The sequence below is a fragment of the Somniosus microcephalus genome, chromosome 16, assembly GCF_052327205.1.
Source record: "Somniosus microcephalus isolate GS21.2 chromosome 16, FLI_Smic_1.0, whole genome shotgun sequence".
Classification (NCBI taxonomy): Eukaryota; Metazoa; Chordata; class Chondrichthyes; order Squaliformes; family Somniosidae; genus Somniosus; species Somniosus microcephalus.
This window is the reverse complement of record NC_141002.1, coordinates 75,602,758-75,742,478: the sequence shown is the minus strand read 5'-3', so window position 1 is coordinate 75,742,478 and position 139,721 is coordinate 75,602,758. Positions and strand designations below refer to the sequence as shown.

Sequence of the window (139,721 nt, the reverse complement as noted above, 5' to 3'; positions counted from 1 at the left end):
AGATTATGATGAGGCCCACAAGTTTAAATACCCCGAGCCTATTTTTGACAGCATCGGGTGGGTTTTGAACTGACACCAAAACTCACCCACTGAAAACTGGCCCAGAGTTAAAATTCTGAGGTGTACCATCCAATTCCTGAAGACTTGTGACAGTCAGGGTATTATCATTCGCAGTGAAGGTGACTGCTGCTCTCACCTTTTATGCAACAAGATCCTTCAAAGGACCAAAAATAGACATCACATGAATAAACCACTTGGAACACTGCTCCACTGACTGTTTTTCGATTCAATCACGTACATACAGTGCAGCAGCACCCAATAGCAGCATCAGAGAAACCTATAGTTTTACCAGGCATAAGGCTTTATTGACTGTATGCATGTAACCAGTCAGATGAAGACTTTGGAAAAATATTTTTTTCCCATTGCAAAGTCTAAGTAGTGCACTACCAATTTCATTCAAAATATGTAATTTCTGTCAAATAAAGTTAGAGCATGTACTATAGCTTAGTTACAAATAATAGAAAATGTCATAACTTATTTTTGTCTGTGCATGATGCTCATGGGTCTATGCAAGGACAAGTAAAATTACAAAAATTCATTTTTGAAAAATTAATTCTCATGAAAGCATGTTTTATGCTGGCCAATGATAAATAACAACACTTAAGGGCCAGAAGCAGTGTGTGAAGTTTGAGCATTTGGGCCCAAAATACCCTGGTTTCCTGACATAACTCCAGTGGGAGACTGGTGTAACTCCTTGGTAACTGGCAGAGACCCAGTTGGGTCTCCACCATTTCAGGAGTTTACCAATTGTCAAGGAGTGGTGGGACTTCTGTCTGCCCCATACAAGGCAAATGATGGCTGGGGGTGGAGTCAAGGACTCCCTACGCTAGACGTTTCTGCTTCTCAGGCTCCACTGCAACCCAGCATCTCAGCAGAGACTGATGCTGAGTGAGTTAAGGTGTACCAGTCTCCACAAGGGAAGATGCAGGTCCCACCAGTGGAGTACAGGCTAGGCAAGTGACCTAGGCCACAAAGACTAGAAGTCCCCTTGCTCAGATAGCTGAGGAGATCATGGCTGGGGTTGGGGGGGCGGGGGGGTGGAGAGGAGGGCGTTTGGGTAAAATCCTTCTGGTGTTGGAGTTTCCAGCCAACATGGGCCGGCTGGCACTGGAGATGAACCCCTTGCTATATAGAAACATAGAAACATAGAAGATAGGAGCAGGAGTAGGCCATTCGGCCCCTCGAGCCTACTCCGCCATTCAATGCGATCATGGCTGATCATCCAAATTCAGTACCCTGACCCTGCTTTCTCCCCATATCCCTTGATCCCCTTAGCCTTAAGAAATATATCTAACTCCTTCTTGAAAATATTTAATGAATTAGCTTCAACTGTCTTCTGTGGTAGAGAATTCCATAGGTTCACCACTCTCTGGGTGAAGAAATTCCTCCTCATCTCAGTCCTAAATGGCTTACCCCTTATCCTTAGACTGTGACCCCTGGTTCTGGACTCCCCTGCCATCAGGAACAGCCTTCCTGCATCTAGTCTGTCTAGTCCTGTTAGAATTTTATAAGTTTCACTGAGATTCCCCTCATTCTTTTAAACTCTAGCGAATATAAGCCTAATCAACCCAATCTCTCTTCATACGTCATTCCTGCCATCCCAGGTATCAGTCTGGTGAATCTTCGCTGCACTCCCTCCATGGCAAGAACATCCTTCCTCAGATAAGGTGACCAAAACTGCACACAATACTCAAGGTGTGGTCTCACCAATGTTAGATCCGTGATTCTGAGAGTATGATGTTTTTCAATAACCACACGGATGCTGTAACTTAACAATCAACAGGTCTTTACTGGAGGAGGGTAGTCTCAAGACTGGGGGTACAGAGGCATGGGCAAGGCTTATATACAGGTGTGGTCACTGCCAGTACTACAGTATACAGGAGCTGTAAAAGTAGTTCTGTCTTAAAGGTACATACACTACAATTCCTCCCCTTTTAGATTAGTAGTACCCCTAATATTCAAATAACAATTAACACTTTAACATGTACATTAAACAACAATAGTCCATTTATAGATTCAGTCTTTGGGGTGGCTTCCTGATCCTTTCGGGATAGCGCCTTTCCTGAGGTTCTTGTTCTTGGTGCGGAGGCGATTCTGGCCCCTTTTTATCGGGTAGTTCATCGGTTTCCACTGCTACTGGTTCTGAGGTAGATGCTACCGGTATGTCGGGTTCATCCCCAGGTACTCGAGACATGGGGTTGACTCGTTCCTGTGACGCTAAGATCTGATCGACGTGGCGTCTCACAATGTTCTCCCCAACATCCACTGTGTACATTAATGGCCCCTGCCTTGTGCATATCGTTCCGGGTTGCCATTTCTCTGTTCGGTAGTCACGGGCCAAGACTGGTTGTCCTACATTGAAGCTCCTTGTCGGCTTCTCATTGATGTGCTGGAATTGTTTATCCTCAACATTTCTTCGCACATTTGGTCTGAGCAAGTCCAGATGAGATCTCAACCTCTGGTTAAAGAACATCATGGCCGGGGTCTGGTTGGTAACTGCATGTGTCGCGTTTTGGTAGGCTAATAAGAAATTGTCCACCTTATGCTGTAGTGGAATTTCATCGTCGCACATGGCCTTTATCGCCTTCTTAAAGGTTTGTACGAACCTCTCAGCCAATCCATTTGTGGCTGGATGATACGGGGCGGATGTGTAATGCCTTACCCCATTCCTTCTCATAAATTTTCGAAACACTTCGGACACAAACTGTGGTCCATTATCAGAGCAAATCTGCTCTGGCAAGCCGTTTCTGGCAAATATGGTCCGTAGGACTGCAATCGTTTTTTCCGTAGTGGTTGGGGACATTTTTATCACCTCAGGCCACTTCGAATGAGCATCCACTGCGATTAAGAACATTGAGTCCATGAATGGACCAGCGAAATCAATATGCACCCATTGCCATGGAGAGGAGGGCCACTTCCATGGGTGTAGAGGGGCATGTGGTGGTGCATTTTGGACCTTCTGGCATCCTGAGCAGCTCTTGGTTAGGTCTTCGATTTGTTGATCGATTCGCGGCCACCACACATAAGCCCTAGCAAGGCTTTTCATTTTCACTCCCCCCCAGATGACCTTCATGTAGCTCATTTAGCACTCTCTCCCTTAACTTGGGTGGAATCACCACTCTGGATCCACACATCACTGTCCCCTGGCATACTGACAGCTGTTCTCTTCTGGATGAGAATGCTGGCAACAGTGAGTTGCCATGTGTTGGCCATCCCCTCACCGTCAAATCATATACCCGAGACAGCGTCGGATCATTGCGGGTCTCCTTCTCTATATCCACGTTCGTTACTGGCAATCGTTCAATTATTGATGAATAAAATATCTCGATGGGGTCCACTGCTGGTGCTTCCTCCACAGTAGGCAGTGGCAGGCACGATAGCCCATCAGCGTTTCCATGCTGTTTCATGCCTTTATATTCTATTTCATATGGATTCGCCCCTAGAAACAGGGACCATCTTTGTAACCGTTGTGCAGTCATCACTGGAACGCCCTTCTTTGGATTAAAGATGGAGACAAGTGGTTGGTGGTCAGTCAGCAAGGTGAACTTCTGCCCATGCAGATAGTGGTTGAATTTTTTTACTCCCCATACTAGGCTGAGGGCCTCCCTGTCAATCTGGGCGTAGTTGCGCTCGGCTGAGGTTAGTGACCAAGACACAAAGGCTACTGGCCTCTCCAACCCGTCTGGGAATTTGTGTGACAGCACCGCTCCAATACCATAGGGTGATGCATCACATGCCAAACGAATTGGTAGTGCTGGGTTGAAATCGGCCAACACCTCTTTTGATGTGATCAATTCTTTATACTTCTGGAAAGCTCATCTACGTTCGTCATTCCACTTCCATGGTACCCCTGTTTGCAGTAGAGTGTTCAGTGGGTGTAATACTGTCGACAAATTTGGTAAGAACTTGTGGTAGTAGTTTACCAGCCCGAGGAACGACCTCAGTTGTGACACATTTTCCGGTGCTGGAGCCTTGACTACTGCCTCAATCTTTTCAGGGGACTTATGTAACCCCTCTTCATTGATGACGTGGCCACAATACGAGATCTGTTTCTGGAAAAACTCGCACTTGTGGCGATTAGCTTGTAGCCCATACTCCTTTAATCTGGTGAGCACCTTCTCCAAGTTGGCGAGGTGATCACTGTCATTTTCACCCGTGACCAGGATGTCGTCCAAATAACACTGGGTCCCTGGAAGCCCTTGCAGGACTTGATCCATTGCCCTTTGCCAAATAGCCGGAGCCGATGCTACCCCGAACACCAGCCGGTTGTATTGATAGAGACCTTTATGAGTGTTAATCGTAAGGTATTGTTTCAAAGCTTCTTCTACCTCCATTTGCAAGTACGCCTGGGCTAGATCAATTTTGGTGAAGCGTTTACCTCCAGATAGCAAGGCGAAAATATCCTCAATTCGTGGAAGCGGATATTGTACCGTGTGAAGGACTGTGTTCACTGTCACCATAAAATCCCCACAGATGCGGACCTTCTTTGGTTCCCCAGGCGTATTACTCAACGACCTCTTCATTACAGGAACGATGGGTGTAGCCCACTCGCTCCAGTCTACTTTGGACAGCACTCCTGAACGTTCCAACCCTTCCAGCTCTGCTTTGACAGCTGGTCTGATCGCATAAGGCACTGGTCTGGCCTTAAGATACTTTGGGCTTGCATTTTCCTCTATTTTAATCGTTGCTGTTATGCCTTTTAGTGTTCCGAGTCCCTCCTGGAACACTTCTTTTGCGTCAGTTAGCATTTTTGACAGTTGTCCAGCTGTGACGTCATCATCCTTTTTGGCCTCAACCTTCAGTGCCTGTATGGAATGCCAATCTAATTGTATCTTCCGGATCCATTCACGTCCTAGCAGTGGTGGTCCTCCAACTGGCAATACATATATATCCATTTTAGGTATTTCCTGGCCTTTATATATCACTTTCACCCTTATTTTTCCTTTGGGGTAGACTTTTTGCCCCGTGTATGTCTTCAAGACAATCTCTGTAGCTTTCAAGGGTATATGTGAAAATAGCCGCTTATAGTCCCTTTGGTTTATGACTGTTAGGGCTGATCCTGTGTCCAATTCCATTTCCACTTGGACTCCGTCTATCTTGAGTGTTACCCAGATAGTCTGGTGATCCTCCATTTTGGTTACCTTATGTAGTTTCAGACAACCCAGCTCCTTGCTTCCGGAGTCTGTGTCACTTTTCTGTTCGTCTGAACTACTGTCCAATACCTGGTGTACCTTTTTGTATTTCTCCTGTGGAGATTTCTTACTGTTGGTTTTCTTCCCAGACCTGCAGACTCTTGCTATGTGTCCTGCTTTTCCACACTGTCTGCACACTTGGTCCTTGAACCAACAATCCTTCTGGTCATGTGTTGTTCTGCCGCAGCGATAGCACTTCCCTGTTCCATAGGACATTTCATTGGTGCCATATTCTTGCGGTCTCCGTTGTATCTCTGCAGCGCCCCTTGCGGCTGCTTCGTGTGATACTGCCATACTGAAAGCCTTGTCCAGCGTAAGATCCTTTTCTGATAGAAGCCGTTTCTGGGTTCCTTCACTTTGCAGCCCACACACAAACTTGTCCCTTAATGTATCTGCTAGTCCTGCTCCAAACTGGCAGTGTTTCGATAGCTTGCGCAGTTCCGTTAGGTACTCAGCATTGCTTTCGTCTTTGTGTTGGTTCCTTTTATGGAACTTAAATCGTTCTGCTATCAGCAGCGGTGTGGGGTTTAAGTGATCCTGTAGGATTTCTACTATGCTTTCGAAATTCTTGTTCACCGGCTTCTCTGGGGTTATTAGGTTTCGCAGTAACCCATAAGTTTTTTGCACCCATGGAATTTAACAAAACCAGTGCTTTCCTAGCATCTGGCACTTCATTCGCCCTGCAGTACACCTCAATACGTTCCACATATGTCGCCCAATCTTCGACTTCATTGTCGAACGTAGAGATACTGCCACTCTTCGGCATCCCTAGGTGTGATTTAACTGTCAAAAATGGCGTCTCCCGCACTTCCCCTTCTTCTCTGCTGGCACAAAATAGCGTCTCCCGCGCTTTCCTTCCTTCCCGTGCTCGCCCTTCTTCTCTGCTGCGGCTTTTAAAAATGGCGTCTCCCGCGCTCTTCCTTCTTCTCCGTGGCTCAATGGTGTCTCCCGTGCTCTCCCTTCTTCTCCCCGCGGACACTGTTCAGCCATTGAGCCCTGGCCGTGCTCTGCGCGTTTTTTTTTTCGTTTCCGCTGCTCGGTCCTGAACCTGGCTGTTGCTGTACCCTCTCTCTCCGTTTTTTTTTTCTCTCGACGCCGCTCGGTTTTCAACCCCCGGCTGCGCCCTGTGCGCTTCACCCTCTGTCTTACCCCGTCGACGCTGCTCGGCTTTGTCTCCGCCGTTGGTCGGCTCCAGCCGCCGCTGTCCGGGAACGGTCTGCGCTGTACCTGTCGTCAGTCTCTTGCTGATCGTCGTGGCTGGGGAACCAAGCCCAGCTCTCCACAGCCTCCCTTGCGATATTTACTCTCTGCCGGATGACTGGGCGGTTGCTCATGGTCGACGCCCGTGTATCTGGCCTCGACTTTCTTCTACCGCCCTCCCAGAGCGAATCCTCGAAGGGAAATGCAGAGTTGCAGGTAGATTCGAATCGACACTCGTCGCCACTGTTAGAGCCGTGATTCTGAGAGTATGATGTTTTTCAATAACCACACGGATGCTGTAACTTAACAATCAACAGGTATTTACTGGAGGAGGGTAGTCTCAAGACTCGGGGTACAGAGGCATGCGCAAGGCTTATATACAGGTGTGGTCACTGCCGGTACTACAGTATACAGGAGCTGTAAAAGTAGTTCTGTCTTAAAGGTACATATACCACAACCAAGGCCCTGTACAACTGCAGCAAGACATCCTTGCTCCTGTATTTGAATCCTCTCGCTATGAAGGCCAGCATACCATTTGCCTTCTTAACCGCCTGCTGCACCTGCATGCTTACCTTCAGCGATTGGTGCACAAGGACACCCAGGTCTCGTTGCACTTCCCCTTTTCCCAATCCATTGCTGTTCAGATAATAATCTGCCTTCCTGTTTTTGCTACCAAAGTGGATAACCTCGCATTTATCCACATTATACTGCATCTGGCATGCATCTGCCCAATCGCCCAACCTGTCCAAATCGTATGGGAGTTTCTTGGCATCCTCCTCACAGCAGACACGCCCACCCAGCTTTGTGTCATCTGCAAACTTGGAGATATTACATCTAGTTCCCTCGTCTAGATCATTAATATACATTGTGAATAGCTGGGGTCCTAGCACCGATCCCTGCGGTACCCCACTAATCACTGCCTTCCTCTCGGAAAAAGTCCCGTTTATTCCAACTCTTTGCTTCCTGTCTGCCAACCAGCTTTCTATCCAAGTCAGTACCTTACCCCCAATCCCATGTGCTTTAACTTTGCACGCTAGTCTCTTATGCGGGACCTTCTCAAAAGCCTTCTGAAAGTCCAAATACACCACATCCACTGGTTCTCCCTTATCTATTCTACCAGTTACTTCCTCAAAAAATTCCAGTAGATTAGTCAAGCACGATTTACCTTTTGTAAATCCATGTTGACTTTGTCCGATCCTGTCACTGTTTTCCAAGTGCTCTGCTATTGCATCTTTTATAATGGACTCTAGCATTTTCCCCACTACCAATGCCAGGCTTACCAGTCTATAATTCCCTGTTTTTTCTCTACCACCTTTTTTAAATAGTGTGGTTACATTAGCTACCCTCCAATCCAATTGTGTCTTAATGCAAGGAGCATTCGTAATAAGGTGGATGAATTAGCTGCGCAAATAGAGGTAAACGAATATGATATGATTGGGATTACAGAAATATGGCTCCAGGGTGGCCAAGGCTGGGAACTCAATATCCCGGGGTATTCAATATTCAGGAAAGATAGGCAAAAAGGAAAAGGAGGTGGGGAAGCATTGCTGGTTAAAGAGGGGATTAACACAATTGAAAGGAAGGATATTAGCTTGGATAATGTAGAATCTGTATGGGTAGAACTGAAAAATACCAAGGGGCAGAAAACGTTAGTGGGAGTGGTATATAGACCTCGAAACAGTAATGCGGATGTCGGGGATGGCATTAAATGGGAAATTAGAGAAGTGTGCAATAAGGGCACAGCAGTTATCATGGGTGACTTTAATAGAAACATAGAAGATAGGAGCAGGAGTAGGCCATTCGGCCCCTCGAGCCTGCTCCGCCATTCAATGAGATCATGGCTGATCATCCAAATTCAGTACCCCGTTCCTGCCTTCTCCCCATAACCCTTGATCCCTTTAGCCTTAAGAAATATATCCAACTCCTTCTTGAATATATTTAATGAATTAGGCCTCCACTGCCTTCTGTGGTAGAGAATTCCACAGGTTCACCACTCTCTGGGTGAAGAAATTCCTCCTCATCTCTGTCCTAAATGGCTTACCCCATATCCTTAGTCTATGATCCCTAGTTCTGGACTCCCCGGCCATCGGAAACATCCTTCCTGCATCTAGTCTGTCCAGGCCTGAGAATTTTATAGGTTTCGATGAGATCCCCTCTCAATCTTCTAAACTCCAGTGAGTACAAGCCCAATCGACCCAATCTCTCCTCGTACGTCATTCCTGCCATCCCAGGTATTAGCCTGGTGAATCTTCGCTGCACTCCTTCCATGGCAAGGACATCCTTCCTCAGATAAGGTGACCAAAACTGCACACAATACTCAAGGTGCGGTCTCACCAAGGCCCTGTAACAACTGCAGCAAGACATCCTTGTTCCTGTACTCGAACCCTCTTGCTACGAAGGCCAACATACCATTTGCCTTCTTAACCGCCTGCTGCACCTGCATGCTTACCTTCAGCGACTGGTGCACAAGAACACCCAGGTCTCTTTGCACTTCCCCTTCTCCCAATCTATTGCCATTCAAATAATAATCTGCCTTCCTGTTTTTGCCACCAAAGTGGATAACCTCACATTTATCCACATTATAGTGCATTTGCCAAGTTTCTGCCCAATCACCCAACCTGTCCAAATCATACTGGAGTTTCACAACATCCTCCTCACAGCATACCCTCCCACCCAGCTTTGTGTCGTCTGCAAATTTGGAGATACTACATCCAATTCCCTCGTCCAGATCATTAATATATATTGTGAACAGCTGGGGTCCTAGGACCGATCCTTGCGGTACCCCACTAGTCACTGCCTGCCACTCGGAAAATGACCCGTGTATTCCAACTCTTTGCTTTCTATCTGCCAGCCAGTTCTCTATCCAAGTCAATACCTCGACCCAATCCCATGTGCCTTAATTTTACAAGCTAATCTCTTATGCGTGACCTTATCGAAAGCCTTCTGAAAGTCCAAATACACCACATCCACTGGTTCTCCCTTATCTAGTTTACCAGTTACATCCTCAAAAAATTCCAGTAGATTAGTCAAGCACGATTTACCTTTTGTAAATCCATGTTGACTTTGTCCGATCCTGTCGCTGCTTTCCAAGTGCTCTGCTATTACATCTTTTATAATGGACTCTAGCATTTTCCCCACTACCGATGTCAGGCTTACCAGTCTATAATTCCCCTTTTTTTCTCTACCACCTTTTTTGAATAGTGGGGTAACATTAGCTACCCTCCAATCCATGGGTACTGTTCCAGAGTCTATCGAGTTCTGGAAGATGACCAGCAATGCATCTACTATCTCCAGGGCCACTTCCTTAAGTACCCTAGGATGTAGATTATCAGGCCCTGGGGATTTATCGGCCTTCAATCCCGTCAACTTCCCCAACACCATTTCCCTACAAATACTGATTTCTTTCAGTTCCTCCCTTTCATCAGACCCTATGTTCCCCGGCATCTCTGGGAGGTTATTTGTGTCCTCCTTTGTGAAGACAGAACCAAAGTATGTATTTAGTTGGTCTGCCATTTCCTTGTTTCCCATTATAAATTCCCCTGATTCTGACTGCAAGGGACCTACGCTTGACTTCACCAATCTTTTTCTCTTCACATATCTATAAAAGCTTTTACAGTCAGTTTTTATGTTCCCTGCAAGCTTACTTTCATAATTTATTTTCCCCCTCTTAATTATTAATAATAATAATAATAATAATCAACTTTATTGTCATTGTTAGTGCACAAGTGCAGTACAACGAAATGTAGGCTTGCAGCTCCCGAGAGTGTACATTTTGATTAAGACATTTAACATTCAACATTCATTTGGCTTGTAATACATAAACATAAACATTAATCCCTTTGTCCTCCTTTGCTGAATCCTAAACTGCTCCCAATCCTCAGGTTTGCTGCTTTTTTTGGCCAATTTATATGCCCTCTCTTTGGATCTTATGTTATCCCTAACTTCCCTTGTTAGCCACGGTTGAGTCACCTTTTTTGATTTATTTTTATGCCAAACTGGGATAAAAAAATTCTGTACTTCATGTGATCTTTGAATGTTTGCCATTGCCTATCCACCGTCAACCCTTTGAGTGACATTACCCAATCAATCCTACCCAACTCGCATCTCATACCATCATAGTTCCCTTTATTTAAATTCAGGACCTTAGTCTCTGAGTCAACTACTTCCCTCTCCATCTTAATGAAGAATTCGATCATATTATGATCGCTCTGACCCAAGGGGCCTCGCACAACAAGATTGCTAATTAATCCTTTCTCATTGCATAATACCCAGTCTAAGATGGCCTGATCCCTAGTTGGTTCCTCGACATATTGGTCCAGGAAACCATCCCGTATACACTCCAGGAATTCCTCCTCCACAGTATTGTTACTAATTTGGTTAGCCCAATCTATATGTAGATTAAAGTCACCCATGATGACTGCTGTGCTCTTATTGCACGCTTCTCTAATTTCCCTTTTAATGCCATCCCCAACCTCTGCATTACTGTTTGGGGGTCTATACACCACTCCCACTAATGTTTTCTGCCCTTTGGTATTTCTCAGTTCTACCCATACAGATTCCACATCATCAGAGCTAATATCTTTCCTTACAATTGTGTTAATCCCATCTTTAACCAGCAATGCTACCCCACCTCCTTTTCCTTTTTGCCTATCTTTCCTGAATATTGAATACCCCTGAATGTTGAGTTCCCAGCGTTGGTCCCCCTGGAGCCATGTTTCCGTAATTCCAATCATATCATATTCATTTACCTCTACTTGCGCTGCTAATTCATCCACCTTATTACGAATGCTCCTTGCATTAAGTCACAAAGCCTTCAGGGTTGTTTTTTTAACGCTCTTAGACCTTTTAGAATTATCATTTACTGTGGCCATGTTTGTTTTAAACCCTTGATTCGTCCGATTGCCACCTTTGTTATTCTCCTTCCTGTCTTTTGCTTCTATCCTTGTTTCCCTTTCCTTTGTCTCCCTGCTCAGGTTCCCAACCCCCTGCCATTTTAGTTTAAACCCTCCCCCACAGCGCTAGGAAACACTCCCCCAAGGACATCGGTCCCGGTCCTGCCCAGGTGCAGACCGTCTGGTTTGTACTGGTCCCACCTCCCCCAGAACCGGTTCCAATGTCCCAAGAATTTGAATCCCTCCCCCTTGCACCATTCCTCTAGCCACGTATTCATTTGAAGTATCCTTCTATTTCTACTCTGGCTAGCACGTGGCACTGGTAGCAATCCTGAGATTATTACCTTTGATATAGATTGGGCTAACCAAATTAGTAACAATACTGTGGAGGAGGAATTCCTGGAGTGTATACGGGATGGTTTCCTGGACCAATATGTCGAGGAACCAACTAGAGATCAGGCTATCTTAGACTGGGTATTATGTAATGAGAGGATTAATTAGCAATCTTGTTGTGCGAGGCCCCTTGGGTCAGAGCGATCATAATATGATAGAATTCTTCATTAAGATGTAGAGTGATATAGTTGACTCAGAGACTAGAGTCCTGAATTTATATAAAGGGGACAGCGATGGTATGAGGTGCGAGTTGGGTAGGATTGATTGGGGAATGACACTCAAAGGGTTGACGGTGGATAGGCAATGGCAAACATTCAAAGATCGCATGGATGAACTACAGAATTTGTTCATCGCAATTTGGCATAAAAATAAAACAAAAAAGGTGACTCAACTGTGGCTAACAAGGGAAATTAAGGATAGCATAAGATCCAAGGAGAGGACATATAAATTGGCTAGAAAAAGCAGTAAACATGAGAATTTGGAACAGTTTAGAATTCAACAAAGGAGGACAAAGGGATTAATTAAGAGGGGAAAATAGAATGAGAGTAAGCTTGCAGGGAACTTAAATTGACTGTAAAAGCTTTTATAGATATGTGAAGAGAAAAAGATTGGTGAAGTCAAGCGTAGGTCCCTTGCAGTCAGAATCAGGGGAATTTATAATGGGGAACAAAGAAATGGCAGACCAATTAAATACATACTTTGATTCTGTCTTCAAAAAGGAGGACACAAATAACCTCCCAAAGATGCCGGGGTACATAGGGTCTAATGACAGGGAGGAACTGAAAGAAATCAGTATTTGTAGGGAAATGGTGTTAGGGAAATTGATGGGATTGAGGGCCGACAAATCCCCAGGGCCTGATAATCTACATCCTAGGGTGCTTAAGGAAGTGGCCCTGGAAATAGTAGATGCATTGCGGGTCATCTTCCAAAATTCCGATCGACTCTGGAACAGTACCCATGGATTGGCAGGTAGCTAATGTTACCCCACTGTTCAAAAAGGGTGGTCGAGAGAAAACGGGGAATTACAGACATCGGTAGTGGGGAAAATGCTAGAGTCCATTATAAAGCATGTACTAGCAGAGCACTTGGAAAAAAGTGACCAGATCGAACAAAGTCAACATGGATTTACAAAAGGTAAATCGTGCTTGACTAATCTACTGGAATTTTTTGAGGATGCAACTGGTAAAATAGATAAGGTTGAACCAGTGGATGTGTTGTATTTGGATTTTCAAAAGGCTTTCGATAAGGTCCCGCATAAGAGATCAGCATGTAAAATTAAGGCACATGGGATCGGGGGCAAGGTATTGACTTGGATAGAGAACTGGTTGGCAGACAGAAAGCAAAGAGTTGGAATAAACGGCTCTTTTTCCGAGTGGCAGGCAGCGACTAGTGGGGTACCGCAGGGATCGGTCCTTGGACCCCAGCTATTCACAATATATATCAACAATCTGGATGAGGGAACTAGATGTAATATCTCCAAGTTTGCAGATGACACAAAGCTCGGTGGGCGTGTATGTTGTGAGGAAGATACCGATAAACTGCAGTATGATCTGGACAGGTTGGGTGATATGGCAGATGCAATATAACATGGATAAATGCTAGGTTATCCACTTTGGTGTCAAAAACAAGAAGGCAGATTATTATCTGAATGGCAATAGATTGGGAGAAGGGGAAGTGCAACGAGACCTGGGCATCCTTGTGCACCAGTCGCTGAAAGTAAGCATGCAGGTGCAGCAGGTGGTTAAGAAGGCAAATGGTATGTTGGCCTTCGTAGAGAGAGGGTTTGAGTACAAGAACAAGGATGTCTTGCTGCAGTTGTACAGGGCCTTGGTGAGACCACATCTGGAGTATTGTGTGCAGTTTTGGTCGCCTTATCTGAGGAAGGATGTCCTTGCCATGGAAGGAGTTCAGCGAAGATTCACCAGGCTGATACCTGGGATGGCAGGAATGACGTATGAGGAGAGATTGGGTTGATTGGGCTTGTACTCGCTGGAGTTTAGAAGAATGAGGGGATCTCATCGAAACTTATAAAATTCTAACAGGACTAGACAGACTAGATGCTGGAAGGATGTTCCCGATGGTCGGGGAGTCCAGAACCAGGGGTCACAGTCTAAGGATAAAGGGTAAGCCATTTAGGACAGAGATGAGGAGGAATTTCTTCACCCAGAGAGTGGTGAACCTGTGGAATTCTCTACCACAGAAGGCAGTGGAGGCCAATTCATTAAATATATTCAAGAAGGAGTTGGATATATTGCTTAAGGCTAAAGGGATCAAGGGATATGGAGAGAAGGCAGGAACAGGGTACTGAATTTGGATGATCAGCCATGATCTCATTGAATGGCGGAGCAGGCTCGAGGGGCCGAATGGCCTACTCCTGCTCCTATCTTCTATGTTTCTATCCATGGGAACTGTTCCAGAGTCTGTCGAATTTTGGAAGATGACCAACAATGCATCTACTATTTCTAGGGCCACTTCCTTAAGTACCCTAGGATGTAGATTATCAGGCCCTGGGGATTTATTGGCCTTCAATCCTGTCAATTTCCCTAACACCATTTCCCTACAAATACTGATTTCATTCAATTCCTCCCTCTCATTAGACCCTATGTTCCACGACATCTCTGGGAGTTTATTTGTGTCCTCCTTTGTGAAGACAGAACCAAAGTATGTATTTAATTGGTCATCCATGTCTTTGTTCCCCATTATATAAATATAAAATGATTCTACTTCAAAAAATGTATTTCAAATGTTCCCTCTTTTTACTGAGAAGGTACAACAAATTCATATTTAAATAAAATAGCAAATGTATCAAGAGAAACTACAATGGCAGTGTGATATTTTACAATTGTATTGAAGCTTCGAAGCTTTCATGCACCATAATTGGTAATGGTTATCTATGGCAATAGTGGGCCATAATTTGTTGTAGCAGGGCAACGAACGCCATCCGCCATTAGTTAGACTGGCCCTTGCCCATTTAATCGTGTTGATATTTTGCGCCACAAGTTGCTGAAAGTGCGAGCTCATAGCTTCTCAGCGAGGGAAACCAGACATCTGGGACCCAAGTGAACAGGACAAGCAACTGCACATCTCCTTAACCAATCAGATTGAAGGATTGTGAAATTAACAGCGCAAGGACTGAAGGAAGTATAAATTAGAGTGGGTGAATTCAATGCCAAATCAGGTACAGAAAGAGAAATAATGGTCCATAAATTCCGTTCCCTACGGGTGTGTACATGCTGTGTACTCGCCCGTAGGGCCAATGGAAGTGCCAGTTTTACGCATGCACTGTGCATGCGCTGGAAACCAGAACTTCTGTTCTTCAAAGAAAGGGCTTCACAGGACAAACGCGTGCGCCGGATAGGCAGCGCGTACGTCTGGAACTTCCGTTTTTTTCATACTATGCTGCAGTCCAGGTAATTCTGAAACAGCTGTGCCTGGAAAAGCAGGTGCAAAGCCTGCTTTTAACAAGGTAAGAGGTGAAGAAAGTAAAAGTAAAAAAATATTTTCCACTGATTTATCATTTTAAAATACTTTAAAGAAAGGTAAGTTTATTTTTAGCCCCGTTAAAAACTTTAATATTTTTTTCAAAGATTTAAATTTTTGTTTAAAATAGTTAATTTATGTAGTTTATAGTCCTTTTAAAAAATGTGATTTAAAAAAAAAATTATTTGAAGTTTTACTTATGTTTTGGGGGTTATTTGGACTTTCAGAAGGCTTTCGATAAGGTCCCGCATAAGAGATTAGCGTGCAAAGTTAAAGCATGTGGGATTGGGGGTAAGGTACTGTCTTGGATAGAGAACTGGTTGACAGACAGGAAGCAAAGAGTTGGAAAAAATGGGTCTTTTTCCGAGTGGCAGGCAGTGACTAGTGGGGTACCGCAGGGATCGGTGCTAGGATCCCAGCTATTCACTGTTGTGTCTGTGTGTTGATAGAGACACTGAAGACAGGAGTTGGTTCATAGGTGTTTACTAAGCAAAGTCTGGAGGGGTACTAACGGATATAACACAATATACAGGCTTATATAGCCCGAGTGGCCATTACCGGCATTACAGCACACATGGGGCTCTTAAAGGCACATACACTACAATTCCTCCCCTTTTAGCTAACCAGTACATAATATTTTAAGTAATTATTAATTACATGTTATAAGAAAAATAATATACACATTGCTGTAGTTAATTAATCATAAGTCAGTCTCTCTGGAGGCTTCCTGACTCGGTCCGGATAACGCCTCGGTGGTGTAGTAGTTTCTGGTGGTGTAGTAGGTTCTTTTGGCAAGGCTGATTCGGCTTGAATGCCAGTGTCGGGTTCATCGGGTTCCAGTATCACCGGATCGGAGGTAGATATGGGTAATAACAACAGAAAATGCTGGAAAAACTCAGCAGGTCAGGCAACATCCGTGGAGAGAAATTTGAGTTGACGTTTCGGGTTGGACCCTTCTTCAAAACTGGAAAGAAAAGAAACTAGATCGAAGGCAGGGCTGCGATCGGACAAAAGAATAAAAGAAACAAAAGAAGTAAAAGAGATTAGAAACTAGACGAGATGGTAATAGGCTGGGATAGGTGTAAAGTGTACTGGCAGGGCAAAAGATAGCTGCCAGGTGTGAGAGAGAAACAAAAGGAAAGGGGGGGGGGGAAGGAGTGGAACAATTACAAGAGAAAATGAAATGGGGGCCAAGCTTATGATCTGAAATTGTTGAACTCGATATTGAGTCCGGAAGGCTGCAGAGTGCCTAATCGGAAGATGAGGTGCTGTTCCTCGAGTTTACATTGAGCTTCCGTGGAACAATACAAGAGGCCAAGGACGGTGAGGTCCGAGTGGGAATGGAGCGGTGAATTAAAATGACAGGCGACCGGAAGCTTGGGGTCACCCTTACGGACTGAACGAAGGTGTTCCGCAAAGCGGTCATCCAATCTGCGTTTGGTCTCCCCAATGTAGAGGAGACCGCATCGTGAGCAGCGAATACAGTATACTAGATTGCGAGAAGTACAAGTAAATCGCTGTTTCACCTGGAAGGGGTGTTTGGGGCCCTGGACAGTGGGAAGGGGGGAGGTATAGGGGCAGGTGTTACATCTCCTCCGCTTGCACGGGAAGGTGCCAGGCGAAGGGGAAGGGCTGTTTGGGGTGATAGAGTGGACTAGGGTGTCTCGGAGGGAGCGGTCCCTGCGGAATGCTGAAAGGGGAGGGGAGGGGAAGATACGGGTATCTCTACTTCATCGTTAGGCGTATAGAGTTGTGGTGTAGGTTGTCCCTTTTCAGATGACTCTATGATTTGGTCAGCATGGCACCTTATTATGCTTTCTCCGATGTCCACGGTATACATCAGTGGTCCTAGTCATGTGCAGATAGTTCCAGGCTGCCATTTCTCGGTACGGTAGTCCCGGGCCAAAACTTGTTGACCTATCTGGAAGGTTCTAGTTGGCCTTTCATTCATGCCTTGAAACTGCCAGTTCTCCACATCCCTTCTGATGTTGGGCTTGACCAAATCCAGCCGGCATCTTAGGTTTCTACTGAAGAACATCATGGCGGGAGTTTGGTTGGTAACCATATGTGTTGCATTCCTGTATGCGAACAAAAAGTTATCCACCTTGTGCTGAAGTTTTATGTCTTCATTACCCATGGCCTTTATGGCCTTCTTGAAGGTCTGGACAAACCTTTCAGCCAATCCATTGGTGGCGGGATGGTATGGGGCGGATGTGTAGTGCTTAACCCCATTGTTTTTTAAGAACTTCCTGAATTCTTTGGACACAAATTGCGGTCCATTATCAGAAAAGATCTGTTCAGGCAGCCCATTCCTGGCAAATATGGTCCTTAATACTGTGATGGTTTTTTCTGTGGTGGTGGAGGACATCTTTATTACCTCCGGCCACTTGGAGTGTGCATCAACCGCGATTAAGAACATTGAGTCCATAAATGGACCAGCAAAGTCGATGTGTACCCTTTGCCAGGGAGATGAGGGCCACTCCCATGGATGTAGAGGGGCTTGGGGTGGAGCGTTTTGGACCTTCTGGCATCCTAGGCAGGTCTTGGTCATTTCTTCTATGTCTCCATCGATACCTGGCCACCATACAAACGCTCTGGCTAGGTTCTTCATTTTCACTCCACCCAGATGCCCCTCGTGAAGCTCCTTTAGCACTTTATCCTGGAGTTTGGGTGGAATCACCACTCTGGATCCACACATCAAGGTTCCTCGGCATACTGACAGCTGTTCTCTTCTTTGCGAGAATGCTGGCAACAGTGGTTCGCCATGTGCTGGCCATCCCTTCACCGTTAAGTCGTAGACTCGTGAGAGAGTCGGGTCATTTCTCGTTTCCTTTTCAATGGCAGAATTTGTTACTGGTAGACATTCCACTATGGTTGAGTGGAACATCTCCACTGGGTTTACTGTAGGTGCCTCTTCTACCGTTGGCAACGGTAGGCACGATAAACCGTCAGCATTCCCATGCTGTTTTGATCCTTTGTATTCTATGTTGTATTGGTGTGCCCCTAGAAAAAGGGACCACCTCTGTAGCCTTTGCGCTGTCATAATGGGAAAACCCTTTTTAGGGTTGAATATGGAGATGAGGGGTTGATGGTCAGTCAACAAGGTAAATTTTTGTCCGTGTAGGTAATAGTTGAATTTCTTCACTCCCCATACCAGGCTGCTGCTTCCCTGTCGATTTGGGCATTGTTACGCTCAGCTGAGTTCAATGAGCGTGACGCAAAAGCTATCGGCCGTTCCGAGCCATCAGGGAATTTATGCGATAATACTGCTCCTATGCCGTAAGGGGATGCATCGCACGCCAGTCTGATTGGCAGTGATGGGTTGTAATGAGCCAAAACTTCTTTGGACGTGATTAAGTCTTTGCATTTATGGAAGGCACGTTTACAGTCTTTGCTCCATTTCCAAATTACTCCTGTTTGTAGCAGTTCATTAAGAGGGTGTAGAAGAGTTGATAAGTTCGGTAAAAATTTATGATAGTAATTTATTAATCCCAGGAACGACCTTAATTGTGAAACAGTTTCAGGTGCTGGGGCTTTTATGACCGCTTCAATTTTTTCAGGTGACTTATGCAACCCTTCCTTATTTATTATGTGGCCACAATATGATATTTGATTTTGGAAAAATTCGCACTTGGGGCGATTTGCTCGTAGGCCCCGTTCTCTCAGCCTAGTGAGCACCTGCTCCAAATTGGTAAGGTGCTCGTTGTCGTTTTCTCCTGTTACAAGGATGTCGTCTAGGTAGCATTGAGTACCCGGAATCCCTTGGAGGACTTGCTCCATAGCTCTTTGCCAGATAGCTGGAGCGGATGCTACTCCGAAAACCAGTCCATTGTAGTGGTACAGACCTTTGTGTGTATTTATCGTGAGATATTTTTTTAGAGCCCTCTTCAACCTCCATCTGTAGATATGCCTGTGCCAAGTCAATTTTGGTGAAATGTTTCCCTCCGGATAGTGAGGCGAAAATATCTTCTATCCTCGGAAGAGGATACTGTACCGTGTGAAGGAACGGGTTTACCGTCACCTTGAAGTCTCCACAGATGCGAATTTTTCTCTGTTCTTCAGATTTATCATTATTCAATGCTTTCTTCATGACTGGAATGATGGGTGTTGCCCACTCGCTCCAATCTATTTTGGATAATACGCCTGCATTTTCCAAATTCTCCAGCTCTGCCTCGACTGCTGGACGAATTGCATATGGCACTGGTCTTGCTTTAAAAAACTTGGGAATTGCTGCATCTTCCACTTTTATTGAGGCGGTGATGCCTTTCAAGGTTCCTAGTTTCTCTTGAAACACTTCTTTGGCGTTGGCCAAGATGTCTTTTAATCGTTCAGGTATGACGTCATCATCGTTTTTTTTCCTACTGGTCACCGTCAGTGCCTGAATGGAGTGCCAGTCTAAACGTATTTTCCTGATCCATTCACGTCCTAACAGCAGTGGGCCACCATCTTGTAGAATGTATAAATACAACTTTTGTATTTCCTTGCCGTTGTATACAACAGGCACCCTTATTTTTCCTTTGGGGTATACTTTCTGCCCCGTATATGTTTTTAAGATAATGGATGTGTCTTTTAAAGGTATATGCGGAAATAGCCTCTCGTAATCCCGTCGATTTATTACGGTCAGAGCTGATCCTGTATCTAGCTCCATTTTAACTGGGGACCCTGCTATCGTGAGGGCAACCCAAATGGTCTGGTAATCATCTTTGGCAAGTACATTATGTAATTTGAGACAGCTTAGTCTCTTGTTTTCGGAGTCGCTATCGCTCTTCTGGTCTTCGGAGCTACTGTCCATCATCATTTGTACCTTTCTGTACTTTTCTTTATTGATTTTTTTTTCCCTGTCTGTGGATTTATTTTGTCCAGATCGGCATACCCGTGCAATGTGTCCAATCTTTCCGCATTGCCTGCATGCTTTGTCCTTGAACCAGCAGTCCCTCTGGTTATTGGTGGATCTGCCGCAGCGATAACATCTCTCGAAACCCTGTGTCATTTCATGGGTGCCGAAGTCCTGTGTCTTTTGTTGTATCTCTGCAGCTCCTCTTGCTGCTGCTTCGTATGATACAGCCATACTGAAAGCCTTGTCCAGTGTTAAATCTTTTTCAGAAAGCAGCCTTTTCTGTGTTCCTTCACTTAAGAGACCGCAGACGAATTTGTCTCGAAGATAATCTGCTAGTCCTGCCCTGAATTGGCAGTGTTTTGATAGCTTTCTTAATTCGGTGAGGTAATCAGCGTTACTTTCATTCTTGTGTTGATTTCTTTTGAAGAATTTGAATCGTTCCGCTATCAGCAGTGGTGTTGGGTTTAAGTGCTCCTGTAGGGTAGCAACAATTTCTTTAAAATCCTTGTCCTTTGGTTTGGCTGGAGTGATTAAATTTCGTAACAGCCCGTATGCCTTTGCGCCCATTAGATTCAGCAGTACTGAAGCTTTTTTTTCATCTTCTATTCCATTTGCAGTGCAATATACCTCCACTCTTTCCACATATGTGATCCAATCCTCTATCTCGCTATCAAAAGCATCAATATTGCCAGACTTAGGCATCTTAGAAAAGATATGGCGCTTCCCGCGCTTTTCTTTCTTTTCTGCAGAAAAGATATGGCGCTTCCTGCGCTTTTCTTTCTTTTCTGCAGAAAAGATATGGCACTTCCCGTGCTTTCCCGCCACTGCTGCCGATGACAACGCTGTTTCCCGCGGTTTCCGTTCTTTTTTTATTTATTTATTTACAGTTGGATACTCGTTCCCGCCAGACTTTCTCTCTAGGTCTGAACGCCGACCTGCTTGCAGCGCCGGCTGTCTCCCGAGTGCTCCCTCCCCGTCTGTTATTGCTTGCCTCCGATTTTGCTGCTTGTCCCAGCTGTAGAGCCAGCCGCTGGAGCCCCAGCCTGACGCCCAGGAAGGATTAGCGCAGTACCTGCCACCAGCTTGGCCAGCTGGTGAATCAAAGCTTCTTTCACTTTCTTGAGTCTTCTGGACACCAGAGGAATCGATGTCCTTGAGGTGCTGCCGAATTGCAGGTAAGTCCGTTTCCACTTCGTCGCCACTGTTGTGTCTGTGTGTTGATAGAGACACTGAAGACAGGAGTTGGTTCATAGGTGTTTACTAAGCAAAGTCTGGAGGGGTACTAACGGATATAACACAATATACAGGCTTATATAGCCCGAGTGGCCATTACCGGCATTACAGCACACATGGGGCTCTTAAAGGCACATACACTACATTCACAATATATATAAATGATCTCGACGAGGGAACTAGATGTAATGGGGGAAAAATTCAGTTGTTTGCGCCTCCCGTTAGCGCCTTAAGAGGGTGCCAAGTGGGGCACAAAGCAACTAGCACCCGGGCGCGGTGATGTTTGCACCGCTCACAAAATTAACTAGACATTTTGCGGCGGCGCTAAACACTACCGCCATGATCTCCTGCGCCGGCAGATCGTGATGTCAGTTGAGTGCGCAACGGCCCGTTAGCGCCCCGGACTGGAAATTGAGTGGCACCCCCTGCCTTACCGCCTGCCGCTAGCAACGACAGGTTGAGGGGAGCGTTATACTGTTAGAAAGGGACTAGGGGAGCACTATTTAAAGGCGACCACTTCCTGCCTTTTTTTGTCGGTGACATTTTTGCACCACGCATTCAGAAAGAGAGAGAGAGAGACTTCTGGAGAGATTCAACGCTGTGTGAAGGAGTTTTGGGTACTGAGCAGCATTTGCAGGTTGGTTTTGATTTGCCCTTCCTTGTATCGATTTAGAAGAGACTATGGGGTCTGCACTCTGAGCTCTTTCCCTGGTCCTCTCCATTGTTCTTTCCAGCAGATTTGATGTACAGATCTCTCCAGGCTGAGATTCAGGCCGAGATTCAAGGCTGCAATGAGCAGGATGTGGATGGAGAGCAAGATCAACCCTCCCCTTTAAGGTAAAAACAGAAAATGCTGGAGAAACTCAGCAGGTCAAGCAGCATCTGTGAAGAGAGAAACAGATTTAACGTTTCAGGTCGATGACCATTTGTCAGAACTCCCCTTTAAGAATTGGACAGTGCCAGTGTGTCTGTGTTCCATTGCTGACTGAAATCACATGAGCTTCACCAGCGCTGTGAGGTAGCGCCTCCCTCCTCGGCCTTAGCGCCTTAAGAGAGGTGTGTAGCACCTGATTTAGCACTCCAATCACCTCCAGGGGCGATAAAAGCCAAGTTTGCTGTCGGAGGCGATAATTAGCGCTAGGTGCTAAACTTTGCGCTCCGCCAATAATAGCACCCCAAATGAGGTGATACCTAATTTTTCCCTCAATATCTCCAAGTTTGCAGACGACACAAAGCTGGGTCGGTGTGTGTGCTGTGAGGAGGATGCCGAGAAACTCCAGTATGATTTGGACAGGTTGGGTGATTGGGCAGATGCATGGCAAATGCAGTATAATGTGGATAAATGCAAGGTTATGCACTTCGGTGGCAAAAACAGGAAGACAAATTATTATCTGAACGGCAATAGATTGGGAAAAGGGGAAGTGCAACAGGACCTGGGTGTCCTTCTGCACCAGTCGCTGAAGGATGTCTTGCTGCAGTTGTACAGGGCCTTGGTGAGACCACACCTTGAGTATTGTGTGCAGTTTTGGTCACCTTATCTGAGGAAGGATGTTCTTGCCATGGAGAGAGTGCAGCGAAGATTCACCAGACTGATACCTGGGATGTCAGGAATGACGTATGAGGCTTATATTCGATTAGGCTTATATTCGCTAGAGTTTAGAAGAATGAGAGGGGATCTCATTGAAACTTATAATATTCTAACAGGACTAGACAGACTAGATGCAGGAAGGCTGTTCCCGATGGCGGGGGAGTCCAGAACCCGGGGTCACAGTCTAAGGATAAGAGGTAAACCATTTAGGACTGAGATGAGGAGGAATTTCTTCACCCACAGAGTGGTGAACCTGTGGAATTCTCTACCACACAAGGCAGTTGAGGCCAATTCATTAAATATATTCAAGAAGGAGTTAGATATATTTCTTAAGGCTAAGGGGATCAAGGGATATGGGGAGAAAGCAGGGACAGGGTACTGAATTTGGATGATCAACCATGATCTCATTAAATGGCGGAACAGGCTCGAGTGGCCGAATGGCCTACTCCTGCTCCTATCTTCTATGTTTCTATGATCTCTATTCATAGATTTGTCAGGTTTTCCTGTCAAATCTATGAATGGAGATTTCCTGCTCTGGTTGGCTCCCCATGGCCCACGTGATCCCAGGGACGCTGCGAACAAGCTGCACCCCTGGGATATGCATGCTCTGCACACCAGCAGTTTGAGGAGGCACATCAACGGAATCCTGCGCCTCCCGGGAGCCCTCCGGTCCAGGCGCAGATTTTTCAGGATTGCAGCCCTCCGCCCGCGAGAGGGTTGCGAACAGAATTTCTGGGCCAAAGCCAGGAAATAAAAATTGGATTGAGAGAAAAAAAAAGACAGAAAGGTAAAGTAATTTTTTTTTTAATTTTACATTTTTAAAATCTCCAACAACAATTAAAACCTGAAGGAATGAGACTCCACACTTGCAATAGTTCATTTTCAGTGCCAGATAGGTTGTTTGGCAGTAATTAACAGTTAACATGTTGTTAAAAGGATACTTAGGCTTTCTGTGTGAGCTTAGTTCATATCAACCGTGCAAATACAGCAACTTCAATGCATTTCAATGGCAAGGCAGACAGCGAGATGCCATTTTCGCAAGCTAATGGTGGAGCAGTGCATCTCGGACGGCAACTTTTGGATTTCTGTGTTTAACCACCCATCTGACCTCGCCTGAAGTTGCTGTAGCATGTGTGCATAAATAATGGTGAGCGACATTAGCCTCACTGTTATTTTGACAGCAAATTATTGCTCAGTATTCTTTGCAGAGGCCTGCACTGTGATTGTGCTTGGACCATGCAACTTGTCAGTTCAGGCACCTCTTTCCTCATAGATGACATTGGATTGTTTATTGTACGCACTTATTACTATAAGTATATACTTTCAATAGCTACTGAAGAAAATAGAATATTTATCAATTCTAATATTTAAACTCATGTAATTCTGTTGAATTTCCACCAGCTGGTATTATACTTCATGTTACAGTATTTAATACCATGTTCTAATTAGGGTTCTTATTAAATATTTAGGAAAAGTTTACCATTGACTAGGTTTACTAAAGTTTTCTTGTGTAAATAATACATTATTTGAATTATGCAAAAGTGATGGCAAAGGTAGTCTAAAGGGTAGAACCTCTACTTCTTCTTAGGGTGGAAGTCAGGCTTCTTGGAAATAGAGAGGCCAGAAATTGGGGCACAACGTGTCTGCAATGCCTCTTGATAGCTGCCAGAGAAGGTGCTGCGCTTTCACTCACTTTCCAAACCAAATTTCAGTTGGTTAACATGTTTGGAAGAAATCCCACCAGAAACATGAGCAATGCAAGTGTTATGTATGCCTTCCATACAGGACCTTACGTGGGCCCCACGAAGAGAAATGCAAACAGTAATTGATGCCAGTGAGATCGATTATCGTTTGAATCTGAACCTACCAGAGAGGGAGCAAGGAGAAAAGATGCTTGCAAAGCTTTAATTCTTCTGATTATTTTTCTCTTTCCCCTCCTCACCTCCCCCCCCCCCCCGATCTCCCCACCAATCAAAACTTGGCTAACTTGGATGAGATGGTAAACTGAGGCCTGCCTGCCCTCTGAGGTGGGAGTAAAATATCCCATGGCACTATTTGAAGAACAGAGGAATTTTTCTTAGGGTGGAAGTCAGACATTCTTCTGGTGTCCTGGCCAATATTTAACCCTCAACCAACATCACTAAAACAGATTGCTTGATCATATGTTTCATTGCTGTTTGTGGGACCATGCTTTGTGCAAATTGGCTGCTGTGTTTCCCTATGTTACAATATTGTGGTGGCATAGTGGTTAGCACTGTTGCCTCACAGCGCCAGGGACCCGGGTTCAAATCCGGCCTCGGGTGACTGTCTGTGTGGAGTTTGCACATTCTCCCCGTGTTTGCGTGGGTTTCCTCCGGGTGCTCCGGTTTCCTCCCACAGTCCAAAGATGTGCGGGTTAGGTTGATTGGCCATGATAAAAATTGGCCCTTAGTGTTAGGGGGGATTAAATATGTGGGGTTATGGGGTTACGGGGATAGGGCTTGGGTGGGATGGCTGTCGGTGTAGGGACCGGGTGCTAGGGTTTGGATGATCAGCCATGATCTCGTTGAATGGCGGAGCAGGCTTGAAGGGCCGAATGGCCTACTCCTGCTCCTATCTTCTATGTTTCTAATAGTGACTGCAATTAAAAATTACTTCATTGGCTGCAAATGCTTTGGGATGTCTTAAGTTTGTGAAAGGTGCTACATAAATGCAAGTTAATTTTATTCTGGCATCACCTATAGGAGATCTTCAGCATCCAGCAACAGTGATATCACCAAGCAGGCCAAGCAGCCAGTCACACTGAAGAATTCTCACAGCGAGCAAACCAGGAATTAAAAAGTACCGATTATCTTTCACTTTTTCATCATTTTACAGAGAGTGAAATAAAGATTGGGACATACACATGGGCTTAAAATAAAAGCTGAAATATCATAAATAAATTTAATTTAAAAAGAATTATTTTAAAAATCTAGGAATTTTTATCATAATGGAAAAATTTGACATTCCACAAATATAACATTAGTTTTTCAGGGCCAGGGAGATTGTTCAGCAGTAATTATGACTTAGTACGCTGTTAAAAACCCAGTTACACCTCATTCAACAAGGCTTAATTTTTTTAACAGTTTTTAGAGCATGAATAGTGTCTGAAAAGTGGAAGTTCACGTCCATGCCTTGATTTTAATTGGATTGCAACAGTGCACCCTATGATTATTTTTCTTGCCCAGAAACCAATCAAAAAACACTTAATTACTTAACTATCGTTCACAAACATTTCAAATTTTCTCAATGGAAACTTGCCCCTATTCAGCAGCCCATCCTCTTCCCTTCACCTCTCCACAACAGCATAACCTTCAATTTGTCATAAGCAATGCTACAGTAGATCAAGCATATCCAAGCTGTGAACCTTAAGCCACATGCAGCACCAAGTACTGGCAACGTTGGCTTGAAGCTCAGGCAACTCAGTCCTATTTATGCTTATACTAGCTGAAGTGCCTGGCGGTGCCGAGGCTTTTTCGAGGGAATGTTGTTGTTGGAAGAGAGAGAGAGAGCGAGTGGGGGGAAGAGAGAGCGACTGGGGGGAAGAGAGAGAGCGACTGGGGGGAAGAGAGAGAGCGACTGGGGGGAAGAGAGAGCGCGACTGGGGGGAAGAGAGGGAGGGGAGGGGGAGGGAAGAGGGGGAGGGGAGGGGGAGGGGAGGGGGGAGGGAAGAGGGGGAGGGGAGGGGGGGAGGGCGGGGGGAGGGAAGAGGGGGAGGGGAGGGGGAGGGAGGGGAAGGGAGGGCGGGGAAGGGAGGGCGGGGGGGGGAAGGGGGGAGGGTGGGGAGGGGGGAAAAGGGGGGGGAAGGGGGGGGGGAAGGGAGGGCGGGGGGGCGCCCCCCCGAGGGTCGCGGCCCCCCCGAGGGTCGCGGCCCCCCCGAGGGTCGCGGCCCCCCCCGAGGTGAAGACCGCCGATTGCGCGCGCAGCAGGAGCTGAGACGCGGCGTCTCTCCTGGCCGGTAGGCCCGGTTGCCAGGGCAACCGTGACGCTGACCAAGCCAGAGAGAGAGACGCCGCGTCTCAGCTGCTCCTGCTGCGCGCGCGGCACCCACCCCCCCCTCCGAGGGTCGCGGCCCCCCCCCCCCCCTCCGAGGGTCGCGGCCCCCCCCCCCCCCCCTCCGAGGGTCGCGGCCCCCCCCCCCCCCCCCGAGGTGAAGACCGCCGATTGCGCGCGCAGCAGGAGCTGAGACGCGGCGTCTCTCTCGGCCGGTGGGCCCGGTTGCCACGGCAACCGTGACGCTGACCAAGCCAGAGAGAGAGACGCCGCGTCTCAGCTGCTCCTGCTGCGCGCGCGGCACCCCCCCCCGAGGGTCGCGGCCCCCCAGGTGAAGACCGCCGATTGCGGCTGTGCGAGACGTCCGGCGGGCCCGGTTGCCAGGGTAACGCTGGACGCTCAGCAAGCCCCGCCCCCCGGCCGAGCCAGAGACGTCTCAGCTCCTGCTGCACGCGCACCCTAGCGGCGCTGGGCTGAGGCTCGGCCCTCCAGCCTTCGAGTGGGGCCGGGAGGTGCCTAGCTCGGGCGTGGGTGCGGAGGAGACGCCGAGGCTTCTAGGCCTACCTGGAAAAACGGGAAAGGTAGGAAAATTAATGAGATTAGATAAGTTAATTACTTTCTAAATCATTTTTAAAAAAAACAATATGTGTTTTAAAAGCAACGTTTTTTTTTAAGACGCAGAAAGCGGGAAAAAGAAAGGAAAAGTTTGGAATCAAGATGGCGGCGACTCACCTCGGTTCAGAACGATAAAGCCCGGCCACACGCGCACCGATTGGCCCGGCGGCACACGCCAGCAACCCGGCGTACAATTGGTCGAGCTCGAGGTCACTCTGTCGCTAATGAGCGGATAATGAGATGCTAATGAGCGGAACGTTGAAGGTTTTTGGGATACCGCGGGCGGGATTTTAGCCCGGCCGAAACGTAAATACGCTTAAAACCGTCTCGGAAGCGTAAGCTTTCTTTGGAGGTAACGCGCGTGTAGGTACGCCCTGTAACTTTCGAGTGCATACCCGCAACGCACACGCGATGACAGACAGACAGATAGACAGATAGACAGACAGACAGATAGACAGAATGACAGAAGTACCGATTTATATATATAGATTTCTTATTTGCTGATTTGCCCTCTTTGAATTTTGTGCGATTGGAGATTTTAAAAAGTCTGTACTTAACGTTATTGGTGGATAAATTAGCAACTTACAATACATGCAAATTAATGTGGATTTAAACTTTATATATGGCCCTGAGGCTCTACAGTATTTATCTATGTGGCCTACAAAGATAAAAAGCATAGACACCCTTGTGTTAGTTTACCAAAATGTTTTTGTTGTTTGGCTAATGCTGTAACAAATCTTCAAACTGGGACTGTTTTGACAGCAGGTACTCTGCATCAGCAGATATGATTTGATCTGAGCCCATTTGAAGTGTAATATTCTACTGGAAAATTGGCTGCCAATGTTAGGAAGCAACTTCTTTTTGAGCTTGTTCCAGGCAGCCCTATTATATAGCTAAGCCTCACATTTGACATTCGTTTGACGATATTGACAAAAGGTCTTTTGGATCCCTTTCAACTTCTGCTTTTTAAAACATCTTACCATCCAATTGAGATGAGAAGAAAGAACTTGCATTTATATAACACCTTTCACAACCTCAGAATGTCCCAAAGCTCTTCACATCCAATTAAGTACTTTTGAAGTGTAGTCACTGCAAATGATGGCTGGTACATTTTTGAAATTTGCGTTGTCCTTACCTTGTGGAGTACTTTTCTTCAAAGGGCATTGAAGGTACATTGATTCCAAATCTTATATGCAGCAGTTTGTTAATACATGCAAAGACAATAAAACTCCGCCACCATCTGTAGCAAGCCCTTGGCAAAAGACATTGGCCTAGAAATTCAGTTTGCACAGTTTTGGGGCGCTAAAGTCGGGCGTTCGGTAAATTTAGCGCCCGCCGGAAACTGCAGGCAACCGCGCCGAAATTCAGTGGATTTGGCCAAGAGTTTTGGCGAGCGCTGAAACTGGCGTTGCAATGCTCGGTTCCGGCGCTAAACCGGCGCTGCGGCCTGATAACGCCGATGCCGGGCGCAGCGCAGGTGCGGTCATGTGTTGCTTGACAGCAGACACCCTGACGCCGGCCTGCTCTTAAAGGGGGAAGGGTCAACTTTGACTGCTGCCACGCCCTGCACACTGGAGCCCTGCTGCTAGGCCTCAACAGTGCTGGTGGGACAAAATAGCGCCAGAACAGATGGAGATGGCCCGTGAAAGAGCCCAGCGCTTCTCAGACCATGCACTGAGGGTGCTGATTGATGCTGTCCAGGAGAGAAGACCCATCTTGTGCCCGGACAATGGCAGAAAGGCTCCCAGGAGAGAGTTCAGGAAAGCCTGGAGGAGCATCGCACGCAAGGTCTCCTCAAACTCAGATGTGCCCAGGACTGCGGACCAGTGCCGCAAAAAGTTCAATGACCTCTGTCGGCTGGTGAAGGTGAGTACCCTTTCCACTGTCCTCCTCATCCTTGCATGTGAGCCTCACACTATGGGCAAAGGGACCTCAAAGGCATAATGGGCAGCCCTCCTCACGCAGCAATGCCACTGGCATGATCATCAGCAGCACTTTCTGCACTGACCACACTGGCCAGGCTATTCCACCATGGGAGGCAGTACACACAGCAACAGGGCACCACACTGTACTTAGAGTCCATCCTTTCTCTTGCAGGCCAAGCTGGCAAGAAATGCGCGCAGCCGGCTGGAGACCGGTGGTGGACGGCCCCACTACCAGGCTCTAAGTGCTCTGGAGGAGAGCGTCGCTGGACTCCTGCGTCCCCGGGTGACTGGCCCTGTAGCCATCGGGGATGCGGACCCTGTGCTGGAAGCCACTGGTAAGGAGATGACCGCTTGCAGCTCTCTCGTTGCCCGAGTGCTTCCGATCTAAATCCTTTCCCACTGACGGACAAATGCGCATAATGCCACCGCTCAGGCGTCCCTCGCTGACGCCCTGTCCTCACTTTAAAGCTACTCTTGTGCCTTCCTGCTTTCAGCTGCTGAGGAGGAGGTGGTCCCTGAGGCGCCGGGTGCCAGGCCCTTGGAGGAGGAGGACGTCCAGGACGAGGAGGAAGCCGGGCCATACGGCGAGCCCTCAGCCGTGCCAGGGGATGGCAATGAAGGGGGGACGTCTGGCATGCAGGAGAGCCAGGGGGAGGTGTTGCAGGGGAGGGCAGATCCTGCTTGCAGTGGGGTCCAGGCAGGCGGCAGGGGTCGGCCAGCTCGGCCGGCTTCTCCCCAGCTGCAGAGTCCTCTCTCCAGTCCGGAGAGTGGCCTCGGCCAGGAGGTGCGCCTCCTGCAAGAGATCTCGGTGGCGTCTGACCGGCGCCACCATGAGTTCATGGGGGTTGTGCAGCAGATGCCGCACGCCATCGAGTCCCTGGCTCAGAGTGTGGCAGCATTCGGCCAATCACAGGCCAGGGGGGTGGAGCAACTGGCCGCAGCGCACGCCAGGGGGGTCGAACTACTCGCGGCACTGCAGGAGGAGAGTCGCCAGAGAGGTGGTTCCTTCGACACACTGTCACAGCAGCTGGAGGCACATACCCGGGCAGTGCGGTCACTGACTTCTGCCACACTCGCTTTGACGCAGAGGCGTCGCACCCGCACCCGCCGCCCTGCTGCAACACAGCGGGCTGGCCTCCAGCACATAGCTGCGCCAGCTGAACTGCCAGGCCGGACGACTGCCACTGTGTCTGCTGAGCCTCGCGCGCCTGGCAGCAGCCAGCTTGCCCCCCTTGGAGCATCCGACATTGCCACTCCCCCAGCCAGGGTGCGAGGAGCTGCTGCTGCCACTGATGCTGGCCAGCCACAGCCGAAGCAGTCAGCAGCCGGCCCCTCCCGGGACGTGCGTCGTGTTGGCCGACCCCCAAGGGCATCTGTCGCGACGCATGGGGGCCCTCATGAGCCTTCCCCCAGCCTTGAGGCCGCCACAGGGCCCACGTTGAGGCGGAGCAGCAGGCTGGGCAGGGGCCGGGGAAGGCTCTCTAAGGACTCGCCCTCTCGGCACAGCCGCTAGAGTGTGGTCTCTGCGGCATTGTATATATGGGGGGGATTGTGTTTTGGGGGCTGATTTTTGTGGATGGCCGAAATTGAAGGCATTTTTTGTTTTTATGGGGGTCTTTCTGTTGGCGAGGGGGGCCCTTTTTTTGTTACGGCCAATGTTGAAGGCCATGTGGATGGCCAACTTTTGTTAGTCCTCCCCAGGTTGGGGGAGTGACATATGTTTGTGACTGTTTTTTGGGTGTGTTCTGTGTTTTTGAGTTTCATGTGGGAAGGGCCTCAGTTTGTTAAATAAAGGTTTTTATTTATTCAGCTTGTCCAGGTGTCATGTTTCAAGTGTTTGCTGCGTTAACTGGCTGACGGCTTCCGGAGCGGCTGCCTTCAGGTGCGCTCATTCCCACAGGCCATTCCCTCACAGCGGGCCTAGAAGTGTCGAGCAATAAGCCCCCGGCGTACGGCCCTTGGGCCTTCTGGCCCCCTCCTGGCCTGCTCCTCCTCCCCCTCCTGATGGTCCTCCTGCTCGGTGGTGCAATGTCAGGTGGCAGTGCCTGCGTCCGGCGGATAGCCAGGTTGTGCAGCATGCAGCACACGACGACGAACTGGGACACTCTATCCGGCGAATACTGTAGAGAGCCGCCGGAGCGATCCAGGCAGCGGAAGCGTTGCTTGAGGACGCCTATGGTTTGCTCTATGACGTTCCTTGTTGCTTGATGGCTTTCGTTGTATGAGTCCTCCGCTGAGGTCCTGGGCGCGCGGAGCGGGGTCATGAGCCATGTGCACAAAGGGTAGCCCTTGTCCCCGATAAGCCATCCCCTTGGTGGAGGCTGTGCCTGGAACATGTCAGCCACAGTAGTCTGGCGCAGGATAAAAGCATCGTGGCTGCTTCCTGGGAAGCGGGCATTTACAGCTAGGATGCGCTGCCTGTGGTCACACACCAGCTGCACATTGAGGGAATGGTAGCCCTTGCGGTTGCGGTAAACCTCGGGATTGTCTATAGGTGCCCGCATAGCCACATGCGTGCAGTCAATGGCGCCCTGCACCATGGGGAAGCCCGCGATCCTGCCAAATCCCACTGCACGCTGCTGCTGCCTCTGTTGGGTCATGGGGAAGGAGATGAACTGGTGTCTCCTCGCGAACAGTGCATCGGTGACCTGCCGGATGCAGCGATGTACGGCGAACTGGGAGATGTTCGCGATGTCCCCAGCAGCAGCTTGGAACGAGCCGCTTGCATAAAAGCTGAGAGCCACCGTGACCTTCACTTCCACCGAGAGAGACGTCCTGGACATGAGCTGTGGCTGCAAATCTGCGTGAAGCAGCTGGCAGATCTCTCCAACCACCTCCCTTCTGAAGCGCAGCCTCTTTACACAAAGTGCCGCAGACATGGTGACATAGGACACCTGCTGCCGGTATTGCCTGGGTGCGTAAGGCCTACGTTGGTGACGCCTGATGGCCCTTCTGTGTCGACGCATGGCTGCCCGTCTCTCACAGCGTCTGCGAGCCCTCCGCACATAATGCTGCAACTCAATGTTGGCCCCCCATGCAGCCCCCATAATCAAGGCCGCAACAGTGAAATCAGCAAGAGTCAAATGTCAAAGCACTGGCCAGAAGCCAGAAAGACCTCTCCTATCTTGTCCCAAATTTGGAATCTCTGTCCCTTGGTCTCTGTGTAGAAATCCAAAGCAGTGAAGTCATTGCAGCAAAATGGCTGGGCTTTATAGGTCAGTGGAGGTGCCCTTTAATTTGCGTTCCCCGAGGCCCACAGGGCCTCTGCAACGTTCCATTTTACAATTCCTAATAGCGCCACGCCCACATTGGGCGGGCGCCACTCAATTTCCGGGTTGGGGCGCTAAAACAGCGTTGCGCGAGGATATGACGTCATAAGCTGCGCGCGCACCCGAGCGGGCGCTAACACTTTGCGCCGGCGCTAAATCTCAAATGAATTTGGGCGTCGGCGCAGGTCGGTCTGCATTCCGGCGCTAAGGCTTTATCGACGGAAATATAGCCCTTTTTTGGCGTTAGCGCCTGGCGCAGCCAACTGAATTTCTAGGCCATTATAGCTAGAGACAGGTATAAACTTTTTCACTACCTGGTACATTAAGGTAGTTGAGATGTCAGTATTATCAGAATCAGCAAAGCAAGGTTCAAAACCAACAACCAAAATAGGGCAAATATCAAAGTTTGCACACATTTGAATGGGTCAGGCAGGCACAAGCACCACTTTGGATGCATCAGCAGCACCTGCCTGCCCATGTCTGCAGGAAACTCCTTTGTCCACCTGCATGGGGGTGCGGTTACCTGGGGCTCCCCTGACTTCAGCCATAGTCCGATTGATCACCTGGGGAAGGCGTATGATCTGTGAAATTAAAAACAAAATGATTTTACCTCTTTTGACATCCATGCCACCTCCCTGGCCTGGACCTCACTGGTGAGGCCCACACTCACCCTTGTGGAAGCCATCACTACTCCACTTATTCAGCATACTGTATGCCTCTACTACACCAGTTCCCGACTATGGCCTAGGAGAGGGACTCCTGCCTTAGGGAGTCCCATCCCCTGGCTTGGCCCCCAACTATCATTTGCAAGGGATCTCCAACATTTTCCTGGGGGTTCGGTAGAGTTACGGCAGTAGACTGGCAGAACCCCTGAAGAATATTTATGCCATTAAAATTTCCAGCTATTAGAGTATAAATAAATAATTTTTTTTCTTCTTCAGACCATCCAATATATTCTTTACAGAGCATCAGAGTACACCTGCCAACAGTGTACATTATTTTACTCCTAATGCAGAGAGGGAGAGATTGAATTCAGTGTCCAAGAAACTTGAAAAGAGAAGAAAGGGTGCACCAGGTGTCTCGTCTACATTTATACATCAGGCTGTGCTATGGGGTGTCAGTCAATATCCACAAGGACAGCCACAAAATAGCTTTCTTCACTTTAACCTCTTCCTCCTAGATTGTATGGCTTCCAAACCTTCATAATAGGTACCTTCATTATTTACCCTGAGAAGTGCAGGATTTAGCTTTTGTCTTGTAACTGTTTCATTTTCATTTATCTCCCTGAGATTTTTAATCAAAGTGCACTCGAATTCTCAATTGTGCACTCAGGCAGGACGCTCTGCATCAGGAATGTTGAAGGGAACATTTATTATTGGGCTAATTGAGTGTTGTTCAGTCTGTTAGCCACTAGCCACATGTAGCGAATTGGGAATTGAGATGTGGCACATTACACTCCTGATTACTAATAAGAAATTAGTAATGGACACCGTTGTTGGGCATGTGATCTCAATACTCATTTGCACAGCATATACATGCATACTATGACTTTTTTGAGCAGTTGTTGGTAAAATGGTAAGCTGAAGAGCAGAGTGTGCAAGTGTTTTTTGATCATTGTGAGTACTTTATTTTCTTGATTACTAAATGATGGTAAACATTTGTTTCAATAAATATACTCTTTTGAAGTACATTTACTGGTATATATGTGTAAGTAAGGTGTTTTCAAATATAATTAGTGCATGTGGGCAAAATTATGTTGCCATTGCCACACCTATGGCTGCTCAGTAATTTGCATTAGGCAACATTGCTTCTAAAATGTCAATAATCTCTTTTACCAGTAGATGGTGCTATTAAATCAATCATTGTAAAATGGTTTATGCAAATTTACTGAGGCTGAGCAGATGGTAATACTGTGCTGGAATAAAAACAGAAACGCTGGAAAAACTCAACAGGCCAGGCAGCATCCGTGGAGAGAGAAACAGAGTTAACGTTTCAGGTCGATGACCTTTCGTCAGAACTGGAAAAAAGCAGGAAAAGGAATAGATTTTAAAGCAAGTTAGGGGCTGGGAAAGGGGGGAGGGGATGAAAGAACAAAAGGAAAGGTCAGTGATAGGATAGAAAGCAGGGGAGATTAAGAAACATTAAGAGATATTCAAGGCAAGCGGAGGTGGTAATGGGACAGGTAAAGGAACAAAGGATGACTATAGATGAGGTGTGAATTGCTCTGGCAGAATGAAGGACAGCTGTCATGTGGGAGGGAAGAAAAAAGGCCAAACAAAAGTGTGGATAAAAAAAAATGTATATATATGTGATAGGGGCCGAGGTTATGATCTGAAATTGTTGAACTCTATGTTGAGTCCAGAGGGCTGTAGAGTGCCTAATCGAAAGATGAGGTGCTGTTCCTCGAGCTTACGCTGAGCTTCCGTGGAACAATGCAAGAGGCCGAGGACGGTGAGGTCTGAGTGGCAATGGAGCGGTGAATTAAAGTGACGGGCTGTGCTGGAGTTTGATTTGGAGGCCTAGTGAATTTTAACTGCCAGACTTCATTTGAATGCTGCCAGTCAGCTGCTCAACTGTTTCTGGTGAAAAGTGGCAGCTGACTGGTGGGGAGGATGAAGATCGAGCAGCCCAGCGGCCACGTGCTGACATCAGGAAAAGGATGCCACCAGCAAGGCAAGTCCCCGGGGTGGGGGTGCTGTTGCAGGGTCTCTCAACTGGGGAGGAAGGCTTAGCTCAGGACAGCAGAGACCTAAACTATTTTTGTGGGGCCTGGGGGAGCACTTTCTTTAAAGAAGGCTTTTTTTAACTAACCTTCCGTGAACTCACTGGCTTCCCAACAGCTCTACACGGAGGGATGGGCGCAATGGGTTAAAACATCATTGGGGTCCCATGTATGTGTGGAACCCCAATTTGCATTTATTAATGAGGCTCCTGCCAGAATCCGGCGGGATTCCCATCTGCCGTGAAAACCAGCAGCATTAAAATCACTGACCAGCAGGAATGGAGTGGGAATTGGAGCTGTTTTATTTTAACTCCTCTTTTCCCACCGATTGGCAAGAGTTAAAATTCTCCTGACTATGTAGTTAATCTGGACTGACCCTTTTAAATATAATAGATTCATTCTGAAGATTAACTTTGATAAGAAAAATAGCAACCTGCACTATTAAACAGCACACTATTGGAGGGGGGTCACTGCCCAAACAATTGGAGAGGGTACTGTTGTTTTTTCATTAAGAAGCCAAGGTGAAAGATCAAGGTTAATAGTGTAAGCACTGTCAAAGTTTAAAAGAATAAAGAGGTAAATCAGAAAATGATGATTAGGTGATGAGGGAAATCAAGATGTAGTGATTCAACTATTGCACTGCAAATGGGCCGGATGTTCGCAAGGCATGCAATTTGAAGAAATTTGCTAAGTATAGAATAGAGTAAACTAGATTAAGAGATGGCATAGGATTGGGGCAAGTTCAGAGACACACATTTCAGGAATAATGGGAGAGATACTAGCAGGGTCATAGATAATATGGATCCCAGAGAGTAGAGGATCTGACAGGTCTAGCAGGTGAAAAAAAACTCAATGTCAATCATAATGGAACAATTTGAAGAAATGGCAATCATAATGGAGCAATTATTAGCTTCTGCTAACATTCTCTGTTTTTTCCTCATGGGTTTTCCCTTGCCAACAGTTTTTTTTGGCTATTATCAGTTATTGGGCAGGTGGAAATAATAGGCTGAAGACGAGGGACATCACAATGAAGATTAGCAGGATAAGTAGTTTCAGATGATCAAATATGGTGTGAAACACAATGGTTATACATTTGCTTGGATGATAGAAATGTCATCTATGAATACAACTGGTCAGCATTGAAGAGTATAAATTGATATATATTTTGGAGTTGAATGGCCTTCTTTCATTCTTGTTCTTATGTAGACTGCGATAACAGTAGAACCAAATTTTCCTTACACTTACCTACAAAAACAAGCATTGGGTTTGCTTTACAATTTCTCAATGTGCCCACTATTAACACAAACTGTGGGTTGAATTTTAATATGCATGGGTTTGGGAGCGGGTAGGAGGTTAAAACCAGCGAAATTGACAGCACATCAGGAAGCCGGCTCCAACCCGCCGACTTCTGCATTTCACTCCAGCGCATTAGGCTGCGTGCGCGCAACCCCCTCGAGAGAGAGAGAGAGAGAGAGAGAGAGGCGGGTTGCCAATTAACATATGGCAATCACTCAATTAGAGCGATATTGACTCGGATTTTTTACTTTAATGTCGGGTCCACGGGTTTCCCAGGCTTCCTGAAACTCACAAGTGAAAGCAAGGTGAGTACACAGCGACAATTGTGGGGCTGAATCAATCTCAGGGAAATATGCCAATACACAATACTCACAGCGGCTTTCTTGCCTGCTAGTGGGAAAGGGTTTGTTCATAGTACTTGAGAGGTTACTTTCTACACTTTGGAGCTTACTTTCTGCACTTTGGAGGTTTATCACATTAGGATGGGTGCCACGAACGCTGCCTTAAATTGGACCAAGATGACCAACAACATCACCCGCAGCCTGCTGGTCACAGACCTGTAGCTGCACAGAAGAGAGGGGACCAGCAGAGAGGTGCAGCTCGCAGGAGGCACTACCCACGAAAAATGGTCTACAGGCAGAGACTTAAGGGTAAATTTTCCCGAAGGCGGCGGGACATCCTCTTTCGGGTTTTTGACCCGCCTACTTCGACGTCCGGCCAATCCGCGCGATTTTCCCTTGATTGACCTTGTTGAGCCCATCCAGCGGGCTCAGCAGGCCAATTAAGGGCCACCTGGCAACAGGTGACGTCACAGACTGCAATTTCATCTGTCAAGAATTCTTGACAGATGAAATATCAGTGTTTCACAGCTGTTTGAAGCTGTCAAACACTGACACTCTGAGTTCTGACATGAGTCATTCTGCACAGACTCAGTTAGAACTCACACCGGCACTCAAAGCTGAAGGCTGTCACTTTTCACAGATCGCAGCCGTTCATCTTTAAGTTCCGGCTGAGTGATGCGCTCCCCACGGCTACAGGAAGAAAGGCTGTTCAGGTAAGTAAAAGTTCTTTACACACTTTAGACACACCAAACACACTTACCTTTACACTCATGCACCCATCACTCACCTGAGCGCCAACATCACGACCCCTCCAACTCCTTCAACCCGACGGCCCGCCTGTTCTAACCTGGCGTAGTTTGGAGCTGTCGGGAAACCCACATGAAACCCCTCAAAATATGGATTAGGCTAAAAACTACCTGTTAACTACCTGTTAACAGGCAGTTAATTGGCACTAATCCCTTCCCGTCTGGTTTCGGCGGGTCCCAGTGTGGGGCGGGTACCCGCTGCCCCTGAAACTTACGTGGGCGGGGTTTTGGCCGGGATGGTGTCGGGACCCCCAAATTCAGGATTCCCCCCCCCCCACATGCCTGAAACCCCGCCTGACGGCTCCACGAAAATCTAGCCCTTAGTTTCCTTGACATATCTGAACACCAGTGTCTCAGGAGGCGCAGGATGTCACATCAGGTGGTGGCAGACATCTGCAGCCTCCTAGAAGAAGATCTGCTGCCTGCTGGACCTGGTGGCTACATGTTACCAGTAGTTGTCAAAGTCACCACTTCCAGGGATCTGCCACAGACATATCCAGGATCACCTAGTCGGTCACCCACAAATACATTAGACAGGTCCCTGATGGCTTGTTTGCCAGGGCTGGCAATTACGTCACCTTTGCCTACAATGATGCCAGTCAGAATGAGCAGGTGCTCAGCTTTGCAGTTCTGGCTGGCTTCCTACAGGTGCAGGGCGCCATCAACTGCACACACCTGGCAATCCGGGCACCCCCAGAACAACCAGGAGTATTCGCAACCGCAAGGGCTCCTTATTAATACAAGGTTCACTTAGGTTGCACCAGTGGACCCATGTTGCAAGAAAATGCAACGGCCAGTCTTCCTGCTCCCACCCCTCAATGCCACGGACAAAAAGCAATCCTGCAAACAAACAACCACCCCTTGAACATCCCCCCATTGGTCCCCACCAATTCATCATCAAACAAGTTAGAAGGCCACTTACTTCCCAGCACCCAAGAATGCACAAGGTGGGAAAGTGGTGAAAGAGAATAACATTTATGTGAGCTAAATAAAGAACAAGAACTTATCAAAACAACATTTTCAAAGACACCCATTTGCATACTCTTGTACAACTACAGAGCCTTACTCTTCCTTTTTCTTCTATTCCTATGTGGTGCAACCTGTGTGGTTTCAGCAGAGGTAGAGGCAGGCTGCTGAGATTCCTGCTCTGACTGCAGAGATGATCTTGGCCAACGTTTTCTGGGTTTTGGAGCCTGTGAGAGCCCCGCCAAAGACTGCTCTATCTGTACCTGTGCAAGGGCAGACTCGGCTATCGGGAGACGAGGCAGCATGTTGGCTACTGACTGAGAGGTTTGCTGTGGGTGAGAAGTGGAAGCACTTTGAATGGAGTCCCCACTTCCATGACCCCTTTCACCATCATCCCTTTCATGGCCCAGCTGAACTTCACTGCTACCACTGTGCTGGAGAACACATTAGTGCAGATCAGTGCGGCCCTGTAAGGCCAAGGCTAAGGTACCTGTCAACCTATTTAAGGTGGCAGACATGTTGGCATCCAGAGTCTGTACGGTGGTGTTGAAGACGTGCATGGACTCAATTGCATGGAGTGTTTGACTGTCCTCAGAATCCGACCACGATCAGCCCCAACACCAGCAGCACCAGGCACACCAGCAGCACCAACAACAACACCAACCTTCTCCGCAATCACTTGATGCTGCACAGGACAGAGGGCATCAGCACCCGAGCATATTGCTGCCCAGGAGGCCAGGGATGGCCTCGCCATGGCCAGATTTACTTCACTTGTGGCTGTACACCCTGGCTGCCACATGATGCGCTAGGTTGGCACCACCCCACATCAACACCATAAAGCAACCCTACAATGTTCAAGCCATTCCTTTCACACTCCCCATCATGCAGGGGTTACCGTTATGTCTCACCATTCACTGCAACTCACTAAGCTACTTCCAAAGGTGCACACAAATCTGTCCAAGAACACGAAGGGCTCAATTTTGCCAGGCCCAAGGAGGCGGGATTGGAGGCGTGTGAGGTGTTAAAATCACAAAAAATGGCGGGCGGCTCCGAACCCGCCTCCAGCCCGCCTCCGAACAATTTTCCCAGACTCGGGGTTTCAGAACCTGTTTCCTTAAGGTCCTTAACAACCAGTTAATTGCCTCTATAATCCCATTTTGAGATGCCTTTCTGATTTTAACACATTTCCCCCATCCTACACGTCTCCTCTGGAACATGCCAGTTAATCCTGGCGGCCTCACAAGTGGATTGTTTACTAACAGCTGCAGCTCCACCATTAAAAAGGAGTTTTCACCTTTGATCATTTGCAGGTTGCAGAACTTTGTTGTCTCAGGCCTGGGGAACTTTAAGCAGGCATACTCATTGTTGTGGAAGTTTGGAGCCTGACACCCATCCCCAGTGTGACCTCCTGGGAAACCCCTCTCCCCACCTTGACTGAGCGCTTCCTCAATTGAGGCATATACCAGAAGCATGGGAACCATTTATTTCCTTTACTGCTGGACATCAGATTCAGACGAAGACCAGCCGCAGCAGCAGCAAAACCATGAACAACAGCAGCAGCAACAGCAGCAGCAACAACAGGAGTGCCAAGCTGCTGCTCACCCACCTGAAGCTGCACAGGCCAGAAGGCGCAACACGTGACCACATTGCTACCCAGGAAGCAAGGGACGCACTCATGTTGGCCAGATTTGCTTAGCCTGCACAATCAAACACTTTTGCCTCGCGTATTCTTACCAGAGCATCGACAATGGACAAGAACCTGCGGATTCCTATCACTCTGACCAACATACTGACAATTGCAAGTCGCCCTAAGCCCGCAATGTGGAAGTCCCATTTGCGAGATGACACAGGCCACAACTTCAACAGTTTGCCATCAAATCTGTTTATCATCACATTACAAGGATGGCTTGTCAAAAAACAATACAACAGAACACCCAAGTGACTACCCTTGTGACAACTTGTGCTTTATCTTCCTCTTATGCGTGCTCCTACGTGGTGCTTCCCCTGTGGCTTCAGCAGATGTAGAGGCCCATTACTCACTTTCTTGCTGCTCCTGTCTCGACACCTTTGGCGGGCGTCCTCTGGGGTTGCGAGCCTGAGAGAGCTCGGCAACAGTCTGCTGCTCCTGCGGCTGTGCAGGGGCTGAGACGCCTATCACAGTTGGGTGAGGACTCTGATGGGGCTCTGACCGAGGGCTTTGCAGTGGCATGGTCATGTGAGCGCTTGGAGAGGAGCCCCCACTTCCTTGTCTGCCATCAATATCTCTCTCATGGGTCAGCCCCACTTCAGAGCTAGCAAGTGGCTTGACAGCATCTTGCTACACTTCAGGGGGGGCCATGAGGACCCATTTCTGCACTGGAAGTCCTACTCCAGAGGACTTCCATGAAGGCCTGGTTTCTATGCTCAATAGCTGACCATCGCTCCTCAAGAGATGTCAGTCTATTCTGAACAATGACCATGTTTTCAAGACCCTGGCGACTTAGCTCCTCCATGGCCATAGCCATCCTCTCCTCTACCGTAGCCATCCTTTCCATGGTGGTGCGTTCATGCGCCAATGCCTCCACAAAGACTCTGTTCATGTTCGCGATGGACTCTTCCATTTGCTCCACACTCGCAGCAACCCTGGAGACAAAAGCTGCCAGAGACTCCTGCACCTGTTCTTGGAGTTCCAGCACCGCTCGCCTTCTGGATGGACCCGACATGCAGCTGAGCCGAGCTGGGAGAGTCCTGCGCCCTCCGATGAGGGCTCTCCACTGCTGTCCCTGTCTCCACCATCTGCTGATGCTCATTTGTGAGCTGTGATACACCAGGTGACAACACTACTCTATCTCTCGAAGGTCCCACCGAGGTGTGAGTGTCTGCGCTGGTGCTGGGTGCGCTGAATTCTGTTGACGCTGCGCCCTCAGAGGTTGCAGCTTCCTCTGAGGATTCTTGAGGCTCAGGCTGTTCCTCCTGGACAGTGGGGATGGGGGCTGTTGATGGTCCTGTGGGGGAGTAAAGGAAAGAGTTAGAGATGTGAGGTAAAAGTTGCATGCACATTGAATTGTGCAGATGATCATAAGTCAATCTGTTAGAGCATCAGAATCATTATCAGTCAATCATGCAATGTCAATGAGATAGATGCCAAACTATTCTGTCACCAGCTTGCTCTGATGCGCCCGTCTGTCTGTCCCCCACTTGCGAATCTTCCTCGACACCGGCGATTTCCAGGGCCGCCTCCTCCGAGGTGGAGAGCTGGACTACTGAGGGTGGCCCTCCTCCTGTCCTCACTCTTTCCCTCTTATTGTGGGCTCTCTTTTCCTGCAATGAGGGACACAAGTGGAGTTTGAGTGAGAATGAAGGAGTGAGTGTAGAGAATCCATAGCATAGATGCTTAGAAGGAGACAAAGGGCCCTCCCTGTGTGTTGTAAGTTGTTGTCATTGCATCACAGCGCAGGTTGAGAAAGCAGTTAAAAATGCATACGGGGTCCTAAATAACGGCATACAGTACAAAAGCAAGGAAGTTATGATGAACCTTTGTAAAACACTAGTTCGGCCTCAACTGGAGTATTGTGTCTAATTCTGGGCACCACATTTTAGGAAGGATGTGAAGGCCTTAGAGAGGGTGCAGAAAAGATTTACAAGAATGGTTCCAGGGATGTGGGATTTCAGTTACGTGGATAGACTGGAGAAGCTGGGGTTGTTCTCCCTAGAGTGGAGAAGGTTGAGAGGAGATTTGATAGAGGTGTTCAAAATCATGAGGGTTTTTGGTGTATTTGGGTACATTTATGCCATTATTGCACTAAATGCAAATTTCCACATTCTTTTAAACTGTATATCTTATGCCCATCAAATCCCCTCAAGAGCACATTTACATAGCTGCACTGTTCAAGTACACAGATTTTCGTGGGTTTATAGGTTTTCGAGGAACTTTTTTTTTTACCCCTTCCTTCATATTTTTTGTTCACTGACACTTGCACTTCATCTTACCATAGTGCTGTCCTCTCTTCCCAGAATTATTTTTTTTGGCCCCCGACTTCCCCCACCCCCAAACCCACACTCAGATCGACTTCAAACAAAGGATGGCTTCCCCCGGGCATACAATTTTATGTCATCGTGGTGGAGCAAAAGTTTCATCATCAGTGTGTCCAGGCCAGGAGAATCAGGCATCATGACAGAGAACAGAAGCCCACGAAGTGCTACCCTCGTTAATGTGTGTACAACCCGCACCAGTCCTACAAAGACCTCCGAGGAATTGTTCATCCGATGGCTGCATCTCTCCAAGGATACCATTGGACATCGCTGCCAACTTCATTGTGAAGATTTGCAAATTTGCTCTGTCCTTGGCAGTTAAAGTGACAGCAGCCCTCAACTATTACAGCTTCGCATCCTTCCAGGCTGCCAGAGGGAATCTGTGCAACATTAACTGGGAGCTGTCAGGGCATGCATCATGCAGATGACAGATGCCATCTTTCAGAGATCAGCCAAATTCTTCCATGTGGGCATCACCCTCAAGCAGCAGAGGTTCAGAGCCAGGGACTTCTGCAAGATTGCTGCATTCCCCAGGGTTCAGGATGTCACAATGGCATGCATGTGGCACTGAAGGCATCAACCGAGCAGTTGCTGACATCTGTAAATAGAAAGGGGTTCCATTCCCTGGATGTCCAGCTTACCTGTGATTCAAATCAGGCCATGTTTTCACTTGTTGCTGCAAGGAGCATCCGAAGGCAGATTCTGAAGGATGTCTTCATCAACTGTTTGACAGCAGTGGCAGCACCTCAGCCATACCTTCTTCAAGCACCCTTCCAGGTATCTTTGGTCCAGCAGGACCTTTCCAGGAATCTTTACCTGTGTGAAGAAGTCCAAACCTACTGAATGGTCTATTTCCTGTTCATAAATAACAAATCACAAGACAAATGCTCAGTGTATTTCAAAGCAAACATTTCTCCTGAGCTGTAATTGACATGAAGGAAATTCTGGCCATAAGTATCTCCATATGAATGACTACTGCAATACAATTTTAAACCTCCATGTAAAATATTGTTGTTATCGAAAGAATATAAATCTGTCACTTAAAGCCTATGCATTTTTTAAAAGGAAAACATTTCTGATAGTTTTATTGCATAGCAAGGACTTCTGATAGTATTCAATAATGCAGCAATACTGTGGTGCAGTGGTGATAATATTTCCAAATTATGTTAGTATTTTATAAACTTGTTGTAGATCTGCATATCTGTTTATTGCAGGATCTGAAATCACCTGAACTCGTCAAGTATAGTAACCGTTAGGATATGTGTGATTTTATTTATAAGATACCATTACGAAAGAAATAATCTTTTGATTATGCTTTAGGTTTATGTTTCATGACCTGTTCCATCCTATGACTTAGATTGTATGCGAGGTTTGATTTTAAATATAAAAACAATGAAGATTTAGATATTAGACCTGAATTCCTTCGGACTTTCTATTGCTATGTCATGGTAACTTCATTGGAAATATAGCAACATCCTGTTTACGCCCCACTTCCAACAAAGTTACAGCGGTGCAGTGGCAGAAAGTCCGGGGAAATTCAGGGCTATTGTGATTTGGTCCATAGAAAATCTTTCTTGCAGTACAGTTTCTTTCCCACTATGTCATGTATAACATCATTTGCGTAACTTGTACCAACTTACTTGCTAAATCCTCAGCAATATTTCTCTGTGTCTGTACAGTATTTTATCCATAAATCCTTAAAGAGTAAGTGAAATCTACGGGAGTATTTGTTACGACTGATTCCGTGCTCCCAGCAGGGAGTGCTGCTCTTAGAGAGTGCATTCCAGGAAATGTCAGGCACATAGCCTGTGATTCTTTTTGTTTGGGTGGAAAACCATTCATGATGGGTTCCCTGTGGGTGCTGCTCCCCAATGAGAGTGCAGGATAATCGTCCCTTTTATTCAAAGTGCTTTCCTTTTATGGAAGAGAATGATACACATTAAATTTTGGGAAGTGGTAAGGAGAGCACAAATAGTATCTCACTCCTTGCTAGGTCAATGTGGTGAAGTCACTTACAGAAAGCACCTAGGAGTGGCTCTGTAACAAATAATTGGGACAGGAAAGGGGAAACATGATTTCAAATTTAGGGCCACTTTATGCTGGGAAACATACTAAAGAATGGATGCCGATCTCCCAGCTTGTAATGCGTTTCCTGTGATTGGAGGGCCCTCAGAACTATCAAAAGTTATCCTGCTGATGTTTAGTATGGAGCTTCTCTTGGGTGCTTTGGGACACTCCTAGAATTGAATTCACGAGAGCAGGGAGCAAAAGAACATAAGAACATAAGAAATAGGAGCAGGAGTAGGCCATTTGGCCCTTCGAGCCTGCTCCGTCATTCAATAAGTCCATGGCTGATCTTCTACCTCATCTCCACTTTCCTGCACTATTCCCATATTCTTTGATTCCCTTAATATTCAAAAATCTATCGATCTCTGTCTTGAATATACTCAACGACTGAGCCTCCACAGCCCCCTGGGGTAGAGAATTCCAAAGATTCACCACCCTCTGAGTGAAGAAATTTCTCCTCATCTCAGTCCTAAATGGCCCCTTATTCTGAGGGAGCATGATCCTACTTGAGGGTCTCATATCAGTAGAAAAATTAATGTTTTCAAGGAAACTTCAAATCCACAGCTAGATTAACAAAGTATTCAACATTTATGCCTGTTAGGTTCCACAAATAGCTGCTTCAGAACCATTAAAAGAGCATTACTATAAGCACATCATGTTAGGTGACATTATTTCATTAATGTAGGTACAATCACATTTTTTGAACCATGTTTCAAAACTGCAACTTCTTGCAATTTGGTTAATAGCTACACTTTTTTTCGATATGGACAGGTTGGGTGATTGGGCAGAAGCGTGGCAGATGCAATATAACGTGGATAAATGCGAGGTTATCCACTTTGGTGTCAAAAACAGAAAAGCAGACTATTATCTGAATGGCAATAGATTGGGAGAAGGGGAAGTGCAACGAGACCTGGGTGTCCTTGTGCACCAGTCGCTGAAGGTAAGCATGCAGGTGCAGCAGGCGGTGAAGAAGGCAAATGGTATGTTGGCCTTCATAACAAAAGGGTTTGAGTACAGGAGCAAGGATGTCCTGCTGCAGTCGTACAGGGCCTTGGTGAGACCACACCTTGAGTACTGTGTGCAGTTTTGGTCACCTTATCTGAGGAAGGATGTTCTTGCCATGGAAGGAGTTCAGCGAAGATTCACAAGGCTGATCCCTGGGATGGCAGGAATGACGTATGAGGAGAGATTGGGTCGATTGGGCTTATACTCGCTGGAGTTTAGAAGAATGAGAGGGGATCTCATCGAAACTTATAAAATTCTGACAGGTCTGGACAGACTAGATGCAGGTAGAATGTTCCCGATGGTCGGAGAGTCCAGAACCAGGGGTCATAGTCTAAGGATAAGTGGTAAGCCATTTAGGACAGAGATGAAGAAGAGTTTCTTCACCCAGAGAGTGATGAACCTGTGGAATTCTCTACCACAGAAGGCGGTTGAGGCCAAGTCTTTAAATATATTCAAGAAGGAGTTAGATATATTTCTTAGAGCTAAAGGTATCAAGGAATATGGGGAGAAGGCAGGTACGGGGCACTGAGTTTGGATGATCAGCCATGATCTCATCGAATGGCGGAGCAGGCTCGAGGGGCTGAATGGCCTACTCCTGCTCCTATCTTCTATGTTTCTATGTTTAAAAGCAACTGATAAACTGGCAAAATAAAAGACAGATTCCTAGTTAGTCAGAAGAGGTCCTCTGTCTTACACTGTACACGGCTGTATAAACATAGACTGTTATTGGTTAGCTGAGTTCTGATGCTGAGCATACTCACTAGGCTGTGATGGAAGCAGGTGATTATTGTTGGGAGCAGATGGGCAGGTCCACAACACAGTGTCCGCATGAGCTCTATTCACAGATGATCTCAGTAATTTCAACAGCTTTTTTTTAACATTGAGTTTTCAATTCAAGTGACTGTTATAGAAAGCGCAAGGAATGGTTGGCTATCTTTGGATCAAACCCACAGTTGTGTGAACATGCTATTGACATTAACTGCTGCCTCGGAAGACAGTAGTCGAGAAAAAGCAAATTTAATTTGTACAGTAGCTACCCATCATACAAGAAAGGATTTAGTAGTGAGCTGAGCTCTATGTATAGCTTTACATTTGTGTATACTTGTGGATTATATTACTGTTGCTTCCAGTAATGATTTTTTCTGACATGAGCACGGGGACTGACTCTGTTAAGGTTCATCCACCTAATGGAACACGATTTTATACTTTTCAGGTAAGCGCAATCAGAAAGTTACAAGATGTTGCAACTTTAATTAATAATCTCTACAGGAATAGTTAAAACAATAGAAAATCAATAAAATTATATCAGATGTACTTCTCCAGATGGCTATCTATTTTAATTCAGTGCTGTATATTTATTATAGAATGAAGCTTTTTTACTAGTATTAAATGAAAGATTTAGCTTTATAACTATTCAGAGTGAAAGATCTACATTTTTGAAGGATTAAAGGTTGCATGAAAATTTTGGCTTCATTGATGTATAACTGTAATAAAGAAATTGATCAATACAAATAATGTAAAGTGTTAATATATGAACAGACATTTTCCTTGTCGCCATAAATTAAATTGTGTACCTGTAGAAACTGCACTTGGTTTTGCAGAATATTTCTACTGCATCACTTCCTTTGTCCATTTTGTGAATTTTGCTTCATGCTTTATAGTTGGATGGTAAGATTGTCAGAAATAGTTTGACTTCAATAATGCTTGGAGAAAATGTTTTGGGAATCTTCTATGAAGCTGCATAGGGTGTGCTATTTAATTTCTCAGAACTTCTGTGCATGCTTTAAATGAAGCATGCCTTGAGAGTAGTTCATACAATTTTTAGGAAATATTTGTTTAGTGGAAGTGTTATGATTTTGAACACATGTAACATGTAACAGAAAACATTTATTTAGCTACCTTTGCTAAACTGCATGTAATCACTGCAACTATTCTGAGCTTTAATCCCTAGTGAGCACTTGATCAAAGCAATTAAAATTAAAATCAGTTCTGATGAAGGGTCCCAGACCTGAAACGTTAACTCTGTTTCTCTCTCCATGGATGCTGCCTGGCCTGCTGAGTATTTCCAGCATTTTCTGTTGTTATTTCAATTAAAATTAAGCTTAGCTCTAAGAGGAGGTGATGCCAAAGTCACATAGAAAACGACAGGCAAGCTAGATTGAAAATACTCATTGACTTTTTAAGGTGAAACTTTCCTATTCTGCATCCAGAAAATATTTTATAGTGCATGAGAGGCTGCCATTTTAAATCATGATACTTAATAATATCTATAAATTAATTTCAAATCATAGCAGTTGGATAAATAGTTCATGCCTGGTCATTTATAAAAATAAAATTTGGCTAAGGAAGCTATGCTCAATGTTTCTTATTGAATTGCAGTAAAATATTGTCCTCAGATTGTAAAGAGCACTGTATCTTGTTAATTTAATATATAGATGACTACTTGAAATGAAGGTTTGAAGATTTAGGAGTGACAGCTGAGGGATAATTCCTATGCTAGCAGCTAATCATGAATAATGGTTAGCTGTAATATGACAGATCTAAATCACCTTGATTCATTGAATGTTTCACAGTAATATACTAGATTCAGTTTTGTTTATTGTTTATTTGTTCTCCACCTACTTGAAGCTAATTTTGACTGTCTTCAGCTGAAGCAATTCTGGTGCATCATAATGAAAGGATACTTTACTGAAGCAAAGTAATTAATTACAGTCAATATGTGGAAGACCATTAATAAAAACTGTTCCAGTAAATACTTGGAAAAAATAAAGTTGAAAAATGTTTATGCATTTAATTTTCCCTGGAGAATATTTATATACTAACTGCATTAAAAAAAATACATGCTTCTCAGAAATACATGTATTTTAAAATCAAAATTATATTCCCCCTCCTAGTCAGGTCATCCATGTTTAAGCGAGTGGGCAGATTACGTTATAAAGTTTCTGTCAATATCTCTCTGTAGCTGACCTCTAGAAGGACACGAAAGAAATTCTCTATCAGATACTACCCCTTTTTTTGTGTGGAAATATGTTGCTTCTGCTTGATACTTCCAATCAGTCTAACGGTAATGGTAGGAAAACTACTACAGACCATTGTTAAGGACAAAATTCATTTTCACTTGGAGAAGTATGGGTTAATAAGAGACAGCCAGCACAGATTTGTTAAAGGCAAACCATGCCTGACTAAACTGATTGCGTTCTTTGATGAAATAACAGAGGGTTGATGAAGGTAGTGCAGTAGATGTTGCACATATGGGGCAGGATTTTCATTGGGCCATGGAGGCGGGATTGGAGGCGTGTGGGGGGTTAAAATCGTGAAATTGGGGGGCACGAAGCCAACCTGCCCCCAACCCGCCTCCGTGCCAGTTTCAAAGGAGGCGGATACCCGACCTGTGCTGGGACTCGCCTCCTCGAGGCGGGAAGGGGATTAGTGCCAGGTAGTTAACAGGCAGTTTTTAGCCTAATCCCTATTTTTATTCCTGAAGTGTGGGATTCCCGACGGCTCCAAACCACGCCAAGTTAGCGAGGTGGACCGTCAGGCTGAAGGGCTTGGAGGGTTCGAGATGTCCGGTGTTCAGGTGAGTAATGGGTGCATGAGTGCAGAGGTAAGTGTGTTTGGTGTGTGTAAAGTGTTTAAAGAAGTTTAATTACCTTTACTCACCTTTACAGCCTTCCTTCCTTCAGGTCTCGGGAGTCCCTCATCTCACCGGCACAGAAAGCAGAATGGCCGCGAGCTGTCAAAAGTTGTAGCACTCAGCTTTCTGTTCTGGAGAGATCTCTAAATCAGCCTGAGAGGAAGGAATTAACTTAGTGTACAGATTGTCAGTGTTTGACAGCTTCAAAGAGCTGTCAAATGCTGATATTTCATCTGTCAAATGCTGATATTTCATCTGTCAAAAGCTCTTGACAGATGAAATGTCAATCTGTGATGTCACCTGTTGCCAGGTGGCACTTAATTAGCCTGCTGGGCAGGCTCAACAAGGTCAATCAAGTGAAAATCGTGTGGGTTGGCCACAACTTGATGGAGGCAGGACTACAACCCCAAAAGTTGCAGTCCCGCCTCCTACACGCCTCCAGTATCAAAATCCAGCCCATGGACTTTCAAAAGGCATTTGATAAAGTATCACATGGGAGACTTATTCAGAAAATAGAAGCACGTGGTATTAAAGGGATGGTAAGTGGGTAAGGGATAGGAGGCAGAGAGTAGTGGTGAATGGATGCTTTTCTGACTGGAGAGAAGTATGTAGTGGGGTCCCCCAGGGGTCAGTATTAGGACCATTACTTTTCTTGTATATAAATTACATGGACTTGGTTATAGGGAGTACAATTTCAAAGTTTGAGGATGATACAAAACTTGGCAATGTAGTAAATATTGAGCAGGATAGTAGCAGACTTCAGGAGGACATAGACAGACTGGTGAAATGGGCAAACACTTCATGGCAGATGCAATTTAATGCAGATTAAGTGTGAAGTGATGCACTTTGGGAGGAACAACATGGAGAGGTAGTATAATCTTAATGGTGCTATTTTGAGGCAGGTTCAAGAGCAGAGGGACCTGAGGGTTGCATATTCCCAAATCTTTGAAGGTGGCAGGGCAAGTTGATGAGGCGGTTAAGAAAGCGTATGGGATACTTGGCTTTGTAAATAGGGGCATTGAATACAAAACAAGGAAGTCATGCTAAACCTTTACAAATCACTGGTTAGGCCTCAGATAGAGTATTGTGTACAATTCTGGGCACCACACTTTAGAAAGGATGTGAAGGCTTTGGAGAGGGTACAGAGGAGGTTTACCAGGATGATATCAGGGATGAGGAAGTTCAGTTATGTGGAGAGATTGGAGAAGCTGGGATTTTCCCCTTAGAGCAGAGAAGGTTAAGGGGAGACCTAGTAGAGGTATTTACAATTATGAGGAGTGTTGATAGAGCAAATAGGGAGACACTGTTTCCTCTGGCAAGTGGGTTGGTAACCATAGATTACAAATTTAAAATCAGTGTCAAAAGAACTAGAGGGGAAATGAGGAGAATTTTTTTTACACAGAGGGTTGTTAAGATCTGGAATGCAGTACCTGAAAGGGTGGTGGAATCAGATTCCATAGAAACTTTCAAAAGGCAATTGGACATGTATTTAAAGAGGACTAATTGCTGGGTTATGGGGAAAAAAACTGAGGTGTGGGACTAAATTGGACAACTCTTTCCAAGAGCCAGCACAGACACAACGGGCTGACTGGCCTCCTTCTGTGCCATAAGATTCTATGATTCCCACTAGCAATTTGGCCATGATTTTGAAATCAGTAGGAGTGAAATTGGACCCCCATTTTACGGGTGGTAGTTGGGTGCAAAGAGGTCCAATTTAAAGGGGCAACCTCCTGCACCCAGACAATATAGAAAACACATCCAATTGGTTTAGGCACTGTAGAGGTGTCTCTGGCAACTGCCTAAAATAGGTGTTAGGCCCCTTGAATATGCTAATAAGGGGCCTACTGCCTGTTTTAGAACCCAAACTGGAAATTGATTTGCAAGATTTCCCTTTGTTTCTGTCCACTTACTGCCCCAACAAATCACTGCTGCTATAAAGATGGCAGAGCTGAATCTGTAAGGTTCCTCACAGATGGTTGGAGATGAGGAAGGTGAAAGATCACCTAGGAGAGTGATTCTACAACACTGTTTTAGCTGGGAGTCACTTCCACTACTTTGAAGTTTCAGCATCTGAGCATTTAAATGTACCTTGTGAAACTTGCTGAGAATTTAAAAGGAGCTGTGCATAGTGAAATAAAGGATTGCTCTCTAGGGATTGTTCTTGTACTTTGAGGAGGAGGACATGAAAGAAGAAAGGATGGAAGCCAGGCGAGTGTGGCAGCATGCACACAGCAAACCCGCCTCCATGTGAGTTTCAAGAGTGTCGAGTCTGTGATTTCACAACAGACCCGATACCAAGCGGCAGGTAAGGGATTTAAGGCACTTAACTCCTTGTTAAGTGCTTGTTAACTGCAATTTTGAGAGCCTTTTGCAACTTTCCAACATTTGATTCAGGTTTCACGACATTCGGAGATCACGCCAGGTAAGTGTGTCGGGAAGACCAATGAGCTGGAAACTTCACAGCTGCAACTGCAGTCTAAAAGCTGCACTCTCAAATCTGCTCAATTTCAGCTGTCAAGAGGTTGCTGATTTCACAATTTGGGAGACTGTCTTGAGGCTGTAAGTGTCTGTTGGTAACTCTATATCCACTGTCACCTGCATTGCTGGACATAAAAGGTGCCCTCACCCTTCACTGTGCCACCTCAAATTGGGATCACACAAATGGCAACAATGTCAAATGTTCATACAAGATTAATTTATTCCAACATAATAAAAGAACAGAAACTTAACATTAAATTCTATCAGAACACCCAAGTGAGTACCCTTGTGATCATTTATGTGTCATCTTTCTCTTATACGTGCTTCGACGTTATGCTAGCCCTGTGGCTTCAGCAGATGTAGAGACAGCCTATTCACTTCCCTGCTGCGCCTGCTTAGACGGCATTGGCAGTCGTCCTCTAGGTTTTGGAGCCTTTGAAGGCCCCGCCAAAGGCTGCTCCTCCTGCGGCTGCACAGGGGCAGACTCAGCCATCACTGCTCCAGCAGTCGTCTGGGGCTCTGACTGAGGGGTTGGCAAGGGGACGGGAGTTAGAGTGCTTGGAGAGGAGCCCCCACTTACAAATGCCTCCCACCATCATCCCTCTCCTGGGTCATCCGCACTTCTCTGCTAGCAAGTAGCTGGAGAGCACCTTGCTGCAAATCAGTGGGGCCATGAGGACATAGAAACATAGAAAAATAGGAGCAGGAGTAGACCATTCGGCCCTTCGAGCCTGCTCCGCCAATCAATATGATCATGGCTGATCCTCTATCACAATACCATATTCCCGCTCTCTCCCCATACCCCTTGATGCCTTTTGTGTCCAGAAATCTATCTATCTCCTTCTTAAATATATTCAGTGACTTGGCCTCGACAGCCTTCTGTGGTAGAGAATTCCACAGGTTCACCACCCTCTGAGTGAAGAAATTTCTCCTCATCTCAGCCCTAAATGTCCTGCCCCGTATCCTGAGACTGTGACCCCTCGTTCTAGACCCCCCAGCCAGGGGAAACATCCTCCCTGCATGCAGTCTGTCTAGCCCTGTCAGAATGTTATACGTTTCAATGAGATCCCCTCTCATTCTTCTAAATTCTAGTGAATACAGGCCTAGTTGACCCAATCTCTCCTCATACGACAGTCCTGCCATCCCAGGAATCAGTCTGGCGAACCTTCGCTGCACTCCCTCTATGGCAAGTATATCCTTTTTTAGGTAAGGAGACCAAAACAGACCAAAACTGCACACAGTACTCCAGGTGTGGTCACACCAAGGCCCTGTATAACTGTAGTAAGACATCCTTGCTCCTGTACTCAAATCCTCTTGCAATGAAGGCCTTCCTAACTGCTTGCTGCACCTGCATGTTTGCTTTCAGTGACTGGTGTACAAGGACACCCAGGTCCCTCTGTACATCAACATTTCCCAATCTATCACCATTTAAATAATACTCTCCCTCTCTGTTTTTCCTACCGAAGTGGATAACTTCACATTTATCCACGTTATACTGCATCTGCCATGTATTTGCCCACTCACTCAACTTATCTAAATCGCCTTGAAGCCTCTTTAGACAAGTTGAGTGAGTGGGCAAATACATGGCAGATGCAGTATAACGTGGATAAATGTGAAGTTATCTACTTCGGTAGGAAAAACAGTACCCATCTCTGTACTGACAGTCCTCATAATGGGAACATCCATGTACCTCTGGTACCTCTCCATGAAATATACCCATCTATCCTCCATAGCTGACCATCTATTTAGAAGAGTCACCATGTTCATTTGAGTCTGGCGATTTATGTCCTCCATGGAGGTTGCCATCCTTTCCACGGCATTGCTCATGTTTGAGATGGACTCCTCCATTCTCTGCACACTTGCAGTCACCGTGGTTGCAAATCCAGTCCAGTCAGAGCCTCCTGCACCTGGTCCTGAAACTCCAGCACTGCTCTCTTTCTGGATGGCCCCCGAAGCTCAGCGTCTACATGCAGCTGAGCAGAGCTAGGAGCGTCCTGCGGCCTCTGATGAGGATCCTCCAATGCTATCCCTGTCTCCACCATCTGCTCTTGCTCACTCATGCGTTGTGATATACCAGGTGACAATACTACTCTAACTCGTGAACAGCCCACCGTGGTGTGCGTCACTGCGTTGGTGCTGGGTGCAATCATTTCTGCTGACACTGCTCCCTCAGTGGATGCAGCATCCTCTGAGGAGTTTCCGGCTCTTCCTCCTGGGCAGTAGGGAGGGGGGTTCTTGATGGTCCTGTGGGAGAGGAAAGACATGAGTTAGTCATTTGATATGTAGACTGCAGACACATCCCATTGTGCACATGATGAGCATTCCATTTCTAATGACATCAGATGCCATGTGTGTCACTCATGAAAGCCAAATAAGATGGATGGAGAAGCATTCTGTCACCAGGTAGTTCAAATAAGCTCATCTCTCCATCCCCCACTTCGAGCTGTTCCCCTGATCCCACAATTTCCAGAGCAGCCTCCTCAGCTTTGGTCAGCTGTGATAAGGATAGTGGTCCTCCTTTTCTCTCCCTCTCCCTCTTATTATGGACTCTCTTTTCCTGCAATGAGGGAAAGAACTGGAGTTTCAGTGAGAGTGATGGAATGAGTGTAAAGAATGGATAGGATAGATGTTTAGAAGGAGAATGTGAAGGAGTGGGTTCCCATAACGAAGTTCCCTCCTTTTGAGTTGTTAGTTGTTGTCAGTGCGTAACCTTGAGGGTGGGTCTGAGGGGTGCATAGTAAGATGGGGAAGTGAATCTGTGCATAGGGAGAGTGGGATGGGGGAATGGTGCAAGGGATGTTAGGTTGAGTTAGGATGTGCAGGAGTATGGTTAGCAATGCAGAGTGATGGGGATATGATGACAGGCACAGCAGAATTAAGGTAAGTGAGCTTTTATACCTCACTTTTCCAGAATGCAGGAGATCATTGAACCTTTTCCTGCATTGGACCCAGGTGCATCTATACACAGACCTGGCATTGATCTCAGCTATTCACAGCCAGGCTGCCTTTGACTGCTGAGGAGGTTTCCTTCTTCCATCAGATGGGTACAGGAACTCCCGATGTCCTCTGATTTCCTCCACAAGAACATGGAGGGAGTCCTCATTGAAGCGGGGAGCTGCCTTCTGTTTCTCTGCAGACATCGTGGTGAGAAGCAGCAGTCAGAAGCACCAGAAACAACCTGAGATACAATGGAGAAATGTCCCCCTTAAATGCACTGGCTGCAAACGGGTCAGCATATCAGCCGAACAGACCCACACCTTATGATGAGGGCGGATAACCCACACGGTGGGCTTAACTAGCCCAATTAATGAAAAATTGCGTCAGCAGGCCGGCAGCAGGACAGGAACCCGCCCACTACCATTCCTGACGCAAACCCGCCTCCAGGAAGAAAATCACGGCCAATGTCTTGTCTCTGACTGTGAATGTGACAACAGCACTTAACCTTTGTGCATCTGGATACTTTCAGGTGGCCTCTGATGACATTAGTCAGTCAGCAGTGCATTGCTACATGAGACAGATCGCATGTTTGGTTATGAAGTTCCTAGAACAGTTACTCTGCACAATTGTGTAATTTACGTTAAACTGCAATGACTGTCATTTTCGTGGTTTTTTTTAAGATTGTAATGACATGTTTCTTCTGCATCTTTTCCATTCCTAACCTAGATTAGGAAGGAAAGCCCTCCACCATTGTAACTCATGGGCCCGGATTTTGTGGTAACAATAACAGCGAGGCTATCACCACTCACCGTTATTATGGAGTAAATTGGACAGCAACTTCTGGCGTTCACACATGCTCAATAAAATGCAGAAATCAGGAGGTTGCAGTTTGATTTACCCTGCTCCTCCACAAGCTTCACTACACCAGTACCTCGCCAGTAGACTCAGCATTGAAATACATGGAAGGGCAGGAATTTGCAGCACTTATCCACTAGATACTCACTAATCATGCCAGAAAAAGTTAGGGCTTGTCCATTCAAGTGTAAGTGAATTTTTAATGGTGTGATAAGTCTTAATTATTGCCAAACAACCTCTCTGGCATTGAAAATTAACTTTTACAAGTGTGGAGTCTCATTCCTTCAAATTTTAATTACTGTTGGAGATTTTTTTTTAAAAATCTGTCTCTTTTATCTCTCTTAATCTCATCTTTCTTTCCCTCTCTTTATTTTGCTTTCTTTACATTGAATTAATTATTCTAGCTTGCACTTCCTGGTTTAGACTTTGCATGTCGCAGTGAGGATTCTTCAATCTGATTGGTTGAGGAGACACGTTGTTCCTTGTCCTGTTCACAGGTCCCAGATCCCTTGTAGAGGGTGCTGCGCTGTTTCAGATGCCTAATGATGGTAAGTTGCTGTTCTAAAGCCCACAAAAAGTCTGTGGGCAGTTGTAAGTGTAATGAACGGTGAGCGCTGTTCGTTCACTGTTGACCGCAAAATCTGGGCTATTATTAATTCCAACAGCCCTTGCTGGAATTGCACAATTTGTGGATGCAAGTTGAAGACAGGCTGGGCTTGGCTTAATGCCCCTTCCCCAGGTTTGATACCTCACTTAAAAAGATTACACTTGAGCAGGGTGGCATAGGGTAAGTGGCACTTGTGGAATAATACTCCAGCAATGCCTTTAGGAGAGAACAAGAGGGGAGAAAGTCCTAGTGAATAAAAGAGATTTGCCAAACACTTTCTTCATAGAGGCAGTGCCCCTTTAAATTCAGTCTTTGCATTTTCTAATTGAGTATAAAATATCAGTCGTTGTTAGGATTGACAATTAAATTCCTAAATGAAAGTGAAGCTAAGCACTGCTTCATTGATCAGCCCTGAGGCACTTGGATAAATTAGTAACAGATGTTAATCAAATAAAATGCTTAATTGGGCTATTGATAAGACTAAGTACAGAGCATTTCATTGTGGATAATATCTGCTGAACATACTTGAAAAGTTACATTCTTACAGCAGTTTAAAAAGCTCTCTGTAATACTGCTATACTTTTTAAATACTGTATGTAAGGTATTAGACAAAATGGTTAGACTGACAGCAGGCACCTTTTTAATGAGAAACAATAAACTGTAAAGCTATTATTTACATCAATTGGAAAAAAGCAGGCAGTGGGCACCACTTGAATTGCAACAGAGCAATTAATAAAATTAATTTTCTTCAATGTTTTCATAGGAGCTGTGATTTCATCTTCAGTCATGTTGTAATCTTAAACAGCACTTACTATATTGAAAATACTGGTGTTTTACCCCATGAAAACTCCATTATTTGATAAAAATACATTGTAAGATTATTAGTAGGATATATATCTCAAACTGTAAAAAGCTGCCATATTTTGTAGAAATTCATTGATTGTATTTGATTTTATGTAGTTAGGTGTAATATATAATACAGATGCCGTCTTATGACTCAAATATAGCCTCAATTACTTCATTACGACAGATCTAGCCTTCTGCTGATTGACTTTTTTACTTATTACTTTTTTCAGCATTATTATTAAGCTATTGGCCCTGAATTTGCAGTCGGAGGTGTACCCCTGGAGTACGCCTCTGACCAGCAAAATATTTCTGAACTTACCTACTAGCTCCACAGCTACGGAGAGTTCGGATCCTGGGCCTCCAAGCGTATGTCTGCGTAAAGGCCCATGGATCCCACGGACACAGGCAGTTCGGAAACATCCCTGGGATCATGTGGGCCAGGTCCACCAATCACAAAGGAGAATTCCATTACAGTCATTTCCGGACAGAATCCCCAAATGACATGCAATGGAATGCCCAAATAATTAAACAATTTAGACAGTTCTAATAAAAATAAATTCTCATTTTCAAATTTAATTAAAGTTCCCTTCAATATAGCAAATCCAATAAAAATGTAATTTTTTGAAAAATAATTTTAAACATTTTAAACTGGCCAAAATTTGCATAAACTAATTTTAAGTGTTTGTGCATCATTTTTTATTTAAAATGTTTTAATTTAAGATTTATATTAACCCTTACGCTGGTGAAAGCAGGCCCGATACCTGCTTTTACCAGGTGTAAGAGTTTTGTGGGCATTTGCTGGGTCATAGTTGGGCAAATAGCCCAACTCTGTGCCAGCGAAAGTGATTTCTCAGTCGGTTCGGTAGATCTGGCGACAGATCGCAAGTTCCGGGGCCTTTCAGGTGGCTTACGACGGTGTACGCTGAGTGCACGCCGTCATCGGGACAGCAAATTCTAGGCCATTTTCCACTGCAAATATTACAAATTACAATGTACCTTCATTTTGACTCAAGTGAATAGCTAATGGTCGTCTACAATGAGCTAGCTTTTAATTCTTTTTGTATAATTGATTTAGAAATGCCTTTATTCTCAGTATGGAACATTTTTTACTTATTCTTAGTATGTGGACAACACTGACATCCTTACTGAAAGCCAACCACAAATGTGGGTTTGGTGTCATGTGTAGTTCAGACTGGGTCGGTGTGACAGGTTACTTTCCCTAGAGGACATTCATGAACAGTCCAACAGCTTTCTTGGCCAACCCACAAATGACTAGATTTATTGAATGCAGTTTCACAACTTGCTGTGGTAGGATTTAAACTCACAATCTCAGGGTTTCTAATCTAATGCCGTAACTACTAGGTTACTGCACTAGTTTCTTTATTATATGATTTATTAATGCTCATAAATTCTAATTCATTCTCTTCAACATAAAACCTTGAAATCATTTAATTTTTGTTATTGGCAGACACAGAGCAACTTGGATTTGACTTATTTTGGAACAACACAGTCCCTTATTTTGACAATAATTTAAAAAAAAGATGATGGCTGGCATTGGATAGAATTACATAACTTCCAGTGACATTTGCTAAAGTTCTACATGTGGGCCTTTTTACAATTTTTGATTTTTACACTAGATATTCTTCTTGGGTTCAGCATCACCTACCACTCCCATAAACAAACATCATGTTCCTGATGAACCCAATATCTAGGTAGATGTAGCAAGACCCAGCGATTGAACAGAGAACCTTGGATGGATACCTTGACAAGATTATTAATCAAGAATACCAGGCAAATCCTTAACACCTTCACCTTAACTTTTCATCAAGGAGCTGTCTGGGGTCTACCACCTAGTATGTGCCTAGGAGTTAATGATACCTAAATTTGGCATGCCGAACAGTCTTCCATCAACCAGTTCAGATTATAGTAGCATTTACACTACCAGCCTCCCATCAGAATCCACAAGTTGCTGAGTGAAATAATTAATCCTTTCTTGACAATTACCAAGGAAGAGGTCAGACAACAAACTCATGAACTAACAATTGTTCAGTAACCTAAAAATCATAGTTAGTAGCACTTAAACATTGAATATGCAAATAATTAGTAGATGGGCTTTATTGATTAAATAAATAACAGGTTACATAGGCAGTTACTTCAGTTATGCCACAGCAATAATAGTAGCGTTGTCCTTCATACTCAAGGATGATACTGCCAACAAAGAAGGGAGCCTAACCTGGAGAGGGTGCAGAAGAGATTTAATAGAATTATACCAGGGATGAGGGACTTCAGTTATGTGGAACAACTAGAGAAGCTAGGATTGTTCTTCTTAGAGCAGAGAAGGTTATTACTGATGAGCGATGTCATAGCTTCTTCATGTGAAGGATATCTGGGTACAATAAACTCACTTTGGCTGGTTTGTGCTGTATGCATTCACTGTAAAATATTTTTACCTAATTTATACTCATGGATAAATAATATTTATCTCTTATTTATTAGGTAGAATTTGTAGAATAGTTTTATAGCACAAACTGACCACAGTAAAGTCATATGTTGCATTAGGAAACATAATGGTGGTCCTCCAGTAACAAAAGAGATGTAATATTAAAATCTGGATTTCACAAACTAGTGCTGTTGGTGGGGGGTGGGTTAAACTAACTTGACAGGGGGATGGGATACGGAGTGGAGCTATAGTAGGGGGTGATGCACAGCCAAATATAGAGGAAAAAACAAGTCAGTCTGGAAGGCAGAGCAAATATGTAACACAAGGGAGTATGGCAAGGCTGGATGGCATTTATTTTAATGCCAGGAGTCTTACGAGTAAGGCAGATGAATTGAAAGTGTTGATGAACACATGGGAGTATGATATTGTTGCTATCACAGAGACATGGTTGAGGGAGGGACAGGACTGGCAGCTCAATATTCCGGGGTATAGAATCTTCAGGCAAGACAGAGGGGGGTGTAAAAGAGGAGGGGGTGTCGCAATATTAATCAAGGAGTCAATTACTGCAGTAATGAGGGATGATATCTTAGCAGGTTCATCTAATGAGGCCATATGGGTAGAACTTAAAAACAAAAAGGAGGCAAGCACTTTGCTGGGAGTGTACTATAAGCCCCCAAACAGTCAGGGGGAGATAGAGGAACAGATATGAAGGCAAATCTCAGAGAAGTGTAGAAATAATAGGGTAATAATAGTAGGGGATTTCAACTTCCCCAATATTAACTGGGATAGTCAGGGTGTGAAAGGCTTAGAGGGTGTGGAATTCTTAAAGTGCATCCAGGAGAGCTTTTTGAGCCAGCATGTAGAAAGTCCTACAAGAGAGGGGGCGGTACTGGACCTAATTCTAGGGAATGTAGCCGGGCAAGTGGTAGAAGTGTTAGTAGGAGAGCATTTTGGTGACAGTGACCATAATTCGGTGAGATTTAAGGTAGTCATGGAAAAGGACAAAGATGGACCAGAAATAAAGGTTCTAAATTGGGGGAAAGCCGATTTTAATATGATAAGTCAAGTTCTGGCCAATGTGGACTGGGATCAGCTACTTGTAGGAAAATCCACATCAGAGCAGTGGGAGTCATTCAGAAAGGAAATAGAGAGAGTACAGCGCTAACATGTTCCCATAAAGGTCAAGGGTGGGACCAACAAGTCCAGGGAACCCTGGATGTCAAGGGATATACAAGAATGGATTAGGAAAAAAAGGGAGGTTTTTGGCAGATACAAAGGACTAAAAACAGTGGAAGCCCTAGAGAAGTATAGAAAGTGCAGGGGGGTACTTAAAAAAGAAATGAGGAGAGCGAAGAGGGGGCATGAAAAAACACTGGCGGGCAAAAAAAGGAAAATCCCAAGGTGTTTTATAAGTATATTAAGGGCAAAAGGATAACCAGGGAAAGAGTAGGGCCCATTAGGGACCAAAGTGGCAATCTGTGTGTAGAGCTGTAAGGTGTGGGTGAGGTTTTAAATGAATATTTTGCATCTGTGTTCACTATGGAGAAGGATGATGTAGGCATAGAAATCAGGCAGGGGGATTGTGATATACTTGAACAAATTAGCATTGAGAGGGAGGAGGTACTAGCGGTTTTAGCAGGCTTAAAAGTGGATAAATCCCCAGGCCCAGATGTGATGCATCCCAGGCTGCTGTGTGAGGCAAGGGAGGAGATTGCAGGGACACTGACACAAATTTTCAGAACCTCTCTGGCCACAGGGGAGGTGCCAGAGGACTGGAGGACAGCTAATGTAGTACCATTATTCAAGAAGGGTAGTAGGGATAAACCAGGGAATTACAGGCCAGTGAGCCTAACATCAGTGGTAGGGAAATTATTGGAAAAAATTCTGAGGGACAGAATTAGTCTCCACTTGGAGAGGCAAGGATTAATCAAGGATAGTCAACATGGCTTTGTCAGGGGAGATCATGTCTAACCAATTTGATTGAATTTTTCGAGGGGGTGACTAGGTGTGTGGATGAAGGTAGTGCAGTTGATGTAGTTTACATGGACTTCAGTAAGGCTTTTGACAAAGTCCTGCATGGGAGGCTAGTCAAGAAGGTAAGAGCCCATGGGATCCAGGGCAATTTGGCACATTGGATCCAAAATTGGCTTAGTGGCAGGAGGCAAAGGGCGATGGTCGAAGGTTGTTTTTGCGACTGGAAGCCTGTGTCCAGTGGTGTACCACAGGGATCGGTGCTGGGTCCCTTGCTGTTTGTAGTGTACATTAATGATTTAGATATGAATGTAGGAGGTATGATCAGTAAGTTCGCAGATGACACTAAAATTGGTGGAGTGGTAAATAGCGAGGAGGGAAGCCTCAGGCTACAGGATGATATGGATGGGTAGGTCAGATGGGCAGAACAGTGGCAAATGGAATTTAACCCTGAAAAGTGTGAGGTGATGCTTTTTGGGAGGACTAACAAGGCAAGGGAATACACAATGAATGGTAGGACCCTAGGAAGGACAGAGGATCAGAGGGACCTTGGTGTGTATGTACATAAATCCCTGAAGGCAGCAGGACAGGTAGATAAGGTGGTTAAGAAGGCATATGGGATACTTGCCTTCATTAGCCGAGGCATAGAATATAAGAGCAGGGAGGTTATGATGGAGCTGTACAAAATGCTAGTTAGGCCACAGCTGGAATACTGTGTGCAGTTCTGGTCACCACACTATAGGAAGGATGTGATTGCATTGGAGAGGGTGCAGAGGAGATTCACCAGGATGTTACCTGGGCTGGAGCGTTTCAGCTATGAAGAGAGAATGGACAGGCTGGGGTTGTTTTCCTTGGAGCAGAGAAGGCTGAGGGGGGACCTGATTGAGGTGTACAAAATTATGAGGGGCATAGATAGGATAGATAGAAAGGAACTTTTCCCCTTAGTAGAGGGGTCAAAATCCAGGAGGCATAGTTTCAAGGTAAGGGGCAGGAGGTTTAGAGGGGATTTGAGGAAAAACTTTTTCACCCAGAAGGTGGTTGGAATCTGGAACTCACTGCCTGAAAGGGTGGTAGAGGCAGGAACCCTCACAACATTCAAGAAGCATTTAGATGGGCACTTGAAACGCCATAAAATACAAGGCTATGGACCAAGTGCTGGAAAATGGGATTCGAATAGATAGGGCTTGATGGCCAGCGCAGACACAATGTGGCCGAAGGGCTCTTTCTGTGCTGTATAACTCTATGACTGTATGACCATAATATTGCCCAGAACACCGAATAGGGTTTTTTGTCTGTGAGAAAAAAACCTATTGGAAATCAAAATTTTAATTTTAATACTTCAGTATAATAACCTAGGAATAACATTTCTCATTACAGATATAACAGAAACTGGTATGCTACAGACTTTTGAATTGGTAACAAATTTACTTTAAATATATGATTTTATAAATTGTTACATTTTTTATCTATGAATTGTTGGACAATTTACAAAATCTTTTAGAAGCTTGATGACTACAGTGCTAACTGAAATCTATAGAGGTTGAAAACAGAATCCAGTAATAGAATTATTAGAAGATATATATGAAAACAGTTCTATATTTCACCAATTTTTATGTAGCTTTACTCACCTTTATTTTGAGCACTGATCAATTTTGACAGAGTACGTGAACTGTGTAGATCTTTCCACTTGGGTTCAGATGCAGCCCTTGTAGCACAGCTAGTGGAATATGGGAGTGGTTTGTAGTTTTAAACTGCCATTGTTTAGTTATTTTCTCAGGTATGTTTAATTCCCATGCACTGCTGCTGCCCAGCAGTGATGTTCTCCAAATGCGCTTCCGTGGAACTGTGCAAAACAACATGGGGCCAAATTTCTTCAGCTATTCCGGTGGACTCTCACCATAGATCCAGCAAGAATTACAAGGAAAGCTTGATAGCCAGACCCCAATCTGAGTTGTGATTTCCTGTTTGGCCTTTTAAAGGGCGGATGTCCACTGCTCCTTACAAGGCTAGTGATGCAAATGCAGTGGGGCCAGGGGGAGGGGCTCCCTAAGCTGGTCCATAAAGGACCCAGGGTAAGACTGGAGGATGGTATAATGAGTCATATGAAGCATACTGACATCTAGAAAGACACAATGGGCCCCAGTGGGAAAAGTGGGGGTGTGCCCAGGCCAGGACAGAATCCTGGACTCAAAGCTGGTAAATTCTTTCTTACAAAATGTCAATATTGCCCCCTTCTGCAGGCTGCTAACGAAAGGTGAGGGGGGTGGGGGTGGTGGGTAGTGTTCTGGGCAGCTCTCTAGATAACTGGTGATCTCTGAAGTTTCTGACAGCATGGAGCAGGCAGTTATCTAAGATGCACTGGTAGAATCATAGAATGATACAGGACAGAAGGAGACCACATTCGGCCCATTGTGTCTGTGCCGGCTCTGTGGGCTGGATTTTACCAACCTTGGCGGGTCTGTGGCGGGCGACGTCGGTGGCAGTTCCCGGCCTCGCTGCTGGCTCCAGCCCGCTGTCCAAAATGATTTTCCTCTGATTGGGCTGGTTAAGCCCACCCAGTGCATTTCCCGGCCAAGCGGGTCTGATGACGTCATTTGATGATGCATCATCAGCCGGTTTCCTTAAAGGGATCATGCGCAAATTAATTTTGAAATTTGTGTTGTCCGTGTTCTACAGCATTGAGGTGCTGCAAACATTGACAAGCACTGCAGAGAGGTGCTCACCTGCACCCAGGCTCTCCCATGGGCGAAAGAGACCTCCTCAGGAGATCAACACAGCCTGGTTGCACATTTCACAGCAGGACACAAGCAGGGATGTCGTCAGGAGGACCAGACTGCAGTCGCGCAAACCTTTCAATGATCTGAGCAGGTCACAAAACGATACTGCAAAGCCACACTCAACCTCATCCTGCTGTGTCACTCATCACATCCCCATCACTCTGCCTTCCCTACCCTACTCCTGCACATCCTTACTCACACCAACTTACCTTGCACCTCCACCCATCCCTCTCTAACTACATTATCACTTTCCCATCTCATTAGCCACCCCTCACACGCACCCTCATCCTAGTCCAATCATACCAACTATCAACACACAAGGGTAGGCACTTGTGTGTTTTAACCATGTGAAGTTTCTGTTAATGTGCTGTCAAACACTGAAATCTTTATTTTCAACACTTGCGTTCTTGGACAGATTTGTGTGAACCTTTGGAAGTGGCTTAGTGAGTTGCAGTGAATGGTGAGACATAATGGTACCTCCCGCAATGCTGATGAATGTGAAAGGAATGGCTTGGGCATTGTGGGGATTCTTTATGGTGTTGGTGTAGGGTGGTGCCAACCTGGCGCATCATGTGGCAGCTAGGGTGTACAGCGTCAGTGAAGTAAATCTGTCCATGGTGAGGGCTTCCCGCACAGCAATGTGGTCAGGTGCTGATGCCCTCTGTCCTGTGCAGCATCAGTTGATTGCAAAGAAGGTTGATGTTGTTGGTGCTGCTGGTATGCCTGGTGCTGCTGATGTTGTGGCTGATCGTGGTGAGATTCTGAGGACAAAGATGAAACAGTATAAACAGTACCCATTCCAATGTAATAGATGGCAGGTGAAGTTGAGATGGCAGAAGCAATCTATCAATGATGAGAGAGGTTATTCCAATAAGGTGACACTGGATAGAGAGTTTGCTCCAAACACTTGCAACCTGCATAAAGCTCAATCTCGCTTCCAAATGCGGTAAGCAACAGCTTGTGAGCTTGGAAAGTGAACAGTTATGAGATGGGAGCTTTTATAGCACATTTGCAAATGTCAAGTAATGAGATAATTCCATGGCCATTCAACTCCTGCCTTGCTTACCTGATGTGATCCCCGAGTAGCGTGAACCTGGAAGTTGAGCTGAAAATAGTTCTTAATCCTCTGTTAACAAGGTCGTAATGACCTGAATTGCCTCCCCTGCCACTGCGTGTTGGGTTTGCTCAGCGCTGACAGACCCGACATTTGGGAAAGGCGCATGGTGGTGGGTTGACAGCGAGGTCCCGACTTGCTGTCAAAACAAACCATTTTCCCACCCGACCCACCACCGATCGCGTCCACTGACGCCCCACAAAATTCCCCCCTTTGAAAGAACTATGCTCTTTCCCCATAGCCCTGAAATTTTTTTCCCTTCAAGCATTTATCCAATTCCCTTTTGAAATCGTCTCTGCTCCAAGGAGAACAAGCCAAGTTTCTCTAGTCTCTCCACATAACTGAAGTCATTCATCCCGGATACCATTCTAGTAAATCTCCTCTGCACTCTCTCTAAGTCCTTGACATCATTCCTGAAGTGTGGTGCCTAGAAATGGGCACAATACTCCAGCTGAGCCCTAACCAGTATTTTATAAAAGGTTTAGAATAATTTCCTTGCTTTTAGGAACATAGGAACATGAATAGGTCATTCAGCCCCTCAAACATTCAGTGAGATCATGGCTGATTTGTATCTTAACTTCACCCACTTTGGCTCCATATCCCTTAATACCCTTGGGTAGCAAAAATCTATCAACCTCGGATTTAAAATTATTAATTGAGCAAGAATATACTGCTTTTTGTGGGTGAGAGTTCCACACTTTGTGTATAGAAATGTTGCCTAACTTCTCTCATGAATTGCCTGGCTTTGACTTTAAGGTTATTTCCCCTTGTCCTCGACTCCCCTACCAGTGGAAAAAGTTTCTCTCTATCTACTCTATTAATTCCTTTCAAAAACCTAAAAACCTCAGTGAAATCACCCCTAAACCTCCTATATTCCAAGGAAGACAAGCCTAGTTTATGTAATCTCTCCTCATAATCTAATCCTTGAAGCCCTGGTAACATTCTGGTGAATCTGCACTGCACTGCACTCGTTCGAAGGCCAAATATATCCTTACAAGGTGCAGTGCCCAGAACTGTACACGGTACTGTACTCTAGATGTGGTCTAACCAGGGCTTTTTGTAGCTGTAGCAAAACTTCCTCCCCTTTATATTCTAGGGGGGAAAAATTCAGTTGGTTTGCGCCTCCCATTTAATGGGGCGCAAAGCAACTAGCTCCCGGGCGTGGCGATGTTTGCGCCACTCGCTAAATTGACCAGACATTTTGCAGCGTCAGTAAACATTACTACCATGATCTCCTGCGCCTGTAGATCATGACGTCAGTCGAGCGTGCAACACCCCGGTAGCGCCCCAGACTGGATATTGAGTGGCACCCCCCTGCCTTACCGCCTGCCGCTAGCAACGACAGGTTGAGGGGAGCGTTTTGCAGTTGGGAAGGGACTGGGGGAGCGCTATTTAAAGACGACCGCTTCCTGCCTTTTTTTGTCGGCGATATTTTTGCACCACACATTCTGAGAGAGAGAGAGAGAGAGAGAGAGAGAGAGACTTCTGGAGAGATTCAACGCTGTGTGAAGGAGTTTTGGGTACTGAGCAGCACTTTGCAGGTTCATTTTGATTTGACCTTCTTTGCATCGATTTAAAAGAGACTGTGGGGGCTGCACTCTGAGCTCTTTCCCTGGGCTTCTCCATTGTTCTTTCCAGCAGATTTGATGTACCGGTCTCTCCAGGCCGAGATTCAAGGCTGCAATGAGCAGGGTGTGGATGGTGAGCAAGATCGACCCTTCCCTTTAAGAACTGGCTAGCGCCAGTGCGTCTGTGTTCCATTGCTTACTGACATCACATGAGCTTCGCCAGCGCTCTGAGGTAGCACCTTGCTCTTCGGCGTTAGTGCCTTAAGAGAGGTGTGTAGCGCCTGATTTAGCGCTCCAATCACCTCCAGGGGTGATAGAAGCCAAGTTTGCAGTCGGAGGCGATAATTAGCGACAAGCGCTAAACTTTGCGCCTGGCCGATAATTGCGCCCCAAATGGGGCGATACCGAATTTCTCCCCCTAGCCCTAGTTATAAAGGCTGACATTCCATTAGCCTTTTTGATTATTTTTTGTACCTGACGACTACATTTTAGTGATCTGTGTACATGGAGCCCTAAATCTCTTTGGACCTCCACTGTTCCTAGCTTTTCACCATTTAAAAAGTATTCTGGTCTATCATGTTTTGGTTCAAAATGGATGACTTCACACTTGCGTTGAGATCCATCTGCTACAGTTTTGCCCACTCACTTAATCTATCAATGTCTCTTTGTAATTTAATGCCTCTATTTATAAAACCGAGGATCCTGAATGCCTTTTTAACAGCCTTTTCAACTTGCCCTGCCACCTTCAAAGACTTGTGTACATATACCCTTAGGTCTCTGTTTCTGCAGCCCCTTTAAAATTGTACCATTTAGTTTATATTGCCGCTACTCATTCCTCCTACCAAAATGAATCATTTCACACTTCTCTGGATTAAATTTCATCTGCCATGTGTCTGCCCATTTCACCAGTCTGTCTATGTTCTTCTGAAGTCCGTTACTATCCTCCTCACTGTTTACTACATTTCCGAGATTCGTGTCATCTGCGAACTTTGAAATTATGCCAGGTATACCCAAGTCCAGGTCATTAATATATATCAAAAAGAGCAGTGATCCCAACACCGACCACTGAGGGGCACCACTGCACACTTCCATCCTATCTTAAAAACAACCGTTCACCACTACTCTGCTTTCTGTCTCTTAGCGAAATTTGTAGCCATGCTGCCACTGTCCCTTTAATCCCCTGAGCATTAATTTTGCTAACAAGTCTATTATGTGGTACTTTATCAAACACCTTTTGAAAGTCCATATACACAACATCAACTGCACTACCCTCATCAACCCTCTCAAAGAACTTCATCAAAGAACTCAATCAAGTTAGTCAAACACGATTTGCCTTTAACAAATCTGTGCTGGCCTTCATTTATTAACCCATAATTTTCCAAGTGTCAATTAATTTTGTCCTGGATTATTGGGGGTGATTTTGCCAACCCTGGGGAGGTGGGTTTGGAGGTGGGACTACCAGGAAAATGGCAGAAACTGGGGGTGGATACCCATCCCGCCCCCAACCCACCTCCGTGCCATCTTCCCAGGAGGCGGGTACCCGACCCGCGCCGGGTCCCGTCTCCTCGAGGCGGGAAGGGGACTACAGCCACTTAACTGCCTTTTATCTACCTGTTAACAGGCAGTTAAGAGGATTATCCCCATTTTCCCAACAGAAGTGTGGGCTTCCCGACGTCGGGAAACCCTGCCAGGGTCAGTGAGATGAGCAGTGGGTCTGCGGGGGTGAGAGGGGTCGAAAAGTGCGCTGTGGAGGTAAGTGATGGGTGCATGTGTGGAGAGGTAAGTATGTGAGGGGAGTGAAAAGTGTTAGAAAAAGTTTCCTTACCTTTGTTTCTTCCTGCAGGCTTCAACCGTTGGGGATCCGGAGGCTCCGGCATCTCCACGGCACAGATGACAGACTGGCTGCTGCATTTTCTGATGCAAGAGCCATCTGCTTTCTGCTCAGAAAATAGGTTTGGTGAGCCTTGAGTACAAGAGCTCACCAAACAACAGAGAATGTCACTGTTTGACAGCTCCTCAAAGCTGTCAAATGATAACAATTCATCTGTCATGAAACGTCATACGCTGACATTCTCTGTCACCGGCTTTCCCTTAATTGGCCTGCTAAGCCTGCTGGGTGGGCTTAACAAGGTCAATCAAGGGAAAATAGCGTGTTGGCCGTCCGTTGATGGAGGTGGGACTAAAACTCGACAAGTGGGAGCCCCGCCTCCATCACGTCCCCATAGGCAACATCACCCCCATTGTCTCGAAATGTTCCCCACAACTGACGTTAGGCTGACTGGCATGCAGTTGCCGAGTTTATCCCCCTCCCTTTTTTGAACAGGGGTGTAACATTTGCAGTCCTCCAGTCCTCTGGCACCAGTCCCATATCTAAAGAGGAATTGGAAAATTGTGGTCAGAACTGTTAAGTCTGTGTGTTCTAGTTATTGTTAATAAGAATCACTGCACACAGACCACAAGAATAAATTCAACAGGTCTTTACTAGTCGAAGGTCAGGCTGAACTGCCCAATAAATCATTACACAGCACTTATATACCGGTGTGGTCACCACCGGTATTACAGTATACAGCAGCCAAGATAAAGTAGTGCATCTCTTAAAATAGTTCTCTTAAAGGTGGAACGGTTACATACACCACAATCCTCCCTTTTTAGCTTAACAGTATATATTCCCCATTTAACATAACATAACATATATACACAACTTCATGTAAAAACAGTTCACAGATTCAGTCTCTGAGGAGGCCTCCTGATCCGAGATGGATAACGCCTTTCAGGGGTCTCTGGTTCTCGTTGCTGGGGTGACTCATCTAGTTGATCCCCTATGGATAGGACATCATCATCAGGTATATTCACTTCTGAGGTAGATGTTTCAGGTTCACTAACTTCCTCCACGGTTGTCTCTGTCGTAACCATGGGCTCGACCCTTGTTCTCGATCCCACCAGTTGGTCAGCATGACGTCGCATTACGTTTTCACCAACATCTACCGTGTACATCAGGGGTCCTTGTCTGGCCCGAATTGTTCCAGATTGCCAGTTCTCGTTTTTATAGTCCCTGGCTAACACCGGTTGTCCTATTTCAAAACTCCGAGTGGGCTTGTTATTGATATGCTGGAACTGTTTGTTTTCGACTTCCCTCCGCACATTTGGTTTTAACAAGTCCAACCTGGACCGCAACCTCCTGTTATAGAACATCATGGCAGGACTTTGGTTTGTTGTTGCATGGGTGGCGTTTCGATATGCCAGTAGGAAATTGTCCACCTTGTGTTGCAGTGGAATCTGATCTTCGCTCATGGCCTTTATTGCCTTTTTGAATGTCTGTACAAACCTCTCGGCCAGCCCATTCGTAGCTGGATGATATGGGGCAGAGGTATAATGTTTCACCCCATTCTTCTTCAGGAATTTCTGGAATTCCTCTGACACGAACTGTGGTCCGTTGTCTGAACATATTTGCTCTGGCAATCCATTTCTTGCAAATATCGTTCTTAGCACCGCGATCGTCTTCTCCGAGGTAGTGGTAGTCATTTTAATCACTTCTGGCCATTTAGAATGTGCGTCCACCGCAATTAAAAACATGGAGTCCATGAATGGACCAGCAAAGTCAATATGTACACGTTGCCATGGGGTTGAAGGCCATTCCCATGGATGCAGCGGTGCAATTGGAGGTGCATTTTGGACTTTTTGGCACCCTGAGCAGCTTTTCGTCAGATCCTCTATCTGTTGGTCGATACCCGGCCACCACACATAAGCCCTAGCAAGGCTTTTCATCTTGACTCCCCCCAGATGACCTTCATGTAGTTCTTTTAGAACTCTCTCTCTTAACTTAGGAGGGATAATCACCCTTGTTCCATACATCAATGTTCCCTGACAGATGGACAGCTGTTCTCGTCTTGCTGAGAATGCCGGTAACAGTGGATCACCATGGGCTGGCCATCCCTTTACTGTCAATTCGTAGACCCGGGACAGTGTCGGGTCATTCCTAGTCTCCCTTTCAATATTTGCATTGGTGACAGGTAAACATTCGATGATGGTCGAGTGAAATAACTCCACCGGGCCAACCGTCGGTGCCTCCTCCTCAGTAGGCAGTGGCAGGCGCGACAGCCCATCAGCATTACCATGCTGCTTTGTACCTTTGAATTCTATCTGATATTGATGCGCCCCTAGGAAAAGGGACCATCTCTGGAGCCTCTGTGCTGTCATCACCGAAACACCATTCTTAGGGTTAAAAATGGATACCAACGGCTGGTGGTCTGTCAGCAGTGTAAACTTCTGGCCCTGCAGGTAATGATTAAACTTCTTTACTCCCCACACAAGGCTGAGAGCCTCCCTATCTATCTGAGCATAGTTGCGCTCAGTGGAGGTCAATGATCTGGATGCAAATGCGACTGGCCTTTCCAAGCCATTTGGCAACTTGTGTGCGAGTACTGCTCCAATACCATAAGGAGAAGCATCACAAGCTAAACGAATAGGTAGCGTTGGGTTGAAGTGAGCCAACACTTCCTCTGAGGTGATCAATGCCTTGCTTTTGCGAAAGGCCTTCTTACAGTCCTCGCTCCACTTCCATGGTACTTCTTTCTGCAAAAGAGCGTTCAGCGGGTGCAGCACCATGGATAGATTTGGCAGAAACTTATGGTAATAGTTAATCAACCCTAGGAACGACCTCAACTGGGATACATTTTCCGGAGCGGGAGCCTTCACAACAGCTTCGATCTTGTCAGGTGACTTGTGCAGCCCCTCCTGGTCAATGACATGACCACAGTACGAGATCCGTTTCTGAAAGAACTCACATTTCTGGCGATTAACTCGAAGTCCATATTCCTTCAATCTGGTGAGCACCAGTTTCAAATTTGCAAGGTGTTCCTCATCGTCATCTCCTGTAATCAGGATATCGTCCAAGTAACATTGAGTGCTTGGAATTCCCTGTAATACCTGCTCCATGGCCCTCTGCCAAATTGCTGGAGCCGAAGCCACTCCAAAAACCAGTCTATTATATCGATACAAGCCTCTGTGCGTGTTGATTGTGAGATACTGGCGCGACTCTTCCTCAACTTCCATCTGTAAGTACGCTTGCGCCAGGTCTATCTTGGTGAAGTGTTTCCCGCCAGACAATGAAGCAAAGATATCCTCAATCCGCGGAAGCGGATATTGCACCGTGTGAAGCACCGGATTAACCGTGATCTTGAAGTCTCCACAGATGCGGACCTTCCCCGGTTCCCCTGGCTTGTTACTCGATGAACGCTTCATGACGGGAACAATGGGCATGGCCCACTCACTCCAGTCCACCTTAGACAGTACTCCTGAACGTTCTAGCCCTTCCAGCTCAGCTTCCACAGCAGGTCGTATCGCATAAGGTACCGGTCTGGCTTTGAAAAATTTCGGGTTTGCATGTTCTGCAATCTTGATTTTTGCCGTAATTCCTCTCAGTGTTCCCAGTCCCTGTTGGAACACCTCTTTAGCCTCATCCAATATTCTGGACAATCGTTCAAGTTTGACATCTTTTTTTCCGGAACCTACCGTTATTGCTTTTAGGGAGTGCCAGTCCATATTTATTTTCCTGATCCACTCCCGTCCCAGAAGTGGTGGACCTCCCTCAGGTAGTACATATAAGTCCATTCACAGAATCACAGAATCACAGAAACCCCACAGTGCAGATAGAGGCCATTTCGGCCCATCGAGCCTGCACCGACACATATCCCACCTGATCCCCGTAACCCCTACACCAACACATATCCCACCCTATCCCCGTAACCCCATGTATTTAATCCCCCTAACACTAAGGGTCAATTTATCATAGCCAATCATCCTAACCCGCACATCTTTGGACTGTGGGAGGAAACCGGAGCACCCGGAGGAAACCCACGCAAACACGGGGAGAATGTGCAAACTCCACACAGACAGTCACCCGAGGCCCGATTCGAACCCGGGTCCCTGGCGCTGTGAGGCAACAGTGCTAACCACTATGCCATTTGCCCTTGTGTACCACCTTGACTTTTATCTTTCCGATGGGGTATACTCTTTGCCCCGTGTATGTCTGCAATACTATCTCCGTATCCCGTAGGGGAATATCACAGAATCACAGAAACCTCACAGTACAGATAGAGGCCATTTCGGCCCATCGAGCCTGCACCGACACATATCTCACCCGATCCCTGTAACCCCTACACCAACACATATCCCACCCTATCCCCGTAACCCCACGTATTTAATCCCCCTAACACTAAGGGTCAATTTTTTTTTTATCATAGCCAATCAACCTAACCCCGCACATCTTTGGACTGTGGGAGGAAACCGGAGCACCCGGAGAAAACCCACGCAAACACGGGGAGAATGTGCAAACTCCACACAGACAGTCACCCGAGGCCGGATTCGAACCCGGATTCGAACCCGGGTCCCTGGCGCTGTGAGGCAACAGTGCTAACCACTATGCCACAATATGTGTGAATAACCTTTTGTAATCTTGCTTATTCATGACCGTCAACGCTGATCCGGTGTCCAATTCCATCTTCACTTGGACTCCTGCTATCTGAAGTGTGACCCAGATAGTTTGTAGGTCAGCTTCCTTACTCACATTGTGAATTCTCAGACTACCCAGTTCCTTGCAGTTGGAGTCTGAATCCGAATTCTGTTCATCCGAACTCTTCTCAGCCACCTTATGTACCTTTCTGCACTTTTCCTGCGGTGACTTTTTGTTGCTGGTCTTCTTTCCTGACCGGCATACTTTAGCTATGTGACCAAGCTTGCCACATTTTCTACATTCCTGATTTTTAAACCAGCATTGGTTCTGATCGTGTGTTGTCTTTCCACAACGATAACATTTCGCTGTACCCAAAGCCATTTGATCTACGCTGAGTACCGCTGCCTTCAGCTGCATTTCCGCAGTGCCTCTCGCTGCGGCTTCGTGCAATGCTGCAATAGTGACAGCCTTATCAAGTGTAAGATCATTCTCTTCAAGCAGCTGCTTTTGTGTTCCTTCTTTCGACAATCCACACACGAATTTGTCTCTCAGTGCCTCTGTCAGTCTTTCCCCAAACTGACAGTATTTCGCTAGCTTACGCAGTTCAATTAAATACTCCGCGTTGCTTTCCTCTTTCAGTTGCGTTCTCGCATAAAATTTAAATCGTTCCGCTAACATCAGCGGTGTGGGGTTCAAATGATTTCTCAGGACAGCAACAATATTAGCGAAAGCCTGATCCGCCGGTTTAGCTGGTGATAGAAGATGCTTCAATAGCCCGTATGTCTTCGCACCCATTGAGTTTAGTAAGGTTAGTGCTTTATCTTCATCTGATATTTTATTTGCCTTACAATAAATCTCTATGCGTTCTACATACGTGGCCCAATCTTCAACATCGGCATCAAAATCGTTGATGTTACCACGCTTAGACATCCTCGCAATCTTCTTGAGAAACAAAAAGAAATTTTACTTTTATTTATTTATTTATTTTTTTCAAAATGGCAGTTTCCCACGCTTGTCTTCTTCCCCCGCCTACGAAAATGGCGGCTTCCCGCGTTTGCCTTTCTCCCCCGCTGGCTGTAATGGCGATTGCCGATGCTGCATTCGCCCTCCCCAGCGGTTCTCAAATCATGCCTCCCAGCCCCTCTTGCAGTCCGGTCCTTTCCCCCGGCTGCGGCTGAGTTCTCCGCGGTTTTTTAAAATTATTTTAATTTTCTCCCACGCCTCGCGGCCTCGGTAGCTGCCCGGCCTTTTTCCCCGGTCGCGGTCGAGCTCTCTCTCGACGCTGTTGCGTCTCCCAGCCCGCTTGCAGCCCGGTCTTTTACACCGGCTGTGTTTGCATTCACCGCGGCTCCCGTGCCTTACGCTGCCCCAGTCTCAGCGCCTCTGGCCCCGACATCTGTCCGGCTCTTTTCCCCGGCCGTGGTCGAGTTCTCCGCCCTTATATCCTCCGTTTTTCCCTCCCCTACTTCACAGCCAACGTGGCCGACTTGCTGCTCGTCGCTGATCGGCTTACCCACCACCGTGGTAGAAGGGATGATCACTGCCTGTTGCTGATGGAAGGCTTCGTGTCAGGATTCTTCCTTGCTCTTCAGACCCGAGTCTTTTCTCAGCAGGATGATGAGGGCGGATGCCTCGTCTCGACGCCCGTTAAACTGCCTTGGATATATCTCTGCCGCAGGGTAAGATCGTCATCGTCGCCACTGTTAAGTCTGTGTGTTCTAGTTATTGTTACTAAGAATCACTGCACACAGACCACAAGAATAAATTCAACAGGTCTTTACTAGTCGAAGGTCAGGCTGAACTGCCCAATAAACCATTACACAGCACTTATATACCGGTGTGGTCACCACCGGTATTACAGTATACAGCAGCCAAGATAAAGTAGTGCATCTCTTAAAATAGTTCTCTTAAAGGTGGAACGGTTACATACACCACAAGAACCTCTCTAATTTCCACCCTTACCTCCCTCAGCAACCTAGGATGCATCGCATCCGGACCGGGTGACTTTTCTACTCTCAGCACTGCCAACCTTTTAAATACCTCCCCTTTACCTATTTTTATCCTATCCGATTTCTCTACTGTCTCCTTTACTGTGTCATTGGCAGCATCCTCTTCTTTAGTGAAGACAGATGCAAAGTATTCATTTAGTACCTCAGCCATGCCCTCTGCCTCCTGAAGAAAATCTCCTTATTGGTCACTAATCGGCTCCACCCTTCCTTTGACAACTCTTTTATTATTTCTATGTTTATAAAAGACTTTTGGGTTCTCTTTTATGTTACCTGCTAATCTATTCTCATATATTCTCTTTGCCCCTCTTATTTCCTTTTTCAGCTCTCCTCTTTACTTTTTGTATTCAGCTTGGTTCTCTACTAAACTATGAACCGGACATTTACCATAAGCCTCCTTTTTCTGTTTCACTTTACTCTCAATGGCCCGGATTTTGCAGTGGTAATGACAACGAACTGTCAGCAGTTGCCGTCATTGCCCTTCTGAAACTGACAAAGTTCTGGAGATAGGCATACGCACATAAACGAGGAATTCCAGAGGTTGCTGTCAGTGATTCTACGCTTCTCCATAGGATGCGCTGTTGACCTCCCTGGAGCCCACAATCTTTGAAAAATCACGGAACTGACAAGAACTTAGGCTTTTACCCTGTAATATCGCTCTTTAAAAAACCCTGAAAATGGGGTGTAACTGGGTTTTTCATGGCGTACTGATTCATAATTACTGCTAAACAACCGTTCTGGTCTTGAAAAACTAATTTTATATTTATGGAACGTCAAATTTTAAAAATTCCATGGCTTTTAATGTCTTTTTTTTTACAGTTTGTTTATGATATTTCAGCTTCCACCTTAATCCTATGTGTATGTCCCAATATTTATTTCGCTGTCTAAAATGATTTAAAAAGTGAAGGAAAATCAGTGCTGGTTTGCTGGCTATGAGAATTCTTCAATGTGATTGGCTGCTTAGCCAACTTGAAGCCATCACTGTTGCTGGACGCTGGAGATCCCCTAGACTTGATGCCAGCATGAAATTAGCATTGAGAGAGCTGAAATTCACGCAACAGAGATCGCTGGATCTTTGTGGACAGCTTTCTTCGAGGTCAGCGGCGAGCGCCGTCGCTTCACCACTGACTGCAAATTCCAGCCTATATCTTTAGTCATCCAGGAAGCTCCTTTCCCCCTTGTTGGAACGTGTCCAGTCTGTACTCAAACTCTTTCTTATTTGAAGGCCTCCCATTGCTCTGTTACTGTTTTACCTGACAATTTTTGATTCCAATCCACTTGGGCCTGATCCCCTTTCAACTCACTAAAATTAGCTCTCCTCCAGTTGAGTATTTTCACATGTGATTTTTCCTTGTCCTTTTCAATAACTGCTCTAAACCTAATGATATCTTGGCAACTAAGCCACTTACCAGCCCCATACAGAGGAGGTGTCATCTCACTGACTCCTCAAACTTCAGCAGTGCTAGTGCTGGAGGGCACCAGTGGGTACAATCCCAACGTAACTGCCAGTATTGCAAATTTTTATGGCCTATATATAGGGTACGTATAATCACTATTGATACAGACCTATTCTTTATTAAGCAAAGTGGAGCCCAGACACAGTGCCTATGGCCGTGAAATTGGGAGGTCTAGCGCCAGCCGTTAATGCTGATTTTGCTGAAAAATGACGGCCGCCTCGCTTCCGCCACGGAACGCGGTGGTTGCTATTTTGGGGCGGTCAGCAGCGCTGCTGTTGCTTGTGCTCACTGCAGATATTTAGATGCGGCAGATTGTGATGTCAATGATCGTTCATCAAATCAGCATTGCACAATCTGTCATATTGGACATCACCGCTCCATCTAACGCCCTCTCCTAGTCACAACCAGCTGACCATGCATTCAGCAGCAAGAAGGACCTCACAGCAGGGCTATTTAATGAGATTATCAACAACTTGCAGCTTACTTGCTTTTTCATTTCTACTGGCTGTGTGAGTTTGTACAACTGTTAAAGCTTTCTAGAGTTGTTTCAAGTTGCTGATGTGACAGGGTGTGTTGCTGCAAGTGGAGAACGTCTTGCTTCTCATTTAAAGAGTTCTGCTCACAGCACTTGCTCTCAGTCATGGGGACTCTACTTGCAGTCCTCCTCATGTTCGAGTATGACAGGGAGCTGGAGCGGAGGCAGCAAAAAAGAGGACAAGATGCTCGCATAGGGTGGAGGAGGAGGGACAGGAGGGCTCTCAGCAGGAGGCCTTACCCATCTAGGGTCTTCAGTGAGCACTTCTCCTATCTGCACCAGAGTTCTGTGACCACCAAAGGAGGACCTGCAGCCTCAGAGCAGGGTGATGACAGCTCTCACAGCGGCCCTCAAGGTCACCGTGACCCTCAATTTTTTCACCACCGGATCTTTCTGGAGCCGGCGTCCTAGCTAACACCTCGCAGTTCGTCGTCCATCGCTGCATCCGGGAGGTCATAGAGCCTCTGTTACTCCAGGAGAAGGGACTGCATTGTATTCTTTCTGAACAAGGAGCAGGTGCATGTGGCTTTGCCAGGATATCAGGCTTCCCCATGGAGCAGGGCACCATCAACTGCACACACGCAGCTTTGCGTGTGCCTGAGATGTTCCGTAACCGCAAAGACTACCACTCACTTAAGGTGCAGTTGTTGTGTGACCACGCCCAGCGCATCGTAATGGTGAATGCCCGGTATCCTGGCAGCAGTCATGATGTCTTCATCGTGTGCCAGTCTGGTGTGGCACCAATCTTCCAGCCACCACGTTAAACCCAAGGGTGGCTGCTCGGCAATGAAGGCTATCCACTCTACACCTGGCTGATGACACCCCTCCCCAACCCCACCACTCGTGGCCAGCACTCATATAATGACAGCTATGATTCCACAAGGAACCTCATTGAGCAGACCATCGAGGTGCTAAAGCAATGGTTCCGCTGTCTTGAATGCTCGGGAGCAGCCCTCCAGTACACGCCGGTGTCCCATTTCATGGTGGTCTGCTGTATGCTCCACAACTTGGCCATCAGAAAGGCGCAGCACTTGCCACCACGGGTTCTAGGACCACCTCTGGTGGAGGAGGAGAAAGAGGACGAGGAAGAGAAGGAGAAAGAAGAGAGGAGGCAGACAGCAGAACTCCATTCCGGACAGTCTGTCTGTGAGCGCCTCATCAGACTCCGGTTCCAGTGAATGAAACCCCAGATCTCCATTGCTCACCACTTCCCCATCTTACCATCCCTCTGTCATGGAACATCACAGCATCCTCCTGGGCACAAAACTGAAATGAGAGCCACCACAAAACAAACATTCCAAACATAATTTATAAATTTATCAAATTCAAATCAAAATAACAATGTCAACTAATCACCCTTGTGCATTCCCTTAGTGTCTGTCTTTCGTGTACCTTTTCCTACTCTAGTGCTCCTACGAAGTGCTCCCTCACTAGTGGCTGCAGCATGGCTGGTGGAAGGCTGCTGACTTTCAGTGGGGGAGACTGTAGATGGCCTTGCAGGACGACCTCGAGCAGCTCTGGGCCTAGAAGGTCTGGCTGTAAACTGCACCACCTCGGCATGGCCGGCAGTAATCTGGGCTGGCTGGATGATAGGCAGCAGCAAGGGCACTGGCTGAATGGCAGTGGTGCGACTAGGAATGCTGTCATCCTGAGAGAGGACAGCAGGTTCTTGCTCCACGGAGCCACTGCCACCCCACTGGGGCGGCGCCTCAGCATTCCTAGCCATCTGTTGGGGAACAGATTGCTGTGTGTTGTTGGACCCTGCAAGCCACTTTCCACACTCGTAAACCCAGCCACAATGACAGCAGTCTGAGCTTCCACTGCAGCACTGAGATATTGGGTTGTTTCTATCTGTGCTGCAATGGAACTGCAAGATTGCCCATCACATGCAGCATCATGGCTGGGTCGACAAGGAAATCCTGGAAATCACGGACTCCAAGTTCCGCACAAAGCCCCGTGTAATGTTGGAGCCAGACTCCTCCATACTCTTTGACACTGACAAGAGGCTCACTGGCAGGCTTTCCATTGCACAAACCATTTCTGTGTGCATGCCCCTCACCCTTTTTCTGAAAGCCGCCCCATCGAGGTCATCATCTGAGTCCTGTGCAGCAGAACTTGTATGCGGACTTGCTCTCTGGGGAGTTGGCACCTGAGCTACCCTTTCTCCCTGGCCTGGCTGCAGCCCACTCATGCCCTGTGACACACCATGTACTACCCTCTACAGCTACATGCAGTACCATTTTCTGAGCTGGTGTCTGCATGTGTCAGATGCAGTGCCAGTGTGTCTTCTCCTCGATCACTGTCCTCCTCCTCCATCACTTAGAGGACTAGCTGGCCAGCTTGAAGTTCTTGGGTATCTGAAAGGAGAAAGGCACAAGGGTCAGGTTGTGGTGAGGGGGGCGCAGTGGGGGAAGCTTGATATCCATGCATACACCATCAGCAGCTTGTAATTGAGAAGAGATTATGGGATGAGGGGGAAGTGGGATGTGAGAAGAAGGATTAGGTATGAACATACCATCATCGTCAGCAATGCTTTCAAATTCCTAGCTCACCATGGATTCTGTGACTGCCCCTCCAATTATGTTGAGAACTGCTTCCTCCAGCTCCGTCAGGTTCTGAAGTCTGCCTTCCCCTCCACCCATCTGCTGCCACTCTCAGCAGTTGTGCGCCACCTTTGCCTGCAAGAGAAAGGGAAGTGTGTCAGTGAGTGTGGTGCAATGTGTTTGGGTGACGTGTCTGCCATGATTGAATAGCTGTGTGCAAGTTGTGAGACGTGGGTGTGAGTCTTGCATCAGTGTGTGAGGGTGAAGTGAAGCTATGATTGTGAGGAAATAACAACAGAAAATGCTGGAAAAACTCAGCAGGCCAGGCAACATCCGTGGAGAGAAAATAGAGTCGACGTTTCGGGTCTAACCCTTTTTCAAAACTGGAAAGGAAATGAAATAGATCGAAAGGCAGGGCTGCGAGAGAACAAAAGAGAAGTGAAGAGACATTAGGCCTAGAAATTCAGTGGGCTGCGCCACCAGTTAGCACCTAAAGAGGGCACTCAGTGGCTTTAGCGCCACTGGCCACGCCTCCCACGAAATTTAGCGGGGCACTAATGGCGGCATTAGCCTGTAGCGCTGCGCCGCCACCGATGACATCATCGGTGTGCGCAGCGCCCCGCTACTGCCCCGAATGCGATATTGGGTCGCGCCCCCACCCCCCCGTAGCGCCGGTCGCAAATCGCGACCGGTTCAGGGGGGCCTACCTGTGGCGGTAGTGGCGCAAACTAAAGGGGAGGTGCGGGGCGGCCATTTTTTTTGGTGGCCACCTGCCAGCACCTCCTCGCGCCGCCCTCCCCGGCCTCCTGATCCCCCCCGGGCAGTGCCGGCTGTGTTCCGAGAGCCCGGCACTTCTCCTCGGTGCCGGGCTCTTTTGCCGGCACTCGTGATCGGAGATCGCGCTGGTGCAGGCCCCTCCCCTTTAAGAAGGGGAGGAAGGCCTGCAGTACTGCAGCGCGCTGTGCCGCAGCGTGTGGCGCTGCGGCACGTTGCTCTGCGATATTCAGTTTGAGCGCCCCAAGACGGACGCGGGGCGCCTCGAGCAGCGCCCCGCTTCCGTTTGGGGCGCTCAAACTGAATATCCCGCTGGCACTCCCGGCTCCTTCCGGGGCGGGACTTCCGGTGCCCAGGCGAGCTTCCGAATTTTAGGCCCAAGAGTCTTAGGGGGAGAAATTTGGTTGGTTGCGTCAGCGATTAGCGCCTAAAGAGGCCGAGAAGTGGGGCGTTAGCCAATTTTCGCCCGGGTGCAGTGAACCCAGCGCCTCTTGCTATATTGAGTGGGTTTTAGCGCCGGCGCTAAATCTTAGTGCCAGCTCGCGGGCGCAGGCAGATCATGACGTCATTTCAGTGTGCAACGCCTTTTGGCGCCCCGGACCGGAAATTCAGTGGTGCACCCCTTCGTTCTGCCTGGCGCTAATAAGGACTGCTTACCTGGAACGTTCCCCAGTCGCTCTAGGGCTGGGGGGGCGCTCTTTAAAGGGGACTGCACTGGTATAAAAGCGGCAGCCATTTTGGGAGCACAACTTCCTCGAGACTTTCACAGAGTTGCTGAGCTGCACTCTGAGAGCCATTGCACCAGTGAGCCAGCGCTGGCCAGAGGAACTTCAGCCTTCTGACCTTCACCTTGCTGCTGGTGAGCATTTACTACGCTTTCAATTCCTTGTGCGCTGTTATTATGGGGGCTGCATTGGAGGGGAACATCCTGCTGCTGAACCATTTGGAAAGGGCACAGAGACGCAGGGAGAGAGGGGCAGGAATGGCCAGACGGAGGCGGGCCAACAGACGTCGCCACACCAGACCTTACGCTGCCAGGGTTTTCAGACAGCAGTTCTCTTACCTGAACATGTCAGAGGATCAGTGTCTTAGAAGGCTGCGCTTCAGAAAGGAGGTGGTGACTGGGCAGTGCCACCTGCTTCAGCCAGATCTGCAGCCTCAGATAAGGTGCAGGACCTCTCTGTCGGTGGCTGTCAAGATGACTGTTGCCCTGAATTTCTATGCGACCGGCTCCTTTCAGGCCGCAACTGGGGACATCGCGAACATAGCACAGTTTGCGGTGCATTGCTGCATCCGTCAAGTCACAGATGCCCTATTTAAAAGGAGGCGGCAGTACATCTCCTTCCCTGTGACACTGGAGAAGCGGCGGGAGCGCGCAGAGGGCTTCGCAGCAATAGCGGACTTCCCCATGGTGCAGGGTGCCATTGACTGCATGCACGTGGCTTTGCGGGCGCCTGTTTTGAATCCGGAGGAGTTCCGCAACCGCAAGGGGTTCCATTCCTTGAATGTTCAGCTGGTCTGTGACCACCGACAGCTGATCCTCGCAGTCAATGCACAGTTCCCTGGCAGCAGCCACGACGCCTTCATCCTGCGCCAGACTTCAGTTGCAGACCTCTTCGAGGCCCCGGCCCACCCAGGAGGCTGGCTTCTCAGTGACAAGGGCTATCCTCTGTGCCCATGGCTGATGACCCCGCTCCGTTCGCCCAGCACTCCTGCTGAAGAGCGCTTCAATGCGAGCCATCAGGCGATGAGGAACATTGTGGAGCACACAATCGGTGTGTTGAAGCAGCGGTTCCGCTGTCTGGACCATTCCGGAGGCGCCTTGCAGTACTCACCAGAGCGAGTCTCCCACTTCGTCGTTGTCTGCTGCATGTTGCATAACCTCGCCATCCTACGCACACAGCCAATGCCACCAGACTTGGAAGCACCAGCGAAGGAGGAGGAGGAGGCAGAGGAGGAGGAGCAAGACGAGAGGGAGGATAAAACTGGAAGGGCCGTTCGTCAGAGGCTGATAACAGGCCGCTTCTAGGCCCCTCTGACGGAATGCTTGGTGCCATTCGAGGAGCACGAATGGAACCGGTCGGATAACCCAAAACCTATGAAGGGCAGTATGAATGTAAATAGCAGACATGGGCAATGTAAATAAAAAAAGTTGTTTATTTGGCAAAATGTGCTTCCTTCCAACATGACAAAGCAATGGCTACAGAAAGCAAAAGTAACACACTAACACATAAGTAGCTCGCACACCCGGGAGACTATCCAAAACAGAACTAACATTCAGACCAGGTGGCTCGCACACCCGGGAGACTATCCATAACAGAACTAACATTCAGACCAGGTGACTCGCACACCCGGGAGACTATCCATAACAGAACTAACATTCAGACCAGGTGACTTGCACACCCGTGAGACTATCCATAACAGAACTAACATTCAGACCAGCATCCACGGCCTTGATTTCTACAAATAAGACGTCTCAGCAGCACCTTCTACTCTTTCCCCCTTGATGGTGATCTACTTCTCTTGCGAGATTGGCCCCTTCCCTCCCTGCAGCTCCTCCGTAATGGGAGCCCAGTGGCTGCATCAAGGCTGGGGGAGGCCTGCTGGCTGTCTGAAAGCGCGGATGCCCCTGAGGGACGACCTGGACGACCTCTGGCCTTGGAGGGCCCGGATGCTGACTGCTCCAACTGTGCATGGGTGGAAGCAGTCTGTCCTGCAGGTGGTGGCAGCTGCAGTGGAGATGTGCCAGCGGTGGCATCAGGAATGCTGACATCCTGAGAGCGGACAGCAGCTCCCTGGTTGACCGACACGCTGGCACTCTGAGGGGCCGCACCGCAGCATGCGCACCAATCGGCTGCTCCACAGATTGATGCCCTGCGGTGGTGCTGCATGGGCCCCGGGTAATACCGCCTGATCCATCGAGGGTGGCAGCAGTCATTCATCGCATGGTGTCAATATGCGTCTGCATGAGACCAGTGAGTGACTGCGTGGCAGCACTCAGCACTTGCGTGGCAGGTGCAAGTGCTTCGGTGAAGCCCTGGACAGTCCTTTCCAGTGATGACCCGATGCCCTGGACAGTCCTTTCCAGTGCTGCCCCGAAGTCCTTGACAGTCCTTTGCAGTGCTGCCCCAAAGTCCTGCGCACTCCTTTCCAGTGCTGCCGCAAAGTCCTGCGCACTCCTTGCCTGTGCTGCCCTGAAGTCCTGCGCACTCCTTGCCTGTGCTGCCCCGAAGTCTTGGACACTCCTTGCCAGTGTCTCGATGGAGTCAGGCATCCTTGCCACTGCAGCCATGAGCTCAGTGTGCCTGAGCCGAGCCTGGGTGCTCATTTCTGCGAGGGAACGCACCTCTTCCGCGCTCTGTGCAGCAGTACTCGCGGCCTGACTCGCCCTCCGGGGAGATGGCCCCCGAGCTTCCCTACCCCCCTTGCGTTGCTGCAGCCCGCTGGTTCCTGGAACTGCTTCCTCCTCAGAACATTCACCCCCGCTCCCCTCCAGGGAAGTAGTCTCCCCAGTCTGCAGAGGGGCTGGCTCGCCTGAGGGTGGCAGGGATGGTCCGGCTTCCTCCTGCTCGTCGCCTCCGGAGTCAGTGGCAGTGGCAGCTTGAGGGCCCGGCTCCCGAGCTGGTGAGGCAGCATCTGAATGCAGGGAGGTTGAAGAGTGGCTTTAGCGAAAGGACAGGGTGGCAGCAAGGGATGCATGAGTGCTTCAATGCTCTGACATGGGTCCAGAGTGAAAAAGCATGCTGGTGGGGGGAACAAGTGGAAGGAGAGAGTTCCAAAAGGTGATGACCTTACCATTGCAGTGCACAATGGGGCCGGCAGCTCCAGTGGTGACAGGACCAGTCATCCGGCCTCCAACAATCTGGTGGACTCGTTCCTCCAGGGCCGTCAGTGTCAGCAGCTGAGGAGGGCCTCCACCGGTACGATGCTGCTCCCTCCGGTTCCTGGCCAGCTTGGCCTGCAGGAGAAAGGACGGGAAGTGATGAAACATGCTGGCCTGAGCTGACATCACATGCCCCCCATGGTAGAATAGCCCTTCCATTATGCATTGAGCTGACATCACATGCCCCCCATGGTAGAATAGCCCTTCCATTATGCATTGAGCAGAATGTGCGTGTGTGTTTCCAGAAAGGGCATGGGTGCTGGCTGACAGATGGCCATTGGGGCTTCGAGCACCCTCTGGCCATAATGTCAGGTGCAGATGGAGGGATGAAGAAGATGGCGAAAAAGGCACTCACCCTAACGACCCGAGTGATGTCGTTGAACTTCTTCCTGCATTGCACAGGAGTCCTGGCCACCACGCTTGTTGAGGTGACTCTTTGACAAACTTCCCTCCAAGCCTTGCGGAACTCGCTCTGATGAGGCCTCCTGCCATTGTCGGGGTACAGCACAGCTCGCCAGCGCTCCACTGCGCCAACCAAAGCATCCAATGCCCCATCGGTAAAGCGCTCCGCTCTCTGCCTCACCCTCTCCATATCCTCAAAGTTTGTAACGCCACAGAAAGCACAGCGCCGATTTTGAGGCCTACAAGGCGCAGCGTGTGTCTGCTGATCCTAATTGACCCGCCCCTTTAAGAGCTGGCCGGCGCGAGCATGTCTCTGGGTAATCGATTATTGACAGCACCTGCGCTGTGCCCAGACACCGCCATATTGAGTAGCGCCGCCGGGTTAGTGCCTTAAGACTCCCGTGCAGCGCCTGAATCAACGCCGCAATCACCTTCAGGGGCGCAGCAACCCAATATCGCTGGAGGTGGCGATAAGTTGCGCCTGGCGATAAAATTTGCGCATCGCCAATTCTAGCGCCCCGAGCGGGGCTATACCCAATTTCTCCCCCTTAATGTCTCTTCACTTCTCTTTTGTTCTCTCGCAGCCCTGCCTTTCGATCTATTTCATTTCCTTTCCAGTTTTGAAAAAGGGTTAGACCCGAAACGTCGACTCTATTTTCTCTCCATGGATGTTGCCTGGCCTGCTGAGTTTTTCCAGCATTTTCTGTTGTTATTTCGGATTTCCAGCATCTGCAGTATTTTGCTATCGTACTATGGTTGTGAGGTATGAGTGGTGATTGCTAGAGATTGTTGGTAGGTGAGTAATGGGGATGCGGTGCATTGAGCAGTTTGTGAGGCTTGTGGTGCAGATGCTGGGATATGGCATTTGAAGATACATTCACTCACCTTGACCACTCGTGTGAGGTCATGAAACTTTTTGCAGCACTGAATCCAGGTCTTGGGGACAACACTCGTTGCACTGACGGCTTGAGCGATCTCATCTCACTGTCTTCTGGTGCTCAGCCTTGAAGGCCTCCTGCCCCCCTGCAGGTAGAGGACCTGACGGCGTCTCTGTACCCCCAGGACCAAGGTCTCCAGTGCCACATCCAAAAATCTCCTTGCCCTTTCCCATGGCTGTTGGGCGATCGCTCTATCCACAAAGACAATGGCCCAGAAATTCGGGTCGGGGGCTTCCTGCGGGTGCAAGCCCCCGACCTGCACTTACCTTGCGTGCCAGCTGTTGAGCTGTGGGCCCCCGTGGAATTCCGATCTTGGGCCTGCTCCAACTGCCAGCGCGCAGTGCTTGCGTATCCCAGGGGCGCAGTTAGTTCGATGTGTCCCCTGGGATTACGTGGGCCATGGGGAGCCAATCGGAGCAGCGAATGCTTCATTCATAAGTTTGACAGGAAGGGCTGTCAAACTTATAAATACTATAAGCCCCAAAACATCACTAAATCTTCAAATAAATGTTTTTAAAAATCACATTTTTTAAATAAACTATAAATTACATGAAATAACTATTTTAAACAATTTAAATTTTTGAAAAAAATAATTTTATTTTCTAACCGGGCTAAAAATAAACTTACCTTTCTTTAAAGTATTTAAAAATAATAAACCTGTGGAAAAAATGTTTTAATTTTAATTAATTCACCACTTACCTTGTAAAAAGCAGGCCTTGCGACTGCTTTTTACATGTCTAACTTCTGGAGACTTACCCTCCCGGGAAAACCTGCAAAAAAACGTAAGTTCGATCTGCACGCGCAGCCTCTCCTGCGCACGCGTTCGACCTCTGAATCCCTGCTTTCAGGGGAACGGAAGTGCCGGTTTCCCGCGCATGCGCAGTGCATGCAAGAAACCGGCACTTCCATTGGGCCTACGGGTGAGTACCCTGTACGTACTCACCCGTAGAGACCCGAATTTCTGGGCCAATAAAGGTACTTCTGAAACAGAGCACCTCCCTTTAAATAGTGCAGAAAGCCTAGGCCAAACTTTATTGGCGATTAGACTGCACCCGATATTGGCCCCCCATGCAGTGCTAAGCCAATTAACAGCTTGTTTAGCACTGAGATCAGCGTTGCAATCATTATAATGAGCAGGCAGCATGAATTTTGCGTGCTGCTTACACCACTTTAAAAGGGCGCTGGCACATAGCGCTGTGTGATGCCCGCGCCCGTTTTTGGAACTCATCTAATTTCTAGGTCTATATTTCATAACAGCCTCAGTTTAATTTACCCTATAATGTTCAAGCTAATAATAAAAATATGTCTGTCTCAGGTGTATAATTAGTAAGATCTTCTACTGAAACAAGATGCATTGTCTAACTTAGTATCTTCTTCATTCTTTGAGGTAAAGCATTCTCTACATACTGCAGGTATCTGTCCCTTGACTTATTGGTCCTGGGATATTGCATGTACAGTTTGAAAACCATAATGTCATAAAGTTGTTGTCAACAATTATTATCTATTACTCTATAAAAAGGCAGTCATTGTACCTGATTATGAGTTCACTTATCAACAAATTTCCTGTACTGAGCTCTTACCTAATGTCATCCAATTTACTTTACCTGAATTTGCTTACAAGTATATATCTCTTTTCTTCACTGATTTCATTCTCAAACATCACCTTTTTTTAGAAGGCTTAAAAAATATATTGCAGCCATGTCAACCACTACAAAAGGGTTTAAACATTGTAAAGGCTGCCAAAGCTCTCTTTTCAATGACCGATGGATATGATTTATGCAAATAATATTTGCATTCAGATTTTGTTTTTATATTCGTTCATGGGATGTGGGCATCGTTGGCAAGGCCAGCATTTATTGCCCATCCCTAGTTGCCCTTCAGAAGGTGGTGGTGAGCCGCCTTCTTGAACCGCTGCAGTCCGTGTGATGAAGATTCTCCCACAGTGCTGTTAGGGAGCGAGTTCCAGGATTTTGACTCAGCGACGATGAAGCAACGGCGATATACTTCCAAGTCAGGATGGTGTGTGACTTGAAGGGGAACTTGGTGGTGGTGGTGTTCCCATGTGCCTGCTGCTCTTGTCCTTCTAGGTGGTAGAGGTCGCAGGTTTGGGAGGTGCTGCCGAAGAAGCCTTGGCGAGTTGCTGCAGTGTAGATGATACACACTGCAGCCACGGTACACCGGTGGTGGCGTGAGTGAATGTTTAAGGTAGTGGATGGGGTGCCAATCAAGCGGGCTGCTTTGTCTTGGATGGTGTTGAGCATCTTGTGTTGTTGGAGCTGTACTCATCCAGGCAAGTGGAGAATATTCCATCACACTCCTGACTTGTGCCTTGTAGGTGGTGGAAAGGCTTTGGAGAGTCAGGTGGTGAGACACACGTCGCAGAATACCCAGCCTCTGACCTGCTCTTGTAGCCACAGTATTTATGTGGCTACCAGTTAAGTTTTTGGCCAATGGTCACCCCCAGGATATTGATGGTGGGGGATTCAGCGATGGTAATGCCGTTGAATGTCAAGAGGCAGTGGTTAGACTCTCGCTTGTTGGAGATAGTCATTGCCTGGCACTTGTGTGGCGCGAATGTTACCTGCCACTTATCAGCCCAAGCCTGAATGTCGTCCAGGTCTTGCTGCATGTGGGCATTATCTGAGGAGTTGTGAATGGCACTGAACATGTTTGCTGATGACTGCACAATCACCACTTCTGACCTTATGATGGAGGGAGGGTCATTGATGAAGCAGCTAAAGATGGTTGGGCCTAAGACACTGCCCTGAGGAACTCCTGCAGCGATGTCCTGGGGCTGTGATGATTGACCTCCAACCACCATAACCATCTTCCTTTGTGCTAGGTATGACTCCAGCCAATGGAGAGTTTACCCCCGATTCCCATTGACTTCAGTTTTACTAGGGCTCCTTGATGCCTCACACGGTCAAATGCTGCCTGATGTCAAGGGCAGTCACTCTCACCTCACCTCTGGAATTCAGCTCTTTTGTCTATGTTTGGACCAAGGCTGTAATGAGATCTGGAGCCGATAGCACTGTCGACGACACCTTCTATTACTTTGCTGATGATTGAGAGTAGACTGATGGGGCGGTAATTGGCCGGAATGGATTTGTCCTGCTTTTTGTGGACAGGACATACCTGACCAGTTTTCCACATTGTCGGATAGATGCCAGTGTTACAGCTGTACTGGAACAGCTTGGCTAGAGGCGCGGCTAGTTCTGGAGCACAAGTCTTCAGCACGACAGCCAGGACGTCGTCAGGGCCCACAGCCTTTGCTGTATCAAATGCGCTCAGTCGTTTCTTGATATCACGTGGAGTGAACAGAATTGGCTGAAGGCTGGCTTCTGTGGTGGTGGGGACCTCAGGAGGAGGCCTATATGGATCATCCATTCGGCACTTCTGGCTGAAGATGGTTGTAAATGCTTTAGCTTTGTCTTTCGCACTCACGTGCTGGGCTCCACCATCATTGAGGATGGGGCTATTCATGGATCCTCCTCCTCCCGTTAGTTGTTTAATTCTCCACCACCATTCACGACTGGATGTGGCAGGGCTGCAGAGCTTTGATCTGATCCGTTGATTGTGGGATCGCCTAGCTCTGTCAATAGCATACTGCTTCCACTTTTTAGCATGCATGTAGTCCTGTGTTGCAGCTTCCCCAGGTTGGCACTGTATTTTTAGGTATGCCTGGTGCTGCTCCTGGCATGCACTTATATACTCCTCATTGAACCAGGGTTGTTCCCCTGGCTTGATGGTAATGGTAGAGTGAGGGATATGCCGGGCCATGAGGTTACAGATTGTGGTGGAATACAATTCTGCTGCTGATGGCCCACAGCGCCTCATGGATGCCCAGTTTTGAGCTGCTAGATCTGTTCTGAATCTATCCCATTTAGCACGGTGGTAATGCCACACCACACGATGGAGGGTGTCCTCAGTGTGAAGACGGGACTTCGTCTCCACAATGTCTGTGCGGTGGTCACTGCTATCAATGCTGTCATGGACAGATGCATCTGCAACAGGCAGATTGGTGAGGACGAGGTCAAGTAGGTTTTTCCCTCATGTTGGTTCTCACCACCTGTCGCAGACCCAGACTGGCAGCTATGTCCTTCAGGATTCAGCCTGTAGTGGTGTTACCGAGCCACTCTTGAAGTCCCCCACCCAGAGTACATCCTTGCTGCTCTCAGTGCTTCTTCCAAGTGGTGTTCAACATGGAGAAGTACTGAGGACGGTAGGTGGTAATCAGCAGGTGGTTTCCTTGCCCATGCTTGACCTGAAACCATGAGACTTCATGGGGTCCGGATTCAATGTTGAGGACTCCCAGGACCACTGCTTCCCGTCTGTATACCACTGTGCCGCCACCCCTGGTGGGCCTGTCCTGCCGGTGGGACAATCCGATGGTTTCATGGTCACCATTACTGATACTAGGGGGGTGATTTTGCCAATGGGGAGCTTTTGGAGGCGGGGCTCCCACTTGTTGGGTTTCAGTCCCGCCTCCATCAACTTCTGGCCAACCCACGCTATTTTCCCTTGATTGACCTTGTTAAGCCCGCCCAGCGGGCTTAGCAGGCCAATTAAGGGAAAGTCGGTTGCAGAGAACATCAATGTATGACGTTTCATCGGTCAAACATTTTTGTCAGATGAATTGTCATCGTCTGACAGCTCTGTGAAGCTGTCAAACACTGACAGTGACATTCTCTGTAGTTTGATGAGGTCTTGAATTCAAGACCTCATCAAACCTCTTTCTTTTGCAGAAATGAGATGGTTGTTGCATTGGAGAATGCAACGGCCATCTGTCATCTCTACTGCGGAGGTGCGAGACTCTCCACATACCCACCGACTGAAGCCTGCAGGAAGAAACAAAGGTAAGTACACTCTCACTAACACTTTGCACTTGCCTCAGATACTCACCTCTCCACACTTGCAACCATCACTTACCTTCACAGCACACGTTTGCGCCCCCCCCCCCCCCCAACCCACACAAACCCACTACTCGCCTCAGTGACCCTGCCGGGGTTCGGAGCCTTTGGGAAGCCCGCACTTGTGTGGGAAAAATGGCGATAAGCTTATTTTCTGCCTGTTAACAGGCAGTTAATTGGCTTTAATCCATTCCCGCCTCCAAGGAGATGGGACCCGGCGTGGGACGGCTACCTGCCTCCTGGCAAGATGGCATGGAGACGGGTTGGGGGCGGGTTGGGCACCCACACCCAAATTCTGCAATTTTCCCGGTAGTCCCGCCTCCATACCCGCCTCCCCAGGGCTGGCAAGATCGCGCCCTCGCTTTTTATTCCAGATTTACTTAATTAACTGAATTTAAATTCCCCAACTGCCCTGGTGGGATTTGAACTCACATCTCCGGATCAATAGTCCAGGCCTCTGGATTACTAGTCCCATTACAATATTAGCAGTTCTCATCCTTTTGTAGGATTTTGTAAATAAAGACAGGACACTAAGGGCTGGATTTTGTCAGTGTGGGCGGGCTGGGACGTGCCAGGTGGAAATCGTGTCAGGACCCCGACTCCTAAGTGATGTGTTGAAAAAGTGGGATTTTCCCCTAATTGGGCAGTTGATTTCCTGCGTGTGGGAACCCCTGGCCTAATGAGTCTTTTCATACAGAAAGCCGCCTCCGATGACGTCATCAATGCTGCTGGAGTTAAGGCCTGCAAGCATCCTTGATTCTTCTGGAGACTGCAAAGGCTCTGCAATTTATATGAAGGAGTTGAATTGTGGAAAATGTCAACGATCAAGCAAAAGTGTTCTCCTCGGTTTGATGAGCCCTCCCTCCACGCTCTGGTGTACAGAGCCAGCTGTAATAAGGAGGTGCTGTTCCCTTCCTCAGGGAGAAAAAAGCCACCCCAGCAGACAAAAGCTGTGTGGCTACAAGTGGCCCAGGAGGTCAACTCCATTTTGATTAGCCGCAGAACCTGGCTGCAATGCAGGAAAAGGTTTCATGACCTTCTCCGCACAGGAAAAGTGAGTACGACTTTCCCATCACCCTCAATCTGATCCCCATTGCCTCTCCTCGCCAGCACTCTGCTTTGCCAATCTCTTCCTCCACATCCCACTTGACACTTACATCCCTGCACCCTTACCCATTCCCTCTCTCTAGAGTAGCGTTGGCACCTGGTGTATCACTGCTCACAAGTGAGCATCAGCAGATGGTGGAGACAGGGACAGCAGTGGAGAGTCCTCATCGGAGGGCGCAGGACTCTGCCAGCTCGGCTCCACTGCATGTCGACCCTGTGCCTCCGGGTCCATCCAGAAGGAGAGTGGTGCTGGAACTCCAGGAACAGGTGCAGGAGTCTCTGGCAGGTTTTGTCTCCAGGGGTGGAGCGAATGGAGAAGTCCATCGCGAACATTAGTAGAGCCTTTGTGGAGGCATTTGTGCGTGAATGCATCACCACAGAAAGGATGGCAACCTCCATGGAAAGGATGGCTACCTCCATGGCAAGGCTGGCTACCGTAGAGGAGAGGATGGCTACGGTAGAGGAGATGATGGCTACGTCCGTGGAGGAGCTCAGTTGCCAGGGTATTGAAAACATGGTCATTGTTCAGAATAGAATGACATCTCTTGAGCGATGGTCAGCTTTTGAGCAAACAAACCAGACCTTCATGTGAGTCCTCTGGAGTAGGACTTTCAGTGCAAAAACGGGTCCTCATGGCCCCCTGCAGTGTAGCAAGGTGCTGTCAAGCCACTTGCTAGCTCTGAAGTGGGGCTGACCCATGAGTGGGATGTTGGTGGCAGACAACAAGGAAGTGGGGGCTCCTCCCCAAGTGCTCACACGGCCATGCCACAGCAAAGCCCTTGGTCAGAGCCCCACCAGAGTCCTCATGCAATTGAGATGGGCGTCTCAGACCCTGCACAGCCGCAGGAGCAGCAGACTGTTGGCGAGCCCGCACAGGTTTGCCATCCCAGAGGACGCCGCCAAAGGCATTGAGATAGGAGCAGCAAGAGAGTGAGCATGGGGCCCCCACATCTGCTGAAGCCACAGGGGAAGCACCACGTAGGAGCATGCGTAAGAGGAAGATAAAGCACAAGTAGTCACAAGGATAGTCACTTGGGTGCTGTGTAGTTTTGTTTTTGAACCAGCCATCATTGTGATTGTATTATAAAGTGTTTTGATGGCAAACTGTTGAAGTTGTGGCCTGTGTCATTTCACAAATAGGACTTTCACGTTGAGGGCTTAGGGCACCTGGCGATTGTCAGAATGGTGGTCAGAGTGATAGGATTCCGCAGGTTCTTGTCCATTGTCGATGCTCTGGTAAGAAGGAGCGAGACTAAAGTGTTTGATTGTGCAGGCTAAGCAAATCTGGCCAGGATGAGTGCGTCCCTTGCATCCCAGGCAGCAATGTTGTTGTGCGCTTGCGCCTTCTGGCCTGTGCCTCTTCAGGTGGGTGACTAGCAGCTTGGCGCTCCTGTTGATGCTCCTGCTGTTGGTGCTGCTGTTGCCCATGGTTTTGCTGCTGCTGCGGCTGATCTTCGTCTGAATCTGATGTCCAGGAGGAAAGGAATGAAATGGTTGCCATGCTTCTGGTATATGCCTCAGTTGAGGAAGCGCTTAGTCAAGGTGGGGAGAGGGGTTTCCCAGGAGGTCACACTGGAGATGGGTGTCAGGCTCCAAACTTCCACAACACTGAGTATGTCTGCTAAAAGTTCCCCCAGACCTGAAACAACAAAGTTCTGCCACCAGCAAATGATCATTGGTGAAAACTCCTTTGTAATGGTGGAGCTGCAGCTGTTAGTAAGCAATCCACTTGTGAGGCTGCCAGCATTGCCTGGCATGTTCCAGAGGAGGCGTGTAGGATCGGGGGAATGTCTAAAAATCAGAAAGGCCTCTCAAAATGGGATTATAGAAGCAATTAAGTGGTTTTTAAGGGCCTTAAGGGCCTATCCCGCCTCTTGGAGGTGGGATGGGAAAGGGGTCAGAAAACATGCATTTGGGAAAATTGCTCGGAGGCAGGATGGAGCCCGCCCGCCATTTTTGGCGATTTTAACAACTCGCATGACTCCAAACCCGCCTCCTCAGGGCTGGTAAAATAGGGAAAGAAGCAAGGATGTCACAAAAAATATCAAAGAATCTTTCATCCTGATATGTGCAGAATGCTAAATTTACCTAAATCAGCTGTTGGAGATTCTGGGGTAAGTTTTTGTCTTCACCGCATGGGCAGTAATCTGGTGGAATGGATTGTCCGCCAGTTATAGAACCCATTCAGTTTTCATTCTATTGGCAATTTACCGGCAATGATTACTGGCCATGCAGTGAAGATGAAAATTTACCTATTAGGCATCTCAAAAATTGTACCTTTTTATCAGGTACCGAAGTCCTTCAGTGTACTGCAGCTCAAAACAAAAATCTACATATCTTATTGCTTAGCTGTTAACTCCAAGGCAGCATCCAATGTTTTATGCACTGCACACATGGAAAGTGATACAAAACCATCAGCATTGTTTGACCCTTCCCTAAGGCAGTGCTAACAAGAAATCCCTTTCCCGTGCCTTTACTCTGGCAATAAGCCAGCTGCTAAGCCTCTCCGACCCATTGTGACATTGTCTAACCCTCAAGATCTCCTTTGTTTGAAGCAAGTGATTCCTGCAGTGTGTGAACAATGCAGGATGAAGAAGAAATTACCATATACTTGCCCTGCAATTATATGACTTGATTTTCTTGAGGACTTTCATCATCAGTCCGATAGTACTTTCATTTTTAAGTCATACAATATAGGTTGCATTATTGCCTTCAAAACAACATTAATTGCTGCTCCAACATCAAAAGGGATTTTCTAATTGAAGGAAAACAAAAGGATATATTTTCTGGTTGCTTTCACTAGTGCTGACTGAGTGGAATGGGCACTGGGGTGTGAACATTGGGCAGAGCTAGATCTCTACTAATTTTATGCCATGTGTGAACCGCCAGTCATACCTGAAGGTAGTGCAAAGATCTGTTGGCAAAAATAATCAAGAGCTTTGTTTTAATATTTAAATCTATTGCATATTAGTGCGCACGTATTTCTCCCTGGGAATGCTCTGTGTCTTAAATAAAATGCTGCTTGGGTGCAGGGTTATTCTGGGCTGACAGGCAGGCAGTATTTAAAAGGGACGATAGCAAAATACTGCAGATGCTGGAAATCTGAAATAACAACAGAAAAAGCTGGAAAAACTCAGCAGGCCAGGCAACATCCGTGGAGAGAGAAACAGAGTTAACGTTTCAGGTCGAAACCCTTCTTCAGAACTGAGAAAAAAAAGCAGGAAATGAAACAGATGAAAAAGCAAGTTGGGGGCTGGGAAATGGGGAGGGGATGAAAGAACAAAAGGGAAGGTCTGTGAGAAGTAAAGAGACATTAAGAGATATTAAGGCGAGACGAGATGGTAATTGGACAGATTAAGAAACAAAGGATGGCTCTAGATGAAGTGTGAAATGCACTAGCAGAATGAAAGACAGCTGCCATGTGGGAGAGAAAAAATAGGGGAAAAGGCACAAACCAAAAGTGTGGATAAAAAATATATAAATATGATAGGGGCCGAGGTTATGATCTGAAATTGTTGAACTCGATATGGAGTCCGGAAGGCTGTAAAGTGCCTAAACGGAAGATGAGGTGCTGTTCCTCGAGCTTTAAAAGGGAACCTGCTGTGTTTTATGGAGAATTTCAGAAAGTGTCCTTTAGCTTTGTTAAAATGTTATTTTCAGTGCTAATTTTTGTATTTGTTTTTTGAAGTTCTCAGCCATGATCTTGGGGTGCCACATTTTTAGTTGCTGCAATATAATTAAGAAAATGGGTGTTCCAATGGGGATTTTTTGTTATTTGGTAGAGGAAGAACACAATGAAAGGAAGGATGTGGTACAGGTCAGATTTCATCAGAAGTGGATTGATGTTATCTATCTTTATTTGTAAAGCCAGAACTACAGGCAGACATACCTTGGAAAGTCATAGGAAAACTATTAGTCGCTTGACTAGCGAGGAAGTAACAGATTTGTGCCATCATCCAGCAACCTCCACCACAGGGACAGTGCTACTAATAGCTGTCAAGGTCATCATGCCACAATAGCAGTATCAATCAAACAATCCGCTGTTCGCGGATCTATCAAGCAGGTAATGTGGTGTATGTGCCTTTAAGAGCAATTGTGGTGTATGTGCCTTTAAGAGCCCCAGGTGTGCGTAATGCCGGTAATTGCCACTTGGGCTATATAAGCCTGTGTATTGTGTATATCCTTTTAAAACCCCCCCCCCCCCAGACTTGCTTAGTAAATACCTATGAACCAACTCCTGTCTTCAGTGTCTTTATCTACACACGGACACTACAGGTAACAGATGTGTTGTTCACCAGGGGAAAACAATTTTATCACTTTTCCCATGAGCAACTGATGCAAAATGAGAGTGCTGGCCAATTTTTTTCACAGAAATTTCCAAAGTCCAGGAGCACCCACGTGGCCCTTCATGAACTGCAAGGGCTTCCACTTCACCATGTGCAGGTCATCTAGAGGACTAGGTCTACTTTCTTCTACCATGACTTTTGATACTTTAGAGGCAGTAGCAGAGTGCAGATACAACATAGCCCATAAAGCTACCAGGATCATTATCAAACACACTAGAGGCATCTTGAAGCAGGACCGATTAGGTGTCTTACAATATAAGTCCACTACGATCATTGTAGTCTGCTGCAAGCTCCAGAACTTTGTCATCCAAAGGTTCATAAGCATGGAATAGGTGGATAAGGACACCCAACCGCACTGGAGGGCACAAGACAAGGATGAGTAGCTGGAAGAATTTCCTGCTAATCTATTTGCTATGTTTTGCAGGCAGCAAGAACCATATTGCAGGCTCTCATTGATATAGCCTTTCTGCCCAATACATTAACAGTTCTTCACATTCTGCATGATGTAGCAACCAAATGCACCCTTACCAACATTGGCCTCTGCAATACTCAGCCACCATGGATCCTATTCCTTTCATTTGCTATTACCTTATTTTACACCATTCCAGGAAATTCTTGACATTGTTGAAATAAAGTGTAATCAAATTTAATACTCCATGGTGCTGATAATGCGTTCGCAGCACAGAGGCAAAGGAACCACTGCTTCTTGGTGCTGCATACATCTGTGGCACAGTTAGTTGACCCCATTCTATAAACTGAGGTCAGCTCATTTAAATAAATTTCTGCATATGACTCAGAATATGCAGTGCCAGCTGCCCTTAAAGGTCTGCTGGTTATCCTATAAGAAAAACTGGTTTCAAATTTACAAAATGGGAAAAGCAAGGTGCAGAGAAAAAGCAATCAGTCAAGAAACATCTTTAGAAGTACTATAGCAAAGGGTGGATTTTCTGGGGAAAAGGGACAGCCTCAAGTCAGCAGTACAACCAGAGTAACCTAGATGGAGATTGCTGAATCAATTAAAGCTGTATCACTTGTGCCCAAAACCAGGGAGCAGTTGACAAAGAAATTTGCTGGGCAGTGCAAGGTTTCCAAGTTGCTTTACAAGGCATCTTAGTACCATTTCACTGTAAGTTTGGTGCAACCTCACAGACGAGCATTACACAATACAAAGCAATCTGGCAACTGTTCATATGTTTTCCAAATGCACAGGGGATACCCATGTTTTACCAACACAGACAGCATTTTTGCCATCGCAACATGTTTGCCCTGTGATCTTTGAAATATACTAAGCAACAAACACGAAGCTTGCTGGCCGCTACAGGATGACTACATGCTGCATATTCACACGCTCACTAAAGTTGTCTGCTAATCCGGGTGAAATAGCTTTCATATTTCTTTTCTATTGTGTTCCTTTTCTATTTGTTTTCAGGACAATAATGCTGACAAGAGCAGGGTCACCTAAGCTGCAGCCCTTGAGATTCTGGGTATGGGACAATAAAGGAAATAAAAGGGGGGGGGTCAATTGTAAGGTTGGATCAGGAAAACAAGTCATCTGTAATCTACGTGATGCAGCTGTACACTGCAAGTTGTGAGATTTCACATTTATCTTATGACTTCAATTCTTCTGTTGATTGGAAGCATCCAGGAGCATTAATTGCAAGACAATGGTTGCTCATGACAGCCACAGACTAAGCTGCTCCTGTTCTGGAAGTGGTTTCCATAGTCTGTCCGTAGGACACTGCAAAGTACTCTCACATCTTTGGGAATGGTAGTCAGGTTTCTTCATATATATCCAGCTATGATTGCCTTGGCATGTATACAGGAGTGATGACATAAGAGTAGGTTATACTTGATAACCTAAGGTGCAGTGTCTCCTTTTTGTGCTCCTCCTGCTTCTTAAGAACAGAGAGTGATGGACAGAGAGATAGACAAAGCTTCAATACAAGAAAAAACTCAAAATGACAGTTCTGTGAGGAAACGGATTGTAGTTAGGGTTACAGCTTTAAAAATCTTTGCGTAAATTCAGTTTGGATACATGGCAAAATAGCTAAGAAGCACTGAAATCAGTGCAAACTAATAAACAGCTACTGGCAACAATTACAAAAATAAAAGTCTACTTTAAGAGAGAGTTGACTGCATGAGGACTGTGCTTCCTATTCAGGACCTGTTGAAAATGAGTGCTGAGCATCTGGAACACTGTTCAAATGCTCTCGCCGTGTTATGGGGTAGGTAGGGCCTCATTATCTTAATTTTTGCAGGCTTTACTGAACCAAATGTACAACATGCGCACAGGCTCTCAACACCAAAGGCACTTCCACAGCATGTTATACAGTGTTGTGCACACCGGGCGCTAAGCAAGCTTCGCTGTCCTATTATGCAAGACACCGCAATGTTTTGAGTGCTGAACCTTGCAATATCGACCCCATGTAGTCTGGTAAAAATAGCAAGGCAACACATGAATTTTGAAAAAGATGAAAACCTCTGAGACATTAGATCATGGATGTGCTTGTGCTACTCACCTATCAAGCCTCACTGTTTCAATTTACTGTTCGGATTCTTGAAAATGTCTGTCATCTTTTTCTTAATAAAGCAGGATCCTAACAAATTGCTGGAATTAACTGTTTCTCACTGAATGAGTTTTGAAATGGCACCGCTACCCCCACTCCCAGCCACCACAAACCCCCCCCCTAGCCACCCCTTCCCTGTCACCTCACCCATCATCACTCACCTGAGGGCAACTGCTGGCGTCATGGAAGTCCGATCTTCTCAGTTACTATCCCCAGCTCAATGGTAATAAGACCCATGGCCCAATATCAGGTGCTTCTCAAGCATTACCATTCAGGCACAGGGATTGCTCTCTGTGTCCCCTGCATGCTCAAAAATGGGGCGCCACTGAATTTCTAGGCATCTGTTTCTAGTTAGATTAAGGTTGTAGCTGAAATTTCAGTGAACACACCTTAAAATCACATTAATTGAGAAAGCATAATTGTGGCTGCCAGTGCAGGTAATCAAGTGGAAATAATATATGTATATAGATGTAACTTCAACCAGTATCGGTTCCTGAGGCTTTCGGCAAAACAGATGCAGTTAAAAGAGTTATTAATCAAACGCAATATTAGATTTTCTTGGCATCTACTGTCTCCAAGGTAAGCCTTTTTTACTTTACTGACAGAGAGTGAGTTAATACTTATTAATATGAAATGGTACTTGTAACAAGCTAGCAGATGTAATGTGCAGATGACATTGAAAAGTCTGGATGCTCAGTAACAACAAGCAATGTGGCCTTGAGCAATAAAACTGTTTCCTTGTAATGCAGTTCTAGATCATAAGGCAACTTAACAAGCTACATGCATTCTTTTGCAAACACATTTTTAATATATAAATTTGTCATAAGGAAAAATAGTAGTTGATTCTTATATTTGCATTTTATTCTGACTTAATTTACTGGGATCAATGGAGTTTTTCCTTGACGATAATATGCTGTTGCTTGTTTTTAAAATCCACATCCGTCTTGTGTTGCAACACTGCAGCATTAATTATAAGAAATCACAAATTCTATCTATTGTCAGCATATGATATTTTCTCCAATTATGATCCCATTGGGTGGGTGGTTGTCTACTAATTACAGTTCGTGACTGGTATAAACTATGCAGTCTATAATTTTTGTTTCAATGCAGAAGGTAATGCATTGTTAAACTTCATCACACCAGGAAATATGGGGCAATTTGAAAAAAACATTCAACATTTGATTCAATCTAGTTGAAGCTCTGGATACAAAAGATAAAATAACTTTTTTAAGTTTGGTATTTTTAGATAAGATGTGTGAATTTTCATGGAGATAAAACAAAAAGTAGTTAAAAGAAATATCCAAATACACATTAATGACACACAAATTGCCCATTTCTAAAGTAGTTATGGCAGAGTTTCTATGACAATCAAGAGCTTGTATTAACTATGCTGGATGACAGTTAATTTCTTAAGTTAATAACTTGAGCCTTGAAATGACACCATATAATATTAGGATACAAATGCTTAATAAGTTTGTGAGAAATAAATGACTTAATGCCTTCACTAAAATAATAGACAAAGGAATTTCAAGCAAATATGTTCTATGTTTAGAAGCTGTTTTCTTGATAATCTAAATACATTTATTGTTAATATTCTGAACTTTCTGTGGCCTGCACAACACAGAAGGTAATAAGGAAAAAATTACCACCGACTTATTAATTATCAGACAAACCTTGGTTTAGGTGGCCAGCACTGTGTCGAGAACAGTTGGAATCATGTGAAATATTCAAACAGGACCACCAATGTCATTTTCATGTCAATTGGTGTTGCCACCACTACTTCCTCAAATGACCCACAAGCCATGTGTCAGCTGTGGCTCAGTTGCTAGCACCCTCACCTCTGAAGTAGAAGGTTGTGGGTTCATAGTCCCCCTTCAGAGACTTGAGGACAAAAATTTAGGCTGACACTCAAGTGCAGTACTGAGGGAGTGGTACAGGCCAGGAGGTGGTAATTACAGAGCTGTTTAATGGGATCCTAGCAGCAGTCGGGGAAAGTTGGAAGCTGGTCTGGTAGTCATTGGCCTAGAAATTCAGTGGGCCTTGCGCCCACTTAGCGCCTAAAGAGGTCTTTTGCGCCGGCGGGGTGGTAGCGCGGAAATTGAGTGCAGTGGTATTGGCGGCGGTAGCCGTTAGCGCTGCGCCGGGACCGATGACGTCATCGGTGTGCGCGGGGGCCGGTAACGCCCCGAAACCGCGCTGATCCCCATCTTTATTTGCGCCCGCCTCCTCTGAAGCGGGCGCAAACAGCGAACAGAAAACGGGGCCGTCCTGCTGCCATAGTGGGGCGCTTTAAAGCAGAAGGTGCGGCCGGCCGCTTTTTCGGCGGCCACCTGGCCGCACCTCCTTCCCCGGCCTCCTCCACCCCCCCCCGCGGCATTGCCGGCTGGTTTCCGTGGAGCCCGGCACTTCTCCGTTGTGCCGGGCTCTTTTGCCGGCACTCGCGATCGGGGCTCCGGCCGCTGCAGGCACCTCCCCCTTAAGAGAAGGAGGAGGCCTGCAGTACCGCAGCCTGCCGCACCGCATCGGGTGGCGCTGCGGCAACTAGCGCGCCGATATTCAGTTGCAGCGCCCCAAACGGAGGCGGGCACACCCTGGTATAGCGCCCGCTTCCGAATTGGGGCGCAGAAGACGAATATACGGCGTGCGCTAATGCCTCCCCGCCCAGCGCTAACTTTTGGGCGCGAGCGAGCTGCCCGCGCCCAAGTGAATTTCTAGGCCATTGTTTCTTCAGTCTCTTGAGAGTTTTGAATAGAAACATAGAAGATAGGAGCAGGAGTAGGCCACTCGGCCCCTCGAGCCTGCTCCACCATTCAATGCGATCATGGCTGATCATCCAAATTCAGTACCCTGTCCCTGCTTTCTCCCCATATCCCTTGATCCCCTTAGCCTTAAGAAACATATCCAACTCCTTCTTGAATATATTTAATGAATTGGCCTCTACTGCCTTCTGTGGTAGAGAATTCCACAGGTTCACCACTCTCTGGGTGAAGAAATTCCTCCTTATTTCTGTCCTAAATGGCTTACCCCTTATCCTTAGACTGTGACCCCTGGTTCTGGACTCCCCGACCATCGGGAACATCCTTCCTGCATCTAGTCTGTCCAGTCCTGTCAGAATTTTATAAGTTTCAATGAGATCCCCTCTCATTCTTCTAAACTCCAGCGAGTACAAGCCCAATCGTCCCAATCTCTCCTCATATGTCATTCCTGCCATCCCAGGTATCGGCCTGGTGAATCTTCGCTGAACTCCCTCCATGGCAAGAATATCCTTCCTCAGATAAGGTGACCAAAACTGCACACAATACTCAAGGTGTGGTCTCACCAAGGCCCTGTACAACTGCAGCAAGACATCCTTGTTCCTGTACTCAAACCCTCTCGATACGAAGGCCAACATACCATTTGCCTTCTTAACTGCCTGCTGCACCTGCATGCTTACCTTCAGCGACTGGTGCACAAGGACACCCAGGTCTCGTTGCACTTCCCCTTCTCCCAATCTATTGCCATTCAGATAATAATCTGCCTTCCTGTTTTTGACACCAAAGTGAATAACCTCGCATTTATCCACGTTATATTGCATCTGCCATGCTTCTGCCCAATCACCCAACCTGTCCAAATCATCTTGGAATTTCTCGGCATCCTCCTCACAGCACACACGCCCACCCAGCTTTGTGTCGTCTGCAAACTTGGAGATATTACATCTAGTTCCCTTGTCTAGATCATTAATATATATTGTGAATAGCTGGGGTCCAAGGACCGATCCCTGCGGTACCCCACTATTCACTGCCTGCCACTCGGAAAAAGACCCGTTTATTCCAACTCTTTGCTTTCTGTCTGCCAACCAGTTCTCTATCCAAGTCAATACCTTGCCCCCAATCCCATGTGCCTTAACTTTACATGCTAATCTTTTATGCGGGACCTTATTGAAAGCCTTTTGAAAGTCCAAATACACCACATCCACTGGTTCTCCCTTATCTATTTTACCCGTTACATCCTCAAAAAGTTCCAATAGATTAGTCAAGCACGATTTACCTTTTGTAAATCCATGTTGACTTTGTCCGATCCTGTCACTGTTTTCCAAGTGATTATCCTCAAAATCAACCCCATCACCCTGCAGAATATGTAAACAAGATTTGCAAATATACATTATTCCTCTATATAATTTCATTATATTAATAATTTCAGTATATCACATTTTTGACTTTGGAAACTATTTCATACATGTATTTATTTAGCAAAAATGTCTAACACTTTTAAAAATTCACTAACCTTAACTCCTTGCAGTTCTACACTGTCTATAAAGAAATTAATCTACATTTGTACTTCCTAGCAAATTTTTTTTCATTTAAATGACTGATTTAAAAAAAACCATTTTTAAAACTGCATTGACCTGAAAAATATCCGAGTTGTGTCATGAATTTTATCATGACTCATGAAGTAACACTGGGTGGCCAGCTGGTGGCGATGTCCAAGGAGTATAAGTACTCGGGCGTGGGCCCAGCTTGCTCAGGATGTTTCTGTAACCAGGAACTAGTGATGTAACTAGGAATCTCATGGTTTTGAAACAGTTGATTAAAGCCTTGTTTTATACTCAAACCAAGTGCTCAGTAGTCTTTTTACATCAAGTTGGTGTAGCTGAAAGCATAATCTGTGTTGCTACTGCTATTGACCAAAAGGTGTCTCGTCTCCCAATCTTCTTGCCCCGACCCTCGATTGTCCGGTGCTCCTGATCCCCGGGCAATGTTTGTGCTTGGCTCAGGCAGCAGACAGATCCAGAATTAATGTTATTTCCCCTTCCTTCTCCCTTTTTGTTTTTTTTTTAGCAATTTTAGATTAGTGAAGGCAAGATCCCTGTGTGAAAATTTATAATTATGCAGTTTTTATGGCTTTGTGTACTTCACTTTTTAAATTAATGTGAAGAGTTCTTTACAAGATTTAAATGTGTAATTGAGTTTTTATAACTCTTCTCATTTAGCTCCAATCCAACGTGAAAGCTCTGGCTTGATGTTCCACTGAGCTATTTTGGTTGGGGTGGGGTCAGAGGTTAAAATTCAAAAAATCTGAAACAGGAACCCAACCTGCCTCGAACCCGCCCACTTTTGGTTTTAACGGAGGCAAGACGAGGGGCAGGCAACCAATCCGCTCGCAAATTTTTTTTTTTAGGGCTGTATGGCCCCTTTAAGGGGCTGTGCAGGTCATTCAAAATATTGCACATGGATGGTTTTTGCATTGACAAGCCGGCTGCACAGAATTCCTGTAGCGCAGCAGCCGCACAGCTTAAAGGGATCATTGCTCTTGACCCCACAAAAATCCTGGCCCCGCAAAAATCCTCTCGTCCACTGCTGGCTACTCATTCACCCTTTCCCTTTAGGCGCACCTCTTCAGAGGAGCTGCCAAATCCTCACCCCACCTCCAATCGACCTGCTGCCTTCCATCACTTGTTGAGCCGATCACAGTCAAATGACGTCCAATCATAAGTGAGTCAGGCCTCATGTTATTGCCATCGGGTAGGCAGTGCACCACTCTGCACCTAGGAACATAGAAGATAGGAGCAGGAGTAGGCCATTCAGCCCCTCGAGCCTGTTCCGCCATTTAATGAGATCAAGGCTGATCATCCAAATTCAGTACCCTAATCCAAATTCAGTACATTGCCTGCCCGACATGCACTTCATATGAAAATTATATATATTTATCAGTAAATTTTGCTTTTATGAAAGCTGCAGGGAAGGACTTTTAACACTTTCAGATCCATCAATTTCCTTCATTGAATAGAAAACAGACAAGTAAAACCTAGAATGATTGGGAAAGGAGCTGAAAAAGTAAAGGTTTACTGGAAATTAAGATACATTGAATTGAAGTGCAGGGAAGATTAGAGAAACAAATATTATGAACAGATGGCAGAGACTGTGATAAGATCGGAAGAGAAAATAGTGAGACAGATACCAGAGAAAATAAATAAAAGAGTGATCTGTTATGCAAAAATGAGGCATCACAGAGCCAGAAAATGCAAAACAAAATTAGAAAACAGCATGGGTTTGAATCTAGGCCAGAGAGATGGATATAAAGGTTCTAAATGAAATGAGTTTCGTGAATCTAAATGCAAGTAACATTAGATTGGATATTGATTGTGGCTTGCATGAGTATATACTCTGCCGTGGTGAAAATTAGAACTACTTTCTTGCATTGGGTATAGAAGTCCAGTTTTATTAGATAGCAAAAATGAGGTTAACCTGGCTCATTATACGGGCTTATCTGTGCTGGCAACTCAAAGGGTCAAGCCAAATTTTGCTATGAGTCTCTTCCCTCTAATGTGATTACGCCACTGACAGGAAAAGCATGTCCAGAGAGCTTAGTCTTTAGCACAGTTGTCTGGGGATAATAAAGTCTGGACAGGCAGCAGCTCTTAAAGGGCTGCAGTTCACCATTCAAGGGTAGGTTGTGCTGGTGGCAGAAAAGTAGACTTTTTGTTCAAAATGACACAGTAAGACAAATGAGCAACACCTTTTGGTGGAGGTCCTGCTGCAGGAGGTGCTACTTTGGGCTGAAGCTGCATGGAGGGAGGTCGCCAACAGAAAAATGCAATCATCAGCTCCTTTATACCTATCTATACATGGAATCATAATGGCTGATAACAGAACCCCCACCCAGTGCCACCAGTGCCGATGCTTAGGTGGTCCTCGCACCTGCACAGAAATAAACTAATCTTGCCTCATAGTATAACATCAGCTCATTTGAATAATTTTCTGATTCTCCATGCACAACACTGCACCAGGAACACCAGAACCAGAATTTTGTGCCCAAATATCTCAACTGTGCCACTGTGAAAGACTGCTGGCTGCCCATTCAGGACTGGAAGGATTTGCCTGTGTGAGACAGAAGGGCACTAGATACAGTGTAGAGGTAAGATGGGGCTATTGGGCCACCAGGCATCAGTACCAGCTTTTTGTTTTGTTTTTGGAATTGGGTCCTAACTTCAGCACCTGTACAAATGAGTGCTGTGCGACTGAAGTGGTGGTGTTACGCACCAGTTGCATTATATGGAAGCCTTTCATTTTACTATTTTCCAAGGGCTTAATGAGTCTTGCGCACTGCTTGTGTGCAGGCTCCCAATGGCATTTGTGTTTGTCAACCACTGGGTAAAACTGCAGAGTTAAAGCCACCGTGCCCATTAATATTTGGAAAATGTGCCAATGTGATTCAGCACTCATCAGATTATCAGCCCCAAAGAATATTGCAGCACAGAAACTGGCCATTCCCACAGTGCTTCTATGCCTTCAAAAAGGCAGGCACAGTAGGTTGCTCCATATTGAAAACCTTATGCTTTTGTCTAGATCACATCCATTAGAATGCATGATTATGGTTCTGTGGTTAAATGCCACTTGAATATTAATTGAGTGCAAACCCTTTTTGTTCATGTCGGCCATGGGGTTCATATCAGCCACTTACATGTCCATGTGTGCCATCTTCAATGCCTTGCACTTGAATGAACCTGGCCCAGTGAAATTTCTGCACCCTGTCCAGCTAGGGCCTTCTTTCCACAGGGAAAGTAATGAAGATGTTGCCTTTAAGTGCTAAAGGTGTTTCCCCTTGCAAACGTAGCATTCATAATTTGCTTGCTATATGTGTGCCTTGCAAACTGTCTGATGTGGAAGTTATCACCTGTGATGGCTTGGAAAGGTCCCGCAGCATGAAAAACTTCAAAATGTGTTAACCTTCACTTCTATGGAAACAGCTGCCTCATTCCAGATATAGGTCATCCTCCAACAGATGATACAAACCTGTGATAGACTGTTCTTTGAAGAAGAGGCAGTGAAGACAGGTGTCCTTTGGCATATCCAGCTTTTTGTGGAGGAGTCTACAAACGCAGATCCTGAAGTAGTAATGGGTGTGGATAAAATATCCCTGGTGTAGTTGTACCAGCATTTGTTGAACTCAGCTTTCTTCTCTAAATCATGCAGCACTATTGGAATCCATGAAGGAATTCTCATCTTTACTACTTTGCATTATGCTATTTACATGACAACAGCGATCAGGAATATTGAAGGAAAGTACTAAAGAAAGAAACATGTACAAGAATGACAGTCTTCCCATTAAAACCAACTAATCAGCAGAGCACAATGCAGCAAAATGAAATTACAAATGCAAAAAAACCCAAACAATTTTAATAGCAGCTCAAGTTTTGCTATCTCTTTAAGAAGCCTATTTATATGGGTGATGTGCATGCTGTGGATTGAGTCCCATCAGAAATAGTGTCAGCTTGCTTGTGATCAAATTTAAATAAACTTTACCTTGCCTGTATGTGGCCTCATTCTGGCTCCTAAAATAATGCATCACAAAATGTATGCCCGCTTGTATACCCCATACCTGCCACCAGGAAAGATCATAAATTTATGCTTGCTTGTGCTATTAAATTTACAGATTTTTTTCTCATTAATGCATGTTATGGTCGGATCATAGTGCTAAATAAGTGGAAGACAAGCTTGACTTTCTATCTTACTACAGGAAATAATTTTGTACTTGGCTCACAATCAGTGATTCTTTTACCCTCTTTGAGGCTGCCCTGCCCATCCATACATCCTACCATGCTGTTGCAGTGGTAGCATGGTTGTCATTTCAAGATCCCACCTCAACCTGCCCCTTTACTCTTTTGACTCCTTCTACACATTTGAGCACCTCATGTTTTATCACACCCTCTCTCCTCTCCTTCAAGGCCCTCATTATTTACTATCCTCCAAAGCCTCATGCTGAACTACTTGTGGAAATCTCCCTATTCTCCTTCTTGGCGATTTCAACCTACACTTAAATGTCCCATCCCTTCTTCACTACCATCCAATCGCACCCTGTACACCCATTCTCCCAGCCCAACATTGCCATTATACATGATTTTGCCACCTCTAAGGTGTATATTATTGACAAGACCTTCTCTTGTAATCCTTATGCAAACCCTTTACCATCACTCTTCTCCCCTCACAAAAGCTACCCCCAATTTCCTTTTCAGCACCCATTCCAACTCACAGGTCCCTCTCAACTGACTCTCCGCACTTCACAACTACTGCTTGTGCCGACTTAATTAACAGCTTCCTTGCCTCTCTTTGTGATGCCCTCATTCCACAAAAGCTCTCATGGTCTTCCACCCTCACCACTCCCTCTTCTCACCCTCACATTTGAGGACCAAAGGCTCAAACACTTAGTGAAAAACAGTCCAGGCTGCCCACAATCATATCTGGCTCGAAGACCTAAATCTCCTTTCCCTCTCTGTCCAAATCATTCTATTACTCTAAGATCCTTGCCAAACTAGCTTCCCATCTCCAAAATAATTGACTTAAAAATCTTTGTCCTCATCTTCAAATCCCTTCACACTTTTCCCCCTCCCTACCTTTGAAGCCTCCTTGATCGCTACATCTTTTGCTCATCCAATACTGGTCCACTGCACCCTCCCCCCCATCCCCACCACAAACACCACCACTCTATCATGAATAGCAAAGCCTTCAGCTATCTTGCCTCCAAACTCTGAACTCCCTTCATTTTACTATATCTCCTCCATCTTTAAAATGTTCCTTTATATCTACTGCTTCAACAGTACATTTGGCTACCTCCCTGGATCCTCTTCAGATATGACTCTAACTGTGAAGTACCTTGGAATGTGTTGCTATTTCAAAGCTACCATTTTAAATACAAATTGTTTTGTTATCTGTGATATTGAATTTATACAAGACATTGGCCATGTCACAATTGGAACATTACTCACAGTCCTGGCCATTCTAATATGGGAAGAATATTAGGGCCATGGATGGATACAGTGAAGATTCACAAGAACGAAACCAGACATGAGAAGTAGGCTGAAAAATTTAGATGTTCACACAACTTCATGATATTTACTCCAGTACTCACTTGTCTAACTGACTGTATAAATTGGGTGTTCTGGGCTGCAAAGACTAAGGCCGCAAATTTCCCAGCGGAGGCAGGATGGTGGCAGGCGAGCTGGTTTCCGGGTTCCACGAACCTGGCTGTAGCCACTCTGTAATGAGATTTTCCTTTGATTGGCCTTGTTAAGCCCGCCCTGTGGGGTTCCCGGCCAATTAACAGGAAGTGGGTCTGATGACGTCATTTGATGACGTGTCATCAGCCGGTTTCCTTAAAGGGACCACGTCCACATTGAGTTTGACAGTTGTTCTCAGTGTTTGACAGCATTGAGGTGCTGCAAACACTGACAAGCACTGCACAAAGGTGGACTCTTGCACCCAGCCTCTTCAGTGACTTCCTCAGATGTAAGAAAACTACTAGGCACTTGGTCTAAGCGTTAAACAAAGCTTTAATCAACTGTTTTACAACATGGAGGTCAGTTGTGTTCTTCACTAGTTCCTGTTACGAATGTCCTGCGCAGGCTGGGTCCGTGCCCGTGTATTTATACTCTCCCTGGACAGTGCCACCCATAGGCCACTCAGTATTATTTCATAAGTCTTTCTTTCATGAATGACTGATTCATGTCACCCTCCATATGCTTATGGAGGGAGTCACAGCACACAGGGAGGTTCTCTTCCCTTCCAAGGGCGGAAGAGATCTCCCCAGGACACCAACACAGTCTGGTTGCACATTGCACAGGAGGGCAAAAGCAGGGATGTCACCTGGCTGCAGTGGTGCCAACCTTTCAATGATTTTAGTGGATCACGAAACATTACTGCAAAGCGACACAAACTCACCCTGCTGTGCCACTCAACACATCCCCATCACTCTGCCTTCCATACCCTTCTCCTGCACATCCTTACTCACACCAACTTACCTTGCACCACCACCTAACCCTCTCTACCTACTTTATCACTTCCCCATCTCACTAGCCATCCCTCACACTCACCCTTATCCTACTGCAAGCATACCAACTAACAACACACAAGGGTAGGCACTTGAGATGTTTAGCCAATGTCCATGTGAAGTTTCTGGTAATGTGTTGTCATACAGTGAAATCTATTTTTCCAAAACTGCCCCTTATTGGACAGATCTGAGTGCACCTTGAGAAGTGTCTTACTGAGTTCCAGTGAATGTTCAGACATAGCTTCCCCGCTATAGTGATGAGTGTGCATAGAATGGCTTGGCCATTAAAGGGATGTTACACGGTGCTGGTGTGGGATGGTGTCAACCCCGCGCATCATGTGGCAGCCAGGGTGTACAGCGTCAAGTGAAGTAAATCTGGCCATGGTGATGCCATCGCTGGCCTCCTGGGCAGCAATGTTGTCAGGGGCTGATGCCCTGTGTCCAGTGCAGCATCAGGTGATGGCGGAGAAGGTTGGTGATGTTGATGTGCCTGGTGATGTTGGTGTTAGGGCTGATCGTAGAAGGATTTGGAGGATCAAGGTCAGATTTTTTCAAGGGCACCGATGTTGCTGCAATAGATGGCAGCGGCAGGTGAGATGACAGAAGCGATCTGTCAATGGTGAGCGAGGATCTCCCAATGAGGTGGCACTGGATGTACAGTTGGATCTAAAAACTTGTAAGCTGAAGAAATCTCTATATGTATTAAAAATGCAGTAACCAACATTTTCTGCGCTCTGAAACTCACCATCTGCAACATGGCATCCGTTACACCACTTCTGCAGCTGTCAGCTTATCAGAAATATCAGAGCAGACTCAAATCACGGCAGGTTGAGCTGGCGTGTTCCCCGAACAGCGGGTAACCTGTGGGGGAGAACGTAAAATTGGAAAGAAGCCTCAAAATAGTATTAAATTGGCTCTTAACAACACATTTAACAAGCTCAATTGTATCCCCCGCCACTTGGTGTCGGGTCAGTTCTGCACTGACAGACCCGACACCTGGGAGGCTCACGTGGAGGTGGGTTGACAGCAGGTTACCTAATGTCTCCAAACCCGCTCTCTGAGCGCCGGCAAATTGGCGGCCTAATTGTTTATGGAAGTGTGTTTATAGAGCCCCTTGGTAAGATTTGAAGTAGCTGTATGAAGCTAGTTCTTCTTTTGTTTCTTGTTTCTGTTAGTTGGTCAGGAGACTTTGTGTAAAGTGTTCTGACATTCATTTTTTTGGTATCTCCATGATATTGGGATAGTAGATTGTTCAATGGGAACACTCATTTTCAATAGTCACGTAAAGTTAGGAGCAAAAAAATGAGCTGGTACAATACATTCCTGAATGTTACCTGCATCACAAAGAAATAGTCTATAGAGCCTAGAATTTCCTCAAAATGACTTCCACCACTGTTGCACTATTTTTTTTTAAATGTTGCATCCGCTGGTGGCTCCTAGAGGGAAATACACATGAGTTTCCTGGGTCTGCTAGTTTGAATTCCCATCAGCGCAAGCATTGGTGTAAAACCAGTAGAAAATGGATGTAAGCAGCTGAACAACCTGGAAACTTCTGTGCAACCTTTAAAAAGACAGCTCAGCTTGTTTTCTTCAGTAGGAGATCAGGTCAAAGAGCAACAGTGCTTGGCTCTTGCACTTCACTCTCTAATAACTTTACTTCATATCTTAACAATATTTCTGTTACACTTATAAAGAATTATAAACATTCAAGTACCATCTCTGCCCAGAGGGCAGCAGGGCATGGCATCAAGCCAGAGAAGAACATCACACAACTTCACTCATTAAGACCTCCAAGCCCTCCTGGAGGGCATTGAAGGCAAGACGAGCAAACTCCTGGGTGTAAGTGCCACCAGGGAACCCAGAGTTATCACTCATCTCACCTGGAGGGAGATGGCACTGGCACTGACTCCCTCAACCCTATGACTGCAGAACTGTGCTACAAAATGTTCCACATCCTTAGTAACACATTGCATGCCTCTGTTTTATTCCTTGCCCACATTGGGTACCAGCACATTCTTCACCTTCTTAAAGCAACACTTACTCAACTAACCCTTCACAGTGTTCTCTTATTAACAGGAACTTGAACTTGCATCTTACACCATGGCTACCCAGCTCCCCTCACAGCAATTACTTACTTGCACAAAACTAAAGCCTCTTTCTCCACTTCAACATACCCCCACAACTCTAACTTCAGCTTTCCAATGTCACTTGCTACACACTCCTTAACTGCTAGCCTTAGCTTCATTCACTCGTATCTTCTTGCAGGAGAAATTGACACACAATGCCCACCAAAGGCAGGCCACCAGAGGGACATCCCACCTTTAAAAGCTCACTCCAGGTTACTGACAGAACCTACACTGGTGCCTTTGCATCCTATGAACCACCACACAGACACAACTTTCCAACCCTTTGTCTGTCTTCTTAATCCCAAGGGGGCAATGCACATCAATTCTTAGCTTCTACCCTCCTTTCCTGCAGATCCATCACAGCAACGGGTGGCACAGGAAGAGGCAAATGATGATGGTGAAGAGCATGATGAGGATCAAACCACCCAGGAACCACAGCCATCTCTCAGGACAGCAGAATATGCCAGGCCTCCAGCCATCTTCCTCATAGAACTGCACCGATGGAACGGGAGAAGCAACATCAAGCTGCCAAGGAGCAAGCTGACATGAGATGAGGGCCACCTCAGTCCCATGAGCCTTCTGTAGAGCAAGAGCAGCCAACCACCTCCTGCAATCATGGCCCTTAAGTAGCACCTTGAAGAAGCATGAGAAACCCAGATGGTGGGGCATTGTGGGTCGGAAAATCTACTGGTGGCCTGACCCTGTGTGAGGCAGTTAGAAGCAAGTGCACGTGTCTGTAGGCAGAATGCCAAAAAAACTTTAAATATTGCTTCCTACCTGCAGAAATCTGAATTTAAAAACCTCCAGCATCTTCTGTTTCAGGAAATTCTCACTGCGTCTTGAACAGCTGATCCTGACAGCTGCTGTGCCTCACTTAACTGTGTCAAACTTATCCCAGGTGCAGCAGCGGTCCGATTCCAGGAAACTCAAAGGTGTTTCACTACTGGCTCTCACTTTGACAGATTTAGCAGCGGAGCTACAGAAGAGTGAGGAAACTCAGGGAAGCGGTTTAAACATGGGAGTCGGGTGGAAATGGCTTCCCACCTGACTTTCCTCGCATAAAAGTTTCCTACTGATGTAAGCCCCCAAAGTGTGGACTGAGTGATATACACAGTCGACAACACTGGCTTGTTGTAAGAAAGACAGACCCAATAATTGAAGTAAAAACGGTTTATTCAGGCCTGGGGAGCTATGGCTCTTGTGTCCCAACACAAGGCTCCAACTCCACCGAATCTCTTGAGGTTCACACAGTTATACAAAACTTAAGGCCCTGCCCTAAAGGCGGGGATAAGCTTATTAACATATACAGAATTATAGTTAAATTGTAATTATAAAACCATGACATTCCATTCTTCCAGTCGCTTACAAATCTCACATTTCGTTATCAGTTGGTCCTGTTACTTTCTCATAACCCGGGCCTCAATTTTATTACTTTACGATCGTCCATTTGCTGTTGTCAGATGGCTTGGTCTTTCTAAGTATTTCTCTAAGATAGTAGATCTTTCCAAAGCGGGCAATCCGCAGACTTTCTGTCTCTCTCTCTTGAATTATTTCTACAGAGCAAAAACACTTTAGTTAGTTAAAAGAATAGAACCCTATTGAGCTTCACACTTAACAAACCCTTAAGTGCAAAGGTGTCGACTCGCGTGGCCGAACCCATATATCTCTCCCTCTTTCTAAGGGGTTGTTTTGACAGTTTTAATCTCTCAGCAGTTACCCCGTAGTCCTGTTTAAACCTTATCTGGGTTTATACAACTTTTACAGACTTCTATTGTTCAACTCGGAGCACGAATTAACCTATTCCCTCCATTTTGTATATTGGTGTTACAGATGAATCCTGGTTTGTTTTTCCTTATTAAATCCAATTTTTAATATCTTACTTCAGTCCCCCCTTTTGACCTTTGGACAATTGCTCCAAACAGGTTAACATGTATTTCCACTTCCTGGTGTCTGCCAGAGCGTGCACTCCCTGGCCTTCTACCAGTTTAGGTTATACATGTATATATATCTTATCAATTTGGAGGCCGACTTCCCCCTCTGTGGTATGGTGGTCTTTCCTTTACGGTGGTCTTTCCTTTAGGGTGGGCTTTCCTTTATGCACTCCGTCCGGTGTAACCATTCCCGGGGCCCCTTAGACCCTACACTAATGGTTGAGGCTTTTCTGCTCAAGCCTGTCCCTCATTCCCACGTGGGGTGTGTGACGTGCCAATTCGAGACTGTCATCACACACCAGTCCTCATTCACCACCCTCCTTCTGCCACCCTCCTTCTGCCACCTCCATCTTACGGTTGGCCGGCCCGGTCATTAATTACCATGCCCAATTAATCCCACATAATTTCAGTCGCTTCCCATCGCGTCTTACACCATTTGCCTTGGAGAGGCAGGGGAGTTGTCCATTCTTAACATCGCTGCCTGCCCCTCCTCAGGCTCTACTTCCTTCACCACACCACTTTCGGCCTTACTCATTCTGGCACAAAGGCACTGGAGAAATAAAAATACACAATATATCAGAATAACAATCAAGAGGAATATCATTATGCCTTGTACCACCGAGGCGCCCACAGTCCCCGACCATCCTGGTCCCCAATTATCAAAATATGAGGAAGTGGGTGAGTTTCCTCTAATGTTGCACTAATGTCTTTTTGTTGTTTCTTTAAGCCTTCTTCTATTTTATGATAGTACTTTAAAATTTCCTTTGTTTCCTGCCGTAACTTCTGCCAAGCTTCCTCTAACTTAGGAATTGTCTTGGGCTCTGGTATGACATAAGTTTCAACCCTTTTTAGTAAGTCTCATATTATCAAATGACCAGGTTTTCCTATCTGTATAAGTATCTTTCGACCAATACAACGGTTTGGTTGGGGAATGGTATAAGCCATATCTTGATATTCATATTTCTGTTCAATTGTGGTGACACAACAGGTCCCATTGTTCCTTGATGCTACCCAGGTCCAGTGTATCCCCTTGGGTGAACCTCGAGGGTGCAATTGGTAATTTTCGTAAATCCGTACTCGGATGTGTCTCCCTCGGTGGGGGGGTGTGTGCACACCCATGTCCTTCCCTTGTGGTGGCACCCGTCCACTACCACCCCCCTTTAGGTTTCATTCTTCTGTTTATTATCTTCATCCCTTTCCCAAAGTGTCTTGGTAGGGACATCATGACATTTAACCCACTTTCCCTTTGTACTTCTCCTATATTAATCACGTCGTATCGGGGTTGTCCCCCTTCTGGGAATTGTGGGATGGCCAGTACAAAGCCAATCATCTTAGTCCATGGGGTCAGACAATCACTTGTCCCATTTTACATTCCTTACATAGGCTTTTATTTGTGTCAATCCAAGGTTCCAGATCCTCATTAGTAATCCAATCAGGGATCTGTCCATTATTTATTTGCCTCATGTTATGCTGAGCATTCAACAATAGCCATGAGCCCTACGTGGCACATATTAGTTCCTTATCGGTTTGGCGAGAAGCATTATTAAGTCTATCAATAATTGTATTGATTGTTTCTGCATGGGGGGCTACTATCTCTTCCACCCCCGACAATTGCATTATTGTTTGGTTTCCCTGCCAGTGTCAATTGCTGGCTATTTCCAGCAGCTTGTTTTAGTAACTTCTCTATTTTTGCTTGTAATTCTTCTACTCCTTCGTTTACTCCTTCTATGTCCAAGCTATTAACTGTTGCTAACCCGGCCGCATACCCTGCTCCGGTCGTTTCCAATACTCCCCGTTTCTTACATCTTTGTAAGATAGATTTTTCCTCCTGTGGATCCTCTAAGTGTTTTACCCACAGGGAGTTCCAGGTTTGTTTTGTATCTCAAAAGTACTCATATTAATGGCAAGCTTAGTAACTCTATGTGCTACACTAGAATACACCTCATCCTGTGTTCTCCTTATTACTAATCCCCCTTGATAATGGCAATACTTATATTTATCCCTAGAATCAAGGCGAGGACGCTCCATCTCATTCCGGACGTCCAATGTTCCTGTAATTACAAAAAGGGGGCTGGTCGTCACCAGCCAGTTAGAATTATTCTGCTCTTATCCATTTTATCAGTTCAAAATGCTGTACATCTGGTTCATTTCTTGTTCTGTGGCTCTGTCCCCAGACATACCTGAAGATGCAAACTATGGCATATAATATCATCATACACAGCCTATTATCATCATACACAGCCCTATCATTGATATATGTAGTAACTCCCCTTCCCATTCTTTATATCTTCTAGTATACTCCTCACTCTGTCAAAAAGGGCACCATCTCTGGTTTACTCATTGTCCTTCTTATATATTTTTAACTGAGTCCAGTGTTTCCACCTTCCTTTACCCGTTCCAGACCCATCTACATGAGCACATGTGTCATTATTCATTAATACTTCATAAGGTCCTGACCATCTGGGTGCTAGCCCTGGTTTGGCTGGCATTATTTCTGTTATCACTTTGCTATCTATTGCTAAGACCTCCTTCTGGTCGTCCCGTGTATCCTGTTCTCGATCCCGTATAATCTGTTGGTCTTTGGCCTCATGTCTCTAACTATCTGTCCAGATTTATCTTTGGGTAACAGGACAGCTTCCCAAGCAGTCTCCCGGCCATTTGAGATGGTGCTGCAATTAGTTTATAAGATAACTTCCATTTATCAAATCCTAATTTTCCTTCTATCACTGTGGGGAAATATTAACTCAACATTAAGAAATTTACATTTAATAATGTCCAATATCTTTAAATTCTGTTCAGTAATACTGAAGTTGTTACTTGGTGAACTCAAACAGCTGTCAGTGGAAAGGGTTAACTCCTTCGCAGGCTTTTGAAGGTGGAGCTAAACATTATTGCGTCACTTCACGCAACCCAAAAAACATCCCTGACTGAGAGACAGTTGTGGTTTCACACTTTGATTCAACATGAACATTTGGGCTTCATTGGTCAGATTCCCTCTCTCAGTTGATCGTTTAGCTGCCCGTCCTCTTGTGTGCTTTAATTTATTATTACGGACTCTTTGGGTAGGAGAGAGGTTCCTACTAATTCTTTGATTATATTCTTGTCTCTTACGGGTCTTCTCCTGGTGTCATATATCCCTGCCTACTCCCGCTATCATGTAATCAGACACCACCCCAAAGGCATTCCGACTATCTATATAGGTTTACACATTTTCCTTTGGCTACCCCCCTTTGATCAAATCCTGTATAGGCTGGGCCATTTCTACTTTGTTTCCCGGGCCTGCCTGTTTGTTTGAGTTATAATCTGGGGGCCAGTACACTTCATTCGCTTTAGGGTCGACTAAAGCTCCTACTTCTCGCAGTATATCTATCCCTAGGATTGTTCCTTCGGTGCTCTCGCATACCCACAACTGTGTAGGTATTATTATTATAGCCAATTTCTAGTAAGACTGTTTCGCTCTTATAAGCCCTGATTCTTCGTCCACCGATTCCTGCTATACTAACTGAAAGTTTTGTTCGGGGTAAGGGTAAGTCTGTCAATGAGATTGTGGCTCCTGTGTCTATTAACATTTTGCACTGTCGGCCCCCTACCAATGCATCAACAAACATCCTCGGATCCCCCTCCCCTCTCTGGCGCGGTCCCTTCCTGCTGCCATCCCTAGAAGCTTGCGAGCAATCAAAGCACGCAGCCAGTCCTAATGCCCCTCCCATCTGTTTTTGGGCATTTGTCTCTTCCCTTGTGTCACTATGTATCCTAGGTAGACTACTTCATCCTTCCCTACCTATACCTTTCTAAGGTTTAACTCTAGTCCCGCCTTCTATAAGGCTTCCAGTACCATAGTCAATTAAATATTGTAGAGGGACCTGCCACTATCGGATATTCTTGCGGAGTTGAGTTATCTTATTCAATTTGGACTACACCAATTTACATCAACCAGAATTTCACTGTGGCCACAATGAAAGTCTGGTTTTAATAGGTTAATTTACCTCATAACTTCAAGGTTAGATCTTAGACTGAAACTTAATCTTTCATTAAACAAACTTTTTGTTGCTCTGCTCAGTTTTTACACTTCAGCTTAACTTAAATTGTAATAGGTTTTTTTCATTCTGAGGGCACAATCTTATTTGCACATTCTTAAACTTCCAAAATCCCCGACAAGACAAAGGGGTTAAATGCTTTTACTTTAACACAGAGAAGTGGGTGGAGCTACAACACACAGCAGACATTTCTTTTTCTTAACGGACAGATTTTCAGACAAAGGAATATTGAATCCTCTTAAACATTCCTAATCAGGAAAACATCCACACTCACACATTTTTATACAAATTGTAATTTCAGCATATGTCTAAGGTTCCTTTCACTCAGCAAATCTCGTGTTTTACTTGTCTTGGTACAGATGCTAATAACTTCCATGTTGGTAAAGCTTTAAGTTTATCTTTTCCTTCCTTTTTAAATCTGACTCAACATCTTTCCCTAGTTTCCAAATCCCTGTTTGTTTGTTTTTTGTTTTTTGCTGGGGTTTCAAATTGGCTCGCCTGCAAATTAGATCTTTTTCCTTCTTTATCTCTCCCTTCTGTTTCAATTCCTTACATTATCTGTTGCCTCTTTATCTTTAGCTCCTCCCCACCAAGCCTTTGGCTCTCTGCACTGTTTCTTTTTATTTTCCAGGAGTCGGGTTATAGAATCCAGGTTCTTTGAGGATTCTTCTTCCACCCTCTTAGTCATAACTAACTGCTATGTTTCACGCATAATTCACGATGTTGAGGAATTAGGTTTGTACGCTACGTTGTTCGCCCCATAGCGTCACCTTCATTAGTTTCTTGCTTTCTATTAGTCACTTTGTTTCGTTAGACACACACCAACCCTTTAGTCCCGAGGTTTTGGTACTGTGGGGTCTGTAGCTCCCGGCGTCCTACTTGATCCTGGCCGTCACGTGGGACTACTGTCCTCTTAATTCAGGCTCAGGCTAGGTGCTGGGGACAGACCTCACCCTTGTCCGTTCTAACCTCCTTATGACCGCAGGGTTTTATCTCATTCACTCACCACGGTGCACCCATTCATTCAATTGTTGAGATTTCGCCGTCTCACGGATAAAGAGGATTTCCCGCCTCCCCGGGGTAGGGGTCTTTCCGCCCCTGTCGGTTCGCCTACCTACGGCTAAATGAGGACTTCTCTGCCTCCCAGGGTTTTCCGCCCCGTCGGTTCGCCTACCTACGGCTAAATGAGGACTTCTCTGCCTCCCAGGGTTTTCCGCCCCGTCGGTTCGCCTACCTACGGCTAAATGAGGACTTCTCTGCCTCCCAGGGTTTTCCGCCCCGTCGGTTCGCCTACCTACGGCTAAATGAGGACTTCTCTGCCTCCCAGGGTTTTCCGCCCCGTCGGTTCGCCGTTATACGGCTTAGGGAACACCTTATCCCTATCTTTTTAACCGCCTTCAATTAAGGGTGTCTTTCTTTTTATAGTTCTTTTATACGTCGATTCTGACTCACCGTCTCGCCAGCGATTAACCCCTAATTTTACAGGTGGTAATTAAAACATACTCACCCGTCTTAGGTTAACGCTGTCCGAGAGTCTGGTTCAGAACGCACATCCCATCCTCGTCGCCAATTGATGTAAGCCCCCAAAGTGTGGACTGAGTGATATACACAGTCGACAACACTGGCTTGTTGTAAGAAAGACAGACCCAATAATTGAAGTAAAAACGGTTTATTCAGGCCTGGGGAGCTATGGCTCTTGTGTCCCAACACAAGGCTCCAACTCCACCGAATCTCTTGAGGTTCACACAGTTATACAAAACTTAAGGCCCTGCCCTAAAGGCGGGGATAAGCTTATTAACATATACAGAATTATAGTTAAATTGTAATTATAAAACCATGACATTCCATTCTTCCAGTCGCTTACAAATCTCACATTTCGTTATCAGTTGGTCCTGTTACTTTCTCATAACCCGGGCCTCAATTTTATTACTTTACGATCGTCCATTTGCTGTTGTCAGATGGCTTGGTCTTTCTAAGTATTTCTCTAAGATAGTAGATCTTTCCAAAGCGGGCAATCCGCAGACTTTCTGTCTCTCTCTCTTGAATTATTTCTACAGAGCAAAAACACTTTAGTTAGTTAAAAGAATAGAACCCTATTGAGCTTCACACTTAACAAACCCTTAAGTGCAAAGGTGTCGACTCGCGTGGCCGAACCCATATATCTCTCCCTCTTTCTAAGGGGTTGTTTTGACAGTTTTAATCTCTCAGCAGTTACCCCGTAGTCCTGTTTAAACCTTATCTGGGTTTATACAACTTTTACAGACTTCTATTGTTCAACTCGGAGCACGAATTAACCTATTCCCTCCATTTTGTATATTGGTGTTACAGATGAATCCTGGTTTGTTTTTCCTTATTAAATCCAATTTTTAATATCTTACTTCACTACGCTGTTCCAGCACTGCAAGGACATTCACCTCATTGATGTTTCTTGCCCCAGGTGTAATTAATTTAACTAATCCAACTACTGTATTTTAATCTGTCTAACTTCAGCTACTTAAATATTTTGAACCTGCAATCCAGATCCCACCTATGGCATACTTACTGCCCCCTCTTGCAATTTCACCAGTTTATGGCATCCCAACCCCCTCCCTATCCCCAGTGATAGTCTCATTCCCTCCTCATTAAAAGCATTCCAGAGGCTTGCCAACCCTGTTCCCTGCCAGAATTCAATAACCTCCATTCCACTGAGAGCAGTCGGGGGCCCTCCTACCCTACCACACATTTGGGAGTGCTGCTCCCCACCCTTCTCAGCGAGTCCATTCAGCAGTCTTTCCACTTCACCACCCTTCCCACCCATTGAAAGCATATGGGAGTTTTCTACTCCCACTGAAATATTTCAGGAGCCCAGCAGAATGAGAGGGATTGGCATCTCATGTAGCCCCACCCAGCTAGGAGGGTTTGGTATCTCATTCCATTGAAATAATTGCAAGCCCCTACCCTTCTACTGACAGTATTTGGCATGCTCTGCCCCTTCCATTTGGCATCACTCCAATGAGAGCTATTGGCACTTGGCTCACCCATGGAAGCATTCCCCACCCCCCACTACCAACTGAGAGCATTTGCTGCCCCCCTCCACTGAGAACATTTGGCAAGCTGACCATTCAGCCCCAACCTCCATTGTTGAGAGTTTCCCTGATTTTACTGTTGCCCTTCCCCACCCCGACTCCCTCACACTCCTCTCCCCACCCCATTCCCACTCCACACTCCCTTCCTTTTTCTCTCCCACCCCTTTCTTGTTCCTTCTACATCCTACTTCCCTGTCCCCTCCTCTCCCCTCCTGTTCCTCCTTCTACCCCTCTCCTCTGCCCTACCCCCTCTGCCTGCCTGCTTTCCCGTTCTCCTCTTCTTCCTCCCTCCTCTTCCCAAGAGGGGCTGAAAATCCATGACCCTTCCACCTCAGTACCACCATAAGTCCGGTGTAAGGATCATGGATTAGTGTGGGAATCAGATATGCCGGATCCAGCCTGCCCCAGCAGTTCCAATGGGTCTTGTTGAGGGCAATTCATTAAATATATTCAAGAAGGAGTTAGATATATTTCTTAAGGCTAAAGGGATCAAGGGATATGGGGAGAAGGCAGGGACAGGGTATTGAGTTTGGATGATCAGCCATGATCTCATTGAATGGCGGAGCAGGTTCGAGGGGCCGAATGACCTACTCCTGCTCCTATCTTCTATGTTTCTATGTAATATTGGAGGGACTGTGGCTGGGGAAAGGAGACCCCCGGGATGGATCATGTCCTCAACTGGCGGAAGAGCAGAGGGCCAGTATGCTGAGCGAGAGCTGGTGTACTAGGTTGCCATCTAGCGGAAGTGGGATTGCAAGTCCAGGCTGGGTTGTGGCCTAGACCCCTGAAGATTGTTAAAATTTTTAAAGATTTATCGACCCCCTTACAAAAGCATGGAGATATATTTAGGAGGGCTATCCCCACCTCCCCCACTCCAGGTGGGGCATCTTCCACTGGGATTCTTGGCCTCCCCTCTCTGGCGGTTGCCCAAGATGCACTCCAACGGTGTGGCACCCTCCTGTAATATTAAAATTAAGTAACCTTCCCCAACTTCACATACTTTGGCATAGCTAGCACCAAAGGTCACAGGCAGGCACATCCTGGCACTTATGCTAGGCACAAAGTCTACAGTCTGAACATATTTTGCATCAAAACAAGTTGGACAATTTGCTGTGAGTAAACCTGGTTTTTAATTCTATGGATATAATGTGCACTTGGCAAACTTATCAGCAAGTTGAGAGAGCACTTCCTACAATCTTCTACCTATTAATCAGAAAATTGTCGGAAGTGAAGCTGTGATTTCCTGATATTCACTCCCACCAGTGAAGTACCGATCAGGAACACAATATTGTAAAATTAGCCCGTCTTTGTCCAGTGAGAGAGAGAAAGAAGCCAATACCATGATATATCATAGAAAAAAATGCTTAATTTTTGTCACATTTGGTTCTTCTGGTGCAGAAGTCAGTAATGACTGATGATGATTCAGTCCAAAACAGTGACTAATGCCAACTGGACAGCTAAGCAATATTCTTACAATTTGCCCAATACAACCTTCAGTTGTTTGTCAAGTCGTACTGACAATAAGTATTACAATATCAAATGTTAATTGTATGTAAACTATAAGCAAAAATTGTAGCAAAATGTATTCATTGGCTGGAATTTTGCCTACCTGGGCGGGTCCGGTGCGGGCGGTGTCTGTGGCAGATCGCGACGCCACTGCTGGCTCCATCCCGCTGTTGAAAATGAACTTACCTTAATGGAGCCTATTAAGCCCAGCCCAATGAGATGGGGCAGGTCTGGTGACGTCATTCATGATGCATTTTCAGCCAGGATCCTTAAAGGGACCATGACCACATTACATTTGATGTTTAATTTAATAACGTGGGTGTTGAATCTTTACAATAGTGTTGTATCCGTGTGTTAATAGAGACACTGAAGGCAGGAGTTGGTTTCACAGGTGTTTACTGAACACAGTCTGGAGGTGAACTAACTGATACAACACAATATACAGGCTTATATAGCCCGAGTGGCCATTACCGGCATTACAGTACACGGGGGGCTCTTAAAGGCACATACACTACAATTCCTCCCCTTTTAGCCAACCAGTACATAATATTTTAAGTAATCATTAATTACATGTTACAAGAACAATAATCTACACATTGCTGCAGTTAATCAATTATAAGTCAGTCTCTCTGGAGGCTTCCTGACTCGGTCCGGATAACGCCTCGGTGGTGTAGTAGTTTCTGGTGGTGTAGTAGGTTCTTTTGGCAAGGCTGATTCGGCTTGAATGCCAGTGTCGGGTTCATCTGGTTCCAGTATCACCGGATCGGAGGTAGATACTATGGGTATCTCTACTTCATCATTAGGCGTATAGAGTTGTGGTGTAGGTTGTCCCTTTTCGGATGACTCTATGATCTGGTCAGCATGGCGCCTTATTATGCTTTCTCCAATGTCCACGGTATACATCAGCGGTCCTAGTCGTGTGCAAGTAGTTCCAGGCTGCCATTTCTCGGTACGGTAGTCCCGGGCCAAAACTTGTTGACCTATCTGGAAGGTTCTAGTTGGCCTTTCATTCATGCCTTGAAATTGCCGGTTCTCCACGTCCCTTCTGGTGTTTGGCTTGATCAAATCCAGCCGGCATCTTAGGCTTCTATTGCAGAACATCATGGCGGGAGTTTGGTTTGTAACCATATGTGTTGCATTCCTGTATGCAAACAAGAAGTTATCTACCTTATGCTGAAGTTTTATGTCTTCATTACCCATGGCCTTTATGGCCTTCTTGAAGGTCTGGACAAACCTTTCAGCCAATCCATTGGTGGCGGGATGGTATGGGGCGGACGTGTAGTGCTTAACCCCATTGTTTTTTAAGAACTTCCTGAATTCTTCAGACACAAATTGCGGTCCATTATCGGAACAGATCTGTTCAGGCAGCCCATTCCTGGCAAATATGGTCCTTAATACTGTGATGGTTTTTTCCGTGGTGGTGGAGGACATCTTTATTACCTCCGGCCACTTGGAGTGTGCATCAACCGCGATTAAGAACATTGAGTCCATAAATGGACCAGCAAAGTCGATGTGTACCCTTTGCCAGGGAGATGAGGGCCACTCCCATGGATGTAGAGGGGCTTGTGGTGGAGCGTTTTGGACCTTCTGGCATCCTAGGCAGCTCTTGGTCATTTCTTTGATGTCTCCATCGATACCTGGCCACCATACAAACGCCCTGGCTAGGTTCTTCATTTCCACTCCACCCAGATGCCCCTCGTGAAGCTCCTTTAGCACTTTATCCTGGAGTTTGGGTGGAATCACCACTCTGGATCCACACATCAAGGTTCCTCGGCACACTGACAGCTGTTCTCTTCTTTGCGAGAATGCTGGCAACAGTGGTTCGCCATGTGCTGGCCATCCCTTCACTGTTAAATCGTAGACTCGTGAGAGAGTCGGGTCATTTCTCGTTTCCTTTTCAATGGCAGAATTTGTTACTGGTAGACATTCCACTATGGTAGAGTGGAACATCTCCACTGGGTCTACTGTAGGTGCCTCTTCTACCGTTGGCAACAGTAGGCGCGATAAACCGTCAGCATTCCCATGCTGTTTTGATCCTTTGTATTCTATGTCATATTGGTGTGCCCCTAGAAAAAGGGACCACCTCTGTAGCCTTTGCGCTGTCATAATGGGAACACCCTTTTTAGGGTTGAATATGGAGATGAGGGGTTGATGGTCAGTCAACAAGGTAAATTTTTGTCCGTGTAGGTAATGGTTGAATTTCTTCACTCCCCATACCAGGCTGAGTGCTTCCCTGTCAATCTGGGCATAGTTACGCTCAGCTGAGTTCAATGAGCGTGACGCAAAAGCTATCGGCCGCTCCGAGCCATCAGGGAATCTATGCGATAATACCACTCCTACGCCGTAAGGGGATGCATCGCACGCCAGTCTGATTGGCAGTGATGGGTTGTAATGAGCCAACACTTCCTTGGACGTGATTAAGTCTTTGCATTTATGGAAGGCACGTTTACAGTCTTCGCTCCATTTCCAAATTACTCCTGTTTGTCGCAGTTCATTAAGAGGGTGCAGAAGAGTTGATAAGTTCGGTAAAAATTTATGATAGTAATTTATCAATCCCAGGAATGACCTTAATTGTGAGACATTTTCAGGTGCTGGGGCTTTTATGACCGCTTCAATTTTTTCAGGTGACTTACGCAACCCTTCCTTGTTAATTATGTGGCCACAGTATGATATTTGTTTCTGGAAAAATTCGCACTTGGGGCGATTTGCTCGTAGGCCCCGTTCTCTCAGCCTAGTGAGCACCTGCTCCAAATTGGCAAGGTGCTCGTTGTCGTTTTCCCCTGTTACAAGGATGTCGTCTAGGTAGCATTGAGTCCCCGGAATCCCTTGGAGGACTTGCTCCATAGCTCTTTGCCAGATAGCTGGAGCTGATGCTACTCCGAAAACCAGTTGATTGTACTGGTACAGGCCTTTGTGTGTATTTATCGTGAGATACTTTTTAGAGGCCTCTTCAACCTCCATCTGTAGATATGTCTGTGCCAAATCAATTTTGGTGAAACGTTTCCCTCCGGATAGTGAGGCGAAAATATCTTCTATCCTCGGAAGAGGATACTGTACCGTGTGAAGGACCGGGTTTACAGTCACCTTGAAGTCTCCACAGATGCGAATTTTTCTCTGTTCTTCAGATTTATCATTATTCAACGTTTTCTTCATGACCGGGACGATGGGTGTTGCCCACTCGCTCCAATCTATCGTGGATAGTACGCCTGCCTTTTCCAAATTCTCCAGCTCTGCCTCGACTGCTGGACGAATTGCGTATGGCACCGGCCTTGCCTTAAAAAACTTGGGAATTGCCGCATCTTCCACTTTTATTGAGGCGGTGATGCCTTTCAAGGTTCCTAGGCCTAGAAATTCAGTTGCTTGCGCCAGCCGGTAGCGCCTTAGGAGGAGGAGATGTTGGGCGCTAGGCGGCTAGCGGCCGGGCGCAGCGCGATCTGCGCCTCTCCCCAACTTCACTAGAGATTTAGCGTCGGCGCAAAGTCTTTGCGCGCACTCAGCTGCGCGTGCAGATCCTGACATCATTTCATCGTGCAACGCCCTTTGTGCGCCCCAAACCGGAACTTCAGTGGCGCCGCCCTTCTTTGCGCCTGGTGCCCCCAGCGACTGGTAGAGGGGAACGGTTCCCAGTCGCTGCGGGGTGCGGGGGGCGCTATTTAAAGGGGACTCCTCCTGCATTATAAGTGACAGCCATTTTGTGCCAATCCTTCTGTGTGAGAGACAAAGGCAGAGAGCTTTCTGCTTTGACTCAGCGCTCGCACAGGTACTTCTGGCTTCAGGCCAGAGCTTTGCACTTGGATTTCACTTTCAGTGCCATAGCCTTGAGTCGCCACATATACTGTAATGGGGGCTACAATGGGTGGAAACGTTGGCTTTCTGCATTGCATTCAAAGGGATCAGAGATGCCGTGAGAGAGTGCCAGTCATGGCCAGACGGAGAAGGGCCAACAGGTGTCGGCACAGGAGGCCTTACCCACCCAGGGTATACCGCCAGCAGTTCTCATATCTGAACATGTCTGAGGAGCAGTGTGTTCGGAGGCTGCGATTCAGAAGGGAGGTGGTCACTGAGATCTGCCACCTGCTTCGCAGAGATCTGCAGCCACAGCTGAGGAGCAGGACGTCTCTGTCGGTGGCAGTGAAGGTGACGGTGGCTCTCAACTTAAATACCACCGGCTCCTTCCAATCCGCTACTGGGGACATTACCAACATCTCCCAGTTCGCGGTACATTGCTGCATCCGACAGGTGAACAATGCTCTTTTCAGAAGGAGACGTCAGTACATCTCCTTCCCCATGACCCTGGACAAGCAGCAAGAGTGTACAATGGGATTTGGAAGAATAGCGGGCTTCACCATGGTCCAGGGCGTAGAACTGATGAACCAGCATTGGTCAGGCCTTGCTTCAGGGCTGCAGTGCGCAGGGCATGGCAGCCAGACAAGTCCACCCTCCCCCTTTAAGAGCTGACCGGCGCCAGAGTGTCTGCCGTCAATCAGCAACTCGCCGCAGCTGTGCTGCGCCCGCCCTCGGGGGTATCGCCCAGGACCGCCGGCTTAGCGCCTAATGATAGTCGTGCATCGCCTGTTTTAGCGCAGCAGCAACCTCTTGGGGCGATGCGACTGAATATCGGCGAAGGTGGCGCGAACTTGCGCCGGGCGCAAACTTTAGCGGCCGCCCGACTGTAGCGCCCCGAACATGGCTATACTGAATTTATAGGCCCTAGTTTCTCTTGAAACACTTCCTTGGCGTTGGCCAAGATGTCTTTTAATCGTTCAGGTATGACGTCATCATCATTTTTTTTCTTACTGGTCACCGTCAGTGCCTGAATGGAGTGCCAGTCTAAACGTATCTTCCTGATCCATTCACGTCCCAACAGCGGTGGACCACCATCTTGTAGAACGTATAAATACAACTTCTGTATTTCCTTGCCGTTGTATACAACAGGCACCCTTATTTTTCCTTTGGGGTATACTTTCTGCCCCGTATATGTTTTCAAGATAATGGATGTGTCTTTTAAAGGTATATGCGGAAATAGCCGCTCGTAATCCCGTCGATTTATGACGGTCAGAGCTGATTCTGTATCTAGCTCCATTTTAACTGGGGACCCTGCTATCGTGAGGGTAACCCAAATGGTCTGGTAATCTACTTTGGCAATTACATTATGTAATTTGAGACAGCTTAGTCTCTTGTTTCCGGAGTCGCTATCGCTCTTCTGGTCTTCGGAGCTACTGTCCGTCATCATTTGTACCTTTCTGTACTTTTCCTTATTGATTTTTTTCCTGTCCGTGGATTTTTTTTGTCCAGATCGGCATACACGTGCAATGTGTCCAATCTTTCCGCATTGCCTGCATGCTTTGTCCTTGAACCAGCAGTCCCTCTGGTCATGGGTGGATCTGCCGCAGCGATAACATCTCTCAAAACCCTGTGTCATTTCATGGGTGCCGAAGTCCTGTGTCTTTTGCTGTATCTCTGCAGCTCCTCTTGCGGCTGCTTCGTATAATACAGCTATACTGAAAGCCTTGTCCAGTGTCAAATCTTTCTCAGAAAGCAGCCTTTTCTGTGTTCCTTCACTTAGGAGACCGCAGACGAATTTGTCTCAAAGAGAATCTGCCAGTCCTGCCCCGAATTGGTAGTGCTTTGATAGCTTTCTTAATTCGGTGAGGTAATCAGCGTTACTTTCATTCTTGTGCTGATTCCTCTTGAAGAATTTGAATCGTTCCGCTATCAGCAGCGGTGTTGGGTTTAAGTGCTCCTGTAGGGTATCAACAATCTCCTTAAAATTCTTGTCCTTTGGTTTGGCTGGAGTGATTAAGTTTCGTAACAGCCCGTATGTCTTTGCGCCCATTAGATTTAGAAGTACTGACGCCTTTTTATCATTTTCTATTCTATTTGCTGTGCAATATACCTCCACTCTTTCCACATATGTGGTCCAATCCTCTATATCGTTATCGAAAGCATCAATATTGCCAGCCTTAGGCATCCTGGAAAAAAATGGCGCTTCCCGCGCTTTCCTTTCTTCCCTGCAGAAAAAAAATGGCGCTTCCCGCGCTTTCCCGCCACTGCTGCTGCTGACAACGCTGTTTTCCGCGGTTTTTTTATTTACAGGTGGAGACTCGTTCCTGCCGGACTCTCTGGGACTTTTCCCCCCCTCTGCTAGGTCCGAACGCCGACCTGCTTTGCAGCGCCGGCCGTCTCCCGAGTGCTCCCCTCCTCTGTTTCTGTTTGCCTCTGCCTTCGCTGCTCGGCCTCGCTGCAGAGCCAGCCGATGGAGCCCCAGCCCGCCGCCCAGGAAGGATTATTGCAGTACCTGCCACCAGCTCGGCTTGCTGGTGAAACCACAGTTTTTTTTTCTTGCTTTTCTTCGACTTTGGACGTCTGAGGAATCGATGTCCTTGAGGTGCTGCCGAATTACAGGTAAGTCCGTTTCCAATTCATCGCCACTGTTGTATCCGTGTGTTAATAGAGACACTGAAGGCAGCAGTTGGTTTCACAGGTGTTTACTGAACAAAGTCTGGAGGTGAACTAACTGATACAACACAATATACAGGCTTATATAGCCCGAGTGGCCATTACCGGCATTACAGTACACAGGGGGCTCTTAAAGGCACATACACTACAAATAGCATAATAAAAGTTATATATGAGTGACAAAGAAATATTTAAATAATTATTATCATTAAGTAATATGACGCCATCTACAAATACGATCAAGAACATCATAAAAAAGTACATTAATTGGGAAGTTATTGGTGCTTTAGTCACAAATCTATAGACTTTTGTATCAGTAACTGGTACAAATAAAAGATGTGTATGTATAGGTAATATATAAAATTAAGCAGATTTTAAATGTAATTGTAAAGGGGTGGATTTACAATCTTATGCAAGTTCAGCAAAAGAGCTGCGGAAACCCTAACAAACAGTGTAAGTGGTGCTTACAGTGTGTTTCTGGGATTTCTGCAGCTCTTCCATTGAAGTTAACAATGGACAAGTGAGAGAACCTCTGCAGAAATTCACCCTAAAATCTCAGACTGAAAAATTAAATTAGTTATATTCAGGGACTGAAAGCAAATTGAACCAGTGGAATGAGTGATGAGAATGAAATTGTTACAGTTGATGACTTGATTTAATCTGTAACTGGACAATCTTAGTATACTGTGAGAAAAACCTGACCAGAAACAACACAAAAATGTATTTAAATGGTATATGTCATTTTTTATAGTGCAGATCAATTCATTGCAATTACTGGTCAGTGGGAAGGCAACAGCCGAGAATGGCCAGTGAAAAATGTACAGGGATCCCTCCCCAACCATGGGTTTGCCATACGCGGATTTCACGTATACGCGGTTTCCACTCTGCGACAATTTTTGTCAACCGCGGCTGTGAAATTTGCGTATCCGCGGTTTTTCATTTAGGAATAAGGTAAAAAACTTGATTTTTATGCTATTTATATGTGTTTATAGTGAATTTGCGAACCGCGGTTTTACTATCGGCGGGGTTTTTCAGGGACGTATCCCCCGCGGTTGGGGAGGGATTCCTGTATTTCCCTCAGCAGCCAGGGTAGGAGGGGAGCCTTCAGCACTCACATCCCTTCAGGAATTTCTGAATTAACATTTACCAGTAGCTTTTCAAGTAGAACAGAATCTCCATCAATCTGTTAGCTGATGTAATCAACATGGCAATGGCCATGGAACTCATGCTTCAGGTTGACAGACGTCATTCCCGAGCTGTGTGAATCCCGTGGCCATGCAGGGAAATTTAAAAATTAGGGGGAAAAAGGCTCTTAAACTACCTCATAATGATTTCAATTGGGTCCCCCGCTGCTGCTGGTCGGTTCGGCTCCGCGATGACAGGCGTGCCTGGGGGAAAGGCGCATGGGAGCGAGATGACAGTGGGTTCCAGACCCACTGTCAAAAATAACAACTTTCCCACCTAACCTGCCACCGATCTCATCCGCTACTACCCCAGAAAATTCAGCCTTTTGTGTTTGGTTAATCAATCAGTAACAGTAAGTTGAAAAGCATTATATTTTCCTTTGGTTATACAACTTACTTCACTGTAATTTAGAATTTTAAGAAAATGGTAATCCATTATGCAAAATTTGCTTTTCAACAGTAATGAGCTAAAAGAAAAAGCACAAAGCATCCACTACTCGGCATTTTTTGAACCTGTTAATAGCAAAGTGTTTAACAGAGTTTTCTGTAAATCATATAAATAAATAGTCTGGAGTTTCCTCTGAATCACTGTCCATTTTGGGATGGATCTGTAGCAGTAAACAGAGTAAAATGGGTTTCAGGGGCTATCACCTCAAATCTGTTGTAAAAAAATCTGCACCTGAATAATCCTCACAAAAAAGACCAGTCCCCTTTAAGACCCAGGGAGAGCTTGATGCACCTTATATAAATGATGATTTCATGCTGGGTGTGGCTCTCCCCTTTCAACCAATTTCCCCCAACTTTAACCTCAAACCCAACCTAAATAATTTCCACCAGTATGTAAACAGTGATCGGAGCTGCAAGAAGTTATCCCTGAGGTGGAAACTATTTTGAGGCGATTATTTTTTATGCTGTTAATGGAGGTTGGTTTCACTTTGGCTGCATAGCAATCTCTTCAGTATTTTAGAGGTTCAGACAGGACTTTTGCTGCAATTTCACCCAGCTCAAAGTACTTCGTTGCATTGGCGATGAGAATTTCTGAATGGAAGTACTTCTGTTCTTATTCAATGAAGTGGAGAAGGATGAGAACATGGAAAAGATTAGATTGGAGGCCGTTAGAGAGAGGCTTCACTGAAGGTGTCTCTTCCCTATGCACTTATACCCACTCATAAAAATCAACAGATCAAGGTCTCGCTTAGATTTCTTCCACCTGAAGATTATTGGGTAAATATGTCAAACGCTGGCTGAAAACGTCCAGCTCACTTCCACCAGGAGCACAGTTTTTACCAATCAAGGTCTCCACTGTCTTGAATTTCCATGCATCTGGATACTTCCAGGCAGCATCAGCTGAGCCCAGAAATTAGGCTGTTCAGTGCCTATTTTTTGGGCACTGCTTGGACTACTAAGGCCCCACTATGGTGGGCAGGAAGCGCGCACACATTTCCAGCCAAAAGTTCGCCACCTGCCACATTGGTTAAAGAGGCTGCAATGTCAGGAGAAGCGTCCGCTGGCACAATGGAAATAGCCAATTAATTAATTCAAATTAATGTGCTGTACGTCTTTCACAATGCCTTTTCAATTTCCACGTTCCCCAGCACTTCACTGTCCATGTGCTGACTTTGCTCAGCACACCATGGCAAAAACCGTCAGGAAGGCCCCCTCACCGGTGATATTTAAAGTGATCATGCTGATCTCACAGGTTAGTTGCTGGTTGGACATTTCAGGTTGCTAGTTAAACTCTGGATGTATTTTATTTTGTCTTATGACTCTGGAAACTTCACTTTGTGTGCACAGACAAAGATTTTGCTGTTACTGGACTGTTCTGAGTTGCCTCACAGATACATAGGATTACATAGGATATATAGCACAGAAACAGGCCATTCAGCCCAACCAGTCCATGCCAGCGTTTATACTCCACTCGAGCCTCCTCCAATCTTTCCTCATCTAACTCAAACAGCATAACCCGCTATTTATTCCCTTCTCCCTCATATGCTTATCTAGCCTCCCAATAAATGCATCTATACTATTCGCAAAGCCACTCCCTGTGGTAGCGAGTTCCACATTCTCACCACTCTCTGGGTAAAGAAGTTTCTTCTGAATTCCCTATTTGATTTCTTGGTGACTATCTTATATTGATGGCCTCTAATTTTGTTCTTCCCCACAAATGGAATCACTCTCTCTGGGCTGGATTTTCATCGGGCTGTGGAGTCGGGATTGGAGGCGTGTGGGGGTTTAAAATCCTGAAATCGGGGGTCCCGACCCTATCCCGCCCCCAACCCGCCTCCATGCCAGTTTCAAAGGAGGCGGATCCCCACCCTGCACTGGGACCCACCTCCCCGAGGCGGGAAGGGGATTAGTGCCAATTAACTGCCAGTTAACAGGTAGTTAACAGGCAGTTTTTAGCCTAATCCCTATTTTTATTGTTGAAATGTAGGATTCCCGGCGGCTCCAAACCAAGCCAAGTTAGCGAGGTGGGCCGTCGGGATGAAGGGCTTGGAGGGGTCGAGATGTCCGGTGTTCAGGTGAGTGATGGGTGCATGAGTGCAGAGGTAAGTGTGCTTGGTCTGTGTAAAGTGTTTAAAGAAGTTCTACTAACCTTTACTTACCTTTACAGCCTTCCTTCCTTCAGGTCTCAGGAGTCCCTCATCTCACTGGCACAGAAAGCAGAATGGCTGCCAGCTGTCAAAATCCTCAGCCTCTGCTTTCTGTTCCGGGGAGATCTCTAAATCATCCTGAGAGGAAGGAATTAACCTGGAGTACAGATTGTCAGTGTTCGACAGCTTCAAATAGCTGTGAAACACTGATATTTCATCTGTCAAAAGGTCTTGACAGATGAAATTTCAATCTGTGACATCCCCTGTTGCTGGGTGGCCCTTAATTGGCCTGCTGAGCCCGCTGGGTGGGCTCAACAAGGTCAATCAAGTCAAAATCACGTGGGTTGGATAGAACTTAATGGAGGCGGGACTACAACCCCAAGAGTTGTAGTCCCGCCTCGTACCCGACTCCTCAATGAAAATCCAGCCCTCTGTGTCTACTCTATCAAAACCTTTCATAATTTTAAAGACCTCTATTAGGTCACCCCTTAGCCTTCTCTTTTCAAGAGAAAAGAGACCCAGCCTGTTCATCTTTTCCTGATAGGTATACCCTCGCATTTCTGGTATCATCCATATAAATCTTTTTTTCACCCTCTCCAGTATGCCTATATCCTTTTTATAATATGGCAGCCAGAATTGTTCACAGTACTCCAAGTGTGGTCTAACCAGATAGTTTGGCTGCAGACATGGGTATTCTCAGGGCTTCCTTCAGGGCTGCAGGATGAGGGGAACTGCGATAAGAAAACACCACAAAGCAGGAGAAGCTGCCAGGAGAAACATAGAAACATAGAAACATAGAAGATAGGAGCAGGAGTAGGCCAGTCGGCCCTTCGAGCCTGCTCCGCCATTCAACGAGATCATGGCTGATCATCCAAACCCTAGCACCCGGTCCCTACACCGACAGCCATCCCACCCAAGCCCTATCCCCGTAACCCCACGTATTTAATCCCCCCTAACACTAAGGGTCAATTTTTTTTTATCATGGCCAATCAACCTAACCCGCACAAAGGAGGAGGGCCCTGAACAGGAGGCCATATCCTCAGAGGGTATTCAGGGACCGTTTCCATTCTCAACTTTACTCGGGAGCATTGCATGAATCGTCTTCGATTCACCAACATGCTGTTACTGAGCGCTATCACCTGCTGCAGCCGCAGCCACAGCTTGAGCCTCGCATCAGGGCATGGGCAGCATTGCCTGTGACTGTCAAGCTCACTGTGGCCCTCAACTTTTATGCCACGTGCTCCTTTCAGGCTACAACAGGTGATATCAGTAACATCTAACAGTTTGCAGTACACAGATGTATGAAGATCAGCAAGGCTCTCTACACCATGAGAAACACTTACATCTCCTTCCCCATGGCCAGAGAGAAGCAGGATGAAAGGACAATAGGTTTCACATGCATGGAAAGCACCCCCAGAGTGCAAGGCACACAGACTGCAAACACATTGCCTTGCATGCTCCCTATCACCAGCCTGCTATCTTTGTCAACCATAAGATATTCCACTCCGCTGGCAGCTTGCTGTCTAGAGTTGTGGACGACCTTCTCCTGCAAGAAAGAAGTAAGTGTGTTAGTGATAGTCTTGTGAGGTGTTTAGAGAATGTGCCTGCCATAGTGGAATAGCTTGGATGCAGTGTGTCAGATATGAGGAGTGGGGAAGTAAGAGTTGCAAAAGCGATGAGTGTGTTGATATGGCCCGAGGCCCAATATTAGATAAGCCTTGGGCCTCTGGCTTCTGGCACGTGCTCTTATTTCAGGCACAAAAATGGGCAAAAACATATTTTCAACCCACTGTGTTCAATTTAGGGACCATACTTTCAAAAGGACATTGATTCATTGGGGAAGGTTAAGAACAGCAACAAGGATAACTTTCAAGTTATGAAAGAAACTTACAAAACTGAACTTGTTTTGGTTGGATAAAAGCATGCGAGAACCTGATCCAAGATTTTTAGAATATTGATAAAGTGAAATGAACTTTCCCTCCGGAGGTGCATTAGAATAATCTCAAACAGTAATATTGAAATAAGATATGAGTTAAAATTGCAACTTTCCAGATAAAGTTTTGGAAACAATCATTATTATAATACTGATATATCACATTGAGGGCTTGACTCGAGTGTGCTATAATGAAATAGAGGTATAAAGATGTAATGAATAAGACATTTACAGGAATAATGGTGGATCGCCACAAACGTACACAAAGAAACAGCTGGAAATAACTGATAAGAAAAAGAAACAAGTACAAAGAAGTCATTCTTACTGTTCAATTGATGGGCAGTCTGTAGAATGTTACTCTGCATATTACCTGTACATGTAATATTGTAGTCAGACAGTGACATATACTCTGTATTAACATTGGCTCAAGCTTAGTGGATTTAGCAATGGTAAATGTTTTCAATGCAATAGAGTCTTGGTGAAATTTTCTAATGGACCGTTTTCGAGAATCTGTGCAAATGGGAACTATGCCTGGAGATTGGATGAAAAGGGAACATAACACCAATCAATCAAAAATGTTAAACAGATACCCCAGGGAACTACAGGCCATTCAGTCTGATATTCATTATAAGGAGAGTACTGGAGTTGCCCTGATAGGGCAAATGATGAACATACTGGAGAAAAACAGAACTATAAGAGGGAACAAGCTTGGGTTTATGGGAGGGAAATTATGCCTGACAAATCCCTTGGCAATCTTTACAGAGTGACTTTTTCTCAAAGGTTCTAGGAGCAATAGATTGCACCCACATAGCCATGCATGCATCCTCGATCAATCTTGTCAGCTATGTAAATAGAAAAGAATTCAACTCACTCAATGACCAGCAGCACTTTGTTATTGTCAGTTAATGCTTGCTTTCCTGGCAGCTACCACAATACTTTCAAATTAAGGCCCAGTCTATGTGAAAATTTAAGTCCCCCATGATTACTGTATTACCCTTGTTACATGCACCTTTAATTTCCTGATTTATACTTTGCCTGACACCACAACTACTGTTAGGGGGCCTATAAACTACTCCTACCAGTGTTTTATGCCCCTTGTTTCTTAGCTCCACCAAAAATTATTCTACATCTTATTTTTCTGAGCTAACATCCTTTCTCTCTACTGTCATTATCCTATCCTTTATTACCAGGGCTACCCCTCCATTTCCATTCTGCCTATCTCTTCTAAAAGTCAAGTATCCTGGAATATTTAGTTCTAAACTTCGGTCACTGCAACCACATCTCCATAATGGCTATTAAATCAAACCCATTCCTGTCATGTCACTAGTAGTGGGAACTGGCTCTCCATGACCATTGATCTGTGAGAAAGTAAACCTAATGGTACCAATCAGATCACTGAAGCCCAGAGAGATACATTCTATATCCCAGTTGCTTGAAGGTCAGAAGAGACAGCCTTGTTCAATCTAACATCCAAGATATCTACGATAATGGTCCTGGCGAACCGAATAACTCGGGCTGTAGATAGGGCTTTAAACTAAATAGTTGGGGGGAGGGATACGCTGAGCGGAAATTTAAAAAGTCAAAGAAAAATGAGAAGGCAAAAGTGCAGGGTAGCGATAAGGGTAATGATAACCAGAGTGTGACAGGAAGGGACAGAGCGTATACACATAAGAGTGTATCAGAAAGAGGGGTCAGAGTAGGGAAAAATGGTAAAAAGACAACATTAAAAGCTCTATATCTGAACGCACGCAGCATTCGTAACAAGATAGATGAGTTGACAGCACAAATAGAAATAAATGGGTATGATCTGATAGCCATTACGGAGATGTGGTTGCAAGGTGACCAAGGCTGGGAACTGAATATTCAGGGGTATTTTCCATTTTGTAAGGATAGGCAGAAAGGAAAAGGAGGTGGTGTAGCTCTGTTAATAAGGGATGAGGTCAGTGCAGTAATGAGAAATGATATTGGCCTAGAAGATCAAGACATAGAATCAGTTTGGGTGGAGATAAGAAATAATAAGGGTAAGAAGTCACTGGTGGGAGTGGTATACAAGCCCCCAAACAGTAGCCACACTGTAGGACAGAGTATAAATCAAGAAATAATAGAGGCTTGTAAGAAAGGTATGAATATAATCATGGGAGATTTTAATCTTCATATTGATTAGACAAAGCAAATTGGCGAAGGTATAATCACAGAATCACAGAAACCCCACAGTGCAGATAGAGGCCATTTCGGCCCATCGAGCCTGCACCGACACATATCCCACCCGATCCCCGTAACCCCTACACCAACACATATCCCACCCTATCCCTGTAACCCCATGTATTTAATCCCCCTAACACTAAGGGTCAATTTATCATAGCCAATCAATCTAACCCACACATCTTTGGACTTACTTGAGGAAGAGATCTTAGAGTGCATACGGGATGGTTTCTTGGAACAATATGTTGTGGAACCAACCAGGGAGAAGACTATTTTAGATCTGGTAATGTGTAACGAGGCTGGATTAATTAATGATCTCGAAGTGAAGGATCCTCTTGGGAAGAGAGATCATAGCATGGTAGAATTTCAAATTCAGTTTGAGGGTAAGAAAGATAGGTCTCAAACTAGTGTCCTGAACTTAAACAAAGGTAATTACAAAGGTATGAAGGCAGACTTGGTTAAAGTGAACTGGGAAAATATATTACAGGGTAAGACTGTAGAAAAGCAGTGGCAAATATTTAAGGAGATATTTCATAAGTCTCAGCAAAGATATATTCCAGTGAGAAAGAAAGACTCTTAAGAGAAGGATGAACCATCCATGGCTAAGTAAGGAAGTAAAATATGGTATCAAATTGAAAACAAAAGCATATAATGTTGCAAAGAATAGTGAAAGGCCAGAGGATTGGGAACATTTTAAAAACCAGCAAAGGATGACTAAAAAAATGATAAAGAGAGAGAAGATAGCTTATGAGAGTAAGCTAGCAAGAAATATAAAAACAGACAGTAAGAGCTTCTACAGGTATATAAAAAGAAAGAGAGCAGCTAAAGTAAAAGTTGATCCCCTAGCGGATGAGTCTGGGGAATTAATAATGGGAAACAGGGAAATGGTGGAGACTTTGAACAAATATTTTGTATCGGTCTTCACGGTAGAAGACACTAAAAGCATCCCAATAATGGATAATCAAGGGGCTATTGGGGTCGGGGTGGGGACTTAAAACAATCACTATCACTAGAGAGAAAGTAATAGGCAAACTAATGGGACTAAAGGTGGACCAGTCCCCTGGACCCGATGGCCTGCATCCTAGAATCTTAAAAGAGGTGGCTGCAGAGATAGTGGATGCATTGGTTGTAATCTACCAAAATTCCCTGGATTCTGGAGAGGTTCCAGCAGACTGGAAAACCGCAAATGTAATGCCCCTATTTAAGAAAGGAGGGAGACAGAAAGCAGGCAACTATCGATCAGTTAGCCTAAGATCTGTCATTGGGAAAATGCTGGAGTCCATCATTAAGGAAGTGGTAGCAGGACATTTAGAAAATCATCATATAGACAAGCAGAGTCAGCATGGTTTTATGAAAGGGAAATCATGTTTGACAAATTTGCTGGAGTTCTTTGAGGATGTAATGAGCAGGGTGGATAAAGGGGAACCAGTAGATGTCGTATATTTGGATTTCCAGAAGGCATTCGATAAGGTGCCACATAAAAGGTTACAAGATAAGAGCTCATGGGGTTGGGGGTAATATATTAGCATGGATAGAGGATTGGCTAACTAACAGAAAACAGAGAGTCAGGATAAATGAGTCATTCTCAGGTTGGCAAACTGTAACTAGTGGGGTGTCGCAGGGATCAGTGCTGGGGCCTCAACTATTTACAATCTATATTAATGACTTGGATGAAGGAACTGAGTGTAATGTAGCTAAATTTGCTGATGATACAAAGATAGGTGGGAAAGCAAATTGTGTGGAGGACACAAAGAATCTCCAAAGGGATATAGATAGGCTAAGTGAGTGGGCAAAAATCTGGCAGATGAAGTTTAATGTGGGAAAATGCGAGGTTATCCACTTTGGTAGGAAAAATAAAAAAGCAAATTATTATTTAAATGGGGAGAGATTACAAAATGCTGAGGTACAGAGGGATCTGGGGGTCCTTGTACATGAATCACAAAAAGTTAGCATGCAGGTACAGCAAGTAATTAGGAAGGCAAATGGAATGTTGGCCTTTATTGCAAAGGGAATGGAGTATAAAAGTAGGGAAGTCCTGTTACAACTATACAGGGTGTTGGTGAAACCACACCTGGAGTACTGCGTACAGTTTTGGTCTCCTTATTTAAGAAAGGATATACTTGCATTGGAGGCAGTTCAGAGAAGGTTCATGAGGTTGATTCCGGAGATGAAGGGGTTGCCTTATGAAGAAAGGTTGAGCAGGTTGGGCCTATACTCATTGGAGTTTAGAAGAATGAGAGGGAATCTTATTGAAACATATAAGATTTTGAAGGGGCCTGACAGGGTAGATGCAGAGAGGATATTTCCCCTCGTGGGGGAATCTAGAACTGGGGGCATAATTTCAGAATAAGGGGGCACCCTTTTAAATCGGAAATGAGGAGGAATTTCTTCTCTCAGAGGGTTGTGAATCTTTGGAATTCTCTTACCCAGACAGCTATGGAGGCTGGGTAATTGAATATATTTAAGGTGGAGATAGACAGATTTTTGAACAATCAGGGAGTCAAGGGTTATGGGGAGCGGGCAGGGAAGTGGAGTTGAGGCCAAGATCAGATCAGCCATGATCTTATTGAATGGCGGAGCAGGCTCGAGGGGCCAAATGACCTACTCCTGCTCCTACGTCTTATGTTCTTATGGTATCAAAAATAAGGCCCCCAAAATTCCTGGGGTGGAGAATGGCATAAGTTGGCAATTATATTTTATAAGACCAGGAACTTCTGATTCAACTGATATATGTGTTCCATTGGGGAAGCAAGCTGGCATAAATTCTATTTTGCTTCAAGATGCAGTGAAAAAGTACCCAACCTTTTAGTGGCAGCCACATGCAAA

General features: G+C 46.1%; 2 long non-coding RNA genes across 2 annotated transcripts; both read right to left on the bottom strand.

Moving 5' to 3' along the window:
* Positions 1 to 62,938: 62,938 nt before the first annotated feature.
* LOC147106296 (uncharacterized) lies at positions 62,939 to 122,701 on the bottom strand. Its single transcript, XR_015081476.1, has 4 exons — positions 122,627 to 122,701; positions 110,604 to 110,719; positions 103,082 to 103,160; positions 62,939 to 65,215 (listed from the first exon to the last, which is right to left on the bottom strand). It is a non-coding gene; the product is annotated as an uncharacterized LOC147106296 (long non-coding RNA).
* Positions 113,140 to 120,384, bottom strand: LOC147106297 (uncharacterized). The gene is made up of 2 exons (XR_015081423.1): positions 119,826 to 120,384; positions 113,140 to 114,465 (listed from the first exon to the last, which is right to left on the bottom strand). It is a non-coding gene; the product is annotated as an uncharacterized LOC147106297 (long non-coding RNA).
* Positions 122,702 to 139,721: the final 17,020 nt, after the last annotated feature.